The 125,907-nt window shown below is 41.7% G+C and overlaps 11 protein-coding genes and 1 long non-coding RNA gene across 24 annotated transcripts; 5 read left to right on the top strand and 7 right to left on the bottom strand.

The window, feature by feature from the left end:
- Nucleotides 1-5,516: 5,516 nt before the first annotated feature.
- On the bottom strand, nt 5,517-7,987 carry LOC309703897 (tripartite motif-containing protein 16-like). The gene has a single exon (XM_082528808.1). The coding sequence runs from the start codon at nt 7,050-7,052 to the stop codon at nt 6,006-6,008; it is 1,047 nt and encodes a 348-aa protein (XP_082384934.1). The 5' UTR covers nt 7,053-7,987; the 3' UTR covers nt 5,517-6,005.
- Nucleotides 7,988-37,643: 29,656 nt separating this feature from the next.
- Nucleotides 37,644-41,537, bottom strand: LOC309692903 (tripartite motif-containing protein 16-like). 5 transcript variants are annotated; one of them, XM_082511780.1, is made up of 2 exons: nt 41,453-41,537; nt 37,644-40,153 (listed from the first exon to the last, which is right to left on the bottom strand). In XM_082511780.1, exon 2 carries the CDS (start codon nt 40,055-40,057, stop codon nt 38,636-38,638), a length of 1,422 nt encoding a protein of 473 aa, XP_082367906.1. In that variant the 5' UTR covers nt 40,058-40,153; nt 41,453-41,537; the 3' UTR covers nt 37,644-38,635. The 5 variants fall into 5 exon arrangements, with proteins under 5 accessions (XP_082367906.1, XP_082367903.1, XP_082367905.1 ...); XM_082511777.1 differs by lacking the exon at nt 41,453-41,537 and adding an exon at nt 40,886-41,162; XM_082511779.1 differs by lacking the exon at nt 41,453-41,537 and adding an exon at nt 40,886-41,162 and having other exon boundaries at nt 37,644-40,150.
- A 4,714-nt stretch (nt 41,538-46,251) lies between these two features.
- LOC309703059 (uncharacterized protein) lies at nt 46,252-49,282 on the bottom strand (the record flags this gene model as incomplete). Its single annotated transcript, XM_082527763.1, has 2 exons — nt 48,702-49,282; nt 46,252-48,577 (listed from the first exon to the last, which is right to left on the bottom strand). Exon 2 carries the CDS (start codon nt 47,815-47,817, stop codon nt 46,252-46,254), a length of 1,566 nt encoding a protein of 521 aa, XP_082383889.1. The 5' UTR covers nt 47,818-48,577; nt 48,702-49,282.
- Nucleotides 49,283-49,564: 282 nt separating this feature from the next.
- On the bottom strand, nt 49,565-52,452 carry LOC309701724. 3 transcript variants are annotated; one of them, XR_014275227.1, is made up of 2 exons: nt 52,253-52,452; nt 49,565-50,176 (listed from the first exon to the last, which is right to left on the bottom strand). It is a non-coding gene; the product is annotated as an uncharacterized lncRNA (long non-coding RNA). The 3 variants fall into 3 exon arrangements; XR_014275228.1 differs by having other exon boundaries at nt 49,565-50,165; XR_014275229.1 differs by lacking the exon at nt 52,253-52,452 and adding an exon at nt 50,287-50,646.
- On the top strand, nt 50,862-54,980 carry homezb (homeobox and leucine zipper encoding b). Of its 3 annotated transcripts, none has more exons than XM_082525903.1 (2): nt 50,862-51,104; nt 53,325-54,980. In XM_082525903.1, exon 2 carries the CDS (start codon nt 53,341-53,343, stop codon nt 54,727-54,729), a length of 1,389 nt encoding a protein of 462 aa, XP_082382029.1. In that variant the 5' UTR covers nt 50,862-51,104; nt 53,325-53,340; the 3' UTR covers nt 54,730-54,980. The 3 variants fall into 3 exon arrangements, with proteins under 3 accessions (XP_082382029.1, XP_082382028.1, XP_082382027.1); XM_082525902.1 differs by lacking the exon at nt 50,862-51,104 and adding an exon at nt 51,112-51,261 and having other exon boundaries at nt 53,325-54,979; XM_082525901.1 differs by lacking the exon at nt 50,862-51,104 and adding an exon at nt 52,966-53,154.
- A 471-nt stretch (nt 54,981-55,451) lies between these two features.
- On the bottom strand, nt 55,452-60,230 carry cideb (cell death inducing DFFA like effector b). 4 transcript variants are annotated; one of them, XM_082525906.1, is made up of 7 exons: nt 60,151-60,230; nt 59,740-59,797; nt 58,890-59,038; nt 58,193-58,307; nt 57,392-57,550; nt 57,112-57,302; nt 55,452-56,025 (listed from the first exon to the last, which is right to left on the bottom strand). In XM_082525906.1, exons 1-7 carry the CDS (start codon nt 60,159-60,161, stop codon nt 55,884-55,886), a joined length of 825 nt encoding a protein of 274 aa, XP_082382032.1. In that variant the 5' UTR covers nt 60,162-60,230; the 3' UTR covers nt 55,452-55,883. The 4 variants fall into 4 exon arrangements, with proteins under 4 accessions (XP_082382032.1, XP_082382030.1, XP_082382033.1 ...); XM_082525904.1 differs by having other exon boundaries at nt 59,601-59,797; nt 60,151-60,191; XM_082525907.1 differs by lacking the exon at nt 59,740-59,797 and having other exon boundaries at nt 60,151-60,227.
- Nucleotides 60,231-60,312: 82 nt separating this feature from the next.
- tinf2 (TERF1 (TRF1)-interacting nuclear factor 2) lies at nt 60,313-65,681 on the top strand. The gene is made up of 10 exons (XM_082525900.1): nt 60,313-60,649; nt 60,768-60,970; nt 62,357-62,446; nt 62,830-62,925; nt 63,001-63,111; nt 63,237-63,360; nt 63,448-64,282; nt 64,679-64,737; nt 64,817-64,893; nt 65,202-65,681. Exons 1-10 carry the CDS (start codon nt 60,622-60,624, stop codon nt 65,319-65,321), a joined length of 1,743 nt encoding a protein of 580 aa, XP_082382026.1. The 5' UTR covers nt 60,313-60,621; the 3' UTR covers nt 65,322-65,681.
- A 119-nt stretch (nt 65,682-65,800) lies between these two features.
- Nucleotides 65,801-71,020, bottom strand: dhrs4 (dehydrogenase/reductase (SDR family) member 4). Its single transcript, XM_082525908.1, has 10 exons — nt 70,910-71,020; nt 70,589-70,714; nt 70,304-70,419; nt 69,852-70,029; nt 67,525-67,626; nt 67,248-67,318; nt 67,104-67,155; nt 66,445-66,579; nt 66,280-66,335; nt 65,801-66,197 (listed from the first exon to the last, which is right to left on the bottom strand). The coding sequence occupies exons 2-10, from the start codon at nt 70,598-70,600 to the stop codon at nt 66,083-66,085; spliced, it is 837 nt and encodes a 278-aa protein (XP_082382034.1). The 5' UTR covers nt 70,601-70,714; nt 70,910-71,020; the 3' UTR covers nt 65,801-66,082.
- Nucleotides 71,021-71,114: 94 nt separating this feature from the next.
- On the top strand, nt 71,115-83,742 carry efs (embryonal Fyn-associated substrate). Its single transcript, XM_082525899.1, has 8 exons — nt 71,115-71,224; nt 71,723-71,927; nt 72,721-74,043; nt 74,869-74,988; nt 76,181-77,125; nt 77,304-77,375; nt 81,207-81,464; nt 81,546-83,742. Exons 2-8 carry the CDS (start codon nt 71,916-71,918, stop codon nt 81,729-81,731), a joined length of 2,916 nt encoding a protein of 971 aa, XP_082382025.1. The 5' UTR covers nt 71,115-71,224; nt 71,723-71,915; the 3' UTR covers nt 81,732-83,742.
- Nucleotides 83,743-83,877: 135 nt separating this feature from the next.
- Nucleotides 83,878-108,492, top strand: acin1b (apoptotic chromatin condensation inducer 1b). 2 transcript variants are annotated; one of them, XM_082526452.1, is made up of 18 exons: nt 83,878-84,045; nt 86,660-86,725; nt 86,805-86,916; nt 87,322-87,392; nt 87,645-88,169; nt 88,260-88,943; nt 89,104-89,180; nt 94,678-94,798; nt 99,578-99,623; nt 102,157-102,302; nt 102,782-102,928; nt 103,029-103,212; nt 103,339-103,484; nt 104,202-104,309; nt 104,628-104,735; nt 105,082-105,442; nt 106,941-107,038; nt 107,131-108,492. In XM_082526452.1, the coding sequence occupies exons 1-18, from the start codon at nt 83,911-83,913 to the stop codon at nt 107,449-107,451; spliced, it is 3,456 nt and encodes a 1,151-aa protein (XP_082382578.1). In that variant the 5' UTR covers nt 83,878-83,910; the 3' UTR covers nt 107,452-108,492. The 2 variants fall into 2 exon arrangements, with proteins under 2 accessions (XP_082382578.1, XP_082382577.1); XM_082526451.1 differs by having other exon boundaries at nt 87,645-88,943.
- Nucleotides 108,493-109,453: 961 nt separating this feature from the next.
- ajuba (ajuba LIM protein) lies at nt 109,454-118,585 on the bottom strand. The gene is made up of 8 exons (XM_082520109.1): nt 115,501-118,585; nt 112,714-112,815; nt 112,459-112,526; nt 112,267-112,329; nt 110,828-110,958; nt 110,578-110,629; nt 110,138-110,206; nt 109,454-110,053 (listed from the first exon to the last, which is right to left on the bottom strand). Exons 1-8 carry the CDS (start codon nt 117,077-117,079, stop codon nt 109,922-109,924), a joined length of 2,196 nt encoding a protein of 731 aa, XP_082376235.1. The 5' UTR covers nt 117,080-118,585; the 3' UTR covers nt 109,454-109,921.
- Nucleotides 118,586-124,004: 5,419 nt separating this feature from the next.
- Nucleotides 124,005-125,653, top strand: mrpl52 (mitochondrial ribosomal protein L52). Its single transcript, XM_082528246.1, has 5 exons — nt 124,005-124,081; nt 124,333-124,402; nt 124,729-124,796; nt 125,236-125,300; nt 125,374-125,653. The coding sequence occupies exons 1-5, from the start codon at nt 124,048-124,050 to the stop codon at nt 125,524-125,526; spliced, it is 390 nt and encodes a 129-aa protein (XP_082384372.1). The 5' UTR covers nt 124,005-124,047; the 3' UTR covers nt 125,527-125,653.
- Nucleotides 125,654-125,907: the final 254 nt, after the last annotated feature.

Raw genomic sequence — 125,907 nt, 5'->3', positions numbered from 1 at the left:
GGGGGCGCTGAGGCCTTTACTAGCTGTCTTAGGGCAAGAGGCAGGGTGCACCCTGAAAAGATCGTCAGTCTGTCACATAGAGATAGACCAGCATTCACACCTTTAAGCAATTTAGAGTTTCCAATTAACCTATCTGTTGGACTGTTGGAGGACGCCAGAGTACTCATGCAAACACAGGGAGAACATGCAAACTCCCCACAGAAAGCCCCTGGCCTGATAGTGGAATGGAACCCAGGCCCTTCTTGCTGTTAAGCAACAGTGCTAACCACCGTGCAACCGGTGTTATTTTATATATTGCACTTTGTACTGCTAAAACAAGTCAAGTCTGACTGCAAAAGTATGGACTTTTTTGTTGTTTGAACTTCAAGGGTATATGACCTGCATAGGTAATACTTTTAATGTTGGTGTACTGTGTAAATATATCGCAAGGAAGGACTATATACCATAAAGAATTTATTTCTTTGTATTATGTTCAAGAAATCAGCAGTAGAGAGATAAGTTCATGTCTAATTATATGTTACAATGCATGCTTGTGCAGCAGACAGCAATCTGTTCATTATGTCATTTATTCCTTGTAGGAGAACCACATCACTCTACTTAGAAACAAGAGCAGAAGTGTTTGCACTTTATTTCAATAATGGATTTGCATCCTAACTGATGCCCCCTGGTGGCCACATTGATTATGATCTGGCAAATCTACTCCTTAAAACAGGGGTGTCCAAACTACGGCCCGCGGGCCAACTGCGTCCATTTTTAATTGGCCCGCAAGTAATTTTATAAATAGAATAGCATATGACCCGCACTTCAACTTTTGCTTGAGTGTATTGCACTTCTTAGTTTTAACACCAGGGGGAGCTACTGTTGATCAAGGCAGTTGCTCCACCAAAAAGGACAGTCACAGAAGAAATTTACCCCAAGTTAATAAACATGGCAGAACCAAAGAAGCGAAAGGTAGAAAGTGAGTGCAGAAAATTTCAGACATGGTGGGAGAGTGACTATTTCTTCAAAGAATTCAAGGGGAAGTGTGGCAGTTATGAAAGAGTATAATGTACGGTGTCATTATGAAACCAAACATCAGGCCTATGCATCCTACACTGGTGCTGAGCGAGAGCAGAAATTAAAGCAAAGGGTAGCTCTCCTACAGGGACAGTAACAGTATTTTTTTTGTGCTCAAAAGGTCAAGGAAAAGGCTACAATAGCCAGCTATGAGGTCGCCCAACTCATCGCAAGACATGGCAAGCCTTTTTCAGAGTCACCGAAAAAGTGCAGGACTTCAGCAACGTCAGCATGTCCAGAAACAGTTGTGCACCGCATTGAAGACTCGTCAGCCAACATTAAACTGCAACTGTCTGATAAAGCTGTGCTTTTGATTTTTACTCCATCGCATGCGATGAGAGCACTGATGCCACAGACGCCGCACAGCTGCTAATTGTTTTGGGGGGAGTGGACGAGAGCACGAGCACTTTAGGCCCGATTTACATACCCAGCGCAGCTGATACTCACCAGAATAATTTACTAAAATTATATCCACTCCTGTTATTAAGTCCAGTTCAGTCTGTTAATGTTGATAACGGTTTCAAACCAACATTAATGGGCGTGTTTCTAATCCTAATAACTAAAATAACAAGCTTGAAATGTACCCGTCCCATTTTCCCCTTTATTGTTTTTCTCTGTGCTGTAAATCTTCTGTCTAAGAAGAAATCTGAGGCTGCTGTTCTGAGAATGAGCTACCAAAGCTTTTTCTGAATAAATGAATCAAGATCCATTCATAGAAAGATGTGATGAAGGCAGTTTTTAATTATATTCAACAATATAACATATTTGACCACTTTTAAGTGATTTTTCTAACTTTAATACACTAAAGTTAAGGCTATATACCTAATTTCTAGTAAGTGGCCCCATATTTTTATGTATGTGGCCCTCAGTGACAAAGGTTTGGACGCCCCTGCCTTAAAACCTCTGCAACATTTGGTCCTTGAGATTTTGATAGCGTGCTTACTGTGCATTTGTCTAAAGATGTTCCCAGATCAGCATAAGGGCAGGCGCCCAGCAGACGTCGGACCCTGCAGAGATACTCGGACACCTGCTTGGAGACTGCTGTTTCTCTACCAGAGCCACATCACTCTTCCTGCTCAACTCCCTATGTAAATTACTCATCAGAGCAACAGCAGCCCTATCACAGTGTGGAGAGACTATCAGAGAGATATGCCAGGATGACTCCGCTCACTCCTAAAGACTGGAATTCACCACAAGAAGCTGGAGCTCAATATTCACGTCTGCCTGATCACACAGACCACCTGTTTCAAAGTACCCCTGCACCTCCCAGGAGGTTTGATGGAGGATAATTGTAGGCTGCAACAACAGGTGATGGGTATGCACAGAAGAACTGATGCCTGCACTCCACTTACTGCACCTCTGTTGCTGTTGTGGTCAAACACCTATTCTTCAGAGACATCTGAGCCAGCTCAATAGCAGCAATCTCTAAAGAAAAATGACAGAGTATCGACCAGCTGTCCAATGTATTGGTCATGTTTTGCTTTGGGAGCCCAGAGAATTTGCCAGACTCAAGGTTGCCCTGGAAAATCCACTACCTGAGGATGCTACAGAGCACATTAAGTACCAGATAGATTTTGGTGGATCATCTGCAGTATTAGGAAGCACTTTTTATAGCAGACTTACGCACCAATTCCCGTACAATCTTCTACTGATACAATCGCCAGTTTCACCGAGCAGTATAGGTAACCTCACCAGTTAGCTCGCACAAAAATTACTGACCTCATTCAAGCTCTGAACATTTGCATGTGATGACAATAGTGGGCGCAAGTAGTTTGCACTGAAAGTGAGAGCAATTATTTGGATGATAGATCAGCTTGGAGTCACAGGCCAGATTGAACCTGTCATGGTCCGTGGTCCTGTGTCTGAGGAGTCTGTGTGTGTGTGCGATGCCCTGGTGGACACACCCCCGGGCTGGACCATCACCTGCTTTCCATCCGGGGCGATTACCTGCAGGACTGTTTAACCCCGCGGATGCTCCACGCCAGTCCGTTAATCACCTCTCTGTGGTAACTAGCCTCCCGCGAAAGCGTTGTACGGATGTATCATTTGAAATGCGTTAACTCTGCCTTTGTGTGTCTAGATTTCGATCCGGCGTGCTGTATCTGCCACCTGCCTGTCCTCCTATTTGCATGGACCACCCAGTGCATCACCTGTCCTCATCACTGACTCCTCGGATTCTCTTTCCACGGACTCTCACACTCTCTTCCCAAGTCCCACGGTCCCACTCCGATCGTAAGCCAGCTACTCAAACCCCGTCTTGTTGTGTTTCCCTGTTTTCCCGGCTCACTAGTAATTTTCTCCCCTTTCTGTTGCAGCTTTCCACGGTCCCGATTTCGGCTTCCCCGCGTCATTTATTTCCCCGGGTTTTTCAGGTCCTCGCTTTCTTCTTTGATTATCCCGGATCACCTTTTGTTAAGATAATAAAGCGTTTTTTCTGCTCGCATTGGAGTCTGCTTTTGGATCCTTTGGGTGTACGCGCGCCTTGGCGCATGACAGAACCTAACTGTGTGTCCCATGTGACACGGCAGCTCACCAAGGTTCTTGTATCCTGTGCGGATTATTTTTCCCACCCTCCTGTATTTCTCTGATTTGCTTGACTATGAACTGAATATTCAAGAGACCCGTATGAATCTTGTTACACTGAAGATCGGAGTAAATCAGCACCTTGGACAGAGCACTGCTACGACTGCAAGGTTGGTAAGAGCACCAGAGCTCTGCACACTATAACAGCCTTGGTTAACACCAGCCCCAGGAATATCCCACCCCAGCACCGAGCCAAAACAAAGGTCTCCATACTGTCCTTACTGTACCTACACCCAGCATTTCCTTGATCAGTGTGCACATTTTTCACAGCTGACAGTAGATCCAAGAACAGTGTGAATCAAAACCAACAGGTGGTGTTGGTGATGTGGTTGTTTGCATGAGCAACAGCATCTGTACCTAAAACCACAAATGTTGTTGAATCTATTTATACTTTTGTCTTACCTGGTTCAGCTGCTCCTGATCAAACCAAAGTTAGTGTGTGTTTCCTTTTACAAGCGAGGAGTTCAATGGATTTATTGTAGAGACAACCTTCATGTTAGCTTCAGAAGAAGAGCATTTAACAGGATTTACTTTCACACAGTTCATTTCACCATTTCACACTGTTTGTATGTAAACTTGTTCTTTTTTTCCCCCTTGTCGTATTTGAGTAAAGTTGAAAAAAAAAAAAGTTGGTTTTTATATTTCAAAAACTCACGTTAAATTTCATCCAGTCAATAAAAACATTCCACAACTTCAAACTGAATTGAATATTTAATGTTGCTGTCCCTCGTTGTCCTTGTGCGTGTGTGTGTGTGTGTGTGTGTGTGTGTGTGTGTGTGTGTGTGTGTGTGTGTGTGTGAGTGGTGGAACTCTCTGACGCTGGATTGTTGTGTGTCTTCACGTTATTCACGTTAGTGAAGGTTAGTCTGCCACAATTGTGGTGTTTCTGACGGCTGCCTCTGTGTTTTCCTAGGATTGTGGGAACGAGAGGGCAGCGAGCACGGGGTGCTGGGACAGGGAGGAGCGGAGACACACTAACACTAGGAAGAGGAAATAAATAAACGCCCTGTTTTCATCACACAAAGTCCAGCATTTGAGTCCTGTTTCCCCTCATCCCAACGCCAGCCAGCGCAGTCCGTGACAGACTTACTGATTAGATCATTTATAGTATGTACACAGGAAATGAAAGCGATGTATTACTTATCACTCTGTATTCTAACCTCTTTCTGGAACTAATGGTGAACATTTCAAGTGTTTTTTTTTGTTAATTTATGCAATATAGCAAACATTATTGAGTTAGGTTTTCTGTTAGCCAAGTGAGAGTTCTCTTGTGTTAACTGAACAGTTCAGACATCACGATTGAGCAGTTACAGTTTTTATGATATTGTAGGAACAACAACACAGGTGATCAGATGCAACTAATTGAATTTATTAATTTCCCATAATATCTTATGGATGACGTTCCCTTGCTGGGTTCCTTTATTTTCTTATTATGTATTTTTAAAAAAATAAAACTGTCAACACTTTAACTAAACAAAAACATTCCAAACTGAACATCAACTTAATTCATTATTGATCAAATCATTTACAGTGTATCAAAAACAGAAGTTTCTTTGTTCTCATTAATGAGGCCAAAGAGCTGTGTGAGAGCACCAACAGTAGATGGAGACGAACATCTTCAACTTGCAGCTGAAATCAAGCAGAAAACTTTAAACTAAAAGACTTTGTTGCTACATTGGAACCAAATGCAAAAGATAAGTAAAATTGTAAAACATGCAAGCGAATATGCATTTCATGTTTGATTTGAATTTTGTTTACTCTTCAAATTTTACAAATTCATCACTAAAGATTCATCACACTGAATTCATCAGTGACTTAAATTTATATTCCTCTTGTGAAAAAAACAAACAAACAGAGCTATGATTGGCAAAGTTTACAAACCACCTCTGTGACACTAAGAGCTTTTCCACAGGAACAAACAAACTGGTGGGAGTAGCCAGAACTATTGTCCCGGTACCTGTTACAATTCCAGTTGTATCCTTTCCCACATGAACACTTCCAGTCCTGCTGCTGAGTTGTGCTGTGGATATTTTGCTTTCCCAGTTGGACAAATGGGACCAGGTCCCAGTTGTTGATGCTTACTTTAAGCTTCATTGTGATTATTTCTTCTCTCTGGTGCTGTCCGGTTCTGCTGAAGAAGGACAGCGTGGAGGCAGTAAAGTTCCACAACACCTCCACCTTTTCAGGTTGTGGTACAGGCTCTTCTCCGTTCTCGCCCTGATATGTGATTAATGAAGAGGTTGTCACGAGTTGGGTCCCAATTCTGGCTGTGCCAGTATTTTGCACCTTCAAACCTTGTGAAGTGGATGATTGAGAACCTTCATTTCTCTTTGTTGTGAGGCTGCTGAGCTGCTTATCTTCCCAGATCAGTCCACTCCATCCTTCAAATTCTTTGCACACTTTTTATCACATAAACCAATCGTCCAATCAGACTCTTCGGACAGACTGACCACCCACCTCTGAAAGCTGCTGGCTGTCTTGGTACTACAGATTAGAAGAGTTGCACAGCACTGTCCCAGCCAGCTGTTGTGGAAAACCTTCCTGTTGTCTTTGGACAGCGACATGCCAGGACCCAGAGACTGTGGCTCAAAGATCAGGTCTGAACCAGTGGGAACAAGCTCCTGGTGGTGTTCAGGATCAACCAGAGTCAGCAATGATCCCCAGAACTGAGACGCTTGCTTCACCATCTTCTCCCCATTCTGTCTCATCTCCTCAACCAGTTTGTCCTGATGGCTGCCCGGCTCCAGCCCTTTTCTCAGATCCTCAGCTTTGGCCTTCTCCACATCCTGATGCACCTGAGAATACATCTGCAGGAAACTGAAGGTGTCCTTCTCCTTCTGTGCTGTTTCCAGGCTGCTCTTGCTGGTTTTCAGGGACACCATACGAGCAGAGACCGAGCTCTGGACGCTGGTCAGAGAGATGTCACGCAGCTTAGTCACAGCCTCAATCAGACGCACACTGCAGCGACCCAGCTTCTCTCTTTCACTCTTCTCCCACTTTTCCAGACTCACATTCTCATCGTCTGTTTTCTCCTGTAAGATCAGCTGCTCAGCTTTCAGCTTCTCCAGGAGCTCTTTGTGGGCTGTGGAGAAGGTCTTCATATTGTGTAGGTGGTGCTGGTCCTCAATGGCGCAGGAAACACACACACAGGTCATGTCGTCCAAGCAGTAGTACTCCAGGAGCTTGCCGTGCTGAGAACATTTGGTGTTCCCACATAAATCCATGGGTTCAGTCAGAGGATGAGTCTGCAGTAACACAGGTGTGGTCAGGTGGGCCTGGAGGTGCTGGACACACATGGAGATCTCACACTTTATGCACGTCTTCTTTGCTGGTTTCCTGTCCTCTGCACACATGTCACAGAGGACAGTTTGTGGATCTGTTCCTCTCCTTTTTGTTTGTATGCTGTCAGACATGTTTTCCAGCAGGAAGTCCTCCTTAGATTTGTTGAGTATAATTCAGTGTTGAATAAAGTCCTTGTCAACTCTCTTTTAGAAAAAATTTGGAATTTGATGAACTCCTGAGTTTTGCTCTTTTCTTGCCAGTTTCTGATCACCGTGTTTAGTCTGCTCAGGAGTGCTGCACCACACTTTCAATTCTCTGAAAACTCCACACTGAAGGGGTGGAGTCAGACAAATGTGACTGCAGCTGTTTTATAATGTTTGCAATTCAGTTTAATTTCCTCCATGTCATGGTCCTGGGCCATGTGGGCCCAGTATTCTTAGTTCCTTGTATTTTTGTATTTCGTTCCTTATTTAGGCCATGTTTTCTGAGTTGCCCTGTTGTGTTGTTCCCTAAGTGTTTTCCCTTCATGGCTTTTACCCCCTGTGTGCCCCTCTGTGTATCTGTGAGCCCTCGTCTCTCCTTATGTTTTATTCCATGTTTCCTCTGCCCTTTATGTCTAAGTTCTCCCCGTGCTCTCTCTCCCCCCTGTGTGCCCTCTATGTATTTATGAGCCCTCGTCTCCCTTTGTGGTTGTTTCATGTTTCCCCAGCCCGTTATGTCTGTGTTTTCCCCGTGCTCTCTCTCCTCCTGTCTGAACCTCTGTGCCTGTACATGTCATGTTCAGTTCACCCCACCCTGTCTCGTTATGATTATCAGTATCACCTGTGTTCCCCGTGTGTGCCCACTTTCCTCGTTTACCCTCTGTGTATTTCTGTCTGAGTCTCCCTCTGTTCGGCGTCGCGTTCTCCCTCATGTTGTGTGGATCTCCCTGTGTCTACCTTCGAGTATTAGTTTACGTTTTTCCGGTTTAGTTTTGCATGTCCTGTATTCTGTCCTGCCAGCATTAAAGCTGTGTTTCTTAAGTTCATCCCCGTGTTTGTGAATATTGCTATTGGGTCCTCCTCCTGCCTGCCACACGGTCGTACCATGACAGAAGAACGCGAACCCGACATGGACCCAGCGATTCACAACCCCTCCGCTGACCTCCGGGAGGATCTGATTTATACAGTGGAGTACCACTGTCAGGAGTGGGTGGCGCTGCCAGAGGATGAATACCGGGAGACCGTAGCCGTCCGTCTACAGCGGATGGTGTCCGGACTCCCGTGGCTATTCGGCGCGCTCCGCCCCCACATCCAGGACTTCCTCGTCTCCACTGTAGGCGTCCTCCCGGAGCGGTCGCTCCTGTACGAAGAGCCGGAGGATGTTCAGCCCGGCCCGCTGACGGATTCGCGGCCCGGCTCGTCTCCTCCACCATCCCGGAGAAAACGGCGTTCACGCCACCGACGCACCACCCCACAGCCGGACACTCGGACTTCTAATTCACCTGCTGTGGTGAGTGAGGACTCTGTGTCTTTTCCAGACATTGTGACTGTTCGCTCAGGGGCTGTGTTTTGTGTGGCGGATGTCAACGCGAGCTGCTTATCGCCTGTGCAGCTACCAGCAGCCCAGTCAGCCGCCCCGCAGACACACTCAGCTCAGTCAGCTCCCCCGCAGCTACTCCCGGCTCAGTCAGCTCCCCCGCAGCTACTCCCGGCTCAGTTAGCTCCCCCGCAGCTACTCCCGGCTCAGTTAGCTCCCCCGCAGCTACTCCTGGCTCAGTTAGCTCCCTCGCAGCCACCCTCAGTTCAGTTAGCTCCCTCGCAGCCACCCTCAGTTCAGTTAGCTCCCTCGCAGCCACCCTCAGTTCAGTTAGCTCCCTCGCAGCCACCCTCAGTTCAGTCTCCAGTAGCTCCAGTGCCGCCTGTAGCGCAGGCCCCAGTAGCTCCAGTGCCGCCTGTAGCGCAGGCCCCAGTAGCTCCAGTGCCGCCTGTAGCGCAGGCCCCAGTAGCTCCAGTGCCACCTGTAGCGCAGGCCCCAGTAGCTCCAGTGCCGCCTGTAGCGCAGGCCCCAGTAGCTCCTGTAGCCCAGTCCCCGATAGCAGTATGGTCCGCTGGTCAGCTTAACATTCAGCCAGGGGTCCCAAATCTCCCTGGCTCTGCATCAGCTCCTGCTGGGAGCTCGGATGAGCTCATCCAGGACGCCGCCATCTACCTCATCCGCTGGAGGGTCCGAGGGGCCCGTTCAGCCTCCTGTCCCCGCTGGAGGGTCCGAGGGGCCCGTTCAGCCTCCTGTCTCCGCTGGAGGGTCCGAGGGGCCCGTTCAGCCACCAGCTGCTCCACCGGCAGCCTCGTCCACATTCGCTGCAGCTCTAGCGTCTTCGTCTTCGCCTGGCCCGGCTTCATCTTCGCCTGGCCCGGCTTCATCTTCGCCTGGTCCAGCCTCCGAGTCTTCAGCCTTGCCTGGTCCAGCCTCCGAGTCTTCAGCCTCGCCTGGTCCAGCCTCCGAGTCTTCAGCCTCGCCTGCCGCAGCCTCCGAGTCTTCAGCCTCGCCTGCCGCAGCCTCCGAGTCTTCAGCCTCGCCTGCCGCAGCCTCCAAGTCTTCAGCCTCGCCTGCCGCGGCTCCGGCCTGTGCTTTGTCTGCCGCGGCTCCGGCCTGTGCTTCGTCTGCTGCGGCTCCGGCCTGTGCTTCGTCTGCTGCGGCTCCGGCCTGTGCTTCGTCTGCTGCGGCTCCGGCCTGTGCTTCGTCTGCTGCGGCTCCGGCCTGTGCTTCGTCTGCTGCGGCTCCGGCCTGTGCTTCGTCTGGCCCAGCCTCAGCCTGTGCTTCGTCCTCGTCTGGCCCAGCCTCAGAGTCTTCGTCCTCGTCTGGCCCAGCCTCAGAGTCTTCGTCCTCGTCTGGCCCAGCTCCAACTTTGGCTTCTGCTCCTCCTGGTCCAGCCTCAGCCTCTGCAGCGACGCCTGGTCCGGCCCCCGCATCGCCATCGTCTGGTCCTGCCTCGTCTGGTCCTGCCTCGACTGGTCCTGTGCCCACCAGGCCATGGCCAGCACGCCTGAGACTGGAGAGCCGCCGCTGCCTTCCGCGCGGTCGGCCCCCTGAACTGCTCCGTCGTCTCCTTCGCCACCGCCGCTGCCTTCCGCGCGGTCGGCCCCCTGAACTGCTCCGTCGTCTCCTTCGCCGCTGCCGCTGCCTTCCGCGCGGCCGGCCTCCGGACCAGCTCTGTCACCTGTGTCACCCGCCTGGTCGGCCCCCCGACCGTGTGACCCGTGAACTCTTGTGCCTGTGGGCTCTGGGTCGGCCCCCTGAACCTTATTCGGACTAGTCATGTGCTCCTGTGTTTTCTGTTGTTTGTTTTGTTTCCCGTTCTGGTCCCTCCGTCCTGGTCCCCCGCCTCCCGCCCTGGGTGGGTTGTTTTCTGTTTGGTTTTGTTTCTCGGGTTTGGGCTGTCGGGTGCCAGCCCTTTAGGGGGGGGGGGTGATGTCATGGTCCTGGGCCATGTGGGCCCAGTATTCTTAGTTCCTTGTATTTTTGTATTTCGTTCCTTATTTAGGCCATGTTTTCTGAGTTGCCCTGTTGTGTTGTTCCCTAAGTGTTTTCCCTTCATGGCTTTTACCCCCTGTGTGCCCCTCTGTGTATCTGTGAGCCCTCGTCTCTCCTTATGTTTTATTCCATGTTTCCTCTGCCCTTTATGTCTAAGTTCTCCCCGTGCTCTCTCTCCCCCCTGTGTGCCCTCTATGTATTTATGAGCCCTCGTCTCCCTTTGTGGTTGTTTCATGTTTCCCCAGCCCGTTATGTCTGTGTTTTCCCCGTGCTCTCTCTCCTCCTGTCTGAACCTCTGTGCCTGTACATGTCATGTTCAGTTCACCCCACCCTGTCTCGTTATGATTATCAGTATCACCTGTGTTCCCCGTGTGTGCCCACTTTCCTCGTTTACCCTCTGTGTATTTCTGTCTGAGTCTCCCTCTGTTCGGCGTCGCGTTCTCCCTCATGTTGTGTGGATCTCCCTGTGTCTACCTTCGAGTATTAGTTTACGTTTTTCCGGTTTAGTTTTGCATGTCCTGTATTCTGTCCTGCCAGCATTAAAGCTGTGTTTCTTAAGTTCATCCCCGTGTTTGTGAATATTGCTATTGGGTCCTCCTCCTGCCTGCCACACGGTCGTACCATGATACTCCAAGATTGACAGGAAACACTCAAAATGTTAAAACACTGAATAAGCAATCTATAAAATCCAGACAGCAATAAGCCAGTTATAATTAGCACAAGATTGATTTTAGGAGCTATTTAATATTCACATTTTCTCACTTCATATGTTTGTACAGAACCACATCTTCATTTAGCTCCAAAATAAGCATCATCATTAAATGAAACAAAGAGGATACTGGAGTTCTCACACTTCATACAGGTCTTCTTTGCTGGTTTTCTTTCCTCTTTCACACAGAACAGCTTATGGTTCGGCCGGTGTTTTTAGATGTTTATTTAAATCTGGATCTCCTGATCTGACTTGTTGAATGTCATTCAGTCCTTAAAGAATCTCTGCTGCTCTTTGTTTGACTCCAGTTCAATGAACAGAAGTGTTTTCTAGCCTGGTCTCTCAGTTATTTATAAATCCAGTAGCACCATACAACAGTTTGGATCATCTGGAAGTTAGTTTGCACTTTGCACTGCTAAAACAAATAGCGAACAGGCAGAGTCAGGCAAGTTTAACTGCAGAAATATGGACGTGTTAGAAAAAATGATCAGAGTTTGACTGGCAAACACACTTTTAGGGTAGAAAAGACATGGACTTACATGGAATTACGAAATCCACAGAGCAATTTTTCCATTGTTGTGCTGACATTAAAATACTGTTAATTTACCATAATGTAGCTTATGGATGACATTCATTCACTGGCGTTCAGCTGCCCTTATTTTCTATCATGTAGAACAAAGAGGAAAAACATTTTTAATGTAAAGTCACAATACCTGGTGATTATTTATGTTTGAGGCAGGATTCCTGACAGCACTGAACAACTGTATTTATCAGATTGTTGGAAACTGACCGCCCTGCCTGTAGATTATAAACCTTTATGGCAGAACAATAGTTCCCTGTATGTGCCTACAAGTTACTGTGAAACAATGAGCCTGCTCTTATCTAATGAGAAAAAAACTTATCAGATTATGTATCATTGCATTGGTGTAACTCAGGGTCTCTTTAACTGCCTGGGAAGTTTTTACCATATTTTTGCAGAGTGGTCTCTGCTTTTGAGGAATTGGCTCTGCAGGTGGGGGGATCTGCCAGAGGTGGAGGATGGACTCAACCTTAGTGTCTATTGTCTTATATAGTCTGGGAGTTTACTGAATGTTGGAGTGGGTGTAGTTTTTCGTCTGCAGTGGGGTTGGTGGGATGCTTGGTGGGGATCTGTGGTGCCATTGGTGGATGTTGGGTAACTCAGGTACCTATTGGGGTCAGCAGGAGTCAGCTGGCTCAAGGGTGGTCCTCCAGCTTTCCTCGCCATTACTAATTTGCTTCCTTCCTCCTGTTCCTTCACACCGTGGGTTGCACGTTGTCAGTCTCTGTGGTCCAATCAGTTAGCGCATTTGGCTGTTAATCGAAAGGTTGGTGGTTCAAGCCCACCCTGGGACGATATCACTGTTATTGCCAGGTAATGCAGAATGCTGCACAAACGTACAGTGCAACTGCTTCTTCAAAAAGCACCGTTTATGTTTCACAATAGAGTCCATGCTAGACTCGGTCATTTGATGAATGCAGTCAACCGTTATATCAAGGGTGATACACAGATTTGGGCTTGTGTTGTTCTTCAGCAACTGCATACTTATTGCCAAGTTCATTACCTACAAGTCACATATTTTAAACAATCAAGGCGGTATGGAGAGGAAGTACAAGAGCACCTCCATCCAGCCACCCGGTACTCTCTCGACGTCCCTGCTTGGCTTTACTCAGTCTCTGTTGCACAATCGTATACCCCACAACCAAAAAGACCGGAATGTTATAACCAACCATGTTATAACCAACCATGTTATAACCAACCATGGTATAACAAACCATGTTATAACCAACAATGTTATAACCAACCATGTTATAACCATGTTATAACCAACCATAAAACCATGTTATAATCAACCATGTTACAACCATGTTATAACCAACCATGTTATAACCAACCATGTTATAACCAACCATGTTATAACCATGTTAAAACCAACCGTGTTATAACCATGTTATAACCAACCGTGTTATAACCATGTTATAACCAACCGTGTTATAACCATGTTATGACCATGTTATAACCAATAATGTTATAACCAACCATGTTATAACCATGTTATAACAAACCATGTTAAACCAACCATGTTATAACCATGTTATAACCAACAATGTTACAACAAACCATGTTATAACCAACTATGTTATAGCCATGTTATAACCAACCATGTTATAGCCATGTTATAACCAACCATGTTATTGCCATGTTGTAACCAACCATGTTATAACCAACCATATAACCATATTATAACCAACCATGTTACAACCATCTTATAACCAACCATGTAACAACCATGTTATAACCAACCATGTTATAACCATGTTATAACCAACCATGTTACAACCAAACATGTTATAACCAGGTTATAACCAACCATGTTATAACCAACCATGTTATAACCAACAATGTTACAACAAACCATGTTATAACCAACCATGTTATAACCACGTTATAACCAACCATGTTATAACCATGTTATAACCAATCATGTTATACCCAACATGTTACAACCATGTTATAACCATGTTATAACCAACAATGTTATAACCAACCATGTTATAACCATGTTATAACCAACCATGTTATAACCAGCCATGTTATACCATGTTATAACCAACCATGTTATAACCATGTTAAAACCCACCATGTTATAACCATGTTATAACCAACCATGTTATAACCAACCATGTTATAACCATGTTATAACCAACCATGTTATTACCATGTTATAACCAACAATGTTACAACCATGTTATAAACATGTTATAACCATGTTATAACCAACAATGTTATAAACAACAATGTTATAACCATGTTATAACCAACCATGTTATAACCATGTTATAACCAACCATGTTATAACCATGTTATAACCAACCATGTTATAACCAAACATGTTATAACCATGTTAAAACCAACCATGTTATAACCATGTTATAACCAACAATGTTATAACCAACCATGTTATAACCATGTTAAAACCAAGCATGTTATAACCATGTTATAACAACAATGTTACAACCATGTTATAAACATGATATAACCAACCATGTTATAACCAACCATGTTATAACCAACTGTTATAACCATGTTATAACCAAGCATGTTATAAAAACAATGTTTTAACCAACGATGTTATAACCATGTTATAACCATCCATGCTATAACCAACCATGTTATAACCAACTGTTATAACCAACCATATTATAACCAACCATGTTATAACCATGTTATAACCAACCATGCTATAACCAACCATGTTATAATCATTTTATAACCAACCATGTTATAACCATGTTATAAGTAACCATAACCAAACATGTTATAACCATGTTATAATCAACCATGTTATAACCATGTTATAACCAACAATGTTATCACCATGTTATAACCAACCATGTTATAACCATGTTATAACCAAACATGTTATAACCAAACATGTTATAACCAAACATGTTATAACCATGTTAAAACCAACCATGTTATAACCATGTTATAACCAACCATGTTTTAACCATGTTATAACCATGTTATAACCAACAATTTTATAACCAAGCATGTTATAACCATGTTATAACAACAATGTTACAACCATGTTATAAACATGATATAACCAACCATGTTTTAACCAAGCATGTTATAACCATGTTATAACCACGTTATAACCAACGATAACCAAACATGTTATAACCACGTTATAATCTACCATGTTATAACCATGTTATAACCAATCATGTTATAACCAACAATGTTATAACCAAGCATGTTATAACCATGTTATAACCAACTGTTATAACCATGTTATAATCAATCATGTTATACCCAACCATGTTTCAACCATGTTATAACCATGTTATAACCAACAATGTTATAACAACCATGTTATAACCATGTTATAACCAACCATGTTATAACCAGCCATGTTATAACCAACCATGTTATAACCAACCATGTTATAACCATGTTATAACCAACCATGTTATAACCATTTTATAACCAATCATGTTATAACCAACTATATTGAAACCATGTTTTAACCCACCATGTTATAACCAACCATGTTATAACCAACCATGTTGTAGCCAACCATGTTATAACCAACTATGTTATAACCATGTTATAACCAACCATGTTATAACTAACCATGTTATAACCAATCACGTAATTACTATGTTATAACAAACCATGTTATTACCATGTTATAACCAACCATGTTGTAACAAACCATGTTATAACCACGTTATAACCAACTATGTTATAACCATGTTATAACCAACCATGTTATAACCAACTATGTTATAACCATGTTATAACCAACCATGTTATAACCATGTTATAACCAACCATGTAATAACCAGCCATGTTATACCATGTTATAACCAACCATAACCAACCATGTTATAACCAACCATGTTATAACCATGTTATAACCAACCATGTTATAACCAAACATGTTATAACCATGTTAAAACCAACCATGTTATAACCATGTTATAACCAACCATGTTCTAACCAACCATGTTATAACAATGTTATAACCAACCACGTTATAACCATGTTATAACAAACCATGTTATAACCAATCATGTTATGACCATGTTATAGCCAACGATGTTATAACCAACCACGTTATAACCATGTTATAACCAACCATGTTGTAACCAACCATGTTATAATCATGTTATAACCAATTATGTTTTAACCATGTTATGACCAACAATGTTATAACCATGTTATAACCAACCATGTAATTACTATGTTATAACCAACCATGTTATAACCATGTTATAACCAACCATGTTATAACCATGTTATAACCAATTATGTTTTAACCATGTTATGACCAACAATGTTATAACCATGTTATAACCAACCATGTAATTACTATGTTATAACCAACCATGTTATAACAATGTTATAACCAACCATGTTATAACCATGTTGTAACCAACCATGTTATAATCATGTTATAACCAATTATGTTTTAACCATGTTATAACCATGTTATAACCAATCATGTTATAACCAACAATGTTATAACCAAGCATGTTATAACCATGTTATAACCAACTGTTATAACCATGTTATAATCAATCATGTTATACCCAACCATGTTTCAACCATGTTATAACCATGTTATAACCAACAATGTTATAACCAACCATGTTATAACCATGTTATAACCAACCATGTTATAACCAACCATGTTATAACCATGTTATAACCAACCATGTTATAACATGCCATGTTATACCATGTTATAACCAACCATCCTATAACCATGTTAAAACCCACCATGTTATAACCATGTTATAACCAACCATGTTATAACCAACCATGTTATAACCATGTTATAACCAACCATGTTATTACCATGTTATAACCAACCATGTTATAACCATGTTATAACCAACACTGTTACAACCATGTTATAAACATGTTATAACTAACCATGTGATAACCAATCATGTTATAACCATGTTATAACCAACAATGTTATAACCAACAATGTTATAACCATGTTATAACCAACCATAACCAACTATTTTATAACCAACCATGTTATAACCAAACATGTTATAACCATGTTAAAACCAACCATGTTATAACCATGTTATAACCATGTTATAACCAACCATAACCAACTGTTATGACCATGTTATAACCAACCATGTTATAACCAACCATGTTATAACCATTTTATAACCAACCATGTTATAACCATGTTATAAGTAACCATAACCAAACATGTTATAACCATGTTATAATCAACCATGTTATAAACATGATATAACCAACCATGCTATAACAACCATGTTATAACCATGTTATAACCATGTTATAACCAACCACGTTATAACCATGTTATAACAAACCATGTTATAACCAACCATGTTGTACCAACCATGTTATAATCATGTTATAACCAATTATGTTGTAACCATGTTATGACCAACAATGTTATAACCATGTTATAACCAACCATGTAATTACTATGTTATAATCAACCATGTTATAACCATGTTATAACCAATCATGTTATAACCAACTATATTGAAACCATGTTTTAACCCACCATGTTATAACCAACCATGTTATAACCAACCATGTTGTAGCCAACCATGTTATAACCAACTATGTTATAACCATGTTATAACCAACCATGTTATAACTAACCATGTTATAACCAATCACGTAATTACTATGTTATAACAAACCATGTTATTACCATGTTATAACCAACCATGTTGTAACCAACCATGTTATAACCACGTTATAACCAACTATGTTATAACCATGTTATAACCAACCATGTTATAACCAACTATGTTATAACCATGTGATAACCAACCATGTTATAACCATGTTATAACCAACCATGTAATAACCAGCCATGTTATAACCATGTTATAACCAACCATAACCAACCATGTTATAACCAACCATGTTATAACCATGTTATAACCAACCATGTTATAACCAAACATGTTATAACCATGTTAAAACCAACCATGTTATAACCATGTTAAAACCAACCATGTTATAACCATGTTATAACCAACCATGTTCTAACCAACCATGTTATAACAATGTTATAACCAACCACGTTATAACCATGTTATAACAAACCATGTTATAACCAATCATGTTATGACCATGTTATAGCCAACGATGTTATAACCAACCACGTTATAACCATGTTATAACCAACCATGTTATGACCAACAATGTTATAACCATGTTATAACCAACCATGTAATTACTATGTTATAACCAACCATGTTATAACCATGTTATAACCAACCATGTTATAACCATGTTATAACCAATTATGTTTTAACCATGTTATGACCAACAATGTTATAACCATGTTATAACCAACCATGTAATTACTATGTTATAACCAACCATGTTATAACCATGTTATAACCAACCATGTTATAACCATTTTATAACCAATCATGTTATAACCAACCATGTAATTACTATGTTATAACCAACTATGTTATAACCATGTTATAACCAACCATGTTATAACCAACTATGTTATAACCATGTTATAACCAACCATGTTATTACCATGTTATAACCAACCATGTAATAACCATGTTATAACCTACCGTATTATCACCAACCATGTTATAACCAACGAAGTTATAACCAACCATGTGTAATGCAGAAGGCTTTAGTACCCAGGGGACCCAATGGAGGGTATAAAATAGGAAGTAGCAGCAGGTGTTCTTCATTTCCACTGACAAGCGGCTGTCAACAATGGTTGTGTGAGTAGGTGAAGAGCCTGAGAAGTTTTAATTGTCTGCTACCCAAACTGTTGTTTTAAACCTCTACAGCAGAGGTTTGAGGTACAGGCTGTTTTTCCTTTAGTGTTTTGTTTAAATTTGTTGAAATGTATTTGATGTTTATTGTATTTGATGTTTTTAGTAGTGATTTTAGAAGATAAGCCAAGATAAGCCAGGTGTGCAGCAAACACAGTTGTCTGCTGGAGGTATGTTAACTTAATATATTTGGACATTAAAAAAAGTATATTTATGCACTATAATCTAATTTATATTGTATTGCCTCCTGCAGGGCAGGCTGCACATGTGAATTTGTCACTGTTTATTCCTCCTCCTTTTTGTTGCGTTTTTTTGGTTAGTAGGGTCACCTTTTAAAACTGTTTTTTATCCTGGGTTTGTTTTTATTTCTACTTGGCTGGTGCAATATTAGTCGGGCAATGTGCAATCCCTGAGCGGGGCTCTTACCTTAGGGGAATTAGGATTTTTAGAGGTGCTCCGTGTGGATTTGCAGTGAATAAGTTTTTATTAAGAGTGATTTTTAGTGCCACCGATTATTGCCTGAACTAGCACTTGTTCTAGTGTTCTGTTGGGCTCGTATTTATTTGGGGTGGATTTGTTTCTTTTAAAGCAAAGAGCATCTGGGACCGCCAAGGGAGAGCAAGCCCTCAGGTGATAGTTGCATTGCTGGCAGGTTGCACCAATAACACTATCTTGTGGTCGTTAGTGACCTTTCCCATTTTGATGTTTTAGGCCTTTTGCAAACCCTTTGTGTTCTTTTAAAATAATAAATTTTAACATATCTGACTGATATTGACCCTCTTGTCCCGTTTATTCTGGGCTCGTTCCTGTGAGACCTTTGGGCCTGAAAGTTTGCACAAATAGTATAGAGGCCCTTAGCGGTTGCTTGGTTGGCTTTCACTCGCTACACATGTTATAAGCATATTATAATCAACCATGTTTTAACCAACCATGTTATAACCAGGACGGTCGTTTGATGAACGCAGTCAACTGTTTTATCAAGGGTGATATGCATCTTTGGGGTTGTGTTGTTCGTCCGCATCTGCATACTTGCTGCCAAGTTCATTACCTACAAGTCACATATTTTAAACAATTAAGGCGGTATGGAGAGGAAGTACCAGAGCACCTCCATCCAGCCACCCGGTCCTCTCTCGAGGCCCCTGCTTGGCTTTACTCAGTCTCTGTTGCACAATCGTTTACCCCACAACCAAAAACACCGGAACACCCGCCCCCAGTCCCCCATGCAGTCTCGACACCTGTGGGCTGTGCATTGTCAGTCTCTGTGGCGCAATCGGTTAGCGCGTTCGGCTGTTAACCGAAAGGTTGGTGGTTCAAGCCCACACAGGGACGATAGTACAGTTATTGCCAGGTAATGCAGAATCCTGCACAAACGTGCAGTGCAAGTGCTTCCCAAAAAAGCCCTGATTTTGTTTCACAATAGCGTCCATGCTAGACTCGGTCATTTGATGAACGCAGTCAACTGTTTTATCAAGGGTGATATGCATCTTTGGGGTTGTGTTGTTCTTCAGCAACTGCATACTTATTGCCAAGTTGTATTGTATTGTATTCTATCTTTATTTGTTTCAGACATATAAAACAAAAAAACAATATATACACACTACATATATTTTCATTTACAGATACGAATATATATGTAGATATACACACACACACGTATGTGTTCAGATAAACAAAAAATATATATAATGAAATAAAACAAAATCGTCTGACATAATGTAACAATGTTTGGCCTAAAAAGGAGTAGGAAGAAGTATGAACATACTTATTAATTCCTACCCCTGGTCAACATCTTATTGATCCCACATAATTCACCTAATTCCCATCATCACATACTCCACACAATACACGAGGAGAACCTATATAAACATGGCTACCGTGATTGATATAATTTGGATATAATTTGATATTTTTATACATACAATGGGTGATCATCTTTATCGGTATCATATTCTTCCAAAATCAGTTTTCGAAGTATTTTCATGAACTTACTAATTCCTGAGCATTGCTGTAGATCTATCGTAAAACTATTCCACAGTTTTACCCCATAAATAGTGACACAAAAGGTTTTAACCTTTGACCGTGCTTTAAGAATCCTTAGATTCAATTTCCCCCTCAATTCATAGTCTCCTTCTCTGTCATAGAACATCCTCTGTATATTTCCTGGTAACATATTGTATCTGGCCTTGTACATAATTTTTGCAGTTTTATAGTTTATAAGATCCATAAACTTCAGTATTTTTAATTTCAAAAACATGATGTTAGTATGGTCTCTAAATCCTGCTTTATTAATCATCCTGATTGCTTTTTTTTTAATTTTACATATTGGTTGAAGTGCAGTTTTATATGTGTTTCCCCAAATTTCCACACAGTATTCCAAATATGGCAATATAAGTGAACAATAAAGTACCCGGAGTGATTTGGAAGGCAAAAAATATTTAACTTTACTCAGTACGGAGATGCTTCTTGACAGTTTGGCTTGTATATGCTTTATGTGAGGTTTCCAGCAGATTTTGTTATCTATTATCACACCCAGAAATTTTGTATCCGAAACTTGCTCTATTTCAACATTGTTTACTAATAATTTTGCTTCTGCATCTTTTTTACAATTTCCGAATAACATAAATGTAGTTTTTTCCAAATTTAATGATAGCTTATTTCTATCAAACCATGTTTTCAGTTTAATCATTTCTTGTGTGACAATTTCCAAAAGCTGCTGTGAATTCTCTCCAGCACAAAAAATATTTGTATCATCTGCAAATAGAATAAACTGTAGTATATCTGATGTTCTACATATATCATTGATATAGAGGATAAACAGCTTTGGTCCCAATACTGACCCCTGCGGAACTCCACAAACAATGTCCACACACTCTGAGTGATATTCCCCAATTTTCACAAATTGCTGCCTGTCTCTCAAATAACTCTTTACCCATTCTAACACCACTCCTCTAATGCCGTAGTATTCCAGTTTATCAAGTAATATGTCATGATTAATTGTGTCAAAAGCTTTTTTTAGGTCAATGAATACACTAACTATACATTGTCTTTTATCTATATTGTTGGTGATATTTTCGATCAGTTCCATTAATGCCAATGATGTTGATCTATTTGATCTGAAACCATACTGACTATCCATTATTATTTTGTGTTTATCTATAAATTTGTCAAGTCTATTACTAAAGACTTTTTCCAGTATTTTTGAAAATTGAGAAAGTAGAGAGACAGGCCTATAATTTGTGAATTGGTGTCTGTCACCATTTTTAAACAGTGGTGTTACTTTAGCTGTTTTCATTTGTTTTGGGAATGTACCAGTTTGTAAGGACAAATTGCAAATGTGTGTTAAGGGTTTGGAAATGCCCTCCATCACTCTCGTAACGATTTCCATATCAATGTCGTCAGAGTCTGTAGAGTTTTTTGTTTGTGATTTCCCAACAATGTCAATGATTTCCATTTCTTCCACCACCGTTAAGAACATTGAATGAGGATTGCGGTCAATGAGTCTAGTTTCTTTCTCTACAGAATCTGTTATATCAGGAATTGTTTCAGCCAAGTCTGGCCCAACACTTACAAAGAATTTATTGAACTCATTTACCACATCTCTCATATTAATAATATTTCTATCATTATTTGCGAAATACGAAGGATAGTCTGCCTGCCCCGAGCCCTTTTTGATGATGGTATTTAATGTAAAGTTCATTACCTACAAGTCACATATTTTAAACAATCAAGGCGGTATGGAGAGGAAGTACCAGAGCACCTCCATCCAGCCACCCGGTCCTCTCTAGAGGCCCCTGCTTGGCTTTACTCAGTCTCTGTTGCACAATCGTTTACCCCACAACCAAAAACACCGGAACACCCTCCCCCAGTCCCCCGTCCAGTCTCGACACCTGTGTGTTGCGCGTTGTCAGTCTCTGTGGCGCAATCGGTTAGCGCGTTCGGCTGTTAACCGAAAGGTTGGTGGTTCAAGCCCACCCAGGGACGATGTTACAGTTATTGCCAGGTAATGCAGAATCCTGCACAAACGTGCAGTGCAAGTGCTTCCCAAAAAAGCCCTGATTTTGTTTCACAATAGCGTCCATGCTAGACTCGGTCATTTGATGAACGCAGTCAACTGTTTTATCAAGGGTGATATGCATCTTTGGGGTTGTGTTGTTCTTCAGCAACTGCATACTTATTGCCAAGTTCATTACCTACAAGTCACATATTTTAAACAATCAAGGCGGTATGGAGAGGAAGTACAAGAGCACCTCCATCCAGCCACCCGGTACTCTCTCGACGTCCCTGCTTGGCTTTACTCAGTCTCTGTTGCACAATCGTATACCCCACAACCAAAAAGACCGGAATGTTATAACCAACCATGTTATAACCAACCATGTTATAACCAACCATGGTATAACAAACCATGTTATAACCAACAATGTTATAACCAACCATGTTATAACCATGTTATAACCAACCATAAAACCATGTTATAATCAACCATGTTACAACCATGTTATAACCAACCATGTTATAACCAACCATGTTATAACCATGTTAAAACCAACCGTGTTATAACCATGTTATAACCAACCGTGTTATAACCATGTTATAACCAACCGTGTTATAACCATGTTATAACAAACCATGTTAAACCGACCATGTTATAACCATGTTATAACCAACAATGTTACAACAAACCATGTTATAACCAACTATGTTATAGCCATGTTATAACCAACCATGTTATAGCCATGTTATAACCAACCATGTTATTGCCATGTTGTAACCAACCATGTTATAACCAACCATATAACCATATTATAACCAACCATGTTACAACCATCTTATAACCAACCATGTAACAACCATGTTATAACCAACCATGTTATAACCATGTTATAACCAACCATGTTACAACCAAACATGTTATAACCAGGTTATAACCAACCATGTTATAACCAACCATGTTATAACCAACAATGTTACAACAAACCATGTTATAACCAACCATGTTATAACCACGTTATAACCAACCATGTTATAACCATGTTATAACCAATCATGTTATACCCAACATGTTACAACCATGTTATAACCATGTTATAACCAACAATGTTATAACCAACCATGTTATAACCATGTTATAACCAACCATGTTATAACCAGCCATGTTATACCATGTTATAACCAACCATCCTATAACCATGTTAAAACCCACCATGTTATAACCATGTTATAACCATGTTATAACCAACCATGTTATAACCAACCATGTTATAACCATGTTATAACCAACCATGTTATTACCATGTTATAACCAACAATGTTACAACCATGTTATAAACATGTTATAACCATGTTATAACAACAATGTTATAAACAACAATGTTATAACCATGTTATAACCAACCATGTTATAACCATGTTATAACCAACCATGTTATAACCATGTTATAACCAACCATGTTATAACCAAACATGTTATAACCAAACATGTTATAACCATGTTAAAACCAACCATGTTATAACCATGTTATAACCAACCATGTTATAACCATGTTATAACCAACAATGTTATAACCAACCATGTTATAACCATGTTAAAACCAAGCATGTTATAACCATGTTATAACAACAATGTTACAACCATGTTATAAACATGATATAACCAACCATGTTATAACCAACCATGTTATAACCAACTGTTATAACCATGTTATAACCAAGCATGTTATAAAAACAATGTTTTAACCAACGATGTTATAACCATGTTATAACCATCCATGCTATAACCAACCATGTTATAACCAACTGTTATAACCAACCATATTATAACCAACCATGTTATAACCATGTTATAACCAACCATGCTATAACCAACCATGTTATAATCATTTTATAACCAACCATGTTATAACCATGTTATAAGTAACCATAACCAAACATGTTATAACCATGTTATAATCAACCATGTTATAACCATGTTATAACCAACTATGTTATCACCATGTTATAACCAACCATGTTATAACCATGTTATAACCAACCATGTTATAACCAAACATGTTATAACCAAACATGTTATAACCATGTTAAAACCAACCATGTTATAACCATGTTATAACCAACCATGTTTTAACCATGTTATAACCATGTTATAACCAACAATTTTATAACCATGCTATAACCAACAATGTTACAACCATGTTATAAACATGATATAACCAACCATGTTTTAACCAAGTATGTTATAACCATGTTATAACCATGTTATAACCAACGATAACCAAACATGTTATAACCACGTTATAATCTACCATGTTATAACCAGCCATGTTATAACCAACCATGTTATAACCAACCATGTTATAACCATGTTATAACCAACCATGTTATAACATGCCATGTTATACCATGTTATAACCAACCATCCTATAACCATGTTAAAACCCACCATGTTATAACCATGTTATAACCAACCATGTTATAACCAACCATGTTATAACCATGTTATAACCAACCATGTTATTACCATGTTATAACCAACCATGTTATAACCATGTTATAACCAACAATGTTACAACCATGTTATAACCATGTTATAACTAACCATGTGATAACCAATCATGTTATAACCATGTTATAACCAACAATGTTATAACCAACAATGTTATAACCATGTTATAACCAACCATAACCAACTATTTTATAACCAACCATGTTATAACCATGTTATAACCAACCATGTTATAACCAAACATGTTATAACCATGTTAAAACCAACCATGTTATAACCATGTTATAACCATGTTATAACCAACCATAACCAACTGTTATGACCATGTTATAACCAACCATGTTATAACCATGTTATAACCAACCATGTTATAACCAACCATGTTATAACCATTTTATAACCAACCATGTTATAACCATGTTATAAGTGACCATAACCAAACATGTTATAACCATGTTATAATCAACCATGTTATAAACATGATATAACCAACCATGCTATAACCAACCACGTTATAACCATGTTATAACAAACCATGTTATAACCAACCATGTTGTACCAACCATGTTATAATCATGTTATAACCAATTATGTTGTAACCATGTTATGACCAACAATGTTATAACCATGTTATAACCAACCATGTAATTACTATGTTATAACCAACCATGTTATAACCATGTTATAACCAACCATGTTATAACCATTTTATAACCAATCATGTTATAACCAACTATATTGAAACCATGTTTTAACCCACCATGTTTTAACCCACCATGTTATAACCAACCATGTTGTAACCAACCATGTTGTAACCAACCATGTTATAACCAACTATGTTATAAACATGTTATAACCAACCATGTTATAACTAACCATGTTATAACCAATCACGTAATTACTATGTTATAACCAACCATGTCATTACCATGTTATAACCAACCATGTTTTAACCAACCATGTTATAACCACGTTATAACCAACTATGTTATAACCATGTTATAACCAACCATGTTATAACCAACTATGTTATAACCATGTTATAACCAACCATGTTATGACCATGTTATAGTCAACGATGTTATTACCAACCACGTTATAACCATGTTATAACCAACCATGTTGTAACCAACCATGTTATAACCATGTTATAACCAATTATGTTATAACCATGTTATGACCAACCATGTTATAACCATTTTATAACCAATCATGTTATAACCAACTATATTGAAACCATGTTTTAACCCACCATGTTATAACCAACCATGTCATAACCAACCATGTTGTAGCCAACCATGTTATAACCAACTATGTTATAACCATGTTATAACCAACCATGTTATAACTAACCATGTTATAACCAATCACGTAATTACTATGTTATAACAAACCATGTTATTACCATGTTATAACCAACCATGTTGTAACCAACCATGTTATAACCACGTTATAACCAACTATGTTATAACCATGTTATAACCAACCATGTTATAACCAACTATGTTATAACCATGTTATAACCAACCATGTTATAACCATGTTATAACCAACCATGTTATAACCATGTTATAACCAACCATGTAATAACCAGCCATGTTATACCATGTTATAACCAACCATAACCAACCATGTTATAACCAACCATGTTATAACCATGTTATAACCAACCATGTTATAACCAAACATGTTATAACCATGTTAAAACCAACCATGTTATAACCATGTTAAAACCAACCATGTTATAACCATGTTATAACCAACCATGTTCTAACCAACCATGTTATAACAATGTTATAACCAACCACGTTATAACCATGTTATAACAAACCATGTTATAACCAATCATGTTATGACCATGTTATAGCCAACGATGTTATAACCAACCACGTTATAACCATGTTATAACCAACCATGTTGTAACCAACCATGTTATAATCATGTTATAACCAATTATGTTTTAACCATGTTATGACCAACAATGTTATAACCATGTTATAACCAACCATGTAATTACTATGTTATAACCAACCATGTTATAACCATGTTATAACAAACCATGTTATAACCATGTTATAACCAATTATGTTTTAACCATGTTATGACCAACAATGTTATAACCATGTTATAACCAACCATGTAATTACTATGTTATAACCAACCATGTTATAACCATGTTATAACCAACCATGTTATAACCATTTTATAACCAATCATGTTATAACCAACTATATTGAAACCATGTTTTAACCCACCATGTTATAACAAACCATGTTATAACCAACCATGCTGTAACCAACCATGTTATAACCAACTATGTTATAAACATGTTATAACCAACCATGTTATAACTAACCATGTTATAACCAATCACGTAATTACTATGTTATAACCAACCATGTTATTACCATGTTATAACCAACCATGTTTTAACCAACCATGTTATAACCACGTTATAACCAACTATGTTATAACCATGTTATAACCAACCATGTTATAACCAACTATGTTATAACCATGTTATAACCAACCATGTTATGACCATGTTATAGCCAACGATGTTATTACCAACCACGTTATAACCATGTTATAACCATGTAATTACTATGTTATAACCAACCATGTTATAACCATGTTATAACCAATTATGTTATAACCATGTTATGACCAACAATGTTATAACCATGTTATAACCAACCATGTAATTACTATGTTATAACCAACCATGTTATAACCATGTTATAACCAACCATGTTATAACCATTTTATAACCAATCATGTTATAACCAACTATATTGAAACCATGTTTTAACCCACCATGTTATAACCAACCATGTTATAACCAACCATGTTGTAGCCAACCATGTTATAACCAACTATGTTATAACCATGTTATAACCAACCATGTTATAACTAACCATGTTATAACCAATCACGTAATTACTATGTTATAACAAACCATGTTATTACCATGTTATAACCAACCATGTTGTAACCAACCATGTTATAACCACGTTATAACCAACTATGTTATAACCATGTTATAACCAACCATGTTATAACCAACTATGTTATAACCATGTTATAACCAACCATGTTATTACCATATTATAACCAACCATGTTACAACCATCTTATAACCAACCATGTAACAACCATGTTATAACCAACCATGTTATAACCATGTTATAACCAACCATGTTACAACCAAACATGTTATAACCAGGTTATAACCAACCATGTTATAACCAACCATGTTATAACCAACAATGTTACAACAAACCATGTTATAACCAACCATGTTATAACCACGTTATGACCAACCATGTAATAACCATGTTATAACCAATCATGTTATACCCAACATGTTACAACCATGTTATAACCATGTTATAACCAACAATGTTATAACAAACCATGTTATAACCATGTTATAAACAACCATGTTATAACCAACCATGTTATACCATGTTATAACCAACCATCCTATAACCATGTTAAAACCCACCATGTTATAACTATGTTATAACCATGTTATAACCAACCATGTTATAACCAACCATGTTATAACCAACCATGTTATAACCATGTTATAACCAACCATGTTATTACCATGTTATAACCAACAATGTTACAACCATGTTATAAACATGTTATAACCATGTTATAACCAACAATGTTATAACCAACAATGTTATAACCATGTTATAACCAACCATGTTATAACCATGTTATAACCAACCATGTTATAACCATGTTATAACCAACCATGTTATAACCATGTTATAACCAACCATGTTATAACCAAACATGTTATAACCAAACATGTTATAACCATGTTAAAACCAACCATGTTATAACCATGTTATAACCAACCATGTTATAACCATGTTATAACCAACAATGTTATAACCAACCATGTTATAACCATGTTAAAACCAAGCATGTTATAACCATGTTATAACAACAATGTTACAACCATGTTATAAACATGATATAACCAACCATGTTATAACCAACCATGTTATAACCAACCATGTTACAACCATCTTATAACACAACTATGTTACAACCATGTTATAACCATGTTATAACCAAGCATGTTATAACCAATCATGTTATAACCAACCATGTTATAATCTAACCATGTTATAACCAACCATATAACCATGTTATAACCAACCATGTTACAACCACCTTATAACCAACCATGTTACAACCATGTTATAACCAACCGTGTTATTACCAACCATGTTATAACCAACCATGTTATAACCATGTTATAACCAACCATGTTATAACCAACCATGTTATAACCATTTTATAACCAACCATGTTATAACCATGTTATAAGTAACCATAACCAACTATGTTATAACCATTTTATAACCAACCATGTTATAACCAACAATGTTATAACCAACCATGTTATAACCATGTTAAAACCAAGCATGTTATAACCATGTTATAACAACAATGTTACAACCATGTTATAAACATGTTCTAACCAACCATGTTATAACCATGATATAACCAACAATGTTATAACCAACAATATTATAACCAACCATGTTATAACCAACAATGTTATAACCAACCATGTTATAACCATGTTAAAACCAAGCATGTTATAACCATGTTATGACAACAATGTTACAACCATGTTATAAACATGTTCTAACCAACCATGTTATAACCATGCTATAACCAACAATGTTATAACCAACCATGTTATAACAACCATGTTATAACAATGTTATAATCAAACATGTTATAATCATGTTATACCAAACCATGTTAAAACCATGTTATAACCATGTGATAACTAAGCATGTTATAACCAACCATGTTATAACCAACTGTTATAACCATGTTATAACCAAGCATGTTATAAAAACAATGTTATAACCAACGATGTTATAACCATGTTATAACCATCCATGCTATAACCAACCATGTTATAACCAACTGTTATAACCAACCATATTATAACCAACCATGTTATAACCATGTTATAACCAACCATGCTATAACCAACCATGTTATAATCATTTTATAACCAACCATGTTATAACCATGTTATAAGTAACCATAACCAAACATGTTATAACCATGTTATAATCAACCATGTTATAACCATGTTATAACCAACTATGTTATCACCATGTTATAACCAAACATGTTATAACCAAACATGTTATAACCATGTTATAACAACAATGTTACAACCATGTTATAAACATGATATAACCAACCATGTTTTAACCAAGCATGTTATAACCATGTTATAACCATGTTATAACCAACCATAACCAAACATGTTATAACCACGTTATAATCTACCATGTTATAACCATGTTATAACCAATCATGTTATAACCAACAATGTTATAACCAACCATGTTATAACCATGTTATAACCAACTGTTATAACCATGTTATAATCAATCATGTTATACCCAACCATGTTTCAACCATGTTATAACCATGTTATAACCAACAATGTTATAACCAACCATGTTATAACCATGTTATAACCAACCATGTTATAACCAGCCATGTTATAACCAACCATGTTAAAACCCACCATGTTATAACCATGTTATAACCAACCATGTTATAACCAACCATGTTATAACCATGTTATAACCAACCATGTTATTACCATGTTATAACCAACCATGTTATAACCATGTTATAACCAACAATGTTACAACCATGTTATAACCAACCATAACCAACTATTTTATAACCAACCATGTTATAACCATGTTATAACCAACCATGTGATAACCATGTTATAACCAACCATGTGATAACCAATCATGTTATAACCATGTTATAACCAACAATGTTATAACCAACAATGTTATAACCATGTTATAACCAACCATAACCAACTATTTTATAACCAACCATGTTATAACCATGTTATAACCAACCATGTTATAACCAAACATGTTATAACCATGTTAAAACCAACCATGTTATAACCATGTTATAACCATGTTATAACCAACCATAACCAACTGTTATGACCATGTTATAACCAACCATGTTATAACCAACCATGTTATAACCATTTTATAACCAACCATGTTATAACCATGTTATAAGTAACCATAACCAAACATGTTATAACCATATTATAATCAACCATGTTATAACCATGTTATAACAAACCATGTTATAACCAACCATGTTGTACCAACCATGTTATAATCATGTTATAACCAATTATGTTGTAACCATGTTATGACCAACAATGTTATAACCATGTTATAACCAACCATGTAATTACTATGTTATAACCAACCATGTTATAACCATGTTATAACCAATCATGTTATAACCAACTATATTGAAACCATGTTTTAACCCACCATGTTATAACCAACCATGTTATAACCAACCATGTTATAACCAACCATGTTGTAGCCAACCATGTTATAACCAACTATGTTATAACCATGTTATAACCAACCATGTTATAACTAACCATGTTATAACCAATCACGTAATTACTATGTTATAACAAACCATGTTATTACCATGTTATAACCAACCATGTTGTAACCAACCATGTTATAACCACGTTATAACCAACTATGTTATAACCATGTTATAACCAACCATGTTATAACCAACTATGTTATAACCATGTGATAACCAACCATGTTATAACCATGTTATAACCAACCATGTAATAACCAGCCATGTTATAACCATGTTATAACCAACCATAACCAACCATGTTATAACCAACCATGTTATAACCATGTTATAACCAACCATGTTATAACCAAACATGTTATAACCATGTTAAAACCAACCATGTTATAACCATGTTAAAACCAACCATGTTATAACCATGTTATAACCAACCATGTTCTAACCAACCATGTTCTAACCAACCATGTTATAACAATGTTATAACCAACCACGTTATAACCATGTTATAACAAACCATGTTATAACCAATCATGTTATGACCATGTTATAGCCAACGATGTTATAACCAACCACGTTATAACCATGTTATAACCAACCATGTTGTAACCAACCATGTTATAATCATGTTATAACCAATTATGTTTTAACCATGTTATGACCAACAATGTTATAACCATGTTATAACCAACCATGTAATTACTATGTTATAACCAACCATGTTATAACCATGTTATAACCAACCATGTTATAACCATGTTATAACCAATTATGTTTTAACCATGTTATGACCAACAATGTTATAACCATGTTATAACCAACCATGTAATTACTATGTTATAACCAACCATGTTATAACCATGTTATAACCAACCATGTTATAACCATTTTATAACCAATCATGTTATAACCAACCATGTAATTACTATGTTATAACCAACTATGTTATAACCATGTTATAACCAACCATGTTATAACCAACTATGTTATAACCATGTTATAACCAACCATGTTATTACCATGTTATAACCAACCATGTAATAACCATGTTATAACCAACCGTATTATCACCAACCATGTTATAACCAACGAAGTTATAACCAACCATGTGTAATGCAGAAGGCTTTAGTACCCAGGGGACCCAATGGAGGGTATAAAATAGGAAGTAGCAGCAGGTGTTCTTCATTTCCACTGACAAGCGGCTGTCAACAATGGTTGTGTGAGTAGGTGAAGAGCCTGAGAAGTTTTAATTGTCTGCTACCCAAACTGTTGTTTTAAACCTCTACAGCAGAGGTTTGAGGTACAGGCTGTTTTTCCTTTAGTGTTTTGTTTAAATTTGTTGAAATGTATTTGATGTTTATTGTATTTGATGTTTTTAGTAGTGATTTTAGAAGATAAGCCAAGATAAGCCAGGTGTGCAGCAAACACAGTTGTCTGCTGGAGGTATGTTAACTTAATATATTTGGACATTAAAAAAAGTATATTTATGCACTATAATCTAATTTATATTGTATTGCCTCCTGCAGGGCAGGCTGCACATGTGAATTTGTCACTGTTTATTCCTCCTCCTTTTTGTTGCGTTTTTTTGGTTAGTAGGGTCACCTTTTAAAACTGTTTTTTATCCTGGGTTTGTTTTTATTTCTACTTGGCTGGTGCAATATTAGTCGGGCAATGTGCAATCCCTGAGCGGGGCTCTTACCTTAGGGGAATTAGGATTTTTAGAGGTGCTCCGTGTGGATTTGCAGTGAATAAGTTTTTATTAAGAGTGATTTTTAGTGCCACCGATTATTGCCTGAACTAGCACTTGTTCTAGTGTTCTGTTGGGCTCGTATTTATTTGGGGTGGATTTGTTTCTTTTAAAGCAAAGAGCATCTGGGACCGCCAAGGGAGAGCAAGCCCTCAGGTGATAGTTGCATTGCTGGCAGGTTGCACCAATAACACTATCTTGTGGTCGTTAGTGACCTTTCCCATTTTGATGTTTTAGGCCTTTTGCAAACCCTTTGTGTTCTTTTAAAATAATAAATTTTAACATATCTGACTGATATTGACCCTCTTGTCCCGTTTATTCTGGGCTCGTTCCTGTGAGACCTTTGGGCCTGAAAGTTTGCACAAATAGTATAGAGGCCCTTAGCGGTTGCTTGGTTGGCTTTCACTCGCTACACATGTTATAAGCATATTATAATCAACCATGTTTTAACCAACCATGTTATAACCAGGACGGTCGTTTGATGAACGCAGTCAACTGTTTTATCAAGGGTGATATGCATCTTTGGGGTTGTGTTGTTCGTCCGCATCTGCATACTTGCTGCCAAGTTCATTACCTACAAGTCACATATTTTAAACAATTAAGGCGGTATGGAGAGGAAGTACCAGAGCACCTCCATCCAGCCACCCGGTCCTCTCTCGAGGCCCCTGCTTGGCTTTACTCAGTCTCTGTTGCACAATCGTTTACCCCACAACCAAAAACACCGGAACACCCGCCCCCAGTCCCCCATGCAGTCTCGACACCTGTGGGCTGTGCATTGTCAGTCTCTGTGGCGCAATCGGTTAGCGCGTTCGGCTGTTAACCGAAAGGTTGGTGGTTCAAGCCCACACAGGGACGATAGTACAGTTATTGCCAGGTAATGCAGAATCCTGCACAAACGTGCAGTGCAAGTGCTTCCCAAAAAAGCCCTGATTTTGTTTCACAATAGCGTCCATGCTAGACTCGGTCATTTGATGAACGCAGTCAACTGTTTTATCAAGGGTGATATGCATCTTTGGGGTTGTGTTGTTCTTCAGCAACTGCATACTTATTGCCAAGTTGTATTGTATTGTATTCTATCTTTATTTGTTTCAGACATATAAAACAAAAAAACAATATATACACACTACATATATTTTCATTTACAGATACGAATATATATGTAGATATACACACACACACACGTATGTGTTCAGATAAACAAAAAATATATATAATGAAATAAAACAAAATCGTCTGACATAATGTAACAATGTTTGGCCTAAAAAGGAGTAGGAAGAAGTATGAACATACTTATTAATTCCTACCCCTGGTCAACATCTTATTGATCCCACATAATTCACCTAATTCCCATCATCACATACTCCACACAATACACGAGGAGAACCTATATAAACATGGCTACCGTGATTGATATAATTTGGATATAATTTGATATTTTTATACATACAATGGGTGATCATCTTTATCGGTATCATATTCTTCCAAAATCAGTTTTCGAAGTATTTTCATGAACTTACTAATTCCTGAGCATTGCTGTAGATCTATCGTAAAACTATTCCACAGTTTTACCCCATAAATAGTGACACAAAAGGTTTTAACCTTTGACCGTGCTTTAAGAATCCTTAGATTCAATTTCCCCCTCAATTCATAGTCTCCTTCTCTGTCATAGAACATCCTCTGTATATTTCCTGGTAACATATTGTATCTGGCCTTGTACATAATTTTTGCAGTTTTATAGTTTATAAGATCCATAAACTTCAGTATTTTTAATTTCAAAAACATGATGTTAGTATGGTCTCTAAATCCTGCTTTATTAATCATCCTGATTGCTTTTTTTTTAATTTTACATATTGGTTGAAGTGCAGTTTTATATGTGTTTCCCCAAATTTCCACACAGTATTCCAAATATGGCAATATAAGTGAACAATAAAGTACCCGGAGTGATTTGGAAGGCAAAAAATATTTAACTTTACTCAGTACGGAGATGCTTCTTGACAGTTTGGCTTGTATATGCTTTATGTGAGGTTTCCAGCAGATTTTGTTATCTATTATCACACCCAGAAATTTTGTATCCGAAACTTGCTCTATTTCAACATTGTTTACTAATAATTTTGCTTCTGCATCTTTTTTACAATTTCCGAATAACATAAATGTAGTTTTTTCCAAATTTAATGATAGCTTATTTCTATCAAACCATGTTTTCAGTTTAATCATTTCTTGTGTGACAATTTCCAAAAGCTGCTGTGAATTCTCTCCAGCACAAAAAATATTTGTATCATCTGCAAATAGAATAAACTGTAGTATATCTGATGTTCTACATATATCATTGATATAGAGGATAAACAGCTTTGGTCCCAATACTGACCCCTGCGGAACTCCACAAACAATGTCCACACACTCTGAGTGATATTCCCCAATTTTCACAAATTGCTGCCTGTCTCTCAAATAACTCTTTACCCATTCTAACACCACTCCTCTAATGCCGTAGTATTCCAGTTTATCAAGTAATATGTCATGATTAATTGTGTCAAAAGCTTTTTTTAGGTCAATGAATACACTAACTATACATTGTCTTTTATCTATATTGTTGGTGATATTTTCGATCAGTTCCATTAATGCCAATGATGTTGATCTATTTGATCTGAAACCATACTGACTATCCATTATTATTTTGTGTTTATCTATAAATTTGTCAAGTCTATTACTAAAGACTTTTTCCAGTATTTTTGAAAATTGAGAAAGTAGAGAGACAGGCCTATAATTTGTGAATTGGTGTCTGTCACCATTTTTAAACAGTGGTGTTACTTTAGCTGTTTTCATTTGTTTTGGGAATGTACCAGTTTGTAAGGACAAATTGCAAATGTGTGTTAAGGGTTTGGAAATGCCCTCCATCACTCTCGTAACGATTTCCATATCAATGTCGTCAGAGTCTGTAGAGTTTTTTGTTTGTGATTTCCCAACAATGTCAATGATTTCCATTTCTTCCACCACCGTTAAGAACATTGAATGAGGATTGCGGTCAATGAGTCTAGTTTCTTTCTCTACAGAATCTGTTATATCAGGAATTGTTTCAGCCAAGTCTGGCCCAACACTTACAAAGAATTTATTGAACTCATTTACCACATCTCTCATATTAATAATATTTCTATCATTATTTGCGAAATACGAAGGATAGTCTGCCTGCCCCGAGCCCTTTTTGATGATGGTATTTAATGTAAAGTTCATTACCTACAAGTCACATATTTTAAACAATCAAGGCGGTATGGAGAGGAAGTACCAGAGCACCTCCATCCAGCCACCCGGTCCTCTCTAGAGGCCCCTGCTTGGCTTTACTCAGTCTCTGTTGCACAATCGTTTACCCCACAACCAAAAACACCGGAACACCCTCCCCCAGTCCCCCGTCCAGTCTCGACACCTGTGTGTTGCGCGTTGTCAGTCTCTGTGGCGCAATCGGTTAGCGCGTTCGGCTGTTAACCGAAAGGTTGGTGGTTCAAGCCCACCCAGGGACGATGTTACAGTTATTGCCAGGTAATGCAGAATCCTGCACAAACGTGCAGTGCAAGTGCTTCCCAAAAAAGCACTGATTTTGTTTCACAATAGCGTCCATGCTAGACTCGGTCATTTGATGAACGCAGTCAACTGTTTTATCAAGGGTGATATGCATCTTTGGGGTTGTGTTGTTCTTCAGCAACTGCATACTTATTGCCAAGTTCATTACCTACAAGTCACATATTTTAAACAATCAAGGCGGTATGGAGAGGAAGTACCAGAGCACCTCCATCCAGCCACCCGGTCCTCTCTCGAGGCCCCTGCTTGGCTTTACTCAGTCTCTGTTGCACAAACGTTTACCCCACAACCAAAAAGACCGGAACACCCGCCCCCAGTCCCCCGTGCAGTCTCGACACCTGTGGGCTGCGCATTGTCAGTCTCTGTGGCGCAATCGGTTAGCGCGTTCGGCTGTTAACCGAAAGGTTGGTGGTTCAAGCCCACCCAGGGACGATATTACAGTTATTGCCAGGTAATGCAGAATCCTGCACAAACGTGCAGTGCGACAGTTATGTTGGTTATACCATGTTATAACAATCGTGTTATAACCAGGACGGTCGTTTCATGAACAAAGTCAACTGTTTTATCAAGGGTGATATGCATCTTTGGGGTTGTGTTGTTCGTCCACAACTGCATACTTGCTGCCAAGTTCATTACTTACAAGTCACATTTTTTAAACAATTAAGGCGGTATGGAGAGGAAGTACCAGAGCACCTCCATCCAGCCACCCGGTCCTCTCTCGAGGCCCCTGCTTGGCTTTACTCAGTCTCTGTTGCACAATCGTTTACCCCACAACCAAAAACACCGGAACACCCTCCCCCAGTCCCCCGTGCAGTCTCGACGCCTGTGGGCTGCGCATTGTCAGTCTCTGTGGCGCAATCGGTTAGCGCGTTCGGCTGTTAACAGAAAGGTAGGTGGTTCAAGCCCACCCAGGGACGATAAGTTATTGTCAGGTAATGCAGAATCGAAGGACAGAAGGACAGTGAGGAGGCATCAAAGTTCCACAACACCTCCACCTTTTCAAGTGGTGACATTGCCTCATCGCCATTCTCCTCCTCATTTGTTGTTAACACAGAAGACACCATGTGTTGCTTTGCTGTGTTGGCCATGTTACTTTCTCCTTCTTTAAACGATGCATCAGAATCATCATCGTTCTCCATTGTGTGAAAGCTATCAGTTTGTTGGAAATCGATGACCCACCCTGTAGATTATAAACATTTATAGCAGAACAATAGTTCCCTGTCTGTGCTTACAAGTGAATGTATAACAATGAGTCTGGTTTAATCTAATGACCCAAAAACTAGTGAGGTGTACACTCAGTGTTTTAATATTAAATGTTCACTGGATAAAATTAAAAGACCTAAAATGCTTCGTTCAACTTTTAATGGGGAAAAATATGTATATAATAAACTGGCAAATTTCATAAAAAAAAATAATAAATTGGTGTTAAAAAACTTAAAAATGCAGTGTTAAAGCATTCCACATATTAAAATATACTCTGTTATTTATCAGATGATTTACATTGTATAAATCAAAAGTAGCTCTGTCTTGTCAATAATAAGACCAAAGAGCTGTGTGTACAATGGAGAACACCACCAGTAGATGGACAGAAACATCTTCAACTTGCAGGTGAAATAAAGCAGAAACGGTTCAAACTAAAAGAATTAGTTGGTGCATTAAAAGCAAATACCAAAGCTAAACATATATAATTAACCAAAAGAGCATTTTAGGACAAAAAAAAACTAAATAATGAGTAGATCTATGATTAGCAAAGTTTACAAACAATCTCTGTGACACTAAGAGCTTTTCCACAAGAACAAACAGACTGGTGGGAGTAGCCAGAACTATGATCCCGGTACCTGTTACCATCCCAGTAGTAATCTTTCCCACATGAACACTTCTACTGCTGATGCTGAGTCGTGCTGTGGATATTTTGCTTTCCCAGTTGGACAAATGGGGCCAGGTCCTGGATGTTGACGCTTTCTTTGAGCTTCATTGTGATTATTTCTTCTCTCTGGTGCTGTCCGGTTCTTCTGAAGAAGGACAGCGTGGAGGCAGCAAAGTTCCACAACACCTCCACCTTTTCAGGTCGTGGTACAGGCTCTTCTCCATTCTCCCCCTGATATGTGATTGATGCAGAGGTTGTCACGAGTTGGGTCCCAGTTTTGGCTGTGCCAGTATTTTGCACCTTCAAACCTTGTGAAGTGGATGACTGAGAACCTTCATTTCTCTTTGTTGTGAGGCTGCTGAGCTGCTTATCCTCCCAGCACAGTCCATACACAGCTCCATCCTTCAAGTTCTTTGCACACTTTTTATCACATAAACCAATCGTCCAATCAGACTCTTCGGACAGACTGACCACCCACCTCTGAAAGCTGCTGGCTTTCTTGGTACTACAGATTAGAAGAGTTGCATAGCACTGTCCCAGCCAGCTATTGTGGAAAACCTTCCTGTTGTCTTTGGACAGCAACATGCCAGGACCCAGAGACTGTGGCTCAAAGATCAGGTCTGAACCAGTGGGAACAAGCTCCTGGTGGTGTTCAGGATCAACCAGAGTCAGCAATGATCCCCAGAACTGAGACGCTTGCTTCACCATCTTCTCCCCATTCTGTCTCATCTCCTCAACCAGTTTGTCCTGATGGCTGCCCGGCTCCAGCCCTTTACTCAGATCCTCAGCTTTGGCCTCCTCCACATCCTGATGCACCTGAGAATACATCTGCAGGAATCTGAAGGTGTCCTTCTCCTTCTGTGCTGCTTCCAGGCTGATCTTGCTGGTTTTCAGGGACACCATACGAGCAGAGACTGAGCTCTGGACGCTGGTCAGAGAGATGTCACGCAGCTTAGTCACAGCCTCAATCAGACGCACACTGCAGCCACCCAGCTTCCCTCTTTCACTCTTCTCCCACTTTTCCAGACTCACATTCTCATCGTCTGTTTTCTCCTGTAAGATCAGCTGCTCAGCTTTCAGCTTCTCCAGGAGCTCTTTGTGGGCTGTGGAGAAGGTCTTCATATTGTGTAGGCGGTGCTGGTCCTCAATGGCGCAGGAAACACACACACAGGTCATGTCGTCCAAGCAGTAGTACTCCAGGAGCTTGCCGTGCTGAGAACATTTGGTGTTCCCACATAAAGCCATGGGTTCAGTCAGAGGATGAGTCTGCAGTAACACAGGTGTGGTCAGGTGGGCCTGGAGGTGCTGGACACACATGGAGATCTCACACTTCATGCACGTCTTCTTTGCTGGTTTCCTGTCCTCTGCACACATGTCACAGAGGACAGTTTGTGGATCTGTTCTTCTCCTTTTTGTTTGTATGTTGTCAGACATGTTTTCCAGCAGGAAATCCTCCTTAGATTTGCTGAATATAACTCAGTGTTGTACAACAGTTTGGATTATCTGGAAGTTGGTTTGAATTTTACACTGCTAAAAGAAATAGAGAAGGTAGAGTCAGGCAACTTTTACTGCAGAAATATGGACGTGCCAACATGAAAACACAGATCAGAGTTTAATTTGCAAACACACTTTTGTGCTAGGGTAGAAGAGACATGGACTTGTAATAAAATGCAATCAAATGATAAAATCCAGGCAGCAATGTTTCTATTGTTGAGCCAACATTAAAAACTGTTAATTTGCCATAATATAGCTTATGGATGACATCCCTTCACTGCCCTTGCCCTAATTTTCTATCTGTAAAATAGAGGAAAGTTTTCATGTAAAGTCACAATATTTGATTATTATATAAAGGCTTTGATGCTTGAGGCAGGATTTACTTCAGTATCAGTTTGTTGGTGCACAGAATAAATTGACTAACTTTCTTCTTTTTTCATAGGAACAAACATGAAAACGCGGTGTTCTCGCTTCAGTCAATCAGATAAATAAAATCATCCTATATATTAAAAATATACTCACTTTATCATCTATCAGATCATTTAAATCGTATAAAACAGCCGCTGTGTTTCTTTGTTGTCATTAATAAGACCAAAAAGCTGTATTTATGCCGATCATAAACCGAAAACAACCAGAAAAGATGGACTCGACGATGCTAAGAACGACCGTGAAACCGAGAAGATGGAGTAAGATAACGCTAGCGATCAACCGACTGAGGCTAATGTTCTGGATGAAATTCAGTCGCTCAAAATGCACTTTACAACTTACCTGCGAAAAGTTTACATGAAGAAATGACAGGTGCAATCGGAGTGTTTTCCGAGAGCCTCACCTCAGCAGAATCTCGTATTAGTAAAGTTGAGGAAGTGGTTTCCTCACTAACAAGTTGGGAGGCCACTTGTTATTGAACTAAACTGTCAGGAACTCCTGCTGAAAGTGGATGACCTTGAAAACAGAAGCCGGAGATCCAACATGAGACTCGTCGGATTACCGAGAACTGAACCAGGGAAATCACTGCGTTTTTACAGAGCTGGACTGTGTCCAAATTCAGGGGCTGCTCCTCCTTCGGAGCCCGATTACGTCGTAATGTTTTCGTATTATTTCCGTATTGTTATTCTATTTTAAATTTTAAATTATAAACTTTTTAGATTATAAACCTTTGTACAATTGTGCCCTGTATGTGCTGACAAGTTACTGTAGAAAAACGAGCCCTGTCTTATATAATGACACAAAGTTTTTGTCATTATATAACACCAGTAGTATTTTCCAGCCTGGTTCTCAGTCTTTCAGTTTTAAATTGAAACTAATTAAAAGTTAATCCAAAGTTATTTACTTTACCTTTTAGACTGACATGGTGTACTTAATAAACTGGCAAATTCAGTAACTTTGGTCGTGGTCAGGCATTTTCCTTTCCCAGTCGTACAGTTCTTCTCCTTTCTGTTTGTATGTTGTCAGACATGTTTTCCCAGCAGGAAGTCCTCCTTAGATTTGTTGAATATAAGTCAGTGTTTAAATCAATCTTTATTGCTTTGGACTCCCTTTTAATGAAATTCACCATGAACCTCAAGAATAACTGGGTTTCGCTCTTTTTATTTAACCTGTTACTGGTCAATGTATTAAGTCTGTAACACATTCAATTCTCTGGGCGATATTATCTCACTACTGCTAAACCACACTCAAGGAGTGGTTAGACAAGTTTGACTGCAATTGTTTTCTAATGTTAGTAATTCAGTTAAATTTCCTTCAAGATTAACAAGAAACATGTCATACATACAGAGTGAGCAAGCGATGAAATTCAGGCAGCAATAAGCCAGCTATAGTCTGTCTTGAGCAAGTAGCTCAAGACTGTTGGAGTTGCACCATTTATGATGACCAAACTTACTTTAGACTTTCTTTGCAAGTTTAAGCAGTAATAAGACTTTTGCACAGCCAGCACCACATGTTCGTTTACAGATGATCAGCATTTTAAGAGGAACTGAAAACTGTGGTGGTCAATAAGAAACGTGGTGACGTGGGTTTTGGACAACAGCATGGGTGTTATTTACAGAAGTTCACAAAGCACCGCTGTGATTGGTGGGGAACCAATAATATTTCCACAAGAGCAGATTGACTGGGAAGAGTTGGAGCCTAATGCCCCTCCATAATTGAATCCATAACTAGACTTAACATTAAACATCCCACATGAGCATTTCGACTGATTCTGGTATTGTTGTGGAAATCCTCCAAATGGAGATGTCGTTAAACTTGAACTAAAGGACAACTCATTTGTCGCTTCCTTTTCTAAACCCTGGAGACAAACAAAAGGCTTGAGGTCTGAGCTGGTAGAGCTGATTGTTACTGTGAGTAAGTTTATTCTCTGGTGCTGCCCGATCTTGCTGAAGAATGATAATGAGTCTGGAAAGCTCCACACAACTTCCACTATTTGTGGTCTGTTCATCTGTTGTTCCACATTTCCATCTGCAGTGTTGATCACTTGTTGGGAAACCTTATAATGCTGTTGGGGCGTTTCAATTTTCGGCATCCCAAACCCCATTACAGGTGGAGTTTCTTTCATAACCCAACTAGACTCTGTTGTGAGAGAGAAGAGCTGGTTACCTTGGCAGTGTAGGCCATAGATATATCCATCCTCCATACTTGTTGCATAAGTGTCGTCACATACACCGATGGTCCAATCACAGTCTTTGGAAATGCTGATCACCCATCTCTTAAAGTCAGGAGCAGGAAGTGTACCCTTAATGAGGAACAAGTTAGAAGAACAAAATTTCATCCACTGACTGTGGAAAACCTTCCTGTTGTCTTTGGCAGTGACATGCCAGGACCCAGAGACTGTGGCTCAAAGATCAGGTCTGAACCAGTGGGAACAAGCTCCTGGTGGTGTTCAGGGTCAACCAGAGTCAGCAATGATCCCCAGAACTGAGACGCTTGCTTCACCATCTTCTCCCCATTCTGTCTCATCTCCTCAACCAGTTTGTCCCGATGGCTGCCCGGCTCCAGCCCTTTTCTCAGATCCATAAGGTTGGTGCATGAATCTGCTATAAATAGTGTTTCCTCATCAGCATCCCAAACACTATTACACGTGGAGTTTCTTTCATAACCAAATTAGACTCTGTTGTGAGAGAGAGGAGCTGGTTACCTCTGCAGCGTAGGCCATAGACATATCCATCCTTTATATAGTTTCTATAAGTGCCGTCACAATCACCAATGGTCCAGTCACAGCCTTTGGAAATGCTGATCACCCATGTCTTAAAGTCAGGAACAGAAAGTGTACTCTTAATGAAGAACATGTGGGAAGAACAAAATTTCATCCATTGACTGTGGAAAACCTTCCTGTTGTCAGTGTGGAGAGACTATCAGAGAGATACAGCTGGATGACTCCGCTCAGTCATCAACTCAGGGCTGAAGACTGGAGTTCAATATTCACCTCTGCCTAATCACACAGACCACCTGTTTCAAAGTACACCTGCACCTTCCAGGAGGAGGTCTGGACTGGAAACTGAACCTAAGCTCATGGAGGTACTTCACAGATTGATGGAGGATAATTGTAGGCTGTAGTGACAGGTGATGGATATGCACAGAAGAACTGATGCAAGATGACACTGTGTATCGACCTCTGTCATTCCCACCAGCTGTCCAAAGTAATGGTCATGCTTTGCTTTCTGGCTGGGAGAATTTGCCAGACTCAAGGTTGCCCTGGAAAATCCACTGCCTGAGGATGGTACAGAGCACTTTAAGTACCAGATTTTGGTGGATCATCTGCAATATGAGGAAGCACTATTTATAGCAGATTCATGCACCAGTTCCCCACAATCTTCTACTGATACAATGGCCAGTATGGGTAACCTCACCAGATAGCTCTCACAAAAATTGCTGACCTCATGGAAGCCCCAAACGTTGCATGTGGTGACACCAGTGGGTGCATGTATTTCGCACTGAAAGTGAGTACACTTATTTGGATGGTAGATCAGCTTGGACTCACAGGCCAGACTGAACCTAACTGTGTGTCCCATGTGACACGGCAGCTCACCAAGCTGCCTCAGGACATGCAGGCAGAGTTTATGAGGTTCTATGCGGATTATTATTCCCAGTTTCCCGTATTTCCCTGATTGGCTTGATTATGAACTAAATTTACAAGAGACAACATATGAATCTTGTTATAGTGAAGCTCGGTGTAAATCAGCACCTCGGACAGAGCGCCGCATTGACTGCAAGGGTGGTAAGAGCATCAGAACTCTGCACACTATAACAGCCCTGGTAAACACCAGCCCCAGGAATGTCCCACCCCCCAGCACCGAGCCAAAAGAAGGGTCTCCATACTGTCCTTACTGTACCTACACCCAGCATTTCCTTGCTCAGTGTGCACATTTTCCACAGCTGACAGTAGATCCAAGAACACTGAGAATCAAAACCAACAGGAGGTGTTGATGATGTGGTTGTTTGCATGAGCAAAAGCATCTGTACCTAAAGCCACAAATGTTGTTGAATCTATTTATACTTTTGTCTTACCTGGTTCAGCTGCTCCTGTTCAAACCAAAGTTAGTGTGTGTTTTCTTTTACGAGCGAGACATTCAATCGATTTATTGTAGAGACAACCTTCATGTTAGCTTCAGAAGTCCTTCAGTGTGGGTATTTTACAGGATTTAGTTTCACACAGTTCATTTCACCATTTCAAATTGTTCTTATGTAAACTTGTTCTTTTTTGTCATATGTATCTAAACTTTTAAAAAAAGGCAGTTTTTATATCTCAAAAACTCACATTACATTTCATCCAGTAAATAAAAACATTTCACAACTTCAAACTCCAATGACTTTATAATTGATTAAATCATTTACAGCGTGTACTCATGAAATTAAAGAGACTCTGTATCCTAACCTCTTTCTGAAACTAATGGTGAACATTTCAAGTGTTTTCTTTGTTAATTTATACAATATAAGAACCATATTATCAAGTTACGTTTTCTGTTAGCCAAATTTAGGGGTTTTTATGTTGGTTTTCTAGTGAGAGTTTTCTTGTCAAGTGCTAACTGAACAGCTCAGACAACATGATTGGTCAGTTGCAGTCATTATGATATTGTAAGAACAACACTAACATGGGGTGATCAGATGCCATTGATTGAATTTATTAATTTCCCATAATATCTTATGTATGACATTCCCTTGCTGGGTTCCTTTATTTTCTTATTATGTATAAAAAAAAGAAAATAAATGTTATGTAAAGTCACAATACCTGGTGATTATTTAAAGGCTTTGATGTTTGAGGCAGGATTCCTGCCAGCACTGAACAACTGTATTTATTGCAGTATCAGATTGTTGGAAATCGACAGCCCAGCCTGTAGATTATTGACATTTATGGAGAACAATAGTGCCCTGTATGTGCCTACAAGTTACTGTAGAACAATGAGCCTCGTCTTATCTAATAAGACAAAATCTGGTGAGGTGTATGCTCAGTTTACAGTGTTTACTGTGCACCTGGATAAAATTAATAATGCCAAAATGTTTTGCTTTATGTCTTATATAGTTAAACTATCTTCATTATGGAGTTATATGAATGCCCTGACTAAAAAGACACTCAGTTAAACACTTCGAACAAATCTTAAAGGATAAACTTTAGGATGGGCTTCATTTTGGACACAGACAGCAGGTATGCATAATAAACTGGCAAATTTGGGTAAAATTCCTTTTTTTATATTAACAAAAAGTTAAATTGCAATGTTTACACTTTAATTAATCAAATAAAAACATTCCACAATAAAAAAAAATCAACTTAATTTATTATTGATCAAATCATTTACAGTGAATGAAACAACACGTTTCTTTGTTGTCATCAATAAGGCCAGAGAGCTGTACGAGAGCACCAACAGTAGCTGGACGCAAACATCTTCATTTTGCAGATTAAATTAAGCAGAAAAATTAAAACTAAAAGACTTTGTTGATACATTGGAACCAAATGCAAAAGATAAAAACTTATTGAAATCGAAAAACATGCAAGTGAATATACATTTTAAGTTTGGTTTGAATTTTGTTCACTGAAAGTTTGCATTTCACAAATTCATCACTGAAGATTCTTCACTGAATTCATCCGTCACTTAAATTTATATCCATCTGGTTAAAAAAAAAAACAAAAAAAAACAGAGCCCCAGTTAGCAAAGTTTACAAACCATCTCTGTGACACCAATAACTTTTCCACAGGAACAAGTAGACTGGTAAGAGTAGCCAGAACTATGATCCCGGTACCTGTTACCATCCCAGTAGTAAACCTTCCCACATGAACACTTCAAGTCCTGCTGCTGGGTCGTGCCGTCAATATTTTGTTTTCCCAGTTGGACAAATGGGGCCAGGTCCTGGATGTTGACGCTTTCTTTGAGCTTCATTGTGATTATTTCTTCTCTCTGGTGCTGTCCGGTTCTTCTGAAGAAGGACAGCGTGGAGGCAGCAAAGTTCCACAACACCTCCACCTTTTCCGGTCGTGGTACAGGCTCTTCTCCATTCTCCCCCTGATATGTGATTAATAATGAAGACACCATGTATTCTTTCACTGTTTTAATCAGAGGTGTTTCTTCCCATTCATCCATTCTGAATGATCTATCTGAAACATGGGAAACTGTATTACATCTCTTTGTTGTGAGGCTGCTGAGCTGCTTATCCTCCCAGCACAGTCCATACACAGCTCCATCCTTCAAGTTCTTTGCACACTTTTTATCACATAAACCAATCGTCCAATCAGACTCTTCGGACAGACTGACCACCCACCTCTGAAAGCTGCTGGCTGTCTTGGTACTACAGATTAGAAGAGTTGCACAGCACTGTCCCAGCCAGCTATTGTGGAAAACCTTCCTGTTGTCTTTGGACAGCGACATGCCAGGACCCAGATACTGTGGCTCAAAGATCAGGTCTGAACCAGTGGGAACAAGCTCCTGGTGGTGTTCAGGATCAACCAGAGTCAGCAATGATCCCCAGAACTGAGACGCTTGCTTCACCATCTTCTCCCCATTCTGTCTTATCTCCTCAACCAGTTTGTCCCGATGGCTGCCCGGCTCCAGCCCTTTACTCAGATCCACAGCTTTGGCCTTCTCCACATCCTGATGCACCTGAGAATACATCTGCAGGAAACTGAAGGTGTCCTCCTCCTTCTGTGCTGCTTCCATGCTGCTCTTGCTGGTTTTCAGGGACACCATACGAGCAGAGACTGAGCTCTGGACGCTGGTCAGAGAGATGTCACGCAGCTTAGTCACAGCCTCAATCAGACGCACACTGCAGCGACCCAGCTTCTCTCTTTCACTCTTCTCCCACTTTTCCAGACTCACATTCTCATCGTCTGTTTTCTCCTGTAAGATCAGCTGCTCAGCTTTCAGCTTCTCCAGGAGCTCTTTGTGGGCTGTGGAGAAGGTCTTCATATTGTGTAGGCGGTGCTGGTCCTCAATGGCGCAGGAAACACACACACAGGTCATGTCGTCCAAGCAGTAGTACTCCAGGAGCTTGCCGTGCTGAGGACATTTGGTGTTCCCACATAAATCCATGGGTTCAGTCAGAGGATGAGTCTGCAGTAACACAGGTGTGGTCAGGTGGGCCTGGAGGTGCTGGACACACATGGAGATCTCACACTTCATGCACGTCTTCTTTGCTGGTTTCCTGTCCTCTGCACACATGTCACAGAGAACAGTTTGTGGATCTGTTCTTCTCCTTTTTGTTTGTATGCTGTCAGACATGTTTTCCAGCAGGAAGTCCTCCTTAGATTTGTTGAGTATAATTCAGTGTTGAATAAAGTCCTTGTTGCTCTCTTTCTGACTCTTTTTTAGAAAAAATTTGGAATTTGATGAACTCCTGAGTTTTGCTCTTTTCTTGCCTGTTTCTGATCACCGTGTTTAGTCTGCTCAGGAGTGCTGCACCACACTTTCAATTCCCTGAAAACTCCACACTGAAGGGGTGGAGTCAGACAAATGTGACTGCAGCTGTTTTATAATGTTTGCAATTCAGTTTAATTTCCTCCAAGATTGACAGGAAACACTCAAAATTTTAAAACACTGAATAAGCAATCTATAAAATCCAGGCAGCAATAAGCCAGTTATAATTAGCACAAGATTGATTTTAGGAGCTATTTAATATTCACATTTTCTCACTTCATATGTTTGTACAGAACCACATCTTCATTTAGCTCCAAAATAAATGAAACAAAGAGGATACTGGAGTTCTCACACTTCATACAGGTCTTCTTTGCTGGTTTTCTTTCCTCTTTCACACAGAACAGCTTATGGATCAGCCGGTGTTTTTAGATGTTTATTTAAATCTGGATCTCCTGATTTGATTTGTTGAATGTCATTCAGTCCTTAAAGAATCTCTGCTGCTCTTTGTTTGACTCCAGTTCAATGAACAGAAGTGTTTTCTAGCCTGGTCTCTCACTTATTTATAAATCCAGTAGCACCATACAAAAGTTTGGATCATCTGGAAGTTAGTTTGCACTTTGCACTGCTAAAACAAATAGAGAACAGGCAGAGTCAGTTAAGTTTAACTGCAGAAATATGGACGTGTTAGAAAAAATGATCAGAGTTTGATTGGCAAACACACTTTTAGGGTAGAAAAGACATGGACTTACATGGAATTACGAAATCCACAGAGCAATTTTTCCATTGTTGTGCTGACATTAAAATACTGTTAATTTACCATAATGTAGCTTATGGATGACATTCATTCACTGGCGTTCAGCTGCCCTTATTTTCTATCATGTGTAACAAAGAGGAAAAACATTTTTAATGTAAAGTCACAATACCTGGTGATTATTTAAAGGCTTTGATGTTAGAGGCAGGATTCCTGTCAGCACTGAACAAATGTATTTATCAGATTGTTGGAAACTGACCGCCCTGCCTGTAGATTATAAACCTTTATGACAGAACAATAGTTCCCTGTATGTGCCTCCAAGTTACTGTAGAACAATGAGCCTGCTCTTATCTAATGAGACAAAATCTTATCAGTTTTTGTGTCCTTATATAAGACCCGTAGTATTCTGCAGCCTGGTCTCTCAGTATTTTCAGTTTTCAATATTCAAACTAATTAAAACCAATAGAATGCAGATTGATTTGCTTTACTTTTATACTGACAAAGGTGTACTTAATAAACTGGCAAATTCAGTAACTTTCTTTTGTCCAATTAACACAAATGAAAATGCAATGTTCTCGCTTCAGTTAATCAGATATGTAAAGCATTGCATATATTAAAAGTATACTCACTTTATTATTTATCAGATCATTTACATTGTATAAAACAACAGCTGTTTCTTTGTTGTCGATAATAAGACCGAAGAGCTGTGTGAACAATGTGAGAGCACCACCAGCAGATGGAGACACACGTCTTCAACTTGCAGGTGAAATAAAGTAGAAACGGTTCAAACTAAAAGAATTTGTTGCTACATTTAAAGCAAACACTGGAGCTAAGAATATTTTAATTAACAAAAAAACAAAATTGTTTTACTTTTTTAATTTACATTACTTTCATATGTGATACATCGCACAACAAGTTAATCACTGAAGCAGCACAATGTCTTCACAGTTTATGAATGTGAAAGACAGTCAGTTACACTGATATTCATACAGGGACAGAAAATGACTAAATGATCAGCAGAGTTTGAACTAACAGAGTTTACAAACCATTTCTGTGACACATGGACCACCAATCATTTTTCCACAAGAACAATTAGCCTGGGAAGAAAAGCGGGACATATTATTTCTGTATCCATTACCATCCCTGTAGTAAGCTTTCCCACATGAGCACTTCCATTCTTGCTTCTGGGTCGTGTTTTGGACATTTTCCTTTCCCAGTCGTACAAATGGAGTCAGTTCCTTGTTGTTCAGGCTCATCTCAATAGTTATTATTTCATCCCTCTGGTGCTGTCTGGTTCTGCAGTAGAAGAAGAGTGAGGAGACATCAAAGTTCCACAACACCTTTTCAAGTGGTGGTAAAGGCTGGAGGTGCTGGACACACATGGAGATCTCACACTTCATGCACGTCTTCTTTGCTGGTTTCCTGTCCTCTGCACACATGTCACAGAGGATAGTTTGTGGATCTGTTCTTCTCCTTTTTGTTTGTATGTTGTCAGACATGTTTTAGAAGAAAGAAGATTTTGACAGGAATTGGTCTTGTTTCCAAAGATTCAGAAATTAAAAAGCTTTGATCAGTGTGCATACCCCAGTGTGATGTGATAGTTTGAGCTGCACTCCGTCCTCACCGGTATACTTTACTCAGAAATAACCCAGTGTCAGCTATAAATTCTTATCGTAGCAACCTAATCCTATATGTTCACACTCCCATAAAAAAAAATCTGTCAAAAAATATGAAATTGTTTAACACAGGCAAAATAAATACACAGTTACAAGTATAAACACCACACCTAAATAAAACGTATGTCAGCTAAGAAATGATTGACCTTTGTGGCCAGGGTTAGGCCACAAGGGCAGTTACTTCATATCATTTCTTAAAACTGTATTAAAAAAAGAAATTCCTAGCATAGCCTACCTGGCTGAACAGGTAAACCATGTGCCATAAGGTTGTTGCAGAGGACTGAATATGGGACCATTTACTGCAATTTTTCTCCCAGATTTCCTGCCTTCTTTCTGTCCCAGTTAATATTTTTAAATGGGATATTTATTAAAACCAGGTGTATTTCTGGCTCAAAATCTTTGTGGGGTGTCATCGAGACAAAAATTAATTTTGTTTTGTTTTCTCATTTAATAAATTAAAATCGGGAAAAAAAATGATTTAAGAACATTTCATTTGGGAGATTGAAAATGGTCTGCACCCCAGATGTACCTTATATGTAAAGTGAAAGCAAGTCTATCACATTTCATATATAACCTCTGTCATGAGCCAAATAATAATGTGTTCCTAATGATGTGACCAGTGACTTCGGGGAAGAATTTGTAAATTATTTTTTCGCCTTTTTAATTGTATATTTCGGACAGTTTTCAAAGGGAACATCAGACAGGAGCTGACGTTGTTTCTCAAGGTTGGCGGGCGCCAAAGTTTTATGAATGCAAGGCAAACCCAGGAAATACTTTTATTAAGCTAACTACACCTGTGCACCGAAGTTAGCCTTAAACGTACCGCTAGTGCTAACAAACAGGCAGCAGTGCTCCGATAAAGCAACGGGGTGAACAGTGAAGGTAACCAGTACTTTTTAACATCACTGTGTGTTACTCATAACCGGGTTAGAGAGGTCAGTCCCGGTCAGAATATAACAAGCTAACATCAAAGTGTAGCCAGCTAAAGTTAGCTAGCTAAGTTAGCTAGACTTTGTTTAGTTAATTAGCTAAAAGTATTAAACAATAAGTAATATTTAATTAATTAAAGTAATACGTAATTAACAGGAATCAGTTTGGGTGTAACCTTACTTTCTTGGGCATTAAATCACTGAAACCAAAAGGATTAAAATTAACATTTAGAGTATTTAATATGTTCAGTTCTTACTCTTACGTCTTATGTCTTACTCTTATTGAGGTACTACTAACTTAGGGGATTAAATTGAGCTCCAGGTATGAGTTAATTTTATAATTAATATTTTAAAAAATATATAAAATAACCAGCTGTTATAAATTACACAGCACCATTAAGTTTGTGAAACAACTTTAGCAGCGCCACGGTGAAAATGGTGATCATCTGCCAAAAAGTGATTTCTGATATTAAACTTTTGTGGACCTATCATCTATCAAATGTGTCTCTAATGAATGATCAAAAGCCATTATGTAAGCGAGTAAGAAAAGACCTGCCAGCATGTAGAAGTTGCAGCCACTCTTTGGCAAAGTCACTTTTATATATCTTTTGTTTATGTGGGCAAGATGTCTCATTGACATCAAAAATCTGGTATAAAAAACTGCAAGAAATATAATATAACACTAATATCAAGACATTTAAGTGGCCAAAAGGACTGGATTGATTATAATGTGAAACAGACTACATACAATAATGCACAGTTATAAGGATGCTTGCAAAGCAGGTCATTTTTAAAAATTTAAAATTTTATCTATAACACCTTATAATGCCCGTTCATAATGTAAATAAAGATATTGGACTATTCATCTTAAGAACTAATCACTGTGCAATAGACTGACAATAGTCAAAATACTGTGCAATAGACATTTTCCTGGAGGAACCTACCCGAGGGATCTATCTATCCGTCTTCTGTATCTTATCAGTTTCTCACATAGCTGTGGAGAAATTTTGGGATATTCCTCGTTGCTTGTGTTCTGGTTTTGTTCAGATCTGCTGCCATGTTCATTCTAGACCAGGGGTGAGCAGGCCTCGAGGGCTAGTGTCCCTGCAGGTTTTAGGTGCGTCCTTGAACCAACACAGCTGATTTAAATGGCTAAATTAGCTCCTCGACATGTCCTGAAGTTCTCCAGAGGCCTGGTAATGAACTAATCATGTGATTCAGGTGTGTTAACCCAAGGTGCAATCTAAAGGGGCAGGGATAGCTCAGTAGGTAAAGTGGTCGCCCCATGATCGGAAGGTCGGCGGTTCGAATCCACTTAACGGCTACCCTGAGGTACCCCTGAGCAAGGTACCGTCCCTACACACTGCTCCCCGGGCGCCTGCTTAGTGGGCTGCCCACTGCTTCACTGAGTGAATGGGTCAAATGCAGAGAAAAACAAGTAATTTCCCCATGGGGATCAATAAAGTATCCATTATTATTAAAACCTGCAGGACACTGGCCCTCGAAGCCTGGAATTGCCCACCCCTGCTCTAGACAGAAGAGTTTTTTCCCTTAACCCTTTCTAACAAGCCATACTTTTTCAGTTTTTTTTCTAATAATAATGTCATGAACATTAACATTAATCGTGCTAACTGAGACCTGTAGAGCCTGAGATGGAGCTCTTTGGTTTTTTTGCAGTGTCTCTGAAGATTGCATGGTCTGATCCTGTTGTGAATTTGCTGGGAAGCCCTCTCCTGGGAAGATTGAGTCTTTATGTTAACACACATCTGAATGCTCCAGACCATTAAACTGCCAAAACTTCTGCTTTTATAGACATGCTCACGCCTGCTGATACCTCATTAATCAGGTGCATTTGATTATCAGCACCTGGCTGCTACTTACCGGAAGTGCACGATAAACAAATCAAATATCTAAGAAATCAAATACTTCATCACAGGCACTGGGAAAATCCTGCTCAGTAATTTTGACCTTAGAGTATTTTATTTAGTTGTACATGTTTCTGTCTGCTGTTTTCAGGAGTGCATCACGACAGATGAGTAAGATGAGGCACTTTGCTGATGAAGAGCTCCTCGGACTCGGTCAGAAACCGCCTGGCACTCGTGAAGAGACTCCAGCTTTCTCAGACATGAGCCCTACCCCCATGGCTAACGGCATGAACCAGAGAAGTGTGGTGTGTTTCCCCTTGATCTCTGAGAGTAGGAAGCTTGTGTGGGTGCATTCGCACCAGATCGACTCACAGATACACGGCGCTGCGGAGCTGGACGAGGCCTTTGACAGGTTTCCCTACCTAACACACAGACAGACCGCCGAACTGGCAGAGAGTTGCCACCTGCACCCAGACCAGGTGAAGGCGTGGTTCATGGCACAGAGGCTCCGCTACGGCATCAGCTGGGACTATGAAGACATCCGTGAGGTCCAAAGGAAGTTCAACTCAAGTCAGGAAAAGAAGGAGCTTCAAGGCGGGACGGAGAGAGAAATAATGGAGGACGGAAGAGAGAAGAGAAAAGTGAAAGCAACTGGTGGGAATGCAAAGGGAAGAGGAGTGAGAGGAGACAGCGCAAATGTTAATGAGCAGTTGAAGAGAGACATGAAGGAGCAACCAGTGAAGGAGAAAAAAAGCAGCACGCAAAAACGAAAAAAGACAACAGCAACAGACCAGATGGGAAAGAAGATCATGAAGCGTGATAAGGAGGAGATGATGGATAAAGTGGAAAGTGGGGGAGAAAAATGCCCCAAGCGTCGTGGCAGAAAAAGAAAAAAACCAAGAGTGATCAAAAGTTGCATGCAAGAGGAGAGTAATGCACCTCCGGCTCCCAGCTCTCTGCTCGGCCCCCAGGCTGAAAACCAAACTTCTGATGCATCTCCAGCGCCTGACAACCAGACACGTCTGCTGCAGAGAGCCGGCGATCCCTGCTCTACCATAGACGGCGACTTCAGGGAGAAAAAAGAAATCGAGGGTGCAGATCTGCAAGCAGAGCCGGACCACAGCGTTTTCATCACAGATATTGACAAACTAAAGGCCCTCATCGAAGTGAAAAACACCCCCTCTTCCGCAGAGCCTACACCTACTACTCGGCTCCACTGCAAGACGCCGGCCCAGCTGGCAATGATGAAGATGGCGTTCCTGCAATGCCAGTACCCAGACAAGGAGCAGTACAGCCGGCTGGCAAGGCTGGTCGATGTGCCACGCTTGGCGGTCATTCAGTGGTTCGCCGACATGCGCTATTTCATTAAGAGAGGGAGGCCTCGTTGGATGAATGAGGAGGAGCACCATCGGGTACTGGGCAACATCATGTATCAGCAGTACATGAACGCGATGACTAAAGTAAAGTTGCCCAATAGCATTAACTCCTGGATTATGATGCTCGAAGGGAACAAAGGCTACAGCGAGGAGAAAAATGTGAAGATCCCTCCAGAGTAGAAATAGCACAACAGCTCTTATGGCTCATATAAAAACACAGCTGGATCGTTTTTTAGTTCATCTGTTCTTCAGGCAGTTGTCAACTTGTTTATCAAGTTCCCATGTTAGACAGACCCCCTGATTCCATGTTTTTCCTGCTGTTTTAGTTAGTGTGTTCAAAAGATCCTCATTCGGATTCTAGGTGCAGTTTTAGTCTGTTTATGCTGTGCAGCTGTTTTCACTGTCTTAATAAAAGCACTTTTATTGCTCTTCCAGCAGGACTCAGCTGATTAGTTACAGCAAAACACAAATTATTCCTCAGTGCGGACAGAAAACACAGGGATGTTTGAAAGAAGACACATGTTTCAGCATGTAATCCACACTAAATTACACCAACACTGGACACTTTAAAACAGTGGTGTCAAACATAAGGCCCGGGGCAAAGAATCGGCCCAATAAAGACTTCAGTCCTGGACTGAAACTGTGAAGGAGAGTGTCGATTTTGGGCTTTTCACTAAATTTTACATGTTTTCCTACTAAGAGCTCTGCAGGTCATTCATACTAAACCAAAGTAATTAATAGCTAAATGACAGAGAAGTTATTTTTTCCCCACTGTGTACATTTCTTTCATTTTCTGCTATTTAGGTTAGGTTCAGTTTTATACTTAAAGACAGTCTAGAAAATGAGCTACCAGAAGTTTCTGTTATTTTACACTTTTATTTCTTACAATTTAAACCCAAAGAGCGCTTATTTTTATTATAATAACATACTATGTCCAGGATTAAATGTGCAGTTAAACCTCAGTGCAGGAGTTTAACTGGTCTGGCCCTGCTGTGAAAGATATTAAGTGGGTAATATTTCACAAGTTAGCCAGCTATCTTACTAAATCTTGCTTTGTTAGAGGCAAAAAGTATTAAAAATCAGTTTTAAACCTGAAATATGATTACAAAAATACGACATCTATTCATACAATCACAGTTAATATTTACAGATGCTACCTCAGCAGATGTTTCTCTTAACAAGGTGCTTTCTTTTTCCTCTTCTTAAGGAGGTAAAACATAATTTTCCAATACTGTAGGTACTGAAGGGTTAGAGTAAATTGAGAGGCTCTCAAACAGGTCCAGCAGTCACACAAAAGACCTCATTACTTTAGGTTGCATGTAAACGGGTCCATCTCAGTTCCATCTGGCTGCGTACTCCGCCCTCTGCGGCTGCCAGAGCTCTGCGCCTTCGATGATGCGGCGGATCATGGTGGCAGACGTGAGAAGCAGGTGTCCAGCAGCCTGAAGAAGGGTGGAGGCCACACGCAGCACTTCTCTGGGAACAGCACAGTGTTATCAGGATTAAAGGTCAATGCAGATTCTTCAGCCTGAACCAGAAACATCTAATGTGATCGTTAAGCTTTTAATAGCTGGCTGTGAGTGACAGCTGCTATTTCTCTTATCCTCTTTTAAAGTTTAAAGTTAAATAATCCAAAATCTGTAGAAAACTGAGACTTATACACAAGTATTTCTTTAGTGTCCTTTTATTCAGATGTTATACTGTTATTATTTGAGGTACTAATCTGGGAGTATAAAATCAAGAAATATCAGAAAAATCAAAACAAATTTGTGTAATAAAATTTATCGTGTGGATCAGCTGAACTCCACCTAACTATTAAAATGTATTTGAAGTACATAACACAGGCTGGAGCCAGAGCAGGCAGGAAACCAGGTAACTTACTGCACCCTTACTACTTCCATAGGAATTATTGTGCTGCTGCTGATCAAATGCATTTTGTTAACTGAGAATCAGAAGTTCTGGCAGTCTGCTGGTCTGTGTGATAACACCATGCAACATCCCAGCAAATTTACCTCAGGGTCAGGTCATGCAATGCTCGGAGAAACTGCAAAATCGCAGTAGCTACAGCTGAGACTCTACAGGTCTGAGTTATGATGTCAAATATTAAAGTTAATGACAGTGGAGTTTGAAAAAGACTGAACAGGTCTGTGAGCCTAAGCCTTGATGCCCAAGCCAAAATTGCATCTGAACAATCCACAGAACATCTGAAACAATGTCCTTTAAGATGAGAACAAAGTGGAGATGCACACCACCACCAGAAAACCAAACTCAGCCTATCAGCAAACACACCTCACACCAACTGTGAAACACGGTGGTGGAGGTGGTGATGATTTGGGTGTCTTACAGTCAGTGAGTTGACTGTGAACTCCTCTGTATACCAAAGTTTTATAGAGTCCAATGTGACGTGTTAAAGTTATTGCTACCGTTCATTTTTATTAAGTGCAAACTAAAGTCTGTATTGATGCTAAAAGACTGAATTTTTCTTCTGCCACTGAAAGCTTGCACAGCACTACATATCCAAATGAACCTTTATTACCCTCCTAACCTTTTCACTTGGCTTACCTGAGAACTTTCTTGGGCCCAAGACACTGAAAGTCAGCGCTCACTGAGTACAGGCCTTGAAATGTGGCCTGCACATTCAATGAGCCAAACACATCTTTGGGGCTCATCCTGTAAAGGTCAAAGGTGACGCGGGCTATGTCTCTCCCAGTACGTGATTTGTTGTGGTCTTGAGCTTTGGGCACAACTGCACCCTGGGAGGCATCAGAGAGATTAGAAAACTGTCACCAAGAGACAAAAAGCACACCCTAAACCCAGACACAGCTTCTGCGGTCAAACCCACCTGTTGTGATCTCCACGTCTGTCCAGGCTCCAGGGCCATGAGCATGACGTTGTCGGGTAGGGTCATGAGGAACTCATCAGAGTCGACTTCTGTACCGTCATCCTCACAAACCAGAGACAGAGACACAGCAGACAGCGAGAGCAGCAACGCCTGGCATACCTGTCAGTATGAGGACAGTAAGCAGTCATATACAGAGAATATGAATTAGTGATATTTACTTCCCAGCTGTAAAAAAAACAAACCCTCATTCTTAATCATTTATTAGCATTAAATAATAATTCAACATGATATGGACTTGAATGGAAACATTTCCATGCCATCTTAAGGACTTAGTCTTAGCCTTTGTTAATACCATGATCATCAGTTAATAAACCAGTTTTTATGGCACCCAATTGGCAAGAAAAAATGCATTTGATCAGCCTCTAGGTGGAGCTGTTGTACACATAGCTGATATTCAGCTGGCGTTTGGAAATGCAGTTTGGCCCTCTTATATTCTGCAGGCAAAGGCAGTGAATATTTGACTAATGACTTCATGTGATCCTATACAAAAATTATAGATTATGATATCATGTTTTTAGATGATGTCATGGCCTTAAGGTAATGAACTATCTTCTAAAAGATTATTTAATCCTCTTTTATTGCCACATTGAAATCATTTGCCCTATTAATTAATTTTATAATTTTAAAAGCTTATTTCTCTTTTTTCAAATTTAATAGATTTCTTAATCTTCTATTTTATTTTGACATTTTTGGCTGAAAATATTTTCACCCTATTGAGAACCTTTCCTCAGTCACTCTCACCCTCTCCTTCAGCTCCTCCAGCGTCCCGGCCGTGACGCCTTTCCTGGTGTTCCTGTTGTGACAGCACACTCTGAAAGGTCTCTGTGTCGGGGACCACACTCGCTTGGTTACAGACCTGAGGACAGACGAGACAAAAAAAGGTTTGAAAATAATAGAACGGTCTCTTTAACAAATGTTTGACTTTTATCTGAGAGGATGCTGGTTTTGTGTCCCAGTAGGTTATATTAACAAGCTGATATTACCCGAACATGACCCCAAAATCTATCAACTAAATTGCATTGAGCCGTTTTTAGTTTTGTTATTTACACAAAGTACTTAACATGAGTCAAACTGTTATGTGAGTTTGATCCTTGTGCGATAGAGACCATTTTCACATACATTCCTTTTTTTATTGTTATTTCTATTTTATGCACCATCTGTATTTTTATTTACATTAAATCATCCTCTCAATTTCACTCTTCCATTGTCACACTGATTTTACCTGCTTTTATTTTATTTTACGGTTTTTCTTAAACATTTTAATCTGAAATGAGAAAAAAGTTTTTTTCATACCTCAGTCTTACATAAGTCACAGTACTGTACATTTTTGGGAACACCTGTCGAATCATTAAGTTACTTATGCCTGTTTTACGATCGTATCAAGCTGCAGACAGCAGCAGTGTACTAACTGGTACGTTAAAACTCATTTGTCACTTACTTGATGAATGAAGATGTTGTATCCATGCTGGTTAGTTTCTTCCCTTCTCGTCTCTCAGCCTGATGTTTTTGGGGCTGTTTTGGTGTCACACACTGTATTAGTGTTCGTGCTGCTTGTGTTTGACCCAGTTGCTGGACTTTACCCCGGGACTTGGTGATAATTCAGATACAGAACAGAACAGGGTAAAGTTCATATTGATTGTGTTTGACTCAGACGTGCCTTCTTTTATCTGAAAAGCAGAATAATGATATCTACAGCTGATAATTCAGAGGTTGTTTCCTGTGTTTTTATAACTGAACATAAACAGTTTTTTAAGAAGTCTCTTTTTTTTTCTTTAAAGAATTATTAGATGGTGTTAGCTTTGTTGGGTCTGTAAGCCTGTATACTGGAGACTGTTTTATGTTGTAGGAGATAACTATAGTGCGTTGTAATCTTTTTGTAATTTTTGGCTGACATAAGGTGTTCAATAAATCATTTAAACAGAACCTGTCTGACAAAGTGAAGTAGGCTAAAAGATCTCAAAAAGTAACACATTATGCCACGATCTAAAGAGACTCAAGGACAGCTGGGAAGCAAACTGACATCTGTCTGTATGGAAAGGTTTGAAAAGTTATTTCTAAGGCTTTGGGATTCCAGTGAACCATACTGAGAGCGATTTTCCACAAAAGGAGAAAACTTGGACCAGTATGAACCTTCCAAGTTCATACTAACAGTCAAACATGGTGGTGGTAGTAGTGTGATGGTCTGGGGTTGCTTTGCTGCTTCAGGATGGCTTGCTGTAATTGTTATAACCATGAGTTCTGCTCTTTACCAGAAAATCCTGATGAGACTCACTGAAGGACAAGTTCACCTGGGCTATGGAAAAGATCAATGATCCAAAACACATCAGCAATTCGACCTCTGAATGGCTTAAAAAAAGAAGAAGAAAGACAAAGTGTGTCAAAATTCCTCCAATGTCACGTGAAACACTTATTGCAAGTTATTGCAAACACTTGACCGCAGTTTTGCTGCCAAGTTGGGCACAACCAGTTATTAGGTTTAGGTGGCAGTTATTTTTTTCAGAGGATCAGGTAGATTTGTACAGATTTTTTTTCGCCTCAATAAATAAAACTATCATCTAAAAACTGCAATTTAGAAACAGTAAATAAACACTTTCGGGTCGTTATAAAGATATAAACTAAATTAATTATTAAATTAATCTAAATGAATCTTTTCTGGTATTCCTCGCCTCAGCTAATATATAATTTTCATTTCTATTTACCTTTTTTCCATTAAATGTTTTCTTTAAATCATGAAGTGTTGGCTGGCAGGCAACGTCAATACGTCATTTCCTGAAACCAGATTGGGTGCGCTTGTGTAAAACGTTTCAACACACGCCAGGGGTGGAGTATTGTGTTTTGATCTGAAGCACCGCCCATTCGGCAGATTCCAATGAACACTGCGAATGACTGCGAGCCTGTCAGTGAAGGCGGGAGGACGAGAAGGCAAACTTTTGATGGACGTGAACGAGCTTTATTTGCATCGCGGGAACAACAGCAGTGCCATTTATGTTTATCAACAGGTGACTCCAAACAGTACTCGAGCTAGTATGTGTTATTATTCCTAAATAAGTTCCTCAGCATTCAGTGTTAGTGCCCGTGCTATTTTGAAGCTCAGTGCGGTTAGAAGCTCTCCAAGTTGCTAAGCTAACGTCAACTTTAGAGCCGGTTTCCTTCTGGACTTTTTCAGTGGAATGGCCCCCAGAAAACCAAAGGGAAGCTGTAAGCGTAACGTTTAAACTGGACGTGTGGTGATTGATGCCACTATTTCCAACTTTTACTGTCAGGAGCTCATGCAAGTGTGATTCAGTACTGTAGTCTATTTTTGTTTCTTGCGCAGATGCCAGCCTTCCTTTCGCTGCTCTCCAGCTGCTTGCCCCGCCTGTGCGTCTGGTGTCTGCAGCCCTGTGGAAGGTGCTGAAGCGGAGGGATGTGATGCAGTATGGGGTTGTGGAGGAGTTCGTGACATCTTCCTGTGAGGCTGTGCCTGGGTTGCTCACTGTGAGACACCAGGGCAGGCTGACAGTGGGGCTGAGAGCAAGAGTGAGTATAACAGGAGAAGCTTCACCTCTGTTGCTTGTGAAGCTCGCACACAAGAATTTCACTCACATGTACCTGCACATGTGATGTGACAATAAAAGTGATTTGATTTGGAAATCGGATTTAAATGTGTGCTTGAACCACTGTACTGTGTCCAAGAATGGCACAGTCCCAGTCTCCACCTCTGCAGCTTTAGCCTGGAGTTTGCATGTTTATTAGGGCTTTGACATAGTATTAAAAAGGAAGCACACCATCCTAACCTCATTGCTGGAAGACAGCACAGCATCGATTAGGAAAAGTAACACTATGAACAAACTTGGAGTCATTTCTGACCAGGATATGTCCTGCAGATTGCAAATTGAAATATTATGCAGGACTGCTTTCTTTTATCTGCTCATCATCTTTAAAATTGGAAGCACTCTGTCTCAGTGAACCTTTTTCATGCATTTATTTCATTTATTGCTTCTAGCCTTTAAAATTATAATTCATGATTATCAAGTTGCTCTAAACACTCCTTGAAAACCCTTCAGTTGATCCAAAATGCTGCAGTGAGAGTACTGACAGGGACTAGAAAGACGGAGCATATTTCTCCTATATTGGCTTCGCTTCGTTGGATCCCTGTTAAATCCAGAATTTAAAATCCTTCTTCTTGCATACAGCTTGTCATTAATAGACCTTATATTATCCCTACAGTACACTTCCCTGTGAGAGTGCGTGTTTACTTGTGGTTCCTACAGTATTTAAAAGTAGAATGGGAGGGAGAGCCTTCAGCTTTCAGGCCCCTCTTCTGAGGAACCAGTTCCCAGTTTGGATTTGGGAGATAGACACTGTCACTACTTTTAAGATTATGTTACTCATTTTGATCCAGAATACTGTAGGGTCTTTATATTACAGTATAAAGTGCCTTGAGGTGGACTGAATTTTATACCAGTGGGGAAAAAAGCCATAAAGACAAACTAAATCTTTGAACCTTTCAGTTACGAACCTTTCAGCAGACAGACGTTAGTGCCTATGTTATGCCCCTCAGCACTTGTTGACGCCGCTCTGTGCCTTAAAGTGGTCTGACACTTCATGGTTGAGTTGCTGTGGTCCATAAACACGTTCACTTTGCAATAACACCACTAAGAGTTGATGTTTGAATATCTAGGAGGGAAGAAACTTCACAAACTGACTTGTAACAACAGTAGCAGTTACCACGCACTCATTCTCACACCATGCAGACCTTTTTATAGAAGAGAGGAAAAACACACCAGTGATGCAAAATTACAAAAATATGATGGCGGTCCTATCGGAGGCTATGAGAGTGGAGGCGGGGACTGTACCTGGTGTTTCTCTGTAGTCAGATGATCTTTACCTCGTTCTTTTTTTGTTTGTTTGTTGTTTAACAAGTTGATCTTGGAGCTGTGCAGTTCACAGCCTGATGCTGAGGTGATTGAGGAACACCTGGAAAGAGTCCGTGTACCTGCTGGAACTTCTTCAGTAAGTGACCTCACAGATCACACTGCCGTTTTTGACAACTTTTATTCTGTGGCGAAAATTTGATACTGATTTTCCTCAGTGTTTTCATATTCCTTCTGCTCTGTGATTGATTCATTTCAGGCACTGACCACAAAACATGGAGCTGATTTCGGAATTAAACATTGCTCAGTTGAACCTTTGATATTTAGGGAAGAGCTCATAGTGTGTTGCAGCACAGTACTTGTAGCTGAATACTTGCATTGTGATGCAAAGATTATGTATTCAAAAAGACGATGTGCCAAATGGGGATTTTTATGTTACCAATCTACATGTCTTATTTGCTTACTTGCAGATTTCCTGATTGTGGAGAAAATAAATGTAATTTCTTCTCTTTTTCTTCCCAGAGTAAGGATGTAAAACTAATGAGAACAGTGAGAGATTTCCATTCTTTGATTCACACGTTCCTCACAGACCCAGCGATTAGAGAAAAGTTCTACAAAGTGAGTACCTCGCCTCTGCAGCACACACTTCAGCACCTCCACCTGTTGATGAACTTTCACGCCCTCTCCTGACAGGAAGTGTTTCCTGTGGATTACGGAGCAACGTTTGACCAGGAGCTGGAGAAGCTGCTGTGGGAGTTTTTGGTTCGACTGGACCAGCTGCTTCCTGTTCCCAACCTAGTACAGGTAATGAGAAAACGGCTGTTTCCATAGCGTTAGCCATGATTTATTGCTCTTATCGTCACTGCTTTAACAGTTTCTGTGTGCAAGAATTGATCTAATATTTGGGTTTTATTTAATTTTTTTGTCAGACTGCAGCGTGGCTCAGTGACGCCCCCCCTGTCCTGGAGGAGTGTGCACGGGCAGCCACGCAGCCCCAGCTCCTGAAGATTTTACTTCAGCATGAAACCTGCCTTGGCCACCTGGAGTCAGCAGGTTGAAAAAGATAAGATCTGTGTTGTGACGACTGTGACGGGAAGACTTTGAGTGTCAGCTCATGATAATGCTCTTTGCTCTTTACAGCGTCACTACCTCCGAATATGGGAGACTCCATCCTGGCTTCACTCTCTCTGCCACCATCCGGAAGAGTCCCATCAGATCAGCCGACAGCAGCCAGGAAGTTGTCAGTGGATGAATCTGAGGGCGCCGAGCCAAAAAGCAAACCTTCATTTATCGCACCTGTTATTGGACTAATATCGAATGAAGACGTCCCGGTCTTGAACTCTGGCATTAAAAGAACACAGAGAAGTGATGGTCCAGCTGACAATGCTGGACATGAGCAGCTGAACTCCAAATTCACCTCAGTGAAACAGAGGCCAAAAGCCAACGATAAAGGAGCGAAGGAAGGGCGAGAGCAGCTGGAGGAGGAGGAGGGATGCACCCCAAGTCAAAGGAGTGGGGTGAAGCGCAAGAACTCTGACAGAGGAGAAAGCGATTTGGAGGAGGAAGAAGTTCTAAGTGTAACAACACCCGTGGAAAAGAGACTGAGCGGGCAGACGCAGAGTAAAGGTGGCCAGAGGAGGAAGGAAGGCCAAGCAGAAACTATAAGAAAAGAGGGATGCAGCAGGAAAGTCCTGGCAGCCCGGATGAGAAAGCTAGGTGTTAAAACACTATATCACCCTGAAGATCAACACCTCTACTCTGTTTTTGTCGATTGTCTGATCATGGAGCCCAGGGTTGTCATCGAAGAAATGTCAGCTGCTTCTCTCAGGGCTAGTACATCTGGGCCAGAGGAAACATCCTCTTACCAGGCACAAAACAAGCAGAGGAGGAAGTTACCGGCCACAACGTCAACGCAGAGACAGACAAGCAGCCATCTGTCGTCTGACACAGAGTCTCCCGGCTTGCAAGACAAAGAGTAAGGGACTAAAGTGCATAATGGCAATAAACCAAGCACTGTGGTCTGTGTGAATAAGTAATATATGGGTAATGCTATGGCTGCATATTTGTTTAAGAACATGTTTGAAGTAAAAATAGATATTGTGGTTCAGTCAACTCGTTTAAACATGGTATAAACTGTCTGAATACAATAAAAACATCTGATTTAGCTCCACAGATTTCTGGTTTCTTTTGTCTGATATTAATGACTTAACTATGTGCAGCTAGATCACACACACTGATCAACATTTGTACTTCAGTGTTTTCTGGTTGCCTTTAGACTTCAGTTAGAAGTGCACGAAGCTAAGCAGTTCAGCTCGATGCCCCCCCCGTGATTAGTCACCAGTTAACAGCTACTGTTGTTTCCCCTCAACAGAAACCATCCTGCACTACACAGCATGAGAAGCTCTCCCTCTCAGCAGCAGAGTGACACAGGTGAATGTGGGGTGTAATTATGTAAGAAATGTATCACCTGCAAAGGTTTGAGCTTATGTGTGTTTACTGTTCTGTTCAGAGGTGCTGGCCGGTGCAGAAGATGACGACTACGTGGCTGATTCAGAGGATGAGGCGACGAAGAACTTCAAAGTCAGGGTGCGTATTCAGAACACATCCAGTCTTAGCTTTGATTATACCTGAATGATGTGCAGTTTCAGACAAAATAGAATAAATGGGAGTGTAAAGCATAAGACTCGGGGGGGTAAAATCGGCCTGGCAAGGACTTCAATCTGGCACATCGGGTGGCTTTGTAAAATGTGGAGGGCATGAATTGCAGGCTCAAATACATGTTCATGAATTCTTACAGCTCAGTGTAAAATAAGTTACATGTCCGTGCGGTAACTGATGCCTGTAACACAGTAAACTCTTATTCTTAGTGCTTTGAATCCCTTTGTCTCCCCCAGCTGTTTATGAAACGCTACTACAAGACCAAACACGGCACCTACGTGCCCACCCTGAGGGAGTTTTGGAAACCTGCGATGACCCGGCGCCGCTTATTGTCTGCTGGACACAAACGGAGGTGATGAAATGATTTTTGTCCTCCACCGGCGACATGGTCGGAAAGAATAACAGGTTTTTAAATGCTATTGAGACTGATGGACACTTTTATCTTCCATTTGCTTGAAATAAACCTGACTCAGGGCGATTAAAACTTGAACAGGTGCTTTGACATCGTGGATAAACGTAGCCACGGTTACAGGCAGTGTCATACAGCTTTTTTAAGTCATTTAAATTGCATTTTTTAAAAACATATCTGGATTGTCTGTTACAAATGTGAAATATTTTTAACTTGCAATATGTAATAATATCTCTGTTAATAAAGTTTGTGATTTTTGTATGAAATATATGAAATGAAATGCAAAATAAAAACTGGTTGATGATGAGACTGGTGCACGCTCCATTTGGTTCATCGATGAAGGCGAAGCTCTCAAACGGCTCCTGACGTTCAGCTCATGTAATGACTGTTAATAAAACCATCCCTGGCCTGTAAATCATGAATATGTTTATGCACTGAAAAAGCTTTTATCTCATAGCTGGTGCCGTTTAAAATGACACATTTCCTCATTTTAAATTATTTTCTTTTACAAAAACAGATTTTTCATTAGAAACCTTTACACAACAAAAATCAACCTGGAAACTCAAGATGCTCACAGTAACCCAGAGCTCTCTGCTTCATTATATTGGTTTATATTAGTGTGTTGTAGCTCCTGCGCTAAGCTTAGTTGTGGCTGTTCTCTGCCAGCACTTCAGAAAAATAGAAGAAATCCAATTAAAAACGATGCGTTCAAAGTCGACAGTTCATCCCTCCGGTCACTGTGATGGTCTCTCCGGTGATGTAGGACGCTTCCTTGGAGCACAAGAACGCGATCACACTTCCGATTTCCTCCGGTTCTCCAACTCTGACAGGAGAAGCAAATTCAACGTGTCAAATCCTGGACTCTGAATATTACCAACAAGCTTTCCTGTGACCTTGAACTTCACCTTTTAATGCATAGCTGCTTTTTGAACTCATCCACGATGCCTTCATTCTGCCACAGCTGGAACAAAAGAGTTTATTATAAAAAGTACAACACTAATAAGAGAAAGCACGACTGAAATGCAACAAAAACCACATTTTTAGCAAAGGACTCCAGCGCGTGTCCTCACCGCAGAGCTGAAGCGGGTCTTGATTATTCCAGGGGCCACGCAGTTCACTCTTATGTTACTCTGAGCCAGCTCCGGGGCCAGAGCCCGGGTTAGACCCAGCAAGGCCGTCTTACTCACGCTGTAAGGACCCAAAGCCTGGAGAGGTGCACATGCACACCACGTGAACAGGTTTGCAGAAACAAAACAGAGCATGTCACTTCTTTACATTCAGGTTTATGTCTCACTCGTTTTAAGTGCATATATCCATTATTAGCTGCTTCCTTATTAACACGGCGCCACAGCGGGTGCCTCTGCATGTTTGACTTGGCACATTTGCCTTTCCAGACACAACCGCCAAGGGATTTTTATGTTCTTCTGAAATCTCCTGGTACACTAAGACTACCTTACCAAACAGGGTTTCTAAGACTTTTCTCCCACTTCAAAAGCCATAAAAGCTCAGGCTCCACACCTCTAATGCTGTGTCAAACACTGGCAGATACTGGAGTCTGTGAGTAACATAGATGCTTAACATTACAGCTTTTCTCCAGAGAATTGCTTTCTCACTTCCATCTCTATGTCTCGATGTGATGTAAGGAGGCGACCAACCAATCCTGACCGCACTGATGAGATTCAGTCACAGCACCACACGAATTCCTGCCAAGGAGAAATTCCTCACTGACCTGCATTGGTTGGTATCCAGCCACAGATGACACAAATATGACATTTCCACCTCTGAAAGAAAAACACAGACCTGTGAGAGGTGTTAGAAATATTACAGCAGGCAGGTTTTTATGGACGCCCCTTTTGGTGCCATTGTCACTCACCCTCTCTTCTCCATATGAGGCGCCACCAGCTTGGTCATGAGGAAGGCTGATTTTACGTTCACATCTAGGATCTGAAAAATGTCGACACAGTGACAGTGAATACTTTAAATAACAGAGTGATCTCAGAGTGACGTAAACAGCTCTTCAGAACCACATTTTGGATTTATGTTGTTTTTTTATGACAACATATCAGTGCTACTGTATCCTTCATTTTAAAAAATGCAAATTTATGTCGTACATCATAAATGATTGGTGTGGGCTCAATTTTTGTACGTACCTTATCCCAGACCTCCTCTGTGGAGTCCATGATGTTTCCAAAGAAAGGATTGACTGCTGCATTGGACACCAGGATGTCAATGGCCCCACACCGATCCAGAGTCTGTACCAAACACAGAGCCAAGCACTCGTTCACGCTATTACACAGTGACGCCAACAAGTGGAGGACATTTTAACAGACACGTGCACTTCACCTCTTAATGCAGTTTGAGTCACAAAAGCAGCTGCTGATGTGAACCACGCTTTGCCCAAAAGATGAACTGTTTGCTTTCATGAAACTCTTACAAAGTCGTGTAAAAGACACTGTTCAGATACACTGTCTAAAACTCAAAGCGTTTTACTTGCGTGGCCGCTGTCGTCCTTAAAAACAAGCGTTGAATACAATAAGGTCAAAGGTACGCCACTAAATACTAAACAAAGTCCAAAAGGAGCTCAGAGGAAAAGCTAAAGGAATGGCTGGAGCTGGTTCACATCTGTCTTAATGAGTCTACCATGCAGGCATGTTTTACGTGGCAGGACTCCACAGAAGAAACCACAAAAAAATGTAAAAAAAAAACCTCCACTAAAGTTTTCCACAGAGCACCTTAGCAGTCCACAGTGCTTCTGGGAAACGTCTGCAGTCTGATGAATTGTCTGAATTGCTCATGACCAGTTGAGTGATGCAGCATGACAGCGACCCCAACCTTAAAAATACAGCAGACCAAGAAAATCTGCTTCACCTTAAACCCATCGGTTATTGTGGAATGACATCACAGACCAGACATCCTAATATGGCTGAGCTGGAGTGCCTCTTTAAGACAGAGGGGTCCATTATCCCCCCTGAGCACGTGCAGCTACAGAAAGTGCTCTAGGTAACCACCAAACCACCAAAAGAGGCTCAGCTAATGGTTCCCACTTACTTTTTTCCACCACCACTGAGGATGATGAAAGGGGACTTTTTGCTCACAGTAACATGGAGAGTTTCAAATAATGACACCAGCATATGTACAAGTAATCACTGTGAGCCAGAAGCTCAGGCTCAGACCGCCCGAAACGCTCAGCTTCAGGCAGCTTTCTCTGCTTTTAGCTCTCTGTGATGTCACTGAGCACAGATATCCTTAACATGCACATGTCAGGCACAAAGCTCTGACTGTGAACACTGAGGTAAATAGAGATAAGCTCCAGACTGTCCAAATAGTCTGTTTTTGAGAAGCAGCCAATCAGATGAAAGCACAGCAGTGCATGATAAGTGGACTTAAATAGCATAGACTTATACAGACTCATTCACCCAGTCACACACACACATTCATACGAGCTTTTATCTGTTCACACACACTCAGCGGGTGCAGTCAAACACCGATCCACCAACTCTCTGATTGGTAGATAACCCGCTCTACCACCTGAGCCACAGTGGCTCTTAAACTGTGGGGAAAGCCCTGCAGGTGTGGTGTGGATGATCGGGGACTTTAATGAGTTTGCGTCAGAGCTAAATATGTTAAAACACCAAAGTTACAGAGTAACTAATAACAGATGTAGACAGGCAGCTAAAGGCAAAATTACAGTTTTTGGACAGTTTGGTAAGACCATAAGAGTGGGTTCAGTTCTTCGTGGGAAAGAGCTGTGACAGCAACTTAAATCTTGAAAACGCTTTACATACAGTCCACATTAGAAACGGGAGGTATTTGAAACAGTCATAGTGGTTCTCTGAGTCGTCCAGTCGCGCACAGCTGTAGTTTCAGTGCTTGTGTTAGCAGCATGCTCTGACTCTGCCCTTCACACAAGTAAGAAGCATCTGGGGTGGAACTATGGCCAGATTTTAACTCATTGCCAGTTAGTTACTTATTTCCTGCATAGAAAAGGAGGGAAACTGTAACTGGAAGCGTTCCTGTTGCTGACAGGGCAGAGGAATGTGGCAGCGAGGGACTTCGGCTTCATATAAAAACATTATAAAAACACATTTTCACAAATAGCAACTTTAAGTGGAACTACATTGAAAAAACAGCGAAAATATCAGGCTGAACTTTATTCTACTAAAATCCAGCTTGGATTCCTTTTTATTGTTAATGATTGATAAAAATTGTTAGGTGCACGTTGGCTGAACTTTTCTCCACCTCTCAAGTGGCTCATGCCAGATAAAGTTTCATAGTTTTTTCACAGAGGATCAACTGAGGGGCTAGACATATAATAATTATTTTGAACCATGAAGCTACTCTAATAGAGTCCAAGAGTAAAAATATATGTAGAAATGAGCACCCATTTAATAGTTGTGTTATAATAAAGAGCCAAAGCTTGGTCTTGTATAGTTTATGTGCTGCTCTACACCTCTGAGCACGATGGACGGCTTCTTACCATCTGAACCAGTTGTTCTCGGTCTTCCCCTTTCCCAACATTACAGGTTGTTCCAGTCACTTGGATGCTCTGGCTCTGCAGCAGTGCCACAGCTTTGTCTACATTGGCCTGCCGCCGGCTGCTCACAACCACATGGGCACCTCTTTTTCCCAGAGCCTGAGCCGCAGCCAGCCCGATTCTGAGGAGGGGGGAGAAGAGCTCTATGATGCATCGCTTTAACCCCTTTACAGCAGTAATTACTCTCATGAATGTGCTGAATCTGAGAAATAAGCATTTTAGAACATACACAAAACAATCAAACAAACATGGACTAAGCTCTTCTATTACTAATTCTCCAATAATCAGTGATTTGTCATGATTGGAGACAGGTGACTAACACAGTCCTTGCTTGGTTACTGTTTGTTTTTTCATGGACAGCACCAACAATCAGGGGTCAATCACGTCATTTTTACCCATCTGTGGAGGCAGTGACTATGGCTACTTTGCCAGAAAGACTGCTTTGAGACATATTTCTTTGGCCAGCTACAAGATTGGTCCTAAGGCACCTGAATACACTCCTCAGCATCACCTGTGGACAGAGAGCACGCACGGATATGTTTTCAGCGCAAACAGCAGTTAAGTAGGGCAGAGGCCATGCACTTTGTTGAGCTCGCATTCCCAACTTTATTGTCACTCGCAGTCCGACATTTTACAAAGCAAATGCAGTTGTGCAAATGTGACGAAGAGGATTGTCTCACCCTGCAATGCATGAAAAGCTCAACACGAAGAGGTGCAGAGGAATAGTTTGATAAAAGACTCTCAAAGACCTTTGACTACTGACGATTCGTGTCGCTACAGTCGATATTTTCCGGGTAAACGTCCCCCTGTCAAAATAAAAGCATACAGCCTACTTCGCTCGCAATTGGCTGTGTGCATATGTATATAAAAGTGCTGAAACCATGCTCACTTTAATAATACTAGTAATTGTGCAAATTAATCTTTTTTCTATGGCAAATAAAGATAACAGCAGTTGCCAACAGCAGCTGACCGTTATTTTTCCCCATTTGAAAATCGTTTACCTGGTTTACAGAGTCAGTCGTCCTTAAACGCAACTTTTAGGAACGAGCCAATCAGAAGAGCTCTATTTTTGAAGCGACGGCTAGCTGCGCGATTTTACACACGTCGGGATTGGTGTAAACGCTGGAATTTACGCCCTGGTGTTACTTGTAGATCAGCGAAGCTCCGCGACCTAAGAAAGGGGCGGAGATAATTTTGTTGTCATCGAAGATGATTGAACGGCGATGACCGCAGATTTTCACGCATGAAAAGAAGGGATTTACGTATCAGAGGCTGTACCCCAATGGGAAGTTTATCGGCGATAAGAAAAGAGAAAGGTAATAATTTTCATTACGGCGGTCCTGAGTGCTAACGCTGTTCGGTAAATAAATCGCCTTTGGCCGCTTTATACGGCGGTGCCATTGTTGTTTTGAACTAAACCAGCACTAGCTAGCGCAGCGTTAGCCCGCGTTGGCTGGTGTTTAGTGGCTAGGCCGCGACTGCACGTCTATTTATACTGGCTACTGTTCAAATGAATTATCGTTTGACCTAGATAGCGGTTTCATACACAGCTGCACGCCGTATTTTAGACGCTCACTGCACACCGCTTCTTTTTTGCAAACGATGCTAAGCTGTTGCGGGCTTCCCCCGATAGGGTTGCCTTTAAAGAAACGTTACTGGGCGTGGAAGGCATAGACAGGTGTTACCTCCGTCCGCCTACCTTTCAGTTTCACGCGAGACTCAGAGCGCACGGGTGAAGTTTTGCTGTCTATACCTATTACATGTGACTCGTGAGAAAATAAACATTTAAAAAAGCGTTTCCGTGTGAATTTTAGGAGCCTTATGAAGACCGGGGACGACGGAGCCCCCAGACCGGGCGATGTGTCCTAAACAGAGCCAGCTGTGCCTCGGCACCGAGGGTCTCTGCCCACCGGCATATCCGTGACAGCTGACCTCCCAAAAATGACCCGACTGGTGTGGACACTTGAGTGATAATTTCTCGCAGACTAAGCTGATCACTTGGTAATCATGTCTGTCTCGGTGAGTACAGTTTTTCTCTTTATGTTCGTGGATTTGCATGTGTTCGTGTGGCAGTGTCGCAATAGCTCGGATACTTTGAAAGTCAAGGAATAATTTGCTTTCCTCGCTTTCTTTCTTTCTTTCTTTCTTTTAAACTGGTTTATTTGTTCTCTGTGTCTTATATTGGGATCCTCAGTGCCTCCATTGCAAAAGAGGTCCCACATGGCTCATTGGAGCTCGGTTGTCCCCGGGGGGTTGGTTTAGAGAATGAAAGGGGGCCTGACTCTCTGGCTTTGGGTTGGCAATTAAACCCTAAACAGCAAGGGACAGATGTGCCTCTCATCCCCTCCCCCTTCCCTCTCATCCCGCTCATTACCATTAAGCTCTTGTGTCCATTTGATCATTGATCCTCCCTGACTGTGGCCCTCTTTCTCCCTTCCTCAGGATGAATTGCACAGCTGTGAATTTTGATTTGGCTTTTAAATTTTCCATCTTTTTCTTTTTTTGTTTTGTTTTGTTTTCGTTTGCTAATCCCCCCCCCCAACCAGGTCTTTCACACAGACATTTAACGAGATCTTCCCTATTCACTCCCTTTCACTCTCCATTCAGCATCGAAACAATCACCCTTTTTATACTCCTCACTTGGCACTGCCACGTCAATGTACTTGTTTGTTTGTGGCGTGCAGGGAGTGTGAATTCAGGCTGTTGATTAATTTGTGCTTTCATATGGCCATTTTAATTGTTGTTTTTGTGTGTGTGTGTTTTTGTGGGTCAGTGCTGATCACTGCTGCTCTCGTCTCTTCCTCCTGCACAGACGGTATTGGCAAAGGCGTTGTTTGACAACACGGCAGAAAGCCCAGAAGAGTTGGCTTTCCGAAAGGGCGACATCCTCATGGTTCTTGAACAGGAGCAGAGCGGCGGGCCCGGGTGGTGGCTCTGTTCGCTGCATGGCAGACAGGGGATCGCCCCCGCTAATCGCCTTCGACTCCTTCAGACCGCCCCGCCCCCTGGCTCGGACCCCTGTCGTGGCTCCAGTGAAGACTCGGTCTACCTGTCGCCTGGTGCCCCGCTGGCTCGGACCGCGAATGATGCGGACGGAGTTTATCGCTCCCCGCCAGCGGTGGGCGAGGGACGAGGAGCGGGGTCGAGACCAGGGGAGCTACGCAGAACTGAGGGCGGGCGGCCACGCTCGCACTCTAGCTCTGGCACCCGGCCCAGACCTGACTGGGATATCGGGGTGGTGGGGCGGCCACGCTCACCCTCTTTGAGAGGACGAGGAACAGACATGACAGGAGCGGTTTATCAGAGCCCAGTGAGTCCCGCGCCTGCAGCAGCTCAGCATGCGAGGCAGCCAGGAGCTCACCTGGCTTCAGAGTCTGTGTATCTTGCCCCCAGCGGAGTGCCGAGGACAGCCGATGAAGCAGAGGACGCTACATATCTTGTTCCCAGAGAAACAATAACCACGGGGGCCTCGGATGACTGTTACTTGGTGCCCAAAGGCACGCCTCTTGCAGGCGATGATGTTTACCAATCCCCAACGGGAGGCTCTGTGGCCAGTGCTTTTTGCTCTAATGGACCATTGATAACCAATGGAACTACAGCTACCCCCCAATCAAAAGCGAACCAGGACACACCTGGGATGTACCAAACACCCACTTCTGTGGGAGTGAGCCTTCCGAGGACACCAGCAACAATTCTGGCTCACCACTACCCGCCTCAGATAACCTCTGCCCAAGCGTCTCCTCGAGCCCTGCTCAAGGGAGCTTTGCCCACCCCTGCCGCTGCCAGGGGCAAGCCCGGCCTTGCCTCTCACCGGGGATCCCCATTGCTTATCAGAGCTGGCCAGGTCAGGGCTCCTGGATCGCCAAATTTCGCCCGCAAACCACCTCCACCAGCACCTCCAGTAAGGAGCGTCACCAGGAAGGACACACAACCATCACAGCTGTCAGCTGACTCTAACTCTGTCCCCAAATCTGCTGCTCAAGCAACTTCTGCAAGCCTGCAGCAAGAAGAGGGCAAACAGAGGGCAGCCCCCCAGGGAACGGAGGAAAGGACGAGTAATGGCGTGGAGAAAAGCAGCAGTGTGCAGAATCAAAAGGGAGAAAATCAGGATTATTCAGATCCTGTTGATGATCAGGTATGTGACGATTATACTTAAAGCGATTAAAAGTTGTTCTATCTAATTCTTCAGTATTTATAAAGTAAGAATAAAGTTATTACCTGTTAATAACATCCTGGCTCAGCAGCTCTGCATGCTGTGAGGGCAGTGAGCCTGTTTCCTTGCTGAACAGAAAAAAATCTGCGTTTCCTGTTCAGTTTTGACCATTTGATAAAAAGAAATGTGACTCATATCAGATTTTAAAAAAGTGTTTCGTTTTTGTTAAATGTTTGTTTTTTGTTTCGTTCTTTGGAAACCCTGCTGGGTTTCATCTAGGGGGTGGGGGAGGAGGCATTTTTAGTGGTGTGTTAAACAGGTTGGGTCGTCCTGTAATGTTGCTTTAGTTCTCAATATGATGACATCATAAGCAGTTTTTTTCCTCTGCATACAGAAGATGTTTGTGAAAGAAGTGGAAAAATCACCAGAAGTGTTACAAAATAACTTTAAGTCAGTATTTTTTTAAGCATGGCTTGATTTACAACAGTTTTGTTTATCAAATATCAGGAAACTGCATAAACTTGTGTTAACTAAGGTAACAAAGACTGTTCTCTAACTATATGTGGACTGATTGTTCTCATGTCCGTTGTCAACGCCCCGCACCAAAACTTTAAAGACGTCTATTTTGAGCCAGGAAAAGCCCTTCACCATGTACATGAATCCTTTTATTACTCCTGGATGGTACTTGTTTGGCAATAAACTTTTAAAGTCTCCATCATATTTACTGGGAATATTTTAGTGTTAAATTAAATATTTTTTTTATGGATTTTTCTTCTTTTTTTTTTAATTCTAATGTTGCCTTGGTAGGTATACGATACACCTCCGAAGGGCAGGTGGCAGCATCCAGTCCCCTCTGCACTTGGAGAAGATGACAGCATTTACGACACCCCCCGCAGTGTGCCACCGCAGGCCGACGCTGAGTCAGAGGTAAAGACTTTGCACACGAGGCTGACTTATGGATAAACCTCTGAATTAGTGTCTAAAGCAACTGCTTTATTTGTTGTTTGACTGTGAGCTGTCAAGTGGCTTTATATCCTCTTTGCCTTCCTTGTGTGGCCACGATGAGCTCCACTGCTGGCTGTGGTAGCTTGGAAGTTCAGTGTTTTATAATGATTAAATGTTTGGGACAAACTGTTTTCCTGTGGTCAATCCATCCACCTGTTTTCATATCTAGGTCCACACACATTTATTTAATTAATTAAGCCAGTATTAAATATCACTTAGAGGAATTACTGAAACAGTGGTACGTTGCAGTTGGTGCTTCATCTCCCGGCACACAAAACGCAAAATCAACTTTAGAGAGCGTCTGACAGAGAATTACTTACAGGGCTTCTGTGTTTCTGTTTTGTTCCTGTCATATTTTGACCTGACAAACATCCAGCAGAATCAAAATGCTCTGATTACCCCCAACCCTAGTATATTAATTTGCTGGGAACTGTGGGAATCTGCTGTGCTGAATGCATGCCTACACAAGCAAAGAACAAGAGATGACTATCATATACCCCGCCACTATTTCTTCCCACATTCCAGTATTAGCCTGTCTCCCTGCCCCCCTTCGAGGCGAGGCCACACCTGTCTCTGTGTGCTCCTGGAGCCAGTCTATCCAGTACAAATGCTGCTTCTATTTTTCTCCCAGTCACACCCATCTGTCACAACCATGCCAAGGATATACCACCGCCATCACCACCACCACCACCACATCCCTGCCCCCAGTGGTCTCCACTTTAAAGTTACTTGAAAATGTGTGCCAGCTGCTGGGTTATTTTTTCCCTCCTTGCCTGCAGTCACTGTATGTGGACTGCAGGCTCGCTTTAAGACTTAATGAATAAAAATGTGTTTCCCACATCAGTGGGAGTCAGTAACTCTTTGCTGGATGTACCTACAGAGTGCATATGGGTTCCCTTTTTAATGTAGCATATAATTGGTACTTACTGCATTTACTGCATGGATGAAATGTTGTTATTATTATTATTATTATGCCATTATTGGACTAAATAATAAAGAATCTACCTGGAGTATCTTCCTTCCTTTCTTCATATGTTTTTCAAATTTCAAAGTTTCGCAATGTTTTCTTTATTTATTTAAACAATCAAATCTGCTTTTCCCTCTTCACTGATAGGTCTATGATGTCCCCACAATCACTCTGACTAAGGCCACAGTAGATGTTCAGCCTGACGAAGCTGATGATGAAGTCTACAGTGTCCCTACACTTCCGGGCGTCCCTCTGGCACCGGGAGAGTCGACCAGCAGCCTCTGTGGGGAGGAAGTCCCTCAGGTCGGACGGGTTTCTTGTGTTCCTGGATCCGAGAAACGAGTCAGTGGTGGAGATAATAGCCGTGGTGACTCTGAGCCCGATGGTGGGATTTATGACATGCCAGCTCTGACTGTCGAAGTCCTTCCTCATTCCTCATCATCTTCTTCCACCTCCACACGCCGCCTCTCTGTGTCTAGTAACGGCTCTGGTGACATGCAGTGGCGAGCTTCGCTTTCCAGTCTGGTCCACTCTGTGCTCACCACAGTCTCCAACTCGCCCTCCACTCTGTCATCACGGGACCTGGCTACCTCACTGGCGGAAATCCTGTCCACCTGGAAAGCCAGTCATTCAGGGGATCCCCCGCCACCCCTTCAGCAGGCCTGGGCACGCTTATCGGACCTGCTCCCAGCGTTGTCTGCCGTCGGTAGCGCTCCTCCATCCGAAGGGCTCTTGTCGCTGGTCCAGCGCTCGCTTGAGGAAAGCACCCTCCTCTTACAGGCTCAGGGCCGGCCCCGTCTGCCTTCCCAAGAATCTCTGTCACGTAGGCCGTTGCCTGCGCTCCCGGTGCCTGATGGGAAGTCATCTGGAGGAGGAATGGGTTCCCGTAAAAGCAGCTGGATCCAGGAGAGGCCTCTGCCTCCAACCCCTCAGCCTGCTTTCCCCTTGCCTCCTACTCCAGCCACGGTGATGCTCACAGTGGGACCTGCTGATGAAGAAGATGATCCCAGCAACGAGTATGCTGGGATCGGCTTGACTCCCATCCCGGCTCCAGTTCCTACTGGAGACAGTGTTGGATATGTAAAGCTGCAGGTTAGTTTTTATTATGTTAGGAATGCATCGTTTTATAGTATCACATTAATTTCTTCCTTACCTTGATATTTATGCTATATATGCATCTAATTCCTTACAGTTTCTGTTATTGTGCTTTAACACATTTTTTCCTTTGCTGGTAACTAGTCACACATGTTCTCTGGTCACTTTGCTCTAGGGTAAACCTGAACCGCCTCCTGACGCCCGCACTGAGAACGGACAGACACAAACTATCACCTCAGAGCCACGGGTGAGCTGTTCCCTCTGTGTTTTTACCTCTGTTTACTTGATCCTTTGCTCCTGACTCACTCACAGTGATTCCCCACAGCGAAGGCATCGATTCACTCTTGTTTTCACAGTCTGCTCTGTTTACTAGTGAACAGTATGACTCTTTAATCCAGTTTGCAGCAGCTGTTTGTTTTACCAATACAAGCTTTATACTCCATAAGTTTACCTAGTGCTGTGTATTTGTATGCTGCTGCAGTCTTTCAAATGAATCTGTTTACTCCGCAGTTAATTCTGAAATCAGTCATCCAGGTTGACAGGAAAGTCAAGTAAGCACATACATCAGCATAAATGTATGAGGTGCCATCAAAAAAATTAAATTCTTTTTATCTGTATTTGGCCTCCATCGCTTCAGAACTAGTCACATTGTGGATGGATACGCTGTTCCTTGGCCCATTTTGTAAGCACCTCAGGCACCTGGATCTCCTCCACTGTGCCAAAAGAAATCTTGAATTCCATTTTGGAAAAGAGCATGAGGTTGAAATCTGGAGAATAAAGCAGAGCAGCAGGGAAAGATGGTGGTAGAGGTGCAGCCAAAAAAACTTGGATGTGAGCAAGCATCCATCAAAACTCTGGGTTAGCGCTGATCCTCTCCCTCAGTCACCTCAGGGTGTTTGAGGAGAACTCTGCTTTGATAGCCTGACAAATTGTGGCCTTCATCTCTGTGAACCTGGGCTTCTTGCATCACCATGTGTCAACCCTAGATGTATATGTGCGTGTCATCTGCACAGCAATTAAAAATATACGTTCACATACTCTTGCCAAGTGAGAGTATGAAGACGGAAAATAAAATGGGGCTTTAAATTGAACCTTGTGGTACACCACAGGCATCAACACGACCATGCTGTGCTCAGTTTACACACGACGACAGTCTCTGAGCTTTTTTTTTTAATCACACCTTGTCCTGTCTTGCGAAAACTCGAAGTCAGTTCTGTTGCATCAGACTGAAGTCATGTCTTCTTATTGCTCCGTCTGCATTTTTCCTGCCCCTCGCTACATTCCCTTGTTTTGTCATCGACGGGTAACAAGAGGTCACTTGTGGATCTCAACAGACTTTCTTACATAGGACGGAGACTCCAGGACAATGAGTGACAGAAGAGCACAGTCATCCTTTGAGCAGTGGCTGACGTGCTGTATGGACCCTCTGTTTGTACGACTCGGGTTCAGTTCAAGGCTGCCTGCTTTGACTTACCATATGCTAATTTGGTTATATATTTTCTGCTCTCATTAGCAGCTTTTTCATGTGTTATTAATACATTTCCTGTTATTTGACTATTATATTAGGACCGTTTTTTGTGTATGTATCACATGCTTTGATCCTATTTGGATTTTATGAAGACAAACAGCCTTAAACAGTTATTTGGCACAATTAACAGTGGCTGCAATTCTTGCGCAACTCTGATAGGAAACTCTGACATTTAGGACTTTGTCTTTGCTGGCTAATATTAAAATATGAAGTCAGTTGACTGAAGCCTAGAACTACTTTGACAATCAAATGCCTTCTCTGGCACACGATTTGTAAGTGGGGTGTTAATAAAATGTGAAAATGTCTTAAGCTTTGAGATGAAGGAATTTCTGGGCTTTAGGACGCAGTCCTGTGACAGTCTGTTTTGGTATTTTGGAGCTCAGTTAGGAAAGAAATAAATCAGAAGGAGCCATTTGGACTCTAAGACGTTTATTGCAGGTGGTTTCTCAGCCTCTTTTACACTTTGTGGACTAAATGATTAGTCAAGACATGGTTGCAGATTATTGCTAAGGTTAAAAAATAATATAGAATACTTTGCAAAAGTCTTGAGCCACCTTTCATTTCTTTATATCTGACTCTATTGTGATTATTTAATGTGGTCTTGAGCAATACTTCTCCAGTCTTTCTGAAGCTCCCTTAAAGTTTTTCTTTGGCTGCTTTTTCACTCATTTTCAGTCCAGCCCTCCTACCTGACCATTTTCAGATGTATGAATCATGCAATCGTAAAAAGCACCTAATTCAAGTGTTGAACCAGAGTTCTGTCTACACATCATAATTTAGCAAATAACCAATATTAAGTGGTATCTTTAGGCACTTTGTTAGTAGCAGCCTGCTGCAACAACACATCATTTGATCCCATTTTTTTAAACATATATTTATTGGATTTAGCATATTCCCAAATTTAGTTATGTATTTTTCATTACCTCACTCTCTCTCCACTTCCTCAACTTCCCTAAACAAACTAAACTCGATGTTACATTGTTTAACCATTGGTCAAAAGAGGGGCTATCAACATTCTCCCAGCATACTGCAACACAACGTTTGGCCTGGAGTAAGCAAAGGTAAACTGTCTTTCTCTCTGTACGAGATAAATTACAGTCATCTGGATAAATGCTTAAAATACAGAACACAGGACTTAACAGAACAGGGAAACATGGGACCCGAGAAATGCATTTTAACACTGAGCACCAAAACTTTTTACACTTCCACAAACAGTGATACAATGAAGCTTGGTGATTGGTACACTTACAACATTTGTCCAGTATATTAGGATCAAATTTATTTATTTGCAGGGGAGACATTTGTTCGCATTATCCAGTTAAAGTCTCAATCGGGTGTTGATGGTTTGGGTGTGTGTCTTTAAACATATTTTACTCCACTCAATGGGTGAAATATCTTCTAACTCTTGTATTCACTCCTGTCGCTTATTGTCTGAGGTGCCTCTGTGCTTCTCAACCAACATGTTATAAAACTGAGAGACCGAAGCAATTTTTTGTAACGTGTTTCTAGGATGGAAAGTGGAGGCTGTTGCACTGAATTTTTGATTGAGCCAGAATAAAACGTCATTTGTTATTGACTATATAACAAAGATGACACAGTTACAGGCATAAAATTGTATTTTTGCATCAGTTAGGTGATTCCCAAAGAGCAATTAGCAGAATATGGAACTTTTCTCAGTATTTTGTGAAATGTGTCCTTAAATTTTTTTTTGAAGAGACGGAACAAGTGGAGGACAAAAGAAATGTCCCCCAAAAATTATCTACAGCCGATGAACAGTTTCATGTTCTTTGTAATACATGGGGAAAAAATCCAACAAAGACCCTGCACAGGAGCTGAGAGATGCTTCAGTTGATCCATCTGCTGTTCACTGAAGCCTCATCAGAAGTGAGTGTCCACAGGCATCTGTAAGACACGGAGGAGGCTCTGTCATGGTTTGGAGCTGTATTTGAGCCAGTGTTGTTTGAGATCTTGTCAAAATTGGTTGAATTATGAACGCAGGTCATCATGAACATCAGATTATGATCCATTTAAGAACATCTCACACTGGCAGCATCTTCGTTTTTCGGCATGACAGTGATCCCAAAAACACAGCCAATGGAGTGGCAGAGCCTGGACCCTGAACATTATTGAAGCAGTGGGACCATCTTGACAGAGAAGAGAACCAAAGACTACTTGAAGAAATGACACCAAGGATTGCAAAAGAGAGTTCAGATTGTGAAGAATAAAGGCAGTCATACCAAATATTAGCTTTCTAGCTTGTACCACCTCTGTTTTTGCCTTATATACTATATTTTTATGTATGTTTCCACGTGTTTTAATAAATCGCTGCTCCCATTTTCCATGCACTATCCTAAGAAATAATGAGATTTGCACAGTGCTGTAAATATGTGCGTTGTGTTTTTTATTTTAATTTCTCAGGACTTCTTTCAGTTTGCTGTTTATGTATCTGAAAGTCTTGTTTTCATTCTCCTTAATTCAAATTAGAAACCTTCTGGCTACTTTCCTACATTTCTTGTGCAGATTTTCATTTTCCTTTCTCATCTTTTTCAGTTGACCCCCTCCCCTCCTCTGCCAGTGTCCCTCTCCCTGGAGGACTCAGAGCTGCTCTCCTTCTACTCCTCTCAAAGCCTCGCCCACCTCTCCTGCCTGGCGGATGCCGTCGATGTGCTCTTCAGCAGCGTGAAGGGAAACCAACCTCCTCGAATCTTCGTCGCCAGAGGAAAGAGCCTCATTGTAACTGCGCACAAGCTGGTATTCATCGGGGACACGCTCTCCCGTCTTCTCACGTCTGCTGACCTCCGGGCCAAAGTATGTGGAAAATTTGGCATGATGTTTAGATCCAGCATTTCATAGCGGTGTAATATCTTTAATATTTTTTTCCCCCATCAGATCACTACCTCGGGGGGACGGCTCTGCCAAGCTTTGAAGGCAGTCGTGGTGGCAACAAAGGGTGCTGCACAGAACTATCCATCAGTATCTGCCACCCAGGAGATGGTGGACCGTGTCGCAGAGCTCTCCCAGCAGGCGGCCGGCTTCTCCACTCTGCTGCAGCGTCTGGCAGAAATATCTTCATGATGTTTCTTAGTGCTTACGTTAAAACAAACAACTTTGTCTACACTACACATCTATTTCCTCCTCTCTGAAATGCCTTATTTGTTGTTACACTCGTTCATTACCCCTGTGCTTGAATGGGATGGAAGGAAGCGAAGCCGAATCCTGCGGCGAGGCGTTTGTTCCTCGCCACAGCTGTTATCCAGCTGTTTTCACCGTGTTGCGTGTGTCGCCTGAGCGCGTGCTGGTTTGCTTTTGTTTCTCCACTGACCTCTGTGCTTTGATGCCAGGCAAAAATAGTTTTTTAAGTGTTAATTTATTGAAGAATTTGAAGCCCCTGTGTGGTTTAAGTGTCCGTGTGGACTTCCTATTTTGGGAGCTTTGCTTTAATGTGCTTGCCATATTTTTTTTTCTCCCCCCCTACCTCTCACACGATAGCCATTTTTCCTTCCTTCCTCTATTTATTCAGCCACCCCCGATTTCCAGAAATAGTCCAGAGGAGGAGACTTTACATCCTTTTTTCTTACTGTGATACCTGAAGGGCCTTTTGTGATTATCAATTCAGAAGCTGCAGAAGCAGCATGTTGTGTGTGTTTTTGGGGGGCTTTATTTGGGAGAAATGTTGGAAGTTTTCCCAGCTTCTATTCTCAATCTGTGCAAGTGTTTGCGTGTTTTGTGTAGTGCCCCATTTCCACTTAACAAGAAACATCTCCTCATTCTTCAGTTTGCACGTGTTTCACATCTCTATGAAGAAAAACAAAAGCTTTTTTGTCACAGACGGAGAATATGTCTGTGGGTCGATGAAGGGGTTTTTGATTGAGCAACGTTAGCTGGGTGACAAATTGCCTCATCCTATTCTTTCCCACAGTCATGTGGCAGGTTTGGTAATGGATGCGAAACCTGTTGACCGAGTTCACCTGTCTTCACACGTCTTGTTATGACTTGCATCACTTCTCTTCTTTGACTTTTGCTTTTCAGCATCATTTTCCCATAAACTGCCTGTCATCGCCTCTTATTTATGTCCGCTTTGATAGTTTGAAGCCATCTTATTGTGGAAGTGCACATCAGAAACCAGTTGTGATTATTATGACGGAACAAAGACGGGGACGACGGTTAACTCTACATCAGTTTGTGGGACTTTATTGTGATCGTGAACCTATGCCTGTGGAATGAAGCATAGTCTGCTTTTCAATTTAAAAGAGACACTTTGTATTTTACAATCCATGAAAACAAACCTGTTTTGTGTCTAACACTACTCCACTTTTCATACTGACAGGTGCACAGCACGGCCTGTGAGTCATAATTGGTATTATGCTCCTCTCTGCGACAACACGTCAGCATATTCACACTACACATCTTGTTTGTGAGAGAACACAGCCAGGGGGATAAAACTTGAATATAGCACTACCTTCTCTTCTGGCAATCATATTACTTTGCCCCCCCCCCTTTATTTCCCCCTACTTTTTCTTTTTCTAATGTTTCAGATTTAAATTGTTGACTTGGTTTCCAGCTTTTACATTTTCTTTGCTGCAGTGCCACCCTGTGGAGGTTTGAAGTATTTTCCAATGACTAGCAGCCTGTTAAAATGGGCTGTGTGTGTGTGTGTGTTAAGGGAGCATGATGGGCAAGTAACCTTTAGCTGTATATTTATTGTATGCCAACGTTTATGTTCCTTTGCTTTCCCCATCTGCATGGCTTTAATTTGCTTATACTTTATACATATATATATGCACATCCTTCACCTGAGTGATGTGATTGGGTGATTTGCAATGAACAAAGTTTTTCTTTTTCTTTTTTTTTCCGAGTTACAGTTCAAAAATGGCTGTCTTTTCTTTTGTAACTGGATGGGGTTTTTTTTGTTTTTTTTACACTATTTGAACTCAGTATGATCTGTTATGCATATTGCTGACATATAGAAGTGAATGCTTTTCCTACAGTAATAACAGACCTAATCCTCCTTATTTTTAACACTACATTGGTTGTCTGTCTTGTATTCCTGTTCAGAAAACACAAATACATTTTTTTGCAAATAAAATATTGTTTGTTTTATTTGTTGTTGTATTACTATATTAGTCGTGTTTATACAAAAAAAACATTTTGGTAAGAGGATCGTTCGGACAAGCCGAGCGCTTCCGGAAACTCCCGAGCTGTGACGCCGAGCGGCAGCCGTAGCGACGGAGTTTAGACAAGCGGAGGGAGCAAAATGGCGGACGAAGATATTACGCTTGATGGAAAACCTCTTCAGTCGCTCCGAGTTGCCGATTTGAAAGCGGCTCTGGAGCAAAGAAACCTCCCAAAAAGCGGACAAAAGAACACACTTATCAAGCGACTCAAAGGGGTAAGTTTTCTCTCACGTTACGGACGTCTGTGCCGAGTCTGGCCAAGTTCAGCAGGAGGCGAGAGACAGTGGGGGGGTTAACAGTAGAGGCCGTAACGATGTGTGTATGTGTGTGGGCTGTGAAGCGGGAATACATAAATCGCCGTGCACGCGTTATTACTCATAAACAACAGTTTTCCTCTTCGACTGGTTGTAACTGACAGTTTAACCCGACGGCCCGGCTACCGAGTTCGGACTTAATTCGTAACTACTCGCAGAGCACCGTGTTGCACACAGTTGAACTGTGCACCTGTCAAGTCCAGGCCTAAGCTGAGAGTAAGCAAGCCAACAGCCGCACATAGTGTACATGACAGTGCCCGCGCGCGCACCGTGCTTGCGTGTGCGTGCGCGTGTGTATTAGGGTTACGGGGGGCGCGCCTCGTGATGTAAACACATTCCGCGCATAACCAACAGCTATTTCATTCAAATTTTCTTCAACTTATATTTTTGTAAACGCCGTTTTCACCGTTAAAAACCGGGATCATCTCCTTCGCTAAAGTCACATTTAAAAAATATGTTACCAATTGATTGGTCTTTTTTTAAATAATACGTTGCTTTATGTATTTATTTTAATCATAAGATTATAGTGAAGCAACACCTCTTGATTGCGATATAAACTCCCCATATCTGACTCAAACCGTGCGTTAACGGCACAGTATTAAAATAAACTGATATCAGCATGCATACAGTAAAAAATACGGTGCTGATAAGATTAAAGCAATAGAGTTGCTCTTAAAGTCTCTTTAAGGCTTTGTTGATGGAGAATAATTTTATTGTGATTTACCTATATTCAAATTATTATTCAAAACAATGATGTGTAGGATGCCTAAAGTTTTTTTTATGTGCCTTTCTTGTCAAAGAATTTAATACACACTCACTAACTACTTTATCAGGTACACCTTACTAGCACCCTGTTGAGCCCCACACGCCAGATGGGGTTTCAACAGGGTGAATGAATGTGTTTATATGAAGCGCTTCAGTCAGGATTCAGAGTTTATCTTTGCACAGAAAAAGCACTGATGGAAAGTGTCTTCTCTTTACTTCGAACAAACATCTTGGATCTTTTAGGATTTAGGCAATAGAGAATGTATAAAGAGAGACTCATGCATGCTTCATTAGTTAGACAGCGCTAGTACTGGGTTGGGCTTCATTTTTGAATTTCTTGATTCTTCTTGCCAAAGATTCAACAAGGTGCTGGAAACATTACTCTGGGATTTTGGTCTATATTGACAAGATAAGTTCACACAGTTGCTGCATATTTGTCTGCTGCACATCCATAATGGCAATCTCCCATTTCACAAAATCCCAGAGTTATTCTATTGGATTGAGATGTGGTGAGAGTGTAGGTCATTTTAAGTACAGTACACTCAGTGTCATTTTCAAGAAACCGGATTGAGATGATTTGACCTTTTGGACACGGTGTGTTATCCCTGTGGAAGCAGCCATCACACAATGGCTAAACAGCGGTCATAAAGGGATGGACACGAGCAGTGAAAATATTCAGGTAGGCTATAGTGTTTAAACAATGGTCAGCTGGTAATAAAAAGCCCAAAGTGTGTCACAAAATATCCTGCACACCATTACACCTCCACCACCAGTCGAAAACATTGTTACAAGCCAGGATGGATCCATGCTTTCATGTTGTTTACAGCAAATTCTGACCCTACCTTGCATATAATGGAACAGAAAGCAAGTCCAATAAGACCAGGAAACATTTTTCTGGTCATCTATTGTGTAAGACATGTGAATTGTAGCCTCAGTTTCCTGTTCTTAGCTAACAGGAGTGACACCTGGTGTGGTCTTCTGTTGCTGTAGTCCATCTGCTTCAAAGTTAGATATATTGTGCATTTAAGATGCTCTTCTACATACCTCAATTGTAACAAGTGGTTATTTGAGGGAATCATTGGCTTCCTGTCAGCTTGAAGCACCGTTCTGACCTCTGCTGTCGAGGCATTGCTGCTGCTTACGGGATATTTTGCCTTTTCCACACCGTTCTCTGTAAACCTTAGAGATGATTGTGTGGGAAAATCTGGCTTGAACAACCATGCTACATTCAAAATCGCTTAAATTGCCATTCTTTCCCATTTGATGTTCAGTTTAAACTTCAGCAAGTTGTCTTTATCATATCTGCAAGCCTAAATGCTCTGAGTTGTGATTGGCTGATTAGATGTCTGTGACAATGAGTAATTAAACAGGTGTACCTAATAAAGTGGCTCAGGAGTGACGATGCTTTTTAGTCATAAATTTATTGCATGTGATTAATAGACTATTAAGTTAATATACATGCATTTATGTTAATTCTTTTTACAATTCTTAAAGTGCCCTTTTTTATTAAGTATCTTACATTGTAGGCACATTTAGTATTATTATTGGGTTTAGGTCTGCCTTTTTAATGTTGTGCACAAAATGCAAACCTATATGCGATATTTAAATATACAAAAAGTCAACAGGTTTAACAAGCGTTATAATTAGAGGACTCAGAATTCTAGTATCTGGTTTACAGTTTTCTTTAATATTCATTCTGGCATTACGTTAACATTTAAATGAATTCCCCTCCCCTCCTCCTTACCATCAGGCTCTGATGCTGGAGAACCTACAGAAGACATCGTCCTCTCACAGTGGGCTGCAGCCCAACTCTCAGGTAGGAGATTTTAAAATCTGCAGTAGTCTGGTGATGTTTTGACACAATGTCACATTGTTTTAAAAACGCTGTGTTACAGATAGGAGAGGAGATGTGCCAAAACAGCTTCATAAAGCAGTACCTGGCCAAGCAGCAAGAGCTCCTTTGCCAGAGACTGGAGAGAGAGGCCCAGCAGGGGCAAGACGCTGATGGTAAAAGATTCAGACCACAAACACACACTTGGCCCGTCCTTTGGCTCAGACGACTCGCAAAAACTCCCTGGTGGTCAAACGTCTTTGCTTACCTAACTTTATGTGCTTAAAAATTAAAAATAACATTTAAATAAATGTGTAAAACCTACAGTGGCTTGTCAAATGAGCATTTCACACTATGGGAAAAACTACACTTTAATCTCTGATTTCACAGCCATTAAGACAGAATTTCTCTAAAAAACGATTCAAGTTTTTATTTCTCTTTTTCGGTGTGAGGAAAAGAAATCATTACAAGTTATTGTTAGAAAAGTTTTGCTTGTGTGAGATCCAGTAGGCATGTCCTGGGAGTATAATTCTCAGACCGGGGTCGACTTTTAACCTCTGCCTCGTGCTTCTGTCTCTCAGAGAGCCCAGCTGTACCTGAGGAGGATGAAGAACACTCGGAGGACAATGACAGCTCCTATGCCTCTGACAAGGTCAGTACCCTCGAGGAAAACAAAGCTTTTATCCTGTGGAGCAGAAAGGTACAGAAGAATCAGATTTTCCGCATTTGTCAACATTCTGTGTACCAAAACAAAAATAATAGCATGGTGCTTTTTGCATGATATAAACTATTTTTTTCTAATGATTACAGATTTAATCTGATTAAACTCATTTTTTTAAAAAATACATCAGCAGAATTAAGTCATCATGTTTCGTCTCCCACTGACTCAGTTATCTGTGCGCAGCCACGTCAGGTTCTGGCCAGGCCTGAGGAGAGAGGGGCAGGAGACTCAGTGACAGGTCATGGCACCACCCTTCATCACCAGGAGGCCCATGACGCTCCAGGAGCTAGGATGCAGCGAGCCACCTTTCACCAAGGACACAAGGAGCCACCAGCACCCTCTCCTCCCCGTGCAGTCGCCTCCCTGTCAGTGCGCGTTCTGGGACAGCCCGACTGTCCCCCAGCAGTACCCCCAGCTCAGGAGAAGGAAGGCACCGCACCGAGTGAACCAGGATCGGCTCGTTCTGTGCTCCACCTGAGCCGATCTGCTGGGGGTTCAGCATCAAGCCATGTCCATGAGGATAGTGATGAAGGTGATGATGGTGATGATGAGAGTGATGATGATGAGGACTGGGGGCCTGGTCCCGGTGGGGTCCGAAAGGGAAGCAGGGGACCTGCCCCATCGCAGCAGATGCCACCCAGCGTCCCATCATCAGCTGGAAGATCCAAACGCAAACTTCAACCTCCGCAGCACATCCCACCTCCACAGGTACACCACACCCCCATGCAACTGCGCCACCCCACACCTCCTCCCTCTCCACCCCCTAATCTGTTCCCCCTTCCTGACACTCCCAAGCAGAGCCCGCCAGACCCAGATGACCGTGAAGAAGCTGGACGCAGCCAAAGGGTGGTGTCATTCCCACCTTCCAAGGTGCAGAGGCAAGATTCTGACTCAAGTTCTCGTTCCAGCAGTCCCGAACCACGCGTGAAACGTGGGACAGGGCCCCTTTCTCTGCTTGTACACAAGATGGAGTCAGAGGGGGCTGGTGTGTCAGGAGAGACTGCACACTCCACTGCTGAGTCTTCCAGTGAATCCCCACAGCCAGGACGGGAGACAAAGATGCAACAAGAGGACAGGAAGATGGAGGAAGAGAGGCAGCTGAAGGAGAGGGAGGACAAGGAGAGACAGCAGGAGCAGAAGAGAGAAAGAAGGAAGGAAGAAGAACAGGAAAGAGAAAAGAAACGCTTAGAAGAAGAGAAGGAACAGGAGAGGAAACGAATGGAGGAGGGGAGGAAACAGCGTGAGAAGGAACGAGAAAAAGAGAAGAAACAACAACAGGAGGAGGAGAAGAGAAGAGAGGAGAAACGGCTAAAGGAGGAGCAGGAAAAGAAACAGAAGACGGCAGATGAAGACAAGAAGCTGGTGACTGAGGTCCAAGATTCAGGTTCTTCATCAGATTCTGACTCCAAATCAGACTCGTCGTCACGATCATCACAATCGTCCTCCTCTCAGGATAAAACACCACCTGCCAGGAAGCTGAAGGTTAGTAAATAAACTGTTGTGGATATCAGGGAATAGTTAGAAACCGTGCACTATCTGTAGCACTAGAAGAAATTTAACCTTCAGAGTGAAGAGCATTTTGAAGCTGAATCTCTTTTCTCTATATAGCTTTTTATTGTTTTTATTTTGAATCATCTCACAGAAGGTGGACCAAGAAGCAGATGGTGAGAAAAAAGCTGACCCGAGTAAAGGGGCAGAGACACCACACCTTTCCAAAAGGTAAGCAACCTTTATTAAAATATATGAAACCTGAACAGCAATCCTAACCCTCACTCTTAAAATGAGTGCTTTACGTTCTTCAACATAGCTTAACTTTTCAGTTCACCAGTTAAATGGTTTACAAGACAAGGCGGTTAACACTTGTCTCACCTCTTTATATCAGTTGTATTAAGCATTGCTAAATATGCCATACAAACATAAAATTTGCTTAATAACCTGTCATACAATAGACAAACACCGGGACTTAATTTGTGGTTCCATTTTTTTGATTCCTGTATTCCAGATTTCTGAAAGTGATTTATAAATCGCTTTTCAGGAATAACCTCACAGAGTTTGGTAACTAATTCTGGTGATGGATTTACAAAGAGATGCTCACTGGCTGCTGATGTCCAGGTCAATTTTCATCTTCTTGTTCTTGTTTCTTTCATGTTTCCTCTCCTCATAACTGTGTCTTCCTCACTTAAATCACAGGATGTTTTGGGTATCGTAGATCGTGATTCTATTTCATAGTTATATGGTCAGGCAGGGTTCAGCATAGCCAATGTTGGACAAGCTTATTGGCCATGTGCTCAGGCCTGTGATGGTATATGCAGCAGTTGTGAGGCACCCTGACCAATTAGAAGTTCTTCTTACAACCATTAAAATACAGTTAAAAGCTCTTCATTAAAACCCTTGCTCTGATAGTTTTGAGCTGCTTGGGTTGTTTGGGTCGCTACAGAAAAATACACACATCGAACACCTAGTGCAGTATTTCACAAACTTGCAACAGCTGCTGCTCATGTTAAAATCAGAAAATCTTTTGCACCTGATCAACCCTGTAATCACAACTCTGGTTGTCATATGAGGCTACGATAAAGTATGTCCTGTTTGTGTTTGTGTGTTTGATTTTCTGATAGTTGACGTGAGGTGCTGTACTTGCAGCACGTGATAGCCACTGTGCTTTTGGGCTATTGAAAATGTATAAAAACTATTCATGATTACAATGGCTGAAGAACACAAACCGAAAAATATAATGTCATTTTTTTTGTGTGTCTTTATCTCGGCTCACCGGAGCGATGCAGTTGCTGTGTGCAATGTTTCTGCACAGACGATGGGCCATATTATATATATATATACACAATACTATTATGTTACTGTCAGCAAGGTTTATGATGGCCTATACATGAAAGTGGAAACTGAAGAGGAATAGGCCTTTCAGCTTATTTTGCTTTACTATATCTATAACAAGGCTGTATAACATGCTACCGAAAGCCACTTCTGGTCACACCCAGGGTTAAAACACAGTGTTTATTGTGTAATTGTCAAGCAATTATTGCTATATAAACACTATATTGCTGTAGTAGTTATTCATGCATAAAGAATTCAGAATCATGTGTGATGGTAGATAAATTGGTGTGCATGTTTGTAATGGCAATCAACTTGAGTTTTATCCCAGTAAACTAGTAGTTTAATTGATAAAGATTATTTTTAAGCCTGCTTGGTGACATAAAGAGTGTTATATGTAATTAATGGGCATCTAATGGCACATATCTAAAAAGTTATTCATTTAAACCTAAACATATCTTAATGGTTTCCTTCTTGTAGCACATATTATGTAGTTTTCTTTTCTGGTGCTGCGTTAAAGTTTAAATACTTTTTCTTTCGATATGCGCCAAGGTTGGGCGTTAAATTGGGCTTTTATTTTGGAAATCTCAGACCGGAAGGTAGCCGTTGCTCTTTCGCGCTAGCCAACATGGCCGTCATGCATGCAGTGCATCCCTGATACCGACGCAGTGTATGGCTAATCAGTAATTGAAACATACGAGCAGGATATTTTTTAAATTTCGCGTTGCCGGTTTCAAGCAGCGCCTGACCGAAATAACATCCAGCGGCACGGTGTCATCTTTTATCCCCGGGGGTTTCCTTTCAAGGCCGGCCATAATGCTGTCCGAAGGCAACAAAAACGGGTAAGAGGGAGCCAGAGGGCGATTCAAGGCTTCAGGTTGCCGTTTGTACTTTCACACCACTTAAATAGAAATCTGCCGGGATACGTTATCCGGGTTCGGCGTGTCGTTTTGCGCCGAAAAGCTAGCAGCTCCTGCTCGGCTGATGAATATCATATCATGTGTCCACATTGGCCTGGTTATGAGCGTGTTCGCCCATGTGAAGAGGACCGGGGGTGGGGACGGCGGTGAAAGCCTTTTGTTGGGTGAAGGAGCAAGGGAAGACTTTTTTTTTTTCAGAGCGGGAAAGTGGGGGTCTCCTTTCTTTGAACAATCCTTGAATTAAATTTGCACTAAAGGAGCTATTGATGAATAAATAATGTCCTCAGATTTCAGGATGTGATGAGAAGTATGTGGACATTGATTTCTCCTCTTCCATCTTTCCTTCTGACCTCGTATTTTTCCTGGCATGCTTGCAGCCAAGATAAAGGACTTTCACCCCCCTCTTGTTTTAGAATATCTCTTTAAAAGCACACTTATGTTTAATCTCCGCATGCATTTTGATGCTTAAATGACAGTGAACAATATTTGCATTTTTGGCTTTGTGTTGCTGTAGCTGTTAATGATCTCACTGTTGTCAAGGGAGATCATTAAAGCAGACATCTGTTAGCTGTAGAGTCAGTGTGAATGGTCCCTTATGGTGTGATAAAATTGTCCCAGCTGGTACCAGCACTCTCGCTCTCCTCCCCTGGGATCTGACTGTATGTCCAGTTTGATTGGAAACCATGTTTTGTTAAATTGGCCCTGAGCCGCTTGCTTTTTTAAAAATCCATTTAACGTTAATATGAAAAAACGTTATGCTTCAACATTTTACAGATCTTGTTCCTCACCTTTTAACGGGCTTCCTCATTCCTGACTGGTGACATTATTGCAAGATTATTGAGTAGCGAGAGAGGGAGCTTTAAATGTGTTACTTGAGAAGAAAAAGCTGCTCATTCTTTCTCTCTGTGGTCATTCGTCTTAAGATCTTAAGCGGGGGTTGTATTTCTAGCTGACATCTGTCTTCCCTTTATAGCCGATGCAGGTGTTCCTCTGGCCTTGCCCACACACCCGTAGACAATGAAACCAACACCTAGAGCAAATGTGTAGTCTGTGTGTTGTGTGGAGGAAAGGGAATGCTGTCGTCTTCATGACTGTCCTGCTGGTGACTAATCTCAAGAAGAAGAGGTGAAACCGGTTCTGCTGTTGCCCTGGGTAGATTTCAGTACTGAGACTAACATTACAGCCCTTCCTCTAAAAGATGCAGTAAAACTTAACACTGGTTGTCTTACATGTCATGGAGAATGTGCAAAGCTAAGATTTGTCTGTCTTTAACCAAGACTTGTGAGAATGTTTGAGTAAGTATTGTTGGATTATAGCGAGATTGTTGTCACTTTAAAAGACATGGATTTGAATGTGTAGACCCACAGCTAACACCTCGCTGAAGGGGTTTCTTTGATGCCTTTTGGTAAAAGTGACTCACCCAAAGTGACTATGGGTGTAAAACCTTCCAAATATATTGAAAACAAAATGATTGAAAAAAGCTTTTCCTTCATGCGTTATATACCCAATATGACCCTGTTCTTCAAACACTGTCCTTCAGACTCGCTTGCTGTTTAGTTTAGTGCAGGTTAAGATATCAGAAAGACTTTGGTCGGCCAGATCTGTGTAGATGAAGTAGAAGTCACAAAGAGATTTGTGTAGGTGAACCTGAAGGAGATGACCCTGTGTTTTCTACCACCTCCATCTTCACGTGATCGTTGCCCTTGTGAGATGGGCTTTAGAGTCAAAAATACGCCAGTTTTTATTTTTCATTTTATCTCGTGTAAATTAGATTTAAAGCTGAACCCATTAAAGTCTTTTTTGCCTAGTAATAAATGCTAATTAAGTTAATTGTTTGGTTTTTTTTGTTAAATAAGTTGTTTTAATACTGACCCACAATCCTATAACCATGATTCATATTTTTGGCATTAACAAACTAATCAATGAGTCACTTGTGTGGATAACAAACAAAAATGAAGGAGTTTCATCCTGTAGCCTTTTATAATGATCGAATAAGTATTTTTGGAATAGACACACATTACTTTATTCTTAAAGATTTAATAGGCAACTTTTATTCTTTTCCTCAATAATTAGTGAATTAAAAACATGTAACACACATCACATGCACTGCTCATATTTGTTTGTTTCTTTCTGGAGGTTATAGCTATCACTGCTGTTTTTCTGCACAGGCTGTTGAATAAATGGCATTGAACTAGTGCCTAAACGTGTTGGAGATTTTTGCATCTTGAACAGGCTTTTTGTTGCCTTCAGGTTTTTTAGTATTGAGAAGCATTTTTCAGTGTGTCCTGTTACATATAATGCAAATAAGCATGCGAACAGCAGTGGGTGATGAGCACGGTGATTAGAGTGAAGGATGCTACAGGATGTGATTCTCCCACCTACAGGGTGCTGCCTCGCTGCCCGTGGCATCACATGGAGGCAGCGGAGGCGGCTTCTGATAATGCTGGTTGGGGGAGTTGAGGGGGTAGCTAAAAATATAATGATGCCATCTCCTGTTTTTATCTTCATCTGAGATATGAGTAATAAAATATCACAACATGAGGGGAAGCATTTGACTGTGTGAGGTCCGACTCCATTAACCGCAGTTCATGGCTTTTATTGGTTGAATCAGAGGTGTTGTTATACTTTTCTTTACCCCCACAATGATCCAAATGGATAAGATGAAGACCACACACAGTCTTCTGTGAGGTTATGTCTGAGTATGAGTTAGTCTGAGAAAGGTTTGTGACCCTGGGTGTCAGTTAGCTGGTGAGTTATTTATAGCAGGAGTGACCCAGATCACTGGCCTTCACCACCCTTCCTCTCTTTTCCTACACATTGTTTTTTCTCCTATTATACAAACCCTAACACTGCCCAGGCCTCAACAGCTTAGACATTAATAGCTGCCGGACTCATTTCTGTCTCAGTTGTCTTTGATTGGAGCCTCAGCACTGGTTACTTTCTATGCTTGTTAAAATGTGGCCATGTGGGACATCCTTCCCCAGCAATCAAATAAAAATAATACTGGGAATTTCTTTTTTTTTAACTGTAATTTATGGTCACAGTAGTTTCTCTCTGCTCTCGGTTTCACCGTGTATGTGTGTGAACCCCTCCTCGATCCCAGGAGATTCACCAGCTGTTTTCACGCATGTTGCAAATCTGAGACTTTCTAGACGTTTATGCAAAGCTGGATGTGACAACATAAATGTCAGACATTAAATGTTTTAAAGACTCTGTAATCCCTAAACGGTTAATATGTTAACCTTGTAAAACCCCCTTCATGAAAGCTAAAAGTATGCATTTCATATCCACTGGGGTGGTTTACAGAAACAAAATTTTAAAAAAAACTGTCACTGGCTAAATGTTTACGGCTTGGACTGTAAGTTGCCTATGTGTTTATTATAATTGATTGTGTAGTTATGGTCAATGTGAGGGTTTTTTTCATGGAAATAACCTTCACTCTTATCCTTTCTTCCACTGTTTTCCTCCTGCAGGGAGGTGTCGGAGCCCAGTGCAGCCGCCGTGACGGAGGTGGAACCAGATTCGGAGAGCTCCATGGACCAGCAGCCAGCCTCCGGGGCTGAGCCTGAGAACAGTGAGGGCCGCCATGAGGAGGTAAGGTCACTGGGAGGGTGTAGGAGCCTGGGTCTTTTCCTGTCTCCCACTAACCTGCATCCTCACTCATATACAAGCATGTTTAATTATCAGTGTAATTTAAGGATGGGTTACTCAAAACCAACACACCCCAGTTTCTTTGCAGGCGTTAATGTATTTTTCGCCTTTGATTAAATCTGACTTTACAGTGTGTTCATCAGTTAAAGCATCGTAATAGACAAATCACTCAATTTTTTGCACAAATGTTTAGTGTGAATGACCTGGGGTTGAGTTGGAATTGGGTCCAGGGTTAAATAGGAATCACCTCATCCCTTCCATCTGCTTTTAATTCAACTAATATTTCATAACAAGCTCATTCATTTAGATGATCTCTCACACATGTCCATTGTTTGTGTGGGCCCTGCAGAGGTACATTAAGTGGCAAAAGCTGCTGGAATGAAAGTATTGATGGTTATACTGTGTTTAAAATAGATATCCATGCTGCAGAGAGTGCATGCTTATATATCCATTAGTGTGTGTGGGTGGGGTGAGGTAATGGCCTTAAACATCTAAAGATCCTGACACACCAAGTTGACAGTGACCCACTTGACATTGCTGTAGTTACTCCCTCAGTTGTGACAAGGGTCTGGTTGGGTCTGGTTTGATCACCATCAGATGAATATGAGGCTGCGTGTGGACATCTTCAACTACAATGCATATATCCATCAAGAAAGCACAATAGAATGGACTACTTGTCCATCGTGTCCACAGCTGTTTCTTTGTCTGTTTCCTTTTGTAAGAAACTATTTTAAAAGTTACTCGATTGTCACTTTTTGTTAAGTATTCTCATTAAGTTTGTTTCCTATTAAATTTGATATATAACTTCTTTCTCAGCACAAGTTCTTGCACGTGGTGTGTCAGGGTATTTAAGAGGCATCATCACATCAGACAACATTTTTACAAGTACTGCCACCATTATAGTCTAATTATACCACAGAGAATTGTTGATAGTGCTAACAAAGCTCCCGTTTGTCGGATAAAGCTTTCATCCATCGCCCTCAGAAACATTAGAAAGGACAATCATGCATTACACTCCAGCCCATCTAAAGTGCTCGAATTAGATTTTCTGGTGAGCTTCTGTGCAGTTTGAAGTTGTTATCGCTTTTTCAATGTGAGTGTGTATTTGTGGGTTTTGTTTTCCCCCTTTGGGTTTGCATGAATAATGGACCCTGACATTGTGTGTAGAGATACATCAGGGCTTGTTTCTGCTGTTTCTTCCACCCTGTTTCTCATCTCCCTTTGTCCTCTTTCTTGCTCCTTTCAAGCTGCCTCCCTTTTTGTCTTATTCACTCTCTCTCTCTCTCACTGTCTATCTCCACCTCTTTTCATCTTTTGCCTTTGTATCCCATAATGAACACTTCTCTCTCACTATATATATTTATGGTGTGATTGCTGTTTAAAACCCCATTGATTGCTTTGTTATGAAGGTGCCCATGCCTCTTCCATTGCCCCTATTGGTACCTGCTGCGTACTACTACTACTACCACCAACAACACCACCAACACCTCCTCCACTCCTCCTCCTACTTCTCCTACAAGTCCTGTCCCGCTATGCCCAAGTGCGTCGCTGGTACCTGAGTTAGGCCCAGAGTCTGCAACCCCATGGCACTGAGTAAAGCGTCAGCCTGCAAGGCCTCCTGTCAGCCAGCAGTAATGGGAGCTTGCATCAGAGCACCACCGACAGCAGCAGCAGCCACAGGGCGTGGAAGCCTGCTCTCTGTTCTGGACTGGACTGTGTGGTGGTGATAAATGAAGGGTTAAAGGAGGGGGAGGGTGTCTGATGCTCTGTATCCCTCTCCCTAGCCCTTTCTGCCATTTTGAGGATAAACACAGTCTGCAAGTGTTGTCCTCCAAAATCCAGACAAAACTTCAGTTCTCCAGTTTGGTTTTTGATGCTTCCTCTGTTCCCACGCTGCCCTCTGCTTGTGGAGTGGAGTAATGACTTTGGACTGAGAACTGTTGCAGTAACTGCTAATTAATGCTGCTGTCGCCGTTTTGGGTTTTAAGACTCTTTCAAATGGAGCAACTAAGACAATCTGCTAGTAAGCAACAACCCATGGGCTTTTTTTCTTTTGTTTTTGTTGGACAACTTTGTGGATAAGACAAAAATCTATGGATGTGACACATCTGGATTTCTGGTTTTGTAAAGCCTGCAGCTATCATCTGCCTTGACAGTGTGGCACACCTTTCAAATGGGACTCATATTGAGCTAAGATCACAACAGTTTTCCTGAATGGTTCCAGTTTAGTAAAGACACAGAGAGACTTTTAAAGACATCTGTCCAAGGACAAGTAATCTGACCACAGTGATGCACTTTTTCTGTGGTTGTATTGATCATCTACGCTTTGCCAGGAAGGGTGGATCTGCTCCACAAACTGCTGCCCGTTCTTTCCCTGCAGTGAGCACCAGTGTGACTCAGTGGATGTCTCACCGTGACATTGTGATATTCTCTCTCTACTGTGGACCTTGCAGATGGACTCCTGCGGTTGTTGCTGTTACGTATTTATTTATGTATCCATCTCTTCGCTACACCCACAGCTTGGCCCTGGTAAATTTTTTTTGCATGGTTTCATGCGAGTGTGTGGGGGGAGTCATGCTAGCACTGCTATGAGCCCTCTGTCTTTGACTACAGCCGTGGATTGCAGTTCAACAAAGACTGGATTATTTTTTTTCCATCTTTATTCCTGTTAAGAGACTTGATTCTGATCTTCTGTGCGGTGAACTCAAAGCAAGCGTAAGACTCTCGCTGCATACTTGGAAACCTACAGAAACCTAATGGGTAAAAAAGAGCTGGAAGGCATCACAGACAATCTGGGGTTATCATGTTGAAAATCCCATTTTTTTCCCAAGTATCCACGGGGAATGGAGAATATGTAAGCACCAATGGAAATGAAAGACACTAGCCTCAAGCGTTAACAAAAGACTCATCAGATGTACGTCACAGATCCTGGACTCTAACAAAGTAAACCTACATCCCTCCCCTGACTCCGTCAGAGTCCACAGAGACGCTCTGAAACCTCTGCCACCCCCCTCAAAAAGACTGAATCGTGACTGTGTGACCAGCAGTCAGTCAAGAAAAGTCCTCCCCAGAAAAAAAGTCCAATCTGGTGATCAGTTCCTGCCTGGTGGCTAATCTGCACTCTCAAATCGAGCCCTGCCCTCACTTCTCTGCCTTCTCTGATTGGATCCTTGTTGCCTAGATACAGTGCACACTGTCGTGAGGTTGGGCCAGTAAGGAATCAGGTGTTAAATGGTACCAGGAAATGACTTGTCATTATACCTCTATTTAAAAATGTGTAAATATTTGACAGGAGTTAGTGTATAAAATATTTTTTTCCTCCTCTTGTAATTTAGTCCAAAATTCTGGAACTGTCATGTGTACTGCAGTTCAATTTGATATGTTTACATCAAGCCGAGAGTGCTCTGTATACATTTAAACACAGACTGTGGATCTGCAATAGCCTTTTGTTAATATGATGCATTCTTTAAGGTGAATTACAACTGCAGTATTGATAGTTCTGCTACAGATTAGTACGTCTTCAGCACTTGGTTTTCCACCTCTGCTCATTAGCACTAATATTTTACCATCATTCAATTGCACCACTTGACTCAGCTACACACCATTACCTTAATGCTTATCGAGTGCATTAGCAGCATCAGCACCCTGTAAACGCAGAATAATAGTTACAAAAAGCCACACAAGTTCAAACCATTCAAATTTGCAGCCACAAGAGGGCAAACAAAATATACTCTTATGTATTTGCATTTGGGGTTTTATTTTGTTTACCTGCACACTGCAAAATATCTAGAGATAATTAAGTAATATAGTGCTGTCGAAGAACACAGATCAGTAACGTTTCCCTCAGCACAAAATGGAATTAATGAAACTGTCAGGAAGCCACTAGCCACTTCATACGGCTTATTTAGGAAGCAAAGGTCCTGCACTTCCTGCCATCTACTGATCAAAACCTGAAACATGGCGAAACTCTTTTAAATCGAAAACAGTGATTTGAATGTGTTCGTTCTGTCAGGACCATAGTTGGGTTTGTGTGGAACATTTGCAATCCTATCAGCTGTAGTCATTGTGAAACATATTTGTAGGGTGTTTCTTATTGTAATAATAATTATTTTGCATGTAGAAAGCTAGTAAACATGACTTTACATACTTCTACATTCACTTATTATCGCTGCTAAAGTAACGCGAGCTCTTTCTCGTTACATCAGCAGTAGTGTGTGTAAAGTTAGGAAGCCTCTGAAACTTCACAACTTTGCCACAGTATGTAATGTTGGCACCAATTTTTTTTGGTGTCTGAAGAATTGTTTTAGTTTACTAAGACTTACTTGTGACTTTAGTCTGCAGATAGACACCATCTTGCTGCCCTACTTGTGTCCTAATACTGATCCTGTAGTTGCTTTGCTCTTAAAGTCCATATTGCTGTCAAACGCATGTAGAAGTGAAGAAGCATAAAGATTTATCTCAGCGGCTCTGAGCAGAGGTGGATGGCAGAAATGTGTCTGGAGCCTCTTGGTATAAACCAGAGATTTTTTATTTTTAATGTAATACAATTAGAGCCTCCGGGCTTCTGTTACTTTAACCCCCTCGTCCCCCCACCCCTCCTCCACTTTTCCTGTTTCACCTCGTCTCTGTTGATGCCTGTTTGGGTCTGGACTCCCGGTTCTCATCTCACCCCGCACCCCTGGGGTTTCTGTATGTTTTTTTTCTGTCTCTCTCTCTTTCCAGAGCACCACCCCTAAGGCTTTTGCTGCTCGCAAGATATCCCTGACCAGTAAGTATACCAGTTATATCGTTTTTCCTGGAATCCTGGACCAGAAACCTTACCCATGTTACAGGATACATGACGATAGATTGAGCAGGATTTAAAGTGAAAGATTAGACACTCTTTTTTTTTTTTTTTTTTTTTAAAGCGGTGTACTTGCATGAGCAAGATGGCAAAAGTAAACTCTGTGTAATAACATCTAATCAGGAAAAACACTGCAGTACACAAGTTTCCTTTTTTATTTCAGCACATTATCTGGTTATTCTTGGACTCGACTACCATAGCTCCATGGATTTATCCTACATAGCACTTCTGTTTATCCACATTCAAACTGATGGGAACTTCTTCCAATTTGCTTCCCCTCACCTGGCCTCCTCAGTCAATCAAAACTTTATTTTTATAGGAATTTTTATGCATTAAGATGCAGAAAATAAACTGAAATACACACATACACCACCTTCTCTGCACTCTCTCAACACCCCTCCTACACACCCACGTCTACACATTAGACACCCACCTATCATACAGAGAAGAAAAAAATAAGTAAAGGGTAAATATAAAGTATAATAAAAATAATTAAATGAAAATCAAAATAAATAAAAATTAAAATAAATAAAACTGACACAAAAACCTTAACCAGGCGTGTTAAAAAAAGGAAGGTCTTGAGTTTTGTATTAAACATCTCAACAGTTTCGGCAGCCTTCAGGTCTTCAGGTAGACTGTTCCATAAACCCGGAGCATAATAACTAAAAGATACCTCTCCGTGAGTCTTGGTTCTAATTTTAGGGACTGTCTCCTAGCAGAGGACCTGAGGGCTCTGGAGAGTTTGTAGTGTAAAATTAAATCAGAAAGATAAGAGAGTCTTAAAAACCCATTAAAGCATAGGTGTCAAACTCTGGCCCGCGGGCCAAATTTGGCCCGCAGCCTAATTACATTTGGCCCGCGAAGCCAAACCAAATTACTATTAGAGCTGGCCTACTGGTATTATACAGCTAATATATATATTGTTTAGGATTAAGCTTTGCTTGTTCCATATTCAGTTTTTCAGCAAAACGTGTTTGAGTCCATAAGAAAAGATTCATTCCTATATCTGGAGGATTAAATATATTTCAATAAATATTAACGTTAGCCCGCGACTTTGTTCCAGTTTTGAGTTTTGGCCCACTGTGTATTTGAGTTTGACACCCCTGCGTTAAAGGATCTTTAAATCTTCCGGCTAAACCTGGTGATTGTGAGCACCGCTACTTCATCATGCAGGTGTGGACATTAAAAAAACAACCTAACCCTACTTGGAAACGCAGTTCCTCGCGTTTTTTGAGCATGACTGTCGTTCTGAATGTGAGTGTGCGCTGATTACTAAGACTGTGTCGGATATTACTGTCATAGCCTGCTTATTATGGGACCTAAAAGCAGACTTAGTCTTTCCATCAGAAGACAGATTTTTTTTTTTTTAAAACGTGCATGTGAAAAATCTGTCAGATGTCAGCAGATAAAGAGCCTGCCAGGAAATACAGAAGGAACGTGGCACATATGGCGTTCTGCTATCACCAAACTATTATACAGTATCTCCCTGCACTATTGGTTATATGTAGTAACCTGTAATAAGGGCCAAAATCCCAGATTTAGTCCATACCACAAAAAAAAAAAACCCCACCACACTTGATCACTTGATTGCGATTGGATCATACACCAAAAATAAATTTAGTTGTCAACTGTTTCCACGTCACTTGTTACATGAACAAACTTTAAATAGTACAGCTTTAGATTGAGGAAAACTGCACTGACGTCAGTAGGAAAAACATAGAAGTCTACGTTTACCTCAGTGACTGAAGGTTTTGCCATATTTGAAATGAACAGCTGATGAAACCCTGTTATATCTTGGAGATGAGACAGCTGCTCCTCTGCGGTGTGTGCTGTACACCAATGAATGTAGTCTCTGTTGGATCGTAGCGTTGATGGTATTAAAACAACATGACATCCTTTGTTTTCCGTTCACACCTAATAGCTCTGGTAGCAGCACAGTGATTAAGAAATGATAAAGAAATGAAATGGTGTGCTAGTTTGACTCAGAGTGGGTTTAAAAAAAAATTACTCACTGGTCTCTCCAATTTCAACACGCTACAGCAGGGATACTGTCCATGCTTGTTTCCTCAGAAATGCACTTTGCCTTTATCCACTACAGGATTCCTAGTCTCCTCTCTTTAAAAAGTGCTGCCTGTTAGCTCTGTGTTAGGAGAAAGCAGGTGTGCAGAGGCTTTCTAGCAGACTCTCTGTGGAAGCAAGCCAAAACAAAAATGGTCCAGTATTAGAAGATTGTTAAGGAAATTGTTTAATCTCTCAATTACATTTCTGAATTTTGTCCTAAATTACTTACTGCCACCATTGCCAAAACAATTTGGGTAAAAGCATTTGGACAATCATTGCTGCTTTCAGGCTGTGAGCTTGCAGTAACTTGTCAGTGAAATCCTTTTCACCAGAAGCCAAATCGCTCACTTTCATGATGATAAATTACTTTTTTTTTTCTCTCCCCCAACTCCTGCAGACAGTAAGACTTCTCCCGCCACCACAGACGGAGGAGCAGGAGAGACTGAGACGGGAACCGCAGCGGGGAGAAAGAGGCGATGGGGTTCCAGCACGGCCGTCACTGCTAAGAAGCCCTCCATCAGCATTACAACGGACTCCCTGAAGGTACCAACACAGCACAGGGATGAGCACCTGGCATCCAACAGATAGTAGAGAAGTGAAGGTTATAAAAGGTGGTGTAAGAAGAAAGAACACTTTATTTTTTTAGAAGTTTCTGATTGAAGTGAAGCGTTTTTTTTTTCTGGCTCCGGATCAAAACTTACATGATCATTCTTGTTCAAAGTGAAGACACACCCAGCACTTCTGACATTGTGATGACTTATTTTGGGAAGATTTTCCGTTTTAAATTGGAAAGAGTGATTTATCATGAGGTGTTCTTATTGTTTTCATTTGGTGGAAGCTTCTCCTACATTTTACACTCGACTGCTGCTGTGAGGTGTGTCATATTATCAAACAATTGTGTAAGGAAATTGAAAATTTGGAAATTTGAATAGAATGTGTGAGAAGCTGTCAGATGTTCCCACATTAACATAATTCTTTTTCTCTTTTATCTCTTTTCTCCTGTCCACATCTCTACGCTTCAGTCTTTGATCCCCGACATCAAAGTGAACCAGGAGGCAGTCGTGGATCTTCACCCAGAGGAGCTGCAGTTGTCTGGTGATGAGGAGAACCCGGATGCCAGCAGAAGCGACCCAGACAAAGGCCTCAAGATCCGACGCACCGTCACACAGGTAAGGGAACGCCTGTAGGTGGCGTTGAGTGAAATACTTTGGAAACTACAAGGCTTCTCTTCATGTTCCTGTTTTGTTTTGGGCTTTTTTTCCTCTCCAGGTTGTCCCAGGTAGCAGCCAGGAAAATGGACAGACAAAGGAAGAAGAAGAAGAAGAAGAGGAGGTGGAGAAAATGGAGACAGAGAAACCACGTCGGACTTCCAGAGACAACAGGAAGAGCAGTCTTTCCGAGGACGCCCCAGAAACACAGACGTCTGTCAGCCTCGACGGGGAAGCGAAGAAAGGTGAAAGTTTGTGGATTCTTAATTGCTATAATTAATTGCTACCTCCAGCTTTCCGTCATGCCTGTGGCAACATTCCAGTGATTCCCTCTCACTCTTCCTGGCTCTTTCTCATTTTTTTTCCAACAGTTACCCCCAGCGACAGCCTGGTGCGTCGCTCCATAAGTCAACAGAAGTCCGGTGTGTCCGTCACGATCGACGATCCCGTCCGCACAACCAGGCAGCCCTCACCACCTCGTGGAAAAGTGTCAAACATCATCCATGTGACAAACCTGGTGGGTTTGTTACCACACACACACACACACACACACCTCCCCAATCTGTAAAATTCCCCTCTTAATCGTGTGTGTTTATACCAGGTTCAAGAGTTAAACTTTTGTAGTTTTCCATGAATGGGATATATTGTATGCCAGTGGTAATCACATGATCATCACCATCTTTCCCATAATTACAGACAGGAATGCTTACCCAGGTGTTAAGGTTGTAGTCAGGCATCAGCTTAAGTCAGGGGCACAGAGCATGACTTAACAGACTGTGACAAGACTAGACATTACACATTTAATCACTGCCATTTGGAGATTTTTGTTGCTTGCGTCATATGTGGGTTATACGTTGGTCACCAGGGCTCAGTAATCTCAGGTGGCCTTACACTTTAGAAACACAGGAGCTGACGGTGTAAGCAGATGTCAAACCTAGAAATGGCCGTCTTTGATCGTCAAGTGGGAAAAAATATGCTGTTTGGCCTGATGGTGGCACTAGAGGAGAACGTTACCTAAATTCAAAAGGGTTATTGTCTGAGCTGTGACCTTAGGGCATTCCCCTGTTTAATATGCTGCAGCTTTAATCTGTAATACAGCTGAAAGTGGTGAAAATACAGATTACATTTCATAAAACGATTAAAAAAATAATATATTGGTAGGGCTTTCTTTACCAGACCATCATTAAAGTATGTCTTCAAGTCTGAATTTTTTTTTTTTTTTTTTGTCCAACAGGTGCGACCTTTCACCCTGGGCCAGCTGAAGGAGCTGCTGAACCGTACAGGGAGCGTAGTGGAAGAGGGCTTTTGGATTGACAAGATAAAGTCTCACTGCTATGTCACAGTACGTATTGCCAAATGAACCGTTTCACTGCATCAGGAGTGGATGCATGTGGTTAACAAGCTACATGTGGAATTATGCAGCGCTCAGTTTCTAAAGTATATTGTTTCCTAATCAGCATCTGTCAAACGGCTCGATAATTTGTTTTTGCAAATATATGTTAGAAAATTCAACAAGGAACATTTGCATAATATTTTTGACCTCTGCATTCTCATCCATCTGCTTCCATCTGTTTGTGCCGTTGCCTGTTTTCACAGCTTGTGTTGGCTGAGATGTGATTGGGTTGTTTTCTCTCTGTTTCCTTTCCTCCTACCCTCGTAGTACGCTACAACAGACGAGGCTGTCGCTACCAGAGCTGCCCTCCACAGAGTCAAGTGGCCTACGAGCAATCCCAAGGTCCTCAACGTGGACTTCTGTGAGCAGGCTGAGGTAATAACAAGCCAGAAATGCCACAAATAAAAATGCACTGCTTTCAGCACACACAAAACTTGAAGACTTCACATTGGGTGGTGGCGAGGACAGTCCAGCCTTAACATGGTTTGAGCTCATTTTATTATAATGGATCATTTTTCTGCTACTTTTAATGTACTGAGGAAAAATAGGGCTTCGCTATTACCTCTTCTTTAACTTCTAGTGAGTAGAAATAACTTGACCTCACTGGTTGCAGTCTAATATTGAGGTGTTTTAAAAAATAAACCTATAAATGCACCTTTGTGTGCATTTAATAATCTCTCCACAGCTACTCTTTAACCTGCCTGCTTATGTTTTCAAACAGCTGGACTTTCACAAAGGTGTCCTGAAGCCAGACAAAGAGGAGGAGCCTGTTCCCCCGCCCGCTGCCCCACCGATCCGGCTGCCCCCTCTGATGCCTGAGCGAGACAGAGAACGAGACAGGGACAGAGACAGGGAACGTGAGCGTGAACGCGAGCGAGACAGAGGTGTACGGGATCTGTGGGCAGAGCGAGAAAGGGAGATGCAGCGCCGAGAGAGGGCGCGAGGCGAGCGGGAATGGGACCGGGATAAAGTGCGGGAATTTGCACGGCCGGGAGAGGATGGACGACGATCTAGATCCAGAGACAGAGACAGGAAGAGGAGAGAGAGGGCCAAGAGCAAGGAGAGGAAGACTGATAAGAAGGGTAAGACAACTCACTAAGAGTATCACAGTGGGGGAGGGGGGAGTTTAATCCAAGTACACCTTACTGAAACAGACAGTAATGATTAATTAATCAACACGGAAAGCTTCCCGACTGTGTCACTTTTGGGGATGAAATGAGCTTCATGTATTTAAAAAGAAGCAGAGTGATCTGGGAGCTGGTTCAAAGAATCTGAGGCTTTTGAGAAATTGGCTCATTAACGCTTCAGTGTCCATCTCTTTGTGCAGCTCTACACTGCTCCCTGCACTCCTGCTGCATTTGGCTCACTCCTGTAAATATCTAACCATTTGCACAGGTCCACTTATCTGTGTCCTACCCTGCATTTGGAAAAACAAACCAAAAAAAAAGCTACGGTAAGGAGAGATCAGTGGAGATAACTGAACATGATTTACTGAAGTTCAGAGCTTGTGATAAATAATTTGTCAATTAGACTCAAATTAAGCTACACAGCTGAGCTGAGTCCCAGCAGTGGGAGGAATTGGACTTTGGTGGTGGCCAGGATGAGGTGGAGATGGAGGTGAAAGGCGGAGTGATGGAAGAGATTCAAAGAACAGGGAGCAGAAGCTGATTGGCTTCTGAATGTGGGGAAGAAAATAATTGGACTGGATTGATGACACAAGTTTGGCAGCGTTGGGAAAGCTTAATTTTTTCACAGGGATCCAAATCTCTGTTTTATTAGATTGATGTTTCCACTTTGTGAGTTTAAGGTTTGTGATGAAATCACAAGTGAAAATGGTCAGAATGGGAGGGGGGTTGAGTTCAACTATATTTATACAGCACCACCTCCAGTAGGCCATTGGTGTGAATGTCTTACGGGGCTTTATATTGTAATAATACAGAGAAAACCTCAACAATCAGATGACCAGCTTTGAGCAAACACCTGGCAACAGTAGAAAGAAAAACTCCCTTTTCACAGGAAGAAACCTCCGGCAGATTCAGGCTCAGGGAGAGTTAGCCATCTCCCGCTATTGGTTGAGGTGAGAGGAAGAAGACAGGACAAAAGACACACTGGAAGATAGCCAGAGATTAACAATAACTATTGATTAAAAGCAGAGTGATGTATAAACACAGAGTGAAGAAGAAACACAATGCATCATGGGAAATTGCCAGGAGCCTTTGCTGCTTTATGAAAAAGGAAAGTTTTAAGCTTGATCTTGATATTAGAGATGGTGTCTGTTTCCTGAATCCAAACTGGGAGCTGGTTCCACAGAAGAGGGACCTGAAAGCGGAAGGCTCTGCCTCCCATTCTGCTTTAAATAAAATCTAAAGGTGCACAATTTGGCAAAGTAACTAAGATTTCTTTCCCAGCGAGCCCTTTACTCATATGCAATACCCAAAGTTGATAAACACAAGCAACCCCACATCCCCCAACTGTGCAGCAGTGTTTGCTGTGTGGTCTGTGAGTCACAACTTTAATCACATGTATATTTGCGCTCAGGTTTCCATGTGTAACAGCCTGGTTCTGTTTCCTCACTGACAGAGAAGGCAGATGAACCTCCAGCCAAACTGTTAGACGACTTGTTCCTCAAGACCAAAACAGCTCCGTGTATATACTGGCTTCCCCTCACCGAGGAGCAGGTTGGTCCTTCACATGTTGACATTTAGTGTCGAGTGACTGGTGTGGTTGTACTTGCACCTGAACAGTGCGCCGTGTTTGTGCCCCCTCTCAGGTGGCGCAGAGGCTTTTGGATCGCACAGAGCGACAAAAGGAGCGCGAGCGAAGGCATAAGGAACTGCAAGAGGAGGAGAAGAAACGCGAGGAGGAGAAGGAAAGGCTGAAGGGCCGGGAGAAGGATGGCAGCGTGGCGACGAGCGGCGGAGCAGCCGGGCGAGGCGCTGACGGAGACAGAGAGCGGGGCCGAGACAGAGATCGGGACCGTGAGGGGGACAAGAAGAGGGATGGCAGCCACCGGCCCCGACGACCTTCGCCGGGCGCTGCTAGTGGACGGCGGTCTCGTAGTCGGAGCAACCCAAGGGACAGGCGCCGCTGAGGGATGGACGAAGGCCGCAGGAAAAGCTGGAGAGGGAAGCAGTGTAGCTGAGGACGCAGCGGGCTGGCACTGGCAGGGGTGTTTCGGTGTCTGCTCCTCCCCTACCTGCCCCCACTGTGCTTGAATTCGTCCACTATGACACCAGCGTTGTCTTCCACACACTTCTGCCACCCACCCCACTCCCCATCTTTTTAACAAATTCCTTTGCAGAAACATGACGGTTCATCGCGCTCCCCTCCTCCTCCGTTCTCTTTCCGTCTTCCAGCAGAACACCGGCTCCTTCCTCCTGTAGAGAGTAGCGTTTCCTCCTCGTCTCTGTTTCAGTGCTGTCGGTTCCCCTTTGATTGAAGAAAAGAAGAAGGGCGGTAGTTTTCTGGCTCGCCTCTTCATTTTTTTGTCCCACTGAGGTTTTGGGAGCCCGCCTCATTATTTTAGTTCTGCGGGTGCACAGTTCCTTCCTCCTCAGCCCTGTAATAAAACCAGTCCAAAATAGATCCCTGACCTTCACATATTTTCTAGGATCAGTTTTAATGTTCTCCTCTTCAGCACAAAACATTTTTTCTTTATCTTTGTTTTGTTGTTGTTTTTTTTAATGTACCTTTATGGGCGACCTTTGTTGATATAAGTTAATTTTGTTTTCTTGGAAATTTGAGGAATCATGTTTATTTCTTCAGCCTTTGAAGGCTTGTTGTGCGAGTGACGTCTCGACACTGCGACAGTAGTGTTAGAGAGATGTGGCATTATGCCTAACTTTGTCCTTTTGTGGGATGAGAAGGAGAGGATATGAAATACTCAGATGATTATGGGAAGCTGACCTTCCCTGCACTGATGTCTATTTGAAAACGCCTCCTCTGATCCTTCAATCTTATATTTAAGAGGAGGTGAAAATAAAAAATCTTTATCTTCTAATAGAGTAATGGTTAGAATTTTAAAATTTTCTTTTTTTAGTTTAAAACTGATTTTGTTGCTTTTTCCTCCTACAAGTGCTGAATGTACCGAGAATTTAAAAAAAAAATATGAATAAACTTTAATTGGTTATCACATTGTCTGCTGGGATGTTTTTGTTTACATGCATTTCTTGTCTGGAGTAGCTTTGGATGATTCACAGTTAAAAATAATCCTTATTTATTCTCATACTGAACCACCCTGTTCACCCAGACTTAAACATGCTCCTTTAGCTCCCTTCTATTCTAATGATTGGTTGCCTCTTGCAAACAGAAGATATGATTAGTAGCAGGTGGGTGGGGCTTCTGTGCTGAGATGACCATATTTGGAAGATCCCCTCTTGCTGACGTTCATAACTAAGAGCAGAAAATGAATTAAGAGCAGTCTGAAGCCAGGGGTTTTGGTTCATAGGGATTTTTTCTTGACTATAACCGTGCCTTCATTACTTGAACCTTTTGGTCATGTTTAAATAAGACTGAGGTGATGATCGGTGATTAGTAGTGTGGCTTCATACTTAAAAGGAGCTATACAGATGTGATATTTGCTTTGAGAGGTCAGGCAGGAGTGTCTGTGGACTCTTAACTGCAGATGACATTGTAATTGTACAAGTTAACACCTGTAGAGGGAGTGAGTTTAAATACCTGGAGTCAATCGTTCAAAGCTATGGACAGTGCACAAGACAGGTGGAGTGGGTGTAGAGGAGTGTCCGGTGATTTGTGACAAGGTTTACAAGATTGTAATGAGACCTGCTATGATGTATGGTCAGTGTCATTGTCTCCTGACAAAAAGACAGGAGGCCAAGGTGGAGGTGTTAACATTTTCACTGGTAGTGAGCAGAATGGACTGGAGGGGTGAGCAGTTTGGAGACAAAGTTATTATAGAGACATGCTTAAGATGGTTTAGACGTGCAGAGAGTGGACATATGGGACAAAGGATGCAAAAAGAATATCTCAGAGGAGGTTCAGGATATTAGAGATGGAGGCAGATGATCCACTGTGGTGACCCCGACAGGCAGCAGCCAAAACAGACACGAAACAAGAAAGCACGATGACTCCTCTTTGAATTTTGACCTAGCTACACAATCTGTGTGAGCAGAGAAAATATTTATTACAACATAATCATTACAGTAATGTGTTTTCCAACTTGTACAGATTCACGTAACAAATCTCTTACAGTAAAGTCAAATTTAAGTGCAAAACTTCTGATAGCAATAATGTATGTACAAAAACAAAAAAAATCCCTCATTTCTCTACAGCAAACAGTAGCCACATTAGGGTAAAGAATTAAAAAAGCAGTAGTTTTCCTGTTCCCTTTTAACTGTTGTACAGTAATAGTACAAGAAGTACAGCAGGCAGTACATGTGGCAATCAGAAACTGATCCAAGTCAGACAAAATAAAGGTGAAGTGTGAAAACATCTCAATCTCAGCAGGTTTGTTGTAAAGAAAGAGCGAATGGGAGGGGGATGGACAGCATATTAAGACCAGCTTTTACATAAAAATAAATCTACAGCTGCATAGAAGCCGATCAGTGTGTGTTGTGAGGGGGGACGTTATGTGTGGCGCACACTCTGTTCACATGGCACGAGTGGCAGAGGAGGTGGGAGTCCAGAGGGAAGCACTGCGAGCCGGGCTTATCGGAGAGCTGCTTGCCGCACTCCTGAGGGTGGAAGAGAGGAGACGGGGCGAGGTCAGCTGTGGGTTCGCTTCAAAACGAAGTCAGAAACGTTAAGTCGTCACTTACCTCACAGTGGTAGCACTCAAAGTGGTAGTCTTTGTTCATAGACACGACCCTGAGGATGTCTTCACTGCCCTGAAACAGCAAACAGAGGTCAGCAGAGCCACATTTCCAGTACTTTCCTGCCTGTTCTGTGTCACACTGCTGTGTAAAGTTTGGAAAACTGCCCAAAACAAAGTAAATTATGAACACAGTCATGCTAATTCGTTGCTGTGGGACAGATTCTGGTTCAAACATACACCGCTGAATCCGAAGTGTTGTGACACAGCAGCTTTTAGAGGGCAGTGTCTACACTCACGGTTCATGAGTGCAAGCCACAGCTCATTTTTTAACCAGGCCAGCTGACCAATCAGAGCAGATGGGGCCTTCTAGGAGGGAAGGCTTAACCAGATGGGAGCTTAAATGGTAGGAAGAGGAACAGTACGAGATAGGTCAGCGTTACTCACCTCAGTAGGCAAGATGGGTTGTAAACAGGCAGCGCACTTCGGGGCAAAAGTCCTGCAGTGAGACACAGGAGCGGTTATTTTTAAGCAGCAGCACATTCTGCAAAATGTTAAATGTGCAAACTTCATAACATCTTCAGTACAGAACAGCTGAAGCTCTTATAGCAGGAGTGTCAAACATAAGGCCCAGGGACCAGGATTTGTCCAGCAAAGGCTCCAGTCTGACCGTTTTGTGCTCGGGTACAATACTCACTTGTTGTAGTCTGCAACGCAGTAAATTTTGCTGTGCTGGTCAACGGTGAAAGGCACCCCATCCAGAGCCTTGGAGCACACCACACAGCGGAAACAACCGGGATGGTACGAGTTCCCAAGAGCCTGCAGGATCTGAGGGTGAGAACAACCAGATCTAAGATTTAAGTTCAAAAATAAAAATATCAAAGGCTGGATAAGGATCCACCAACTGCAAGGGAGTGGTTGGCTATTGTGAAGGATGTGTGTGTGTGTCGGAGCATAAAAGGAACAGAGAAAATTTTGTTAGGTTTTACTTTTTCTAGTCTTCCGTTTCTTCTTCCTCCAAAGAAAGCAGATTACATCAAAACAGACTACATCAGATTTGATGTAGGCCGCCCAGCTTTGACGATATCTCCCTCATCTTGAGTTTAATGGCATCAAAAGCAAACATGTCTCTGACCAGAACTTACAATCTGGTTGCTCAAAAAACAAATAAAAGAATACAAACCTTGAAGCTGTTCTGAGTATTTTCAAATAGCAGTGATTTTTCCCCCCACCAGTCAAAGACTCACACAGCCAGCTAAACAGTACAGCCATTAATGATGACATCCTGTCACAGCCCTCTACTCCAGCTCCCTTTGCACCGTGGCTCTTCTGTTTACCCTGAAGTTACATTTTCTAGCTACTTGGGGACAGTTTCCAGTTAAAAGTGAGGTTTTTTGCCCCCATTGTTGTCAATCCCTTGCACATAAATGATTACTGGTTTTCTTTCTGTAATGCATTAAAGTCTCGAGTGATTTGGTGCCATATTTAAAAAGTAAAGGGGGAGGGGGGACTTCCCATAAAGCCAAAAAGAGCATCAGACTCAGGTAATAACAGGTTTAGCATTACCACACTGTCCTGCCAACATCCTCCACTTTCAATCAGTAATCCAGCAGAGACCAGACAGCGTTCAACAGGAGACAAAAGAATAAACTTTATTAACTTGAATGTTATACTTTAAGCAGCAGTGTTTCCAATTAAACTCCCAAGTCCAGCAGGAATGCATTTTCCCCTCTCAACACTGTTGCACCAACAAGTTTTCGAGCCACTGATGCAGAAAATAATGCTTGTGGATCACAGACACAGTGACAGCCTGCTATTTATATTATGGGTATTATGTGGTTCAAATATGGTGAAAAGTTTTAAGATAATCACTGCAGAGCCATTTTTTTCCCTTTATCAAAAACCCAAGGCAAACATTCCAGTGAAAATCTGTCGTGGGAAACCAACGAGCAGCCAACAGAAGGACGTCACTGAATTTCTCTACTCTCCGAGGGATTCTTCGAAAACATTATGGGAAACGTTGGATGTAAATAACTAAAAGGAAGATTAAAGATTAGAGCGTTTCTTCTGAGTTCTTCCAAATGTTTGGGAGGTATTTGGTGTGCTGGTTCTCACACACTCACACAGAGCCCTCACCTGTTCGAGAATAAGGTGGCCACACACGCTACACTTCTCCGCAGCCGCCTGGAATCCCGAAAACTGTAATTAAAACAAAGAGATTACTAATATCGCAACCTCGATTCCCCCCAAACCGACTCCGAGCACGTCTGAGTGTGTTTGTGTGTGAGAGAGGCGGATGACAAAACAAGCCTCGGCCTCGACTCTTACCATATAATCCTCTTTACAGTACACAGAGCCGTTGACATTGTAGAAGTCCTTGTTTCTCAGGGTGCGTCCTGCAGATGGGGGCAGAGGTGACTCAGCATAATTAAATCTCCACATTTTTGTGGTAAATGCTTCGAAGAGGGCGTTTGCAGAAGGTGTGGCGGTGGCACAAATTCATCATTAAGCCTGATCATCATTGCTGTGTTTGGTCAGGTGTGTGTGTGTCTGTGTGCGTGGGTGGGGGGAAGCCGTACTCACCGCAGGACACGCAGGTGAAGCAGCGAGTGTGATAGAGGTTTTCCAGAGCCTGGCAGGCGTTATCCGCCCCGTACACTCCTTTCCCACACTTCACGCAGGTTCCTGCCGGGACACAAACTCGCATTTAGTCGGGAGCAATGGCTCGGCGGGGGCTCTCAGCGCTCTGTTTACGACGCATTCCTGGAGAATGTGTCTGAAATCCAACTCCACACAAAGTGTCAACACTTGTAAATCCTCTCGTTCGCACCACCTAGGGGATTTTCACACAGTTAAAACCTCGTTACCCATGCCAGCCTGTTTGCTCATCCACTCATGAGTGTCTGCCGAGCCTCTCTGTTATTAAAGGGAAACTCCGCCGGATCTGACTTCTTGGCAGCTTTTCCAGAACATAGACGATTCTTTCTTCTGGAGTTTGGAGACCGAGACCTTTAAATTTAAACTTAAACCCCCCACATTAAGAGCAATTTGGAGACTTAACATCATAGCCATTTTTCCCTCCCCCTACCATGCTGGGGGCCAAAACTACAAAGCAAGCAACGACAAAATTAATAGAAATTAACGCTTGTGCAGCTTTCCTTAAATTGCTGGCCAGTGGCTAAGAAACAAGAAGCTTGGTGGCATTTTTGGGGGCTGAAATACTGAAGATAACCAAGCAAAATGGACCTACAAAAAAAGAAATGCAAGTAATCAGTTTTACTTCTGTGAAAAAGCTTCAAAAATGAGCCTGTTTGTCTCCAACCTCATTCCACAATCATATGTAAAGCAGAAATGTGGTGGCCTGCGCATCACTCTTTCTGTGATCAATTTAAGGGTTGGTCTGAGCTTTTTCCCCCCCTTCTCCTTTCTAATGTGGCTCAGGGAGTGCCACACAAATCAAGAATTCCTACACCCTGCTTCTGCGAGCTTGGACAATCCCTCCGATATTTAGGAAGAGGCATGAGCCGGTGCCAAAGCCAAAAACCAAAGAGCCGAAACTTTAAATATAATGTATGAAAACGGCTGCATATAGAAAGAGATGGAAAGAAAGCGGGGTTGACATTACTCACTGAAAAGAACGAAAAGAGAAGACTGAACTTAGGGTTTAAAAACAAAGGGTTTTTCAAAATAAAGCTCACTAGGGGCACAAAAGTCAAGTTGATACCAAAGAAAATGACAAATGTCACACTTTGAACTACATCTGCTCTCCTTTCATGACTTAAAACTAATCAATAGACACATCGCATGACTACATTTGTGTGACTACACCTTGTTCTTTTCACATCATGAGACAATATAAGGTATTTAAGGTGGACCTGTTATTCTTATTTCCATTTTGTTTTAATTATAGGACTCTACTAGAGCAGCTTTGCATGAGTCACAGCGCAAAATAATCCTTACTTATCTTATACTGGGTCTGTGTGGCCCCTCAGTTCATCCTCTTCCTGCTTTTTTCTGATTGACTGCCCCTGACAAACAGAAGCTTTCTATGCTCTGAGCCACATCCTATTAAAATAAAATAACACTCGCTGAAACGCATTTATAGCAGCCTGAACTTTTGGCTCACACACTCGCACACATGCCGCCCTCCATGCTGGAAACTCTGAGCATGTACAAAATGAGCGTGAAACAGTGAAGCTTAAAAGCTATAAATCGACATCTGTTCAGTTTATGTTCCTCTCCTTCCATTTGTACTTTCTTTTTTCATTATTACTGCGTTTATTTTTTTTTAATTTTGTTCAGCTTTACACCTGAACACAGGTGTGTGCTGCCGAGCTGAGCTCAGGGCGTCTGTCTTCACGGCTCAGAGCTTCTGATTCCTCGCTAATGGCTGAGAGGAATACAGTATTGTATGTCCCCTCCAGGCACACATACCTGAGCTGAAAAACAGGCTACAGCACACCACCCCTGCACACGCCAAGGCAGCATTACACACACACACATATACACATGACTCACACACACACTGCGTTACTGTGGCCTGAAGTCACTCAAAGGGGGGGGGGGGGACACACCCTGCCACAAAGAAACAATATACACACAGAGACATACGCACATTCATCTAGCCATCCTAACACACACACGCTCGCGCACACACACACACACACTGGCACACTGAGAGAACTGGAGCCCTAATCTTGTGTGACTCAGTAATGGCTGGAGCTGTGTTTATATGGAACCATGTAATTTATGTCTGAGTGTTACAGCAGAATTTTGCACTTTAATCGGCGTGCAGATCCGCTGCATTAGCCCTCTGTGCGCACCACCACTGTGGCAAATTGGCAAGATGTGCAAACATCAGCTGACAACCGTGCGTAACTTTTAGCGCACTGATTTTCTTTCCTCTCTCCGGTCAAACACGTCTACTTGTCTGCATCTCGGTTTCTGAAGCCTGGCTGATGTTTTTTTTTTTTTCTTTCCCCTCCTCCCCCCTCCCCTTCTCCACTCCTTTAATGCTTTGTGTGTTATGACCCTGCATGTCTCTGCAGGTTCTGTGGCACCATCCACCTATCCATACACACTCTTTCAACTATTAATCTGTCCATCCATCCATACAACCCTTTCATTTAGAGAGAAACCTGTGATCCGACACCAGGCGGTGAGGACAACAGTAATAACACAGTGAGGGGCGGACGCCGTGGGGACGGATGAGCAGTGAGGCTGCTGGCTCGGGTTAGGGATGTGATTTTACTGTTTTTAAAGTTAAACACAGCTGCCCATCTCCATCCAGTCCCACTGATTTGCTTCTTTTACTTTTTGTTTTGCAAAATAAATTTATAAAATTTAAAAAAAAAAAAATAAGGATCTCACCAAAGAACTCCTGCCGGTTTTCTGTTGCCTCTCTCCCAGGCAAGGCTCCTGGCTCCTCCTGAGGTTTGGCCAGCCCTCCTGCTGGCGTGACGCCCGATTTGGCGTGAGGCGTGAGGCTGAGAGCCTGCTCCTTCAGCATCAGGCCCTCCAGCAGCCCATCGCCCTCCAGCGCAGCATCTCTCAGCAGAAGTCGGGTCAGCTCTTCCTGGTATCGGGTGCCGGGCAGGTCTGAGTATCGGGCCCTCTCTCCCATCGTGCCTGGATCTTTGCCTCGTACGCCCGCTTGCTGCTCTTCCCACCAATCTGGAGCTGTCTGATAACACGTTGCTGCGGGACTCCCAACCGCAGGCGGGTAGGAGTGACGGCTATCGTACACACCTGAACGTATCCCTGCCTCCAGGTACTGAGTCCAGGCCTCTACGGAGGTCACTCCGGCCCTGCCCGGCACTCCGTATCCAGTTGCAGAGCCTCCGGTCGGCACAGATGGGGACTGCTGCTGGGTAGGGAGGCCTCCGGATGCAGAATAGCGCAAGTCGTAGCCGAGACTGATGCCACTGGTCCGGTTGCTGCTGCAGCGGCTCCCCATGGGACTCCCTCCTCCTCCTCCGCTGGCCGTGCTGGAGGCAAAGCTGGACCTGGGGCTGACCAGCACAGACTCCTGGAAGCTGAAGGATGAGCACGGACTCAGGGTTGGCCCTGGCGGGTAAAAGAGGCCTCCACCTCCTACACCTCCTCCGCTCATATCAGATGGGCGATGTGGTGGATGAGAGAGGGATGCCGGCCGGGTGCTCTCCCACAGATCGTTGCCTGTGCTCAGCCGCTTGTAGAACAGGGTTTCCTGGAGAGACAGGCGTTTGTGCCGCTCAGGCTCAGAGAGGTAGCCGGGCTCAGCCAAGCCGCCTCCGCCGCCTCTGGGCGCCGATCCATATCCCGATGCAGCAGGGTATGGTGGCGGGACGGAGAGTGGAGGCGGCTGGGACAGGAGCTGCTGTCGTTGGACCAGCTGCTGAAGCTCCAATGAGTATCGACGTTGATTGAGGGACACCTTGGAGCCGAACGCTCCCATGGGGTCGCACTCGGGACTCAGGCCGGACTCACGCCTAAGGTGGGAATCTACACCTTCACCCAGGTAGCAGGAAGCCCGCTGCTGAGAGGAAGGACGCCTCAGCGGTGCCAAGGTAGAGGGGTGAGGTGGTTGCTCAACATCTGGGGGGATGGTGCCCACTGTGGAGGAAGTAGATGGTGTGGTGAGGAGCTGAGAGGAAGTCAACCCCATTCCTCCTGCTCCTCCTGTGCCGCCTCCTCCTCCTCTCCCACTTGCTGGCACACATGGATCACTTGTGGTTGCCGAGGCAAGCGGGAACTGGCCAGGTCTTGCGGGCGAGGCAGCTGCAGAGCTGGGAGCCAGCGGCAGAACGCTGCCCCCTCCTCCGCTGCCGCCCACAGGGACGCCGGTGTTGGCGTTGCTGTTATTGGAGTTGCTGGAGGAGTCGTGCTTTTTCTTCGACACGTTGAATTTCACACTCCCCGAGTCCGTTAGCTTCAGCTTCTCCAGCAGCTTGCTTATCGGCCTGTCCATGATTAAGCCTTCCTGTGCTCCCTCTCACACACACACCTGCCTGGGCAAAGTCAAGTCTTACAGCAACTCCCCCCTCTCTCTGTTTTTTTAAATGTTACAGAGTACTGCACTCAAATACAGTGTGAGTGGACGTACAGCAGAACAAAGACTGAAATCTACAGTTATTCCCTTGTGACGGCTACAATAAAATCTGTAACAAGAAATTAAAAAACTGGCCTGGAATCTAGTTCAAAGCTACAAAAGAAAAACAAAAGCAGGACCCCTTCTATACAGATACAATAAATACAAAAAAAGAGCAGATAAATAAAAACTTTTAAGACATTACAGGGTGGTTACATGACTTGAGTCCTGTGAGTCACCTGGCTGCCCTCATGTGGTAAATCCACAGGTACAGGTAGGCTGTGGTGAGGAAGAATCCATTGGAGTACAAAAAAATTACTAACACAATTCAATCCAGCCAGGAAACGGGAGAGACAGACATCCAGGAGACTTCTGCGTGGACCTATGATCGCAGAGGGCCTCCTTTGTGGACCCTCATGTGGCTCCACAGCTGCATGGTCTCTGTTTAAAGTTTTTAAAAAGAAGACTTAAATACACTCGAGCCAAGTCTCGGGCTGCTATCGCGGATCTCCTCCAGTCTGGGGTTTGAATTTCCTCTTAACGAAGCACAAAGCGGGGGGAGAGAGAGAGAGCGAGGGAGAGAGAGGTTCAGCAGGATGCAGGCTATCACCTCTTCATGTGGGTCCAGTGTAGACGAGAAAAGCAGAAATCCGCTTGTTCGCAGATAGTCGACTCACCCGACTTCTGCCATTCATCTCAGGGGGGAAAGTTACTCGGAGGAGGGAAAATAATGACAGAAAAGGCGTATTTTAGTTGTAAGCGAGCCAACGGAAAGCGCACACACCGCACTGGCTTTACACTCCTCCGTCCATCCGCCTGTGCTCGACTCCTTTTATCATTCCCGTTTTCAAAAGAGAAATCCTGTTCGGGACTCGGTAGGAAAGCAGCGGGGAAGTTTGGGAGGACAGCAGGAACTGAGGGGAAAACCGGCGCGCCGTTACACTCGAATCAACCCCCAGCAGGCCGGTGCAGGACTAAAAGAGCCGCTCGTGATAAATAAAAATCCCTCCCCGTGAGCACTGCACAGTCGACAACTTTGTTTCTTTCTTTCTTCCCCCTAAATAATTACTTACCTCCCCCTTCGCCCACAATGTCGTCAGGCTAACGAAAGCGCGACCAAGCTAGTTCCGGTTACGTTTTTTTCTAAATAAACCTCTCCAGATACGTGTTATGTTTTACTCAAGCAAGAGGATAACAGGAGCTCCTTTGTAGCATGGGTTTGTCCCAGATACGAAACAATGCTTTCGAGTAACGTTTAAAGTGCAATTTTGTAGTTTACAACGCCACAAAATCGGATTTGATAGCCTCCGTGTTGAAAGCGTTAGTTTAACGGCTTTTATATTGAAGGCGGAACATCGCGACCGTTACACTGCGTGTGAGTGGTGCGTTCGACTTAACGCATTTTAAACGGCGGCTTGTATCCCCCAACAAGGCCGGAACACCTTTTTACCAGACATGCTGTGTCGTCATTCATAACGCAAAACTCCACAGAGGATAACGCCAGCGAGACCGTCTCTACACAACTACATACTCAACATTTAATAAACATCATAATAATATAAAAAGAACACTTAAAAATAATCGAGCCAAGCCAAAACTGTTTTTTTTGTTTTAAAGTTTCCTGTAACTAAATATTTAGACCAAAATAGATTGAAAAATGTTTCTATTCAGTTTCTGACTTTTTAAATGAAGACTTCAGCCTCACCCAAGGCCTTAGGAACCACTGAGGTAATGTCTAAAGTGGTGGAAGTAGTCATCAGAGTAGGTCAAGGGAGCAGCTCCACAATTCAACACTGCATTTACATTATAAGCACTGGACAATAAAATACGCTTAAATCCGTCATATAGCTATGCTCTACTTTTTTTTTTTTTAAAAAAAGAAGGTTATTTTAACAATAGGCTGTGATTTATTAAAGTGCAAACATAATTATTCTGGCTGCTAGTGATCTGCTTGATATACTACCTAAACTTAGTCAGCTATTTTATTATTGATTACATAAGCTGCCAAAGAGATCTGCTCTTTTAAAAAGAGAGCAATATTTGCCTTAAAAATTTAGTTAATTTGTATTTATTTGTTCACCACTGGGGTTTAAGTCCAGTAAAATCACGTACTTCTACAACTGCACCGTTTTAATGCTCAAATTAGACACTTCCTGAAAAATAAAATTCAATAAAGTAAATAGGATTCAATTCATCTTAGTTTAATCTTTGTGCTTACATCAGTCATGCAGCAATGCATAAAAAAATAATGGTTTATTCAAACAATAAGTACCAATTCATTAGGTAGGTGTAAACATAATTATTCAGGCTGTTCAACTGTAGCTTCAGCTATTACACTAAAATTCACTACTTACTTTATATGTTTTATATAAGCTACCAAAGAGATGTTCTGGTTTAAAAAGTTCAATATTTGCTTTCAAAATGTAGCTAAGTGGTAAAAACTTAAGGAGTAATTTTACTTAGATCATTTTAGCACTGGTGTATGAGTCCACGGAAGTGACATTGTTGTACATTACAGTGTTTTAAAGGTCAAATCACACATTTTCTGGGGGACAAAAATCACATTTCAACAAAGTAAAGAGGTCTAAATGCATCCCCACAGGACTATTGCACATGAGGTGGTAAAACAGGGGCACATGTTCATGCTTGCTTAGCTTCATTTAAGTCTTCGTTTATTCTTTAATATGTTAGTTTATTTTATAATTGGCCTGTTTTTTGACTTTCACTGACTAATACACTTGGCTCCAGGAGAAGCATAAACAGGACCCCCCCCCCCCCTCCCCACCCTGGGGGCCCCTGAGAGGGTTAACCTGCCCCGAAGCGCTTCTAGCCATTAGGTTAGCGTTGTGATGGAGCTCTGGATACACACGTATTCATGTGGTTGTGGCTTGGCACAAGCTTAAACTGTGAAATGACCACCAAGCCAAACCAACAGTATAAACAGTCCTGTTTTCAGAAATACCCTCATTTTGTCTGTGCTCATATAGGCTGACTGTAACCAAAACCACGGCCCTGTGCAGTTTACTGTAGCGCCAGCTGTAAATCCTAATGTTACAAAGCAGTAATGGAAAGTGACTACGCTGAAATACACATTGAGAGTGTAGGCCACTTGGACTTGTCTACTTCAAAATAAGAGTGACATACTGCAGTTTTTTTCCACACTTCTTCACTTTAGCTGACACCAATATTTACTAGTTACCTTTCAAATTAAGACTTCCTCTTTATTTTTTCACCTTAATGCTGTTAAAGCACAACCAAAAGCACGTATATTTGCGGGAACAAGCACCACCTCGCTCTCCCTGCACATTAATGCATCAACACCGTAATAATAAGCTCTTAGCTTCAAGGATATACATCCCTAATGTTTCCCAGTTGCTTGTAGTTCATTAAGAAGCCTCTGTTTTGACACAGAGCGCCTCTCTGGCTCTGTTTAACATTTATAATCACGTGTTGTTGCACATTAGAGTCACAGCAAGTGGATCCGCGTCGTTGAGGCAACGGGCCTACTTTGTTGTACCACCAGCCTGTGGAATGCGCGGAAGGACACGGCGCGGTGAGGCGGCCGGTAAATTTTTTCAGCGTGTCTGAGCTCTCCAAGGACGATACAGAGTAAACATCCCGCTGCTATTTCAGGACTACCCGGCATTAGTCTGCGCGGATTCCGGCCGATTTGCGGCACTTTGACGGAAACACCAAAAAACACAGCAAACACAGTCCGGCTGTATGCTGTGTTTGCAGGAGGCTCGCTGACCTTTCAGTTTATTTTATTTTTAAACATATGCCCCTCAGATCTCTTCCACACGCAGCCCATCGCAGCTCCTGCGGGTTTCACCGGAGTACCTTGCAGCAACCTCTGGCAACCTCTGGCGCTCGCCTCACGGCTGCGAGTGGGAACTTGTCTGCAAAGCTAACAGAAATTCTTCAGGGCTTAGTGTCGGTGCTGTTCATACAAAAACAGCACTTTGAAGAGCTGCGAGAGCGGCCGTGCTCTGCCGGTAATGATTACAGACAGGCACGTGAAGTGCAGACCCATCTATCTCCATCACTGTGTATATAAATCACTCACTATTTGTATTATTTCTCTTAAAAGGTAGCTGCAAATAGAACAAACACAGCTGCGAGGTGCCCCACAACCTCAAGTTTCTTGCAAAAGACCAGCTTTCCCCAAATGTTGATTTTGGTGATTTTATGAGCATTTTGTTTTTCAAAAAAAAAAAGTAAGACTGAAAAAAATGTGGAGATTTAAGCTTATGAGCTTATTAGGCCTACACTTTATTTTACAGGCAACATGTTCTAAATTCAAATTCTGATTACTTATTCAGCACCAAAACGCAACATCAGTCACCTCAACAAGCTTCATATTATAAGGTTAGAGGTCCTAAAATAATACGGGTGATGATTTGGCGCCAGCAGCAAAGAAAAACTCCCTTTTAACAGGAAGAAACCTGCAGGTTCAGGGAGCTGTGCAAAGTTGGGGTGAGGGAACGAGAAAAATGGCAACACTTACCAAAGCAAACACAAAAAGTTTAATGAACAATGGTAGTCATACTCTACCTTAAAATTGGAGGCACAGAGAACTAATATAATTGTTCCTTTGATGTTTTGGACACTTAGTTTTCAATGTTTCCTCCTTTTTGTGCTTTAAAGGCCCCAGCTGTGGGTCAGCTGATCTCACATTAAGGCTAACCTTGTGCGGGTTCAAAACATCACACTACAACCTTTTGATCAGCTAAAAAAAAAAAAATCGGAATAACCTTTACACGATGAGCAAACATCTTTACATTTGAAAATTTCCAGCTTCCCATTAGCAGTCTGGATAACCTGCGACCTCTCTAGCACGAAAAACCTGTTTTTTACTGCTCTTATCACATCTGACATGCTAAAAAATGAATAAATCACCTAAGCTGTTCTTTGAAAGATCTCCCTCCTATTCATTTCCATTATAACCTCATTATAAGTGGCGTTGCACTCACTCAAGAAACAGGTGCTCCTCAGACGTGGAGCGCCACGGGATGACCACAGAGGCCTGACTGGTTTGAAGTCGGCGAGTGCGACGGGGATGAAAAGAAATCAGCCTTCTAAACATTCCCAGATGTCTTGCTTCATCACCTTGTCGTGCCTTTGATATGCCAGCAACGACCACGCCATCCATAAACCGTGATCACACAAGAAAAGTGTGCTGTAACCAATTTCCCCGGCACATATCTGCACTTCCAAGAAAAAGCACAGGTGCCACATTAAACAGAAATGCTGCGTGGAAGCATTAACAACAACATGAGCTGCAGCCATTAAGGTTGTTACTTACAGCTGCACCTTTCCTTCACAGGTGGGCTGCGATGGTCCCAATGCAAAGGTTTCCAGCTGGATTAACCTCTTAAAGGCCCCCAAGGGGGAAAAAAGAGCTGCTGGGCCACTATTTACCCCTCTCCTGTCTGCATTGTTGCCCGTGTGTTCCCACCACAGAGTACACACACCAGACTCCATCAGACACACGTATGGCAGCTTTTTGTGGTCATTTTAAACACACATAGATTGAGGGATATGTACCATGTGCAAAGTTTTAACAGTTCTTTTATACATTTAGCAGTGCTAATAATATGAGTAAGTCTTTATTTCATTTGCTGCTATGCAACTGTGGAATGAAATGCTGACCCCTCAATCCACACACAACCACACATTCATACTTTACCTTTTTTCTCTGTACACTTCAATCACTTTGTTTACCTCACATCGACGGAATCTTTTAGATGAACCGTTTAACTTCATATGCATGTCTTTGTGCTAGTGAAGGAAGCTGGGGGACCTAAAGCATACTTGCAAGCTCATTACTAAAAGGCCCCAACAAGGTTTTATACCAGGATACTTTCACAGCCCACCATGTGGTGTTGTGCGTGCTCGTTTAAGGTCACATTTTCATCTCTAGGGGGGAACATCAGTCCTGAAAGTACGTTCTAATTCGTTATACTTCATGTGTGCTTTCCCCTAATTTCAAATACAGTTGTTGAGAAACATTTGAAACAAAGAACACACCTTTAATGTTTTACATTACTTTTTATGCATGTACACCTTACTGTCCAATTTATTTGAATGTATTTTAATTCAGATGTGTCAAATTAATTTAATTAATTTATTAGTTTCTTTATTTAATTCGTTTATTTTTTGTATATATTTTATTGGACACATAGATTGTCTTATTGTCTTGCTGCTTGTCAACAATAATGGATTGCATTTATATAGTTTTTCGAGACCCTCAAAGCGCTTTACAGTTCCACTACTCATTCACACACTGGTGAAGGCAAGCTACAGTTGTAGCCACAGCAGCCCAGGGGCAGACTGACAGAAGCAAGGCTGCCGTATCGCCTTGCTTCTGGGCCATCGGCCCCTCTGGCCATCACCAGCAGGCGGTAGGTGAAGTGTCTTGCCCAAGGACACAACGACAGACAGAGCTGGGGATCAAACCGGCAACCTTCCGGTTACAAGATGAGCTTCCCAACCCCATCAATCACTGTCTGAATGGGGAAAAAAATCCATAATTTCAAAATTACATTATTACAAATGAGGAAAACGAGGCTTAATATATTATATATACTTTTTTCATGAAAGCTTTTTTATGCCACTGGGAAAAAAAGCATAATCCATGAGTAGCAAGAATATAATTTGGGTTTAATAAATCAAAATTTCAAGTTATTTTGTCACTATTTATAGATAGTAATTCGACATTTTGAGATAATAACCGAGATTTTTACTGATGGATGTGTAAAAACAAGAATGACGGGGCAAAGTGAATAACAGGACCTCGGCGTGTCTTTGGCGCCCCCTGGCGGTAGGCTCTAAATTGTGCAGGCAACATGGCGGCCCCCGTAAGGACGTTGTGCTGCTCAGGTGAGACAGAGGTTATCCTCACATATTTCCCTGTGTGTGTGTGTGTAGTTTCATCGCTGAAGCTGAGTGTGATAGCTGTAATAACCTGCTTTTACCAGGCTCCCTGCCTGTGCGAGTGACCGGCGTCAACGCGGTGATGTTGACGAGCAAAGCTAATGCTAATGCTAACAGTGTGTGTACCTGCTCGTAAACGCCACATATCTAATTAAACAGGCTCGTGTAGGTGACTGTTTGTTTGATGTTGTTTTCAGTGCTGAGGTACTCGCGCAGACAGTTCAGCACAACTTGTGGAGTCCAGGCTGGAGAAAAGTGGCGGAAAGAGTGAGTTCACTGTCATTTAAATAAAGATTTCCGCTGTTTGAATGTGGATTGATCGATTGGATGAAACCTTTAATTAAGACCTTTAGACACCCTCACAGCAGCCTCACAGGCAGGAGTGAATGGTCGTCAGCAGCAGCTTCATTATAACACATAACGTTTGCACTCACAGCGTCACAACAGCATGAAGTGTACGAGGAGAAATGCAGATGTTTCATCTTTTCTTTGTTTTTAAGAACCTGGGATGGAGTCAGGTTAAATGTGTAACTACTGAAAACCATTTAAAAACGAGACTGTCCAGGTTTATTGAAGCGTGTGTTATCTTGCAGACATGGACTTGCTAGAAGCGGCACAGAGTACGGGCCTCTGACAGATCTGCCTGATTGGTCGTTTGCAGGTATTTATATTTTTTTATAGAGAAAAATAAAAATCTGTAAAGCTGTATTGTTTGTGGACCATCTACAGGACATCATTTAAAATGTAAATAAAGGAAAACAGAAGAAGCAGCTACTTTTGTCTGCTGTTTTACTCACAAAGGGTTGGCACAGTGGGTAGCTCTGTGTGTTTCTAAGCAAAAAGGCATCGTCCCTGGGTGGGCTCGAACCACCAACCTTTCGGTTAACAGCCGAACGCGCTAACCGATTGCGCCACAGAGACTGTGGGTCATGTACAACTGACTGAGCTAGCTATGCTAATTTATACTGATCTTTGTGAGTTTCATTGTGTTTCTTTCCTTCTTATCCTGATAAATTTTGAATGCATTTTGCCTGAAACTATTTGACAAAGCTGCACCAGCTGATTGCTTTTGTGCCAACTTTGTCTTCTTATATGCACAGATGGACGGCCGGCACCTCCAATGAAAGGCCAGCTGAGGAGGCGGCAAGAGAGAGAAGCTCTATCTGTGAGTGTCACATAAAAACCTCCTTATCGTCTTTAGCACTCCCACTCATCTGTTCATCTCTTTTTCTCCTCAGAGACGTATTGTGATGCTGAACTCGGAGGTGGACCGAGGGATGGAGGCGTGGAGGGAGAAACAGGAGGAGGCCAAAAGAATGGAGGAGCACAAAAAGTCTCTTTTGCTGAAACCCAAAGGGAAACTACTAATGAAGAAGAAATCTCAAAGTTAGAGGCCGACTATCCTAACTCTGATATTCCATGCTGATATTCAGGATGATGGATGTATTTATGATGGGTTTTCGTCTGCTCTGTCATTTGTGTTTTTCTCTACTCATGCAATAAAATGTTTCTTCTTTATACTCTGTCATGCATTCGTGGGTCCTTGTGGTAAAATCTCAGCTCATGTGCATCTGCTTCCACTAGAATGCAGCATTTCTCTTCTGTGAGGACGCGAGCTGGCTCGAACGCCATTTTGTCTGAGGCTGGGCGCAGAGCAGTACTGCTGGGCTGGCAGTAGAAAGGGAGGAGCTGGCACACATAAAGCAGCAGTGATACAGGACCAGAGCGAGGGGTTCACACCGTGGCACGCTGCAGTAACCGTGTTATTAGCT

This window comes from Aulonocara stuartgranti, assembly GCF_965226115.1.
Source record: "Aulonocara stuartgranti genome assembly, chromosome: 3".
In the NCBI taxonomy this organism is placed as follows: domain Eukaryota; kingdom Metazoa; phylum Chordata; class Actinopteri; order Cichliformes; family Cichlidae; genus Aulonocara; species Aulonocara stuartgranti.
This window is presented reverse-complemented; position numbering and strand designations above follow the sequence as displayed.

Excerpts from the sequence above, each read along its gene's own strand:
- LOC309703897 (XM_082528808.1), bottom strand. The coding sequence starts at position 7,052 with ATGTCTGACAGCATACAAACAAAAAGGAGAGGAACAGATCCACAAACT.
- LOC309692903 (XM_082511780.1), bottom strand. The coding sequence starts at position 40,057 with ATGTCTGACAACATACAAACAAAAAGGAGAAGAACAGATCCACAAACT.
- homezb (XM_082525901.1), top strand. The coding sequence starts at position 53,123 with ATGCTCACGCCTGCTGATACCTCATTAATCAG. Across the intron at positions 53,155-53,324 it reads GCTGATACCTCATTAATCAG|GAGTGCATCACGACAGATGA; the intron begins GTGCATTTGATT and ends TGCTGTTTTCAG.
- cideb (XM_082525904.1), bottom strand. The coding sequence starts at position 59,684 with ATGGTTATAACAATTACAGCAAGCCATCCTGAAGCAGCAAAGCAACCC. Across the intron at positions 59,039-59,600 it reads TACCACCACCATGTTTGACT|TCCCGGGGTAAAGTCCAGCA; the intron begins GTTAGTATGAAC and ends ATTATCACCAAG. Across the intron at positions 57,551-58,192 it reads TGGAGGAGCTGAAGGAGAGG|GTATGCCAGGCGTTGCTGCT; the intron begins GTGAGAGTGACT and ends TCATACTGACAG.
- tinf2 (XM_082525900.1), top strand. The coding sequence starts at position 60,622 with ATGGCCCCCAGAAAACCAAAGGGAAGCT. Across the intron at positions 64,283-64,678 it reads CCCGGCTTGCAAGACAAAGA|AAACCATCCTGCACTACACA; the intron begins GTAAGGGACTAA and ends TCCCCTCAACAG. Across the intron at positions 64,894-65,201 it reads CGAAGAACTTCAAAGTCAGG|CTGTTTATGAAACGCTACTA; the intron begins GTGCGTATTCAG and ends TGTCTCCCCCAG.
- dhrs4 (XM_082525908.1), bottom strand. Across the intron at positions 70,030-70,303 it reads GTCACTGCCTCCACAGATGG|AATCGGGCTGGCTGCGGCTC; the intron begins GTAAAAATGACG and ends CCCCCTCCTCAG. Across the intron at positions 66,336-66,444 it reads AGACCCGCTTCAGCTCTGCG|CTGTGGCAGAATGAAGGCAT; the intron begins GTGAGGACACGC and ends CTTTTGTTCCAG.
- efs (XM_082525899.1), top strand. Across the intron at positions 77,376-81,206 it reads CTATCACCTCAGAGCCACGG|TTGACCCCCTCCCCTCCTCT; the intron begins GTGAGCTGTTCC and ends CATCTTTTTCAG. Across the intron at positions 81,465-81,545 it reads CTGCTGACCTCCGGGCCAAA|ATCACTACCTCGGGGGGACG; the intron begins GTATGTGGAAAA and ends TTCCCCCATCAG.
- acin1b (XM_082526451.1), top strand. The coding sequence starts at position 83,911 with ATGGCGGACGAAGATATTACGCTTGATGGAAAACCTCTTCAGTCGCTC. Across the intron at positions 102,929-103,028 it reads TCCGACGCACCGTCACACAG|GTTGTCCCAGGTAGCAGCCA; the intron begins GTAAGGGAACGC and ends TTTCCTCTCCAG. Across the intron at positions 104,736-105,081 it reads ACTTCTGTGAGCAGGCTGAG|CTGGACTTTCACAAAGGTGT; the intron begins GTAATAACAAGC and ends GTTTTCAAACAG.
- ajuba (XM_082520109.1), bottom strand. The coding sequence starts at position 117,079 with ATGGACAGGCCGATAAGCAAGCTGCTGGAGAAGCTGAAGCTAACGGAC. Across the intron at positions 112,816-115,500 it reads AAACCGGCAGGAGTTCTTTG|GAACCTGCGTGAAGTGTGGG; the intron begins GTGAGATCCTTA and ends GTGTCCCGGCAG. Across the intron at positions 110,959-112,266 it reads GCCACCTTATTCTCGAACAG|ATCCTGCAGGCTCTTGGGAA; the intron begins GTGAGGGCTCTG and ends TCTCACCCTCAG.
- mrpl52 (XM_082528246.1), top strand. The coding sequence starts at position 124,048 with ATGGCGGCCCCCGTAAGGACGTTGTGCTGCTCAG. Across the intron at positions 124,403-124,728 it reads GGAGAAAAGTGGCGGAAAGA|ACATGGACTTGCTAGAAGCG; the intron begins GTGAGTTCACTG and ends GTTATCTTGCAG. Across the intron at positions 125,301-125,373 it reads AAGAGAGAGAAGCTCTATCT|AGACGTATTGTGATGCTGAA; the intron begins GTGAGTGTCACA and ends TTTTCTCCTCAG.